The following is a 144179-nucleotide window of genomic DNA, read 5'->3' on the forward strand; positions in this document are numbered from 1 at the left end:
ACTTATTTTTAAGGGGGGAAGGGACTTATTTTAGGGCATGCATTCAAAAACCTGATGGGGCTTATTATCAGGGGATGTCTTATTTTCAGGGAAACAGGGCATTATTTTAAGTCACACAGAATTTGCAGCGAACATAAAAACAAACAAAAAGAACCAATTTTAAAATCAAAACCATTTCAAATTAATCTGGCTGAAAGAAGATTTGACTACTATTGTCCAAAGAGGAAGCCAACAGCAAAATTATCTTCTTTATTGTTTATCGTTTGAAAAAGTAACCTACAGTCAGATTAGCGTCAGGCAACCAGACTCTCTTAATGTATTTTTCTTTAGGATATATGAATTTCTGAAATCTTTCTATCTTTCTAAAAGGAATACCTCTGCCGTTACAATCCATCTCACATCAATCTTTTAGGATCTATTTTCTCTAAATGGACTAAGGGCTTTAGCTGCTCAGCAAAACTCCTCATGTCATCGGAAACCATATCTTGTCCCGCTGGGGCCACGATGTTGAGCTCTACAAGGTAGGAAAGAGATAAAGGCTCGATGTTATCGGTGTTTCCTGGGAGAAGGATGCGGAAGATCTTGTAGACCACAATCTTCATAATGCCTTTGCGGAACACGTGCCCCTTGGCTACAAACTCATGGTCCATGCGGAAGCCCATTTCTACCAGGAAGTCTGTCAGGTTGTCTGAGGTGGCAATATCCACACAATTCCGTACCAAGGCATGGCGGTTTTTGTCTCCCATTTCCGGCTGTCCGAGATACCGCAAGTGCCAAGGAGCACCAGGTTTGTCCATGGAGCGTCGCGTGCGGAGGACAAATGGGCTGGCCTGTTGGCCTTTGAGAAGGAAGACCATCTCGTGATCTACAAAAGTCTCGGGCTCCATGTTGTCACAAAGGCCACGGAGTCGATGAAGAAGACTTTCCAGGCTTTGATCCAAAACGCTACCTGGAGAAAAGGCAACACTGAATTGCTAACTTGTCTTTACTGACACGAGCAAAGTTTCTTCTCGTCCACCAATCTGCCATCTTCTAAAAACTGTAAAGGTAAAGGTTCCCCTCACGCATATGTGCTAGTTGTTCCTGACTCTAGGGGGCAGTGCTCATCTCTGTTTGAGACTTCGGAGAGGGGCGGCATATAAATTGAATTAATTAAATTAAATTAAATTCTAAGATGAAGAGGTAGCATTGTCTGATGACAATTCCATGGTCATGTGGCCGGCATGACTAAAAGCCAAAGGCGCACAGAACGCTGTTACCTTCCCACCAAAGTGGTCCCTATTTTTCTACTTGCATTTTTACATGCTTTCGAACTGCTAGGAAAAGCTGAGACAAGTAATGGGAGCTCACCCCGTTACATGGCACTAGGGATTCGAACCACTGAACTGCCGACCTTTCTGATCGATAAGCTCAGCATCTTAGCCACTGAGCCACTGCATCCCCTCTAAAAACTATGTAGGACCACAAATAGTACCAGAGTCTCTCTAGAAACTGTACTGAGTAGAAAAAGGCACAATCCTTCACAAAAGATACAGCTATGATGATTCTTCTTAACAAAGGAGCCTAATCACAAATTATACTATGTACATACCAAACGTATGCGAATCTGAATGTAAAGTAGTTGTTGGGTGCCAAATTAAGTACAGGTAGTCCTTGACTTACGACCACAACTGAGCCCAGAATTTATGTTACTAAGTGAGAAATTTATTAAGTGAGTTTTGACCGATTTTACAATTTTTCATGCCACATTTGTTAAGTGAATCACTGCAGTTTTTAAATTAGTCACCCGGTTGTTAAGCGAATCTTGCTTCCCCATTGACTTTGCTTGTCAGAAGGTCGCAAAAGGTGATCACATGACCCCGGGATACTGCAACCGTCATAAATATGAACCATTTGTCAAGCATCCAAATGTAAATCACGTAACCGTGAGGATGCTGGAATGGTCACACATGTGAAAAATGGTCCTAAGTCACTTTTTTCAGTGCCATTGTAACTTTGAACAGTCACTAAATGAATTGTTGGAAGTCGACGACTATTTGTATTCAGATAGTCACAGATGGTTCACAGTAGAATATATACCAGTGATGGCTAACCTTTTTGCTGTCGCGTGCCAAAAGCGGGGGTTGCACGGGGGGGGGGTGTTGCATGTTTGCGTGCCCACACCCATAATTCAATGCGACACCCCCCCCACATGCGACCCCCTCACATGCGACCCCTGCTTTTGGCACATGATGGCACAGTGGGCCCGTTTCTCACCCTTCCCAGGCTCCAGAGTCTTTCTAGAAGCCTGGGGAGGGCAAAAACGGCCTTCCCCAACCTCCCAGAGGCCGGAAATGGCCTGTTTCCTGACTTCTAGTGGGCCCAGAAGGCCCGAAAACCAGCTGGCCAGCGCGTGCATGCACGCTGGAACTCAGCTAGGGCAATCCTCGCGTGCCCACTGATATGGCTCCGCGTGCCACAGGTTCGCCATCACAGGTATATACTGTAGAGCAACCTGTATTTTTAAATGTGCAATGTGTCCAACAGCCCCATGGGTTGCCAGCTCAAATCCTAGGTAATATTTCTTTCTATATTTTTAGTAATGCAGTTATAAAAGGAAGGTACTTGAATGATTAAACAACTTTGTACTCTTTTAAGGGACTGACATATACTGTAAAATTAATCAAGCAAATCCTTGCCTATAACTCACCTTGAAGCAAATGTTCCATCATGTTAATGGTACCGCCAGTAACTGGCATCATAGTAACAGGTGGGGCCTCCATTCTATAACAGCAAAGAACACAACATATACCAGAACATATATTTAAAAATCTAGTCCTGGCTCTCCTATGTGATACCTTTCTTTCCTCTTACAATTTTGACTCCCAAAATTTCCAAGCAATGTGGGATCTATAGTTCCAACACAGAGGGGAGAAAGATAACTTAGTCAACAAAATACAAAACTTCAATATTGTCTCTGCAAACAAAAAGGAAGGATTTATCCAAGGAAAAGATAGCTGATATGCCTTTCTCCTTTTATGACTTTTGCCCGTACATCTCCTACTGTCTAATAGTCAATTAGGAATCCAAAGTCAATTAGAAGTTGAATGAACATTTGGTTGTGGTGGTGGTGGTGTTTTTTTAAATGATGTATAGAATCACAGATTTAATAACATTGCTGTGGTGTCATACAATCTGAAGGCAAATGATGACACTCAGATCATTTTCTTGTAAAGAAAAGAGGCAACCCTTGTAAATAACCCCTTGAAAATGACTAGCTTAGCCTTCAGATGAGAAACAAGAGCCTGTCGCAGACTAAAAGGTGATTCAGAAATGTGGCTAGGTTAATATGTCATGCATGCTAAGCCAATATATTTTGGCTTTTTTGGGTGGTGTGAAGTCAGACAGCATTATTATTATTAAACTAGATTTTAATCACACAACACACAAAAATATATAAGAAAAAAACTCAAGGAGGCAAATGTACCTATTTTTCCCATTATTTTGTGAAGTGGGTTGGGCATGTTTTACAAAGTGTAGTCTACTGCTTAGACCAGGGGTCTCCAACACTGGCAACTTTAAGCCTGGCAGATTTCTGGCTGGGGAATTCTGGGAGTTGAAGTCCGCCAGGCTTAAAGTTTGCCAATGTTGGAGACCCCTGGCTTAGATCACCTATATGAATCCTGACCATAGAATGTATTCAGTCAATCTTGGCTACTACCCAAGATGCATGGTGTGCTCCGTCCCGATGCAAGTTTAAATCCCATCTGCCTAAGACTCCACCCACCACGAAGTAAAACTCCACCAGGCCCTTGCTCCACAACACACCACTTCATCAAAACTTCTATCAAAGTCTTCCTGCATTTGCTGTAGCGCCCAGTTTTTCTAGAGGAGGAGAATAAGCACGATTTGAAACAACGTCTGAACCAGGGCAACTGTTTCCCCCTGAACTGTTTTGCTAGTTTTTTATTTTTTAATTCCTTCCACTTTCGTGACTCCGGACGTTTCATAAATCAAAACAGCAAAAAAAAGAAAGAAAGAAAGAAAGCAAAAAAGCAAGACAGAAAGACAGACAGAAAGAAAGACAGACAGAAAGAAAGAAAAAAGAAAGAACACAGAAAGACAGAAAGAAAGAAAGACAAACACAGAAAGAAAACAGAAAGAAAGAAACAAAATAAGAAAGAAAAAAGAAAGAAAGACGGAAAGAAAGAAAAAAGAAAGACAGAGAGACAGACAGAAAGACAGAAGAAAGAAAACAGAAAGAAAGAAAGAAAGGCAGAAAGAAAACAGAAAGAAAGAAAGAAAACAGAAAGACAGAAAGACAGACAGAAAGAAAGAAAACAAAGAAGGAAAGAAAGACAGAAAGAAAGAAAAAACAGAAAGAAAGAAAAAGACAGAAAGAAAACAAAGAAGGAAAGAAAAAGAAAGAAAGAAAGAAAGAAAGAAAGAAAGAAAGAAAGAAAGAAAGAAAGAAAGAAAGAAAGAAAGAAAGAAATTCGGCTCAATAACATTAAAACAAGGAAGCAAGGCGTCATTATCCTGCGACAAGTATCCTGGGGCAGATGCAAACGTTTTGCCTTGCTTCTTCTTTGGGGAAACTTGCATGCAGCTACAACTGGGTCCCAGACCCCCCCCCCCCGCCAGGTCCCCAGACCCCAAGTCTCCGCTTAAAGGGTAAAGCTCCCAGGTCAGCCAACACGCACCTGTCCGCCCGGTGGAGCAACCCTCTGTCGATGCACGTGTGAATCCCACAGTCAAAGATTCTCCGATAAAGCGGGAGAGTCTCTCCGCCTGGACCCCAGCAAAGCAATCCACGCTCACGCCTGCGTATTCCTCTCTGCCTGGTCTGGGCGGCGCCATCTTACTTATTACGTCATTGTACGGAAAGCTGCAGCCCGTGCCCGGCCTGGTTGAAAGGGAGAAAAGAAAATGGTGCTTTACAGTAACGGAGTTCCCCTGGGGAAGCCTGGCTTGGCTCTGTGTGACGTTTAATATTTGCGCCGCTCAGAAGACATGGGTGTAGAAAAGAGGCTGGATTCTGCGCTTTCGTTGACGTGCTTTACTTCAGATCAAGCAGTGGTGAAATTCACATTTTTTAACTACCAGTTCTGTGGGCGTGGCTTGGTGGGCGTGGTGTGCTTGGTGGGCGTGGCAGGGGAAGGATATTGCAAAATCCCCATTCCCATCCCACTCCAAGGGAAGGATACTACAAAATCTCCATTTCCACCCCACACCAGGGGAAGGATACTGCAAAATCCCCGTTCCCACCCCACTCTGGGACCAGCCAGAGGTAGTATTTGCTGGTTCTCTGAACTACTCAAAATTTCCGGTACCGGTTCGTCAGAACCTGCTGGATTTCACCCCTGAGATCAAGGCATGCTGGTGTAGGATATCAAATGCTCCAGATTTTGAATTGAGGCCATTTCAAATCATAAAGTTAGAATAAACTTTATTGTCACTTTGAATGTACACTAATTGTCATGCATTAAAATGAAATTTCGTTGCATACAGCTCTCAAAGGGTCACCACCTCCAATACACACTACATAAACATGACAAAATAAATACAAAATTATGCATATGCCCACATATATGACACAAAGAAACAACACAGTCTAGTTTGGATGTATACATGTATATGGCGAGAAAAACGAATCTTGCAACTTTACTAGACGGATTGGCATAGGGAACAAAGCTGTTACAGAATCTGGTAGTCCTAAAGTACTTTGAAACCTCCTCTCAGAGGGGAGCAACAGAAACACCATACATTATGCTTAGGAGGAAGACTAGGGAAAGTAACTACCGGTCAAGATAAAAAAATGTGGGTTTTCTCTTGCTTTTCACTTGTTCATGAAACGAGATATTCAGGGATTTGGCATACAATTGAGGTTGGGCTCTTTACTGCTCAATATTTTTATTAATGATTTGGATGAAGGTGTAGAGGAAATTAGATAACATACAATTGCATGGTGCTAATACATTAAAAGACAAGCATACTTCAAATTAAATTTGATATGTTAAGAGCAGTGTTTCCCAACATCAGCAACTTTAAGAGTTGTGGACTTCAATTCCCAGAAATCCGCAGTGGAGTTCTGGGAATTGAAGTCCACGAGTCTTAAAGTTACCAAGGTTAAAAAAGCAAGTTTAACTTGATATTTCAGAGACAAATGCAAAGTTTTTCATTTTGAAAACAAATCAAACCCCAGATAACAGGGTGAGGAATACCTAACTTGCTGATAGCACTTGAGAAAATAAAAATACTGGAACCTGTCTTTAACTTTTCACTGCACCTCACAACAGGCACCCACAACTAAAATAAGAGCTATGATTTGTTGAAACTTCCATCAAGTGCAACTACAGAAACTTTATGCACGCACGCATACACATACATGCATGCACACACACAGACAGACAGATGGAGGGAGTTGAGTGGTCCCCAAGATAATTTTTACTGTACAGTCAGTCTACATTATTTATAGACCTTTTCCAGGGTATTCAGAAGTTGTCCTCTTCCACATTTAATTGCCAAATTTTCTTCTCCCCAGCCCCCATCCTGCTCTCATTAAGAGAGGAAGAAAATAATAGCTTTATATGATGTCTTAATGTACACCCACTTTGGTGGTGAAGGTGCTGGACTAGAAACCAGGAGACTGTGAGTTCTAGTTTCACCTTAGGCATGAAAGCTAGCTGGGTGACTGGGCCAGTCCATCTCTCTCTCAGCACAACTACCTCACATGGTGTTATGGGGAAAATATCTGTTGGATTGTATGTCATTTCTCTGTTTTCAGGCAGTCCCTGGCCCCATTTACTGACTGCCTCATTTAGTGACCATTTGAAGTTACAATAGTGTAAAAAAAAAGCTTTGTGACCAATCCTTGAATTTACAACTGTCACCGCATCCTGTGGTCTCATGATTCCCAATCAGCACTTGGCCAGTGGAATTAATGTAGAACATGGCAATAAAATTGCAAGTTGCAATCACATGATGTTTCACTTAATGACTGAATAGGAAGTAATATAAGTCACAGTCTTCTGGTTTTCCATTAGCGTCTGTAGTGTTTAGTGTGGGAGTTACTGGTCAAAATTGTAGTCACTAATCGAGGTCTACCTGTATTAATGTTATTTGTAGTCTGCAGTATATATACTTAATCTTGAGACACTACTGTATTCACGCACACTTTTAATATTTGCACAATAACCTTTAACCTGGTTTCTGATTAACTAATTTCTGGCTTTACAAATTACTCTGGATTATAAACTAAGCCAATAACCCGGATTCACACAATCTACTTATCTGAAAAAGAATGAACCAAGATAACAACTAAGCAAGTTTATCCCTTGGTAAACATACTGCTGCTAAATCTTTCCTTAACTTGGTGTGTTGTATAAATCCAGACCTTCAGTATCAGGAATCGGCAGCATTGGGAAAAACCCAAATTCTACAGAAGTCCAAAAATATCCTTAGGAGGGAAAAACCCAACCCACCTCCTCCTGAGTCAGGAATTCCTCACACTGCCCCAAACCTTGGTGGGCACCGGATGCTGACTAAGAATTAGAGGAGAGAAAACAAGAAAATATTATACAGTCTTGTCCTGAGGGCAGGACGAGAAATAAGGAGTGGAAAATCATTAAAAAGGGACCCAACCTAGAACTAAGGAGAAATGTCCTGACAGCGAGAACAATTAATCAGCGGAACTGCTTGCCTCCAGAAATTGTGAATGCTCCAACACTGGAGGCTTTAAAGAAGAAATTGGACATCCATTTGTCCGAAATGGTATAGAATAGCACAACAAGAACACTTGGACTTATATACCACTCTATAGCCCTCTCTAAGTGGTTTACAGAGTCAGCATATTGCCCCCAACAATCTGGGTCCTCATTTTATCGACCTCAGAAGGATGGAAGGCTGAGTCAACCTTGAGCCAGTGAGAATCAAACTCCTGGCAGTGAGCTGAATTAGCCTGCATTACTGCATTCTTACCACTGTGCCACCACAGCTCAGGATCTCCTGCAATGGGCAGAAAGTTGGACTAAAAGACCTCCAAAGTCTCTCCCAGCCCTATTATTCTATGCTCCAGGATTAAGGGAAATGACATTGGCACCAGAACAAAATTTTCTGAGTGGGGAGCTGGCTGACGAGAGTGCTAAGTTGTGCTGCAGTTCTCTCTTTATTATTCTAACAAGCTATCAGATACCCTGATTTATATATTCCTGTTTTCAATTTTTAAAGTGACTCTTGGTCTTTGCCCCAGTAAACTGCTTCTAGGTTTTGTTCATAGTCCATCTGTCTCAGACATCGCTTCATCATATGGATGGCAAGATAGAAAGTTGTTATATTGCTTTACAGCTAGCAATCTTTGACCATCTCAAAAGCAATTACCCTGTATTAACATTTACAGTCAATGCATGGCTAGACTTGGAACAGGTTGCTCATATGATAGCATGAACCTGATATTCACGATTAGAATGACTTTATAATTATAGAAATAGCTTGAAATTATATTATTTTTGTAATCTACTGCACCAAAGGAAGTTGGAAATCATTACTTCTTTCATTTGTCTTTGCCCTTTTCTCTTTCCTTTTTTTTTCTTTTTCTGACTTTCGTTTCCTGTATATTTTTATTTTATAATGAAACTTAATTTTAAAAAATTCTACAAAAGAAAAATATGAACCTGGAAAGTTTTGTTTAATAGATGTGCTAGTTCAAACTCAGTTCCCAATGATAACACATATCTATCAAATAGCTAAAAAGATTGTCCTGAAATACGCAAAAGAATATTTTCTATTAGCGCAAAATCTGTCTATAAAGAAATAGACAAATCTTTGAGTCACACAGAATACTTTATCTCCGATAGAGATAAAAATTTACATACCCAGTGTTGTATCATCTTCCTTATCTCAGCTTTACTAATCCAAAGCCTTGAGAAGCTTATAGCTGGCAATTAAACAAATAGCTGAAACAATTTAGTTGTTTCCTTTCTCCATAAAGATACACTATTTTCAAGAAGATTTGGCATCAGAGCATCTTCCTAGGCCAGGGAGATAAGTTGTATCTTTTTGTTTTGGATTTCATGTGAGTTTTAATAAGGAGATCATGTTTTAAAAAACAACTTTAGTTTTATTAACTGTTGTCATTAACACAGAGATTTATGTACCTGAGAGCTACTAGGTTAGAATGCAGGTATAAACTGGCATAGCCAGCCTCTAAACATCAGACTGGCAGATGGGGAAATGAAAGCAATCCAGCTGAATCTATGTTTTTCAACCTTGGGAAGTCTGCTGGTTGGGGAATTCTGGGAGTTGAAATCCAGGCATCTTAAAAGTTGCCAAGGTTGAGAAACACGGAGCTAAATCAGAGGTGGTATTTAGCAGGTTCTGACCAGTTCTAGAAAACCGGTAGCAGAAATTTTGAGTAGTTCAGAGAACCGGTAGTAAAAATTCTGACAGGCCCCGCCCCCATCTATTCTCTGCCTCCCGAGTCCCAGCTGATTGGGAAGAAATGAGGATTTTGCAGTAACCTTCCCTTGCCACGCCCACCAGGCCACGTTAATGTGAAAGTTGCAGGATCAGCTATATGAACACTGAAGGGCCCTCCTTATTCACATTATTGTAACAAAGAAATGTGCTGATTTGGAAGAACAATACTTGTTTGGAAGATTACACTAAATCAGCTAAATTACATCCTGGGTAATAAATATATATACCTTCTGAAGAACCTAGTTGTCAAGAATGTAAGGACATCCATATGGAACAAGAAGTTACTTTTTATCAAAGGAAGCCATAAATCTACGCATCAGCGGATACAGAACTAAGGAGGATGTTTAGCTAAAAATTATCTCATGTACTATAAATTAGGGCAGGAATTTAGTAATTAGAAAATGTCAATTATCATGTAATGGATGTATGTTAACCATATATGGAAAACTGCTGTGCTAGCAAAATCCTTTGTCTTGGAAAAGTATAAAACAGGGGTATTAGATCTCTTTCCTTGGTTCAGAGCTGCAGGTACAAATCTGGCTCTCAACCTTGCGCAATAAAAACTGTCTCTGGCTGACCCAGGAATGTTGTTTGGTCTCTTCATTCTACAACAACGTCACACCCATCAAGCCACGCGCACAGAACCGGTAGTAACAAATTTTGAATCCCACCACTGAGCTAAATGCAACAGGTTTGGGTAGGTGGGGAAGACAGTTCCTTTGATAGAACTGCTGGAGAGCCATTTTGATGTCACGGTTAAGGTGCTGGCCTAGAAACCAGGAGAGTGTGAATTCTAGTCCCCTTAAGGACAAAAGCCATCTCGGTGACCCTGGGCCAGTCACTCTCTCTCAACGCAACCCATCTCAGAAGGTAGTTGTTGTGGGAAAAGAGGAGGAGAAAGGCGTATTAGATAAGTCTCCTGCAGGAGTGAAATCCAGCAGGTTCTGACAGGTTCTGGAGAACCGGTAGTGGAAATTTTGAGTAGTTCGGAGAACCGGTAAATACCACCTCTGACTGGCCCCGCCCTCATCTATTCTCTGCCTCCGGAGTCCCAGCTGATCGGGAGGAAATGGGAATTTTGCAGTAACCTTCCCCTGGAGTGGAGTGGGAATGGAGATTTTGCAGTATCCTTCTCCTGCCACGCCCATCAAGCCATGCCCATCAAGCCACACCCACAGAACCGGTAGTAAAAAAATTTGGATTTCACCACTGGTCTGCTGCCTTGAGTAATAAAGTAAAGTAATAAAGGTGGGATAAAAATTAATAAATACATCTCTTGTAGGTGAGGAGACAGGTCAGCTGACTAAGGCAGTATTTCTCAGCCTCAAAAATTTTTAAGTTGTATGGACTTCAGTTCCCAGAATTCCCTAGCCAGCACTGGGTTAAAGGACAGCAACCACCACTGTATCTTAGAGCAGCACAATACCTATGCTGTAATGCAGTTGCGTGTATGACAAATACACAGTACAGTGCTCCCTATGCTTTTCTTATGGCGTATTCACCAATGGCAAACAATTGCTGTAATGAAGGTTTGGTTTTGTTCCTCCATTGAATGTGCTCTTTCAAACCCAACCAAACCAGGTGCTGGCTTGGATGTGTAATAAATACTCAAGCCTCACCTACCAGCATGTGTTATTTTAGTCCATGCTCTGCAGCAGGGTGTGATCCAAATTTAACCCGAGCAATAAAATGAAAGGAGCAAAAAGTACATTCGGGTGTTTATCTGACATGTCAAGCTGTTATCCTTGCATATTCCCTCCCTTTCTGTTTTGGAAAGTTAGTGTCCAAATTCACTTTCGTTATGCATGATTTCAGATCTTCCAAAATTAGAAAGCACAAACAGCCGTTTCGCAGCAATTATATTCTCTTGGCTTCCAACGGCACTTTGCAAACAGGCCTTGGGGGTGGAGAATGGGTGATTAACCTATTGATTCAGAAGAGCGCACGTCTTTGGCACCCAGGAAAGCGTATGCAGCAGACTAATGGGAGAGCTACATGCTGATCAGAGTGATCATGTGGTCAGTGGGATCAGATCTGAGACTTCCATCACGTACTGGCTCGGTCAGCAACTCGCCCTTCTAATATGTGTAAACAGTAGTTGTCAACAGGAGACAAGAGCCGCTCTAGTTGAAAGTAATCCTTGAAGAAGGGGAGGTTTGCTACTCTTATCTCTTGTATTTGCAACACAAGAGAAGCAATGATTTGTCAAGGGCCATCCAAATAAGCGTATCAAATTGCTCCAGGTTTCTGACCTATTATCAAATGCAACCTAATATAGCCATAATAGAATTAGAAGGTCCAATGATTAAACTTTAGCTGCTAGAATCTATTTTGAGGTGTAGAGGTGGGGATGATGATCGACTATTATTTGCTTGCCTGTTAGATGCAGAAGGAACAAGGACAAGTTAACACTCCTTGTGTCCTTAACATAGTAAATACAGATTGTTCCAGGACTGAATCTCAGGCTATATCCTTGGATAAATGCAACTTAAATCTCAAACACATTTTATTTCCCTGCTTCTTTTTTATATCTCCAGATATTTAGCTAACTTATCCCATGAGTTCTTGAAAAGTTAGATGTGTAAACTTAAATTTATGCTGTGCTGTTATTTGTTATTTATTTGTCAAACATGTACAAGATAACAGGTATACTGTAAGTATAAACATGGACATGAACATAGGAAATGAAAACAAATAAATGGGGACAGTAGGATAGGGATGGTAGGCACGTTGGTGCACTTAAGCACGCCCCCTTTACGGACCTCTTAGGAATGGGATGAGGTCCACGGTAGACAGTTTAAGGTTGAAGCTGTGGGGGTTTGAGGATGTAACAACGGAGTCAGGTAGAGCATTCCAGGCATTGACCACTCTGTTGCTGAAGTCGTATTTTCTGCAATTGAGTTTGGAGCGGTTTACCTTGAGTTTGTATTTATTGTTTGCCCAAGTATTATTGAGGTTGAAGTAGTCGTTGATAGGTAGGACATTGTAGCAGACAATTTTGTGTACTATGCTTAGGTCAGACCGTAGGCGGCGTAGTTCCAGGGCCAAAATTTTGAGTCTGATGGCATAAGGGATTCTATTGTGAGCAGAGGAGTGGAGTACTCTTCTTGTGAAATACCTCTGAACCCGCTTAATTGTATTAATGTCCGATATACAGTGTGGATTCCAGGCAGACAAACTGTATTCGAGAATTGGTCTGGCAAAGGTTTTGTATGCCTTAATTAGCATTACAATGTTACCAGAGTAGAAGCTTCACAAAATTAGGTTAACAACTTTTAACGCCTTTTTGGCAATGCTGTTACAGTGAGTTTTGGGGCTTAGATCAGCTTTGGGGCTGTAAATATATTGTCTTTGGATTTTTTGTGTGTGATGGTCAATGTAAAGTCATTTGATTTATTGTGAATCCATCAATTCATAGCGAGCCCCAAAAGTTGGCAAAGACAAGCGAGTGCAATACTGCAGTTGCATGTCATAAAGATTCCTACTGCCAAAAAGCAGTTCTACATATTTACTTTTGCTTGGCTATAACTCCCAAGCGGATAAAATGGAGCTGATATCCACCCTTGGTCTTAATAAAGTAATAAAGTTTCAGAGGCTGACAAGGCAGGACATGTGCCATGACTTCAAGATTAGCAGAAGGCCTCAAGATGATAAAACAACTTTACTACACTATTTATACTTTCCGCATAACATCCTAGAGATGTTTGGCCACAGGGCCAGAGAATTTTCAGTCTGCATGTCTACTTGTTTTAGGGGAGAAGCATCTCCAAATCCTGGGGTCAGCACTGGATGTTCTTACGAAGGAACATCAAGCTTAGCTTTATTTACATACCCCAAAGACTTTCTTCTGTACTTCTGTTTCCTAGCTTGAAGTTGTTCTGAGAAAAGTTCCGATGCTTCCTTGACCAAGACTGCTAAAGGCTTAAGAGTTGGCCTTACACTGACCTTACATCTGTGTCACAAAGACCTGATGTAAGATCATCCATCACCTGCAGCAGAAAATTTCAACTGGAATATAAACGACCAAATTTCGAGGATTATTCCTGATTCATGCAAAAGTTCTTTGCTAGGCAGTAACATTCCTCAAAATCACAATGGAATCCATTCTTGGACATTATTAAAATACCCCTTGCCTTTTTTTTTCTGGGTTGTTCTAACTTTTTTCCATGGTTGACTCCATACATGAATCTCTTGGTCATATCCAGGGTGAAATGCTCCCAGTTCGGACCGGATCACCCGATCCGGGAGCGATGGCAGCGGGTGTTTCGGAGAACCGGTAGCAAAAATCCCTGCCCCCCCCATGCCCAGCTGAGCCGCACGATCATCAGAGGCTTTTTTTTTTATTTTTAAAAGCATTTTTTTCTACAACCTCTTCGGCTGAAAAAATGCTTTTAAAAGTAAAAAATAAAGCCTCTGATAATCGCGCAGCTCAGCTGGGATCGTCAGAGGCTTTTAAAAGCATTTTTTTCTACCTCGGCCGAAGAGGTTGTAGAAAAAAATGCTTTTAAAAGAAAAAAAAAAGTTGCCCACACCCACTCAGTCACATTACCCCCCTACCAAGCCACACCCACAGAACCGGTAGTAACAAATTTTACATTTCACCACTGGTCATATCCATTACATTCCCAACATGTCTTAGCAAACTGCACACAACCCTCAAGAACAGGATTGCCCATACAGATATCAGAGTTTCTGATAGGGTCCCATACTGGTAATTTAAGCTGCCAGAGATAGAAGACGACATATCACTTCCACTCCACATCCAGCATCATGGAGTACAAATTAAATATCCTTTAAGCAATACATTCCCTCAAACTTATATGTAGTAGCAGACCACTACTGGTGTCGGTGAAGAACAGACTTTGTGGCATATATAGTGTTATCCATTAACACCAAACTAATGACATCTCTCATCTTCCTCCATAGGGCTGACCCTATGCAGAGAATCAATATTTCTTAGATTTTTATCCAGACGTGAAATCCAGCCGGTTCGGGCAAACTGGTAGCAGCAGCTGCAGGAGGCTGCCCACCCGCGAGGACATCATGTTGCTTTTTTATGACATTTTAAGCCTCTGCACATGCGTAGAAGGCTTTGAGCATGCGCGGATGATGGTATGCACACATTGGCGAACCAGTAGGGAAAGTAAGTGAATTTCACCCCTATTTTTATCCCACCTTTATTACTTGCCCGTACAGGTATAATATTTTCTGATAGGGTCAGGGATGAAATCCAGCAGGTTCTGACAGGTTCTGGAGAATCGGTAGTGGAAATTTTGAGTAGTTCAAAGAACTGGCAAATACCACCCCTGAGTGGGGTGGGAATGGGGATTTTCCTTCCCCTGCCATGCCCATCAAGCCATGCCCACCAAGCCACACCATGCCACGACCACAGAACCTGCAGTAAAAAAATTTGGATTTCACCACTGGATAGGGTCCTTAAGTAACTCCTTAAGTAACTCAAGGTGGCAAACATTCCTAGTATTCCTTCTTCCTGTTTTCCTCACAACAACCACCCTATGAGGCGAGCTGGGCTGAGAGAGAGAGAGAGTGGCCCAGAGTCACCCATCTGACTTTAATGCCTACGGTGGGACTAGAACTCACAATCTCCTAGTTTCTAGACCGCTGCCGTAACCACTACCACCAAACTGGCCTACACCAGGGATTTATTTTAGGTGATCTTAAGGCCAATCGGCAATCTCTTTTGGGCTGGGCTAGGCAGCTCAATGCCACAAACAACCGTTTCTGAGAAACGTTCACATGTGAGCCCATAAGCTATCTAGGCCACGCCTTTTAGCACTTTATCTTCTCAAAAGTTTGCTTTTGAGTACTGGTGGATTTTAACTAAAAGAGCTGAAATGTTTGTTCAGGGAATTTCAGAAGGTTAAAAGATAAGCTTGGCAAAGATTTTGTTTTCAAGAGCCTTTGCAAGACTTCCAGCAATAGTTTGTTGAGATAAATTATCCAGTCAGTTGCAAGATACGCTGATTGGCAAACATAAGAAGCTGCTTTAGGGGAAGCATAGCTGCAGCTAACTTTATATTATCAACAGCAGAGTTTCTCCACCATAGCACTTTCAGATGTATGGACTCTGACTCCCAGAATTCCCCAGCCCAGAAGAAGTCCGGGAATGAATCTGGAGCTTCTCCACATGCATTTTGTTCAAGCACCGAGTTACACCGGTTTCTCAAATACAACCAGGAATGTGTTGAAATTATACTCACGTTGTCTTAGCAAAATGGATCACCAAGCTGACATGGAGATTTGCATTACCAAATTATATAGGAATGCAACCTACTTCATGGATCCCAAAGACTAAGGGAGATCTTCTACTCTTCTGCACATAACCGATAAGATCCCTTTTGCTGATCTGAAAAAGCTATACCTCTGTTTTTCACCAATTCCAGACAAAGCACATTACTAAAAGCTCAAACAATTTCATTGTGGGCCGCATAATGGCCAGCTCAACGTCACTCGTGTCGGGGGCACCTGTGGTGGCCAAGGCAGGACTTCCCTCAGACCCTCCTTCACTCTCATTATATCCTTCTTTCTTTCTTTCTCTTTCTTTCTTTCTTTCTTTCTTTTCTTTCTTTTTTTCTTTCTTTTCTTTTTCTTTTCTTTTCCTTTCTTCCTTCCTTTCCTTCCTTCCTTCTTTTTCCTTCCCTCTTCATTCTCTCTTCTTCCTTCCACTCTTATTTTTTCCTGCCTTGCTCTCTTCCCATCTTTCCTTCTTTTTCTTTGCCTTTCCTCTTTCCCTTTCTCCTTTCCTGTCCCTTCTTGCATGCTCAAATGCAAAAGGGAAAACATTTCTCCTTTTGTTTTGTTTTTAGTTTGTTTTGATAGCCCTCTGCATGCGCCCCCCCACCCAAGTTCTTCTGGCAGATGCACCGCAAGCTGCTCCTTTGCGGTTTCCAGGGTGGTCCCGCAGGCCAGATCTAAGCACCCCGCGGGCCGGATCCGACCCACAGGCCTTGGGTTTGACACCCTTGCCCTATACCATCCTAGTGAAATGGTTGTCCAGTCTATTTTTGTCCAGTGATGGAGCAGCCACAGCTTTTGGCAACACAGAGCTTTCCTAGAAAGAGGCGTAGATTGAGAAACTGCAGAGTCCCAAACTGGAAGGGATAGGAGGGGGAAGAGGTTCAGGGTAGCCATACCCTAGAATCCCTCAAGATATATCTAGTAGGTTAGCATATTGCAGCTTTAGTTTGGCAAGACAGCCGTAGCATAGCATAGCATAGCATAGCATAGCATAGCATAGCATAGCATAGCATAGCATAGCATAGCATAGCATAGAATTCTTTATTGGCTAAGTGTGATTGGACAAACAAGGAATTTGTCTTGGTGCATACGCTCTCCGTGTACATAAAAGAAAAGATATGTTCGTCAAGAATCATAAGGTACAACACTTAATGATAGTCATAGGGAAACAGTCAATATAAATCTTAAGGATACCAGCAACATTAGAATAGAATAGAATAGAATAGAATAGAATAGAATAGAATAGAATAGAATAGAATAGAATAGAATAGAATAGAATAGAATAGAATAGAGTAGAATACTTTATTGGCCAAGTGTGATTGGACACACAAAGAATTTGTCTTAGTGCATACGCTCTCCGTGTACATAAAAGAAAAGATATGTTCGTCAAGAATCATAAGGTACAACACTTAATGATAGTAATAGGGAAACAGTCAATATAAATCTTAAGGATACCAGCAACATTAGAATAGAATAGAATAGAATAGAATAGAATAGAATAGAATAGAATAGAATAGAATAGAATACTTTATTGGCCAAGTGTGATTGGACACACAAAGAATTTGTCTTAGTGCATACGCTCTCAGTGTACATAAAAGAAATCTGGTATCTGGTAAACAAAAAGGCAACTTTATTTTTTTCCAAAAACAAACACTTTGAATCAAGAGTCACAGCGCCGATAAAGAAAATACATTAAAAAAAAACATAACTTAATGCGGAGCAAAAGATTGAATTCAGGAGATTTGAGGGCTGCCCGATCTATAGATTACTGGGTGATAAGTAGGGGAGGAAGAAGAGGGCACCATCTGGGAGGAGGCCTGGAGGAAAAGAGGCTACCAGATGGCGAGGTGTCCGTCAGGGATCATTTCACTGAAGCCGGCACCAACGTGAAATGTATCGGCACACTCAGGCGAATGCTCCAGACATTATGTTCTCGCTGCCTCACGCACACAGAATTGTTCCATTTTAAGGCAAACGTCCCTCAGGAAGAGGCAAAAGAAAGTTATCAGTTGGATGCTCAGGGTTACAGGCCTTTCATTAAGTCTGAAGTGACAAGATAAAAGCCTTAAGAACCTGCAAAAATTGTGATTTTTTTTTTCACAGACTGCAAGATATTTTTAAAGTTTTGCTCTGCAGCTCAAGGCAGGTAACAACCATTAAATGCGCAGGTATCCAAATAAAACTGAAGTAAAATCAATCAAACAATATAATAACTCCCCACCCCCACCCCAAGCACTTTTGTTTCAGTCTAAGAAGTTTCAACTAGTTGGAAATACTCCGACCATCTTCTCAAGTCAGAGAAGGTCTGTCAGAAAATTTGCATATTTTAGACCATGGTGCTTGTGAGTTTTCAAGAAAATATACTAAGTCAGGGCTTGGCAACTTTAAGACTTGGAGTTCAACTCCCAGAATTTCCCAGCCAGCCATACTGGCTAAGGAATCCTGGGAGTTAAGATCTACAGATCTTAAAGTTGCCACAGTTGGACACCCCTGAAGTAAATCCATTATTGACCCTAACAGGAATTCCTGAAAGGAAACCTGCGATATGTATCCCACATTTATTTATTTACTTATTTGCATTTATTATTATTTTTACAAATAACGTCAGGCGGCGAACATATCCAACACATATCCAAAGGAGTCTTCCTCCTCCTTTCTCCCCCCCCCCACAACAACCACCCTGTGAGGTGAGTTGGGCCAAGACCAAGTGAGTGGCCCCAAAGTCATCCAGCTGGCTTTCATAGCTAAGGTGGGACCAGAACTCATAGTCTTATGCTTTATAGCCTGGTCCTTCAACCACTAAATCAAATTGGCTCTCAAAATGTCTGAAAAATCTTGTTGGGTGGCATCTGATTATCCTGTTTTATAAGCTGGGTTCCACAAATGAATCCTGGGTTTCTTTTCTTTGGCTTAAAACAAAAGAGCCTTGGTAGCACAGTGGATTAATGCACTGTTATTAAGACCAGCTGCCTGCAATTACTGCAAGTTCAAATCCCACCAGGCTCAAGGTTGACTCAGCCTTCCATCCTTTCAAAGGTAGGTGAAATGAGGACCCAGATTGTGGGGGCAATAAGCTGACTTTGTATAAATATACAAAAGGATGAAGGCTGTTGCTTAACGCATTGTAAGCCCACCCTGAGTCTCCGGAGAAGGGCGGCATATAAATAAAAAATAAAAAATAAAATGCCTTAAAACATGTTCTGGATTTCCTTAACTTCAGGGATAACTGTTCTTGGCACTGAGAGTAACAACAAGCATAAATCATCCCATTTGGACTTCTCTCATGAACTTATGTCTACTGTAGGAATCTGGCCAATGGACAAAATAATGCAGGTTTTGTCTTTAAGCCAAACTCTGCATCAGGGAGGTACCACACAAAGTTGTGTTGGCTGCTAAATTCACCTCCCTCTCCAACTGTACAGTCTAGTTGGGGCAACCTTTGACTAGGCCTGCAATAGTTAAATTTAGCTCTTGTAACCCGAGTTGTTTGCTCCAAACTGAATCTTATGTATATTTCAGAAATGCCTAGAAAGCTTCACATTTTCCTGGGAACCCAACTTCATAACAGTTGCTATTTGAAGCTGGTTATTGCTGGGCTGTAAATTACCAAGGGGGAAAGGAGGCGGTAGACTGTTGCTTGTTTTGCATTGTACGACCTGAGGGCTTAGTACCAGTCTAAAAATTCAGATTTGAATCCCAAGATTTCAGAAAGAAAGGAACTGGGAACAAGGGGTGAGGAACTTGTGGTTCTCTAGATGTTGACGTATGGTTTCTATAATCTCCGGCTTTTAGGCCACAAGGGCTAAAGTGGATGGGTTTTAGCAACCCATAATACCTAAAGAAGTTTCGATCTTCTATAATAAGCATGCAGAGACAGCAAAAAGCCAGAGCTGAAATTTTCCAGGATTTAGAAGACTCACATGGGACCAAACTGAAATGTAATCCTGAGGGTGAAAAATGAAAAAGGGAGCCAAGGGCCAGAATCTAACTGACATGTAGTTTTCTAGCTGCTGGACTCCAACTCCTACCAGCTCCTGACCTCAATGGGTCCATGGGAGTTGGGATAAAAATATTTTAAACCCTCCCATTCCTAGGTACTAACATTTGAAATGATGGACGTTTAATTCCTTCTCAGAGTAGGAAGAGCGAGTAATAGCAGGAAGGAGAAATTGCTTGACAGAAGTAACAAGCTCAATCATCTTTTCGTTCTGCCTAATGAGCAACTTTTGTTTTTTTAGGGAGACTGCTAGCTTTGACAACGAAATGAGTTAAAAAAAACACGAACCTTCTGTAAATATTGCTTGAAGCAGTAGTAGAGAGGGAACAGCAGGGAACAAAAAGACCCATAGTTCAAATCCTCCCCATCCTACTCTCTAGTTGCCAATAACCTGATGATAATTAGAGCATGAAGTTTAGAAGATCCGTTTGACCGTAACAGAAACCCCTGTATCATCAATACTAGTCATGATCTGCTGTACTACGGTTCGGGGATCATAATTTTGCAACTGAGCATTCCAACAAAGGTCTTGTTACACACACACACATACACACTCACACACACGGCGAGCGCTTCAAGAAGCAGTGGAATCCAATCAATCAGATGTAGGGACCTGGCAGCTCAGCGGAGACTTCACATGATCAGGTTAACCAGCACAAAGCTATGTTCTGTGAACACTAAGAGAGTTGATGCAAGGTCAGTCTGCCATTTGGCTGACAAAACAGACAAAGGTTAAGGCCGTGTTTCTCAACCTTAGCAAATGTTTAAGACCTGTAGACTTCAATTCCCAGAATTCCAGAATCAGCATCTTAAAAGTTGCCAAGGTTGAGAAACAAACAGTCTTAGTGCTTCATTTCTTCCCTCACTCTTCCAAACAGGGCAGGATAAGGGATGCAGACAAATAAAGCTCACTCTTATTTGGATTGGGGCAGTACTGAACCTTTAGGGAGGTCACCGCCAGCAAATATCAGTGGTAGTTAGGGAGAAAACAAATTTGGCCACTCCCCATCTGGCCATGTCCTCAGTCATCACATACTGCTACCTCAAGGGGATGAGTCAGTCGCTCAAGGCAGTGGTAACTCAGGCTGGCTTCTAAGAACAAGGTCTAAAATTCTCTGCAAATAAAATTCTAGCCTAGCACAAGGGAGAAGCTAAGCCAAGCTTCTTTCTGTTCTGACCTAGGCTTCCTGAGTCAGTAAAACACATGAATAGTCCCAAAAACCTGTTTTATTTTAACAGCTGTGAATTCTGTTCATTCACAGGTTGAGTCCCAAATAGTTGTAAAGAGTCCTTCGGGATAAGGCTGATAATCACCCACCTTTATCTCCCTTGACACGCTGCCGAAGACTTAATTGGCAAAGCCACACGGAGTCCAGAATCAAACAGAGCTTCAGACCTTAAACTGCACAGAATTAAGAATGTTGCTTCCTGCGAAGGCCCACATGCCTTTGCTCCTCTTTTAAGTCTTAAGGGATGGGCCAAACATCTCCAAGTCCTACTCCCGAGTTGTCCCTTTTGTTTTAGCTGTTCTTGTCTTCTGGCAGCTCTGCACATGCGCACACTGGGAACAGGCTCCCCCTGTTCCTCTGCCTCGCTGAGGTCTGACTATGGAGGCTCTGGAGGTAGCATGTACCTCCCAGATGGCCCTTTCTCTGCCTCCGACGCAGAGCCCTTGTCCGAGCTTTCCCCAGACTCCAGGACTGGCCCATGTTCCTCCCCAGCCTCCTCACTGTCCGACTCTGCTGCCAGCGCTGCAGCTGCTGGCGGACCACAACACTTTCATGCTAAATTATTTTATTACAGAGGGTACTTTTTTAAAAAAAATGATAAGAAAGAAGTTTAAACTGCAGTTCTGGAGCCTATAATCTGAAATGATTCAGGCTAACTCTTAAATCTAGAGTCTCACTTCATTGCATGGAATAGATCAGGTGAAGATCCCAAAGGTGCTTTTCAAAAGGCAAACGGACTTTGGTTTTTTTCCCTTGAATTTGAATTTCAAGGGATAAAAAACAAAAACAAAGTCCAGTTGCCTTTTGAAAAGCACCTTTAGGACAACCATGAGCTGGATGATTGAGAATCTCCACAGACGTTCAACAATCTCTCTCTTCCAGCCCCCAGATTTCTAAGTCGTCTGGACTATGTTTATGACCGTTTCATCAAAAAGGAGATGGGCTTGACAGATGGAGAGAGACGACAACTCCAGTTTCTACAGCCATCACTATAAGCTTTCCGAATAGCAAGGAGCAGACTGTAAAGAAGATAAGAGTTTCACAATGTCCAAAGCTCAAAGCCTTGAGCAAGAGGAGATAATGGGACCTAATAGCCAAACAACACAGCTTTGCATCAGGAAAAAAAAAATCTTCTTAGAAAAGGACCAGGAAAAAAAAAAAGAGGACAGAAGCAAATGTTCTGGGGGATTGGGAAGAGAGTTTTGTGAACTTGAAGCTACCTTTTTAATCTGAGAAATCAATCACATGTTAAGATAAGTCTTATTTCTGTCTTGTTTTGGAGTGGGAACAACAGGAGGAGAGAATATTCCAGCCAACTAATAACAAATCCACATTCTTTTTCTAATTTGACCTCGTCTGCAAGCCACCACCCACTCTGCAGCCGAGAGATTTCCACATTCGCAAGAAGAACATCTGAAACACAAAGATCTTGGGATCTGAAGCTTAGGAAAAAAAATAAAAAAAGAAATGTAGTGTGTAATCACCAGTTACGCCAGTGGCCAGCTTGTTATAAATTCAGCACGTACATTGTCATCATCACATACACACTCAGGGCATATCACTGCTCCCTAGTCTTAAGAGAGCTTCAGGGGTTACCCGCTTGAAATGTTCAAAGTTCTACATTCAGTGTTCTGTAGCAAGTTGAGACCAAAGAGAAAGAGTAAAGCCGTATCCATGGCAGAGGGGATCTCTTTGGTGGTCTTTGCTTCAGCTGGTTCAGGACCATCTTCATTGCAAAAAAAGAAGAGAAGAAGATGAAGATGTAGACAGGGCAGAGGGTATTCATTGCACAATTCATTAAAATGCTGCCGTCTCCAACTTTGGTGCACACCAAGGTAGTCATCAAGAGACATCAGCATGGGAGGCAAGACCTGCTCGAATTTTTGAACAGGAGCTGGCCACCTCAGCATCGAACTCCAAAACCTTGGGCCTCCATTGGCAAAACCAATGGATGGCTCCCCAGGTAATGATGATGAAACAGGTCGGTTTCCTTCACACATCAAGGGAACAGTTCATGTTGAAACCACCTCTGCCTCACAGTGTCGCTTTTTGGCAGAGTGACTGAAAAGTCCATCCCCATACAAAACGCTTCCAAAAATAGCCACAGGTAGAAGGTGAGGTAACTCGATTTTTTTTTTTTCACCAGACATTCCAGAAACAGGTCTTTGGAAGAAAGCTCCCTTGCCCAGGAGCAAGGCTGCCTCGCCCATAAAGTCCGGTCAGGTCATGTAACGGGTGATGGCACGCAGAGCGTACAGTAGGGCTGCCTGCATGCGGGCCTCCAAAAGCAGCAGGTTGACGTGCACCTAAAAGACAAGAATTGATTGTTTTGATTGTTTGATAATATTGATTGTTTCCTAGTTTGATTCGATTGCTTATTTGTATCCTATGACTATCATTATGTGTTGTACCTTATGACGAATGTATCTTGTCCTTTTATGTACACTGAGAGCCTATGCACCAAAGACAAATTCCTTCTGTGTCCAATCACACTTCAATTCAATTCCATTCCATTCCATTCCATTCCATCCCATCCCATCCCATGAAGAGGCCTGATAGAAAGTGATGTGAGACTTGCAACAAGCAGAGCAGGGGTGGGTTCTAAATTTTTTTACTACCGGTTCTGTGGGCGTGACTTATTTTGTGGGCGTGGCTTGATGGTCATGTGACAATTATTTAGGATTTAGCAGAGGTACTGGTCTACCAGGCTTTTAACTGCTTGCAGAGCTGTACTGGTCTTCCCATTTATTTTTTTCAGGCACTGGTCTACCCATTTGTTTTTGCAGGCACTGATCTACTCATGTATTTTTGCAGGCACTGGTCTACTAATTTGTTTTCTTTTAACACTGATCAACTGTAGGGCGGCCCTTTGAAGCCCTGCGGCAAGAGTTTAAACAGTTTTTTTTCCCTCTAGCCATCAGCTGGGACTCAGGAGGCAGCAATAGATTGGGGGTGGGGCCAAATAAAAGATAAGAATAACGCAGGGGGTGGGGGGTGGGCAGGGGGCCCCAGAACCGGTTCAGTGACGTCATTTCGTCACCGCTACCGGCTCGGGAGAACCGGGTCGAACCGGGAGGAACCCACCACTGAAGCAGAGAGGCCTGGCACCAAAACCTGACACCCCAGAAAACTATTTAGATCTCAAAATAATAGGCACGAGCAACCAGAACCACTCCATGAACGGGCCTAAATAGATACTTTATTGTTGATCACCTATATTACAGGAAACTTGCCAGACTGTCTGGGAAATGGCAGATATAGACTTAAAGGTTTGCCCTCCAATGTTTCCCCCCACCCACCCCCGAACCGACCCCAAGCTGGAATGTCTCTTTACTCCCACTAGAGGTAACCCCCTCTCCTTCAGCCAGTGAATCTACCACACAAAGGGATCCACTACCAGCTTTTATATATCAAAAATATCCACTACCACTTCTTTACTTAGTATGTCCCTTGTTTGGTTCTTGTTTTCCTTCCTTTTCAGGATTATAGCTGAGTATTGTGCAGCTCCATTTCCAACTCTCAAATATCCCTAAGGCAAAAATTTGGCAGTTGAGGATTTGCACCCTTAACACCTGGGAGGAACTCAAAAGATCATACTGGATTAGGTTGGTGATGCAACTTAATGGGTGGGGGTGCAGATGCTTATTTTCGTGGGTTTGCAGGTGAAATTTAAAGACTCTGTTTTTGTTTTTCTGCTGCTTTATGTGTACGTTAGGTTTATGCTTCGGTTGTTATGTGCTTCCTGTCCCAAAAGAGCTGAAAATCATGAAAGCAGAAAACCGGGCCCTTCTGAGCAATTGGGATCTTTTGCCCACATCCCAGAATATTGTTGTGGTTAATTAGGAAGAAGGTAATTAATATAAACACACCAGTGGTGGGATTCAAAATTATTTACTACTGGTTCTGTGGGCGCAGCTTGGTGGGCGTGGTGTGGCTTGGTGGGCGTGGCAGGGGAAGGATACTGTAAAATCTCCATTCCCACCCCACTCCCGGGGAAGGTTATTGCAAAATCCCCTTTCCTCCCAATCAGCTGGGACTCGGGAGGCAGAGAATAGATGAGGGCGGAGCCAGTCAGAGGTGGTATTTACCGGTTCTCCAAACTACTCAAAATTTCCGCTACCGGTTTTCCAGAACTGGTCAGAACCTGCTGAATACCACCTCTGAAACACACCCCTCCTGATACAATTTTCCTTCCTCTCTTCTTTCCTTTCTCCAAAACAAGGCCTGTTCTGTGTCTCCTTTGCTCTCCATAAATCAGAACTCTTGGCAAGAGTCAATATGATATCATTAATGTAGGAATGTTCTTAATATAGCTATAAAGAAATGGTGTCATGCTAACACAACAAATAGACGCCAAAGGGAACAAAGTCCCCAGCTTACCTCAAAAGTTCACTAGGTGATAATTGGCCAGTTCCTATTTCATAGTGAACAGTTTCCTACATTGGCTAAACCACAGTTTGATTGTTGAATCCACCGTGAGTGGCAGTCATAGAACGTACAATGTTTTTCAAACTTGCCAACTTTAAGATGTGTGGACTCAACTCCTAGAATTCCCCAGCCAGCCATGAAGTCCACACATCTTAAAGTTGCCAGGTTTGAAACAGATTGTGCTAAACCAGGGGTCTGCAACCTTAACACTCAAAGAGCCATTTGGACCCGTTTCCCACAGAAAAGAAAACACCGGGAGCCACAAAACCCTTCCAGTGCCTGACTATTTCTTGAGCGGCCACAAAACTAGCATATGTAGTTGAATTAAATGTCCTGTTTTCTTCTAAAACTTTTCTTTTCTTGGATTTATCCATGGTTGGCCTACTGGGGGTTTAAAAGCTCAATAAATCACGTGCTGATTGAATAACAGGGAGCTGCAGCAGAGGGGTGAAAGAGCCACATGCGGCTCCAGAGCCGCAGGTTGCCGATCCCTGTGTTAAACCATGAATTGGGATCTATATTGTGCAGTGCCTGAGTTAATCTACAGGTGAAGCCAAAATCAAAGGAAACATATTCTCACTAAATGTAACATGCAACCCCAATGTTGGTCAATCAGCGATTCAAGTAGGGAAGCCAAACAACCCATCACCCAGTAGAACTCGCTTTACCTTTTCCGAATGTTTGAAATGTCTCCAGAAATGAGTGTACATTCTTTTAGTGGTTTTTTCCGGGTAGCAGGCCACAGTTTTAATGTAGATTTTCAGGCTACGTTCCAAAAGTTGGTTCACTTCCCTGTAATCATAGTCATCATACCTACAAGAGACCACATATGGGGTTTACAATATATCAGCCAGCACAGATGATCAACTTTCCAACACCCCAAATACTTTTTTTTAGATATGATGGGTTATAATGGCAAAACAATTATATCATTGGCCAAGATACATGGGAAAATCCAGCTTGTTGCCTTCAGGTTAGGGAAGGCTGGGTGGACATCAGAATCCTAAATCAGCAATCAGGGATCATTTAATGTCCTCATTCAGAATTTTAGCCAAACAACCTGGCGGAGAATGGCTTGGAGATCTGGAATCTTTCGGTCTGCAAACATCACCCAACCCCTCAAAAATCCAATCAACTCTTTTGATGTATGAGCTGTGATGGGGCAGTGGTTAGAATGCAGTATTGCAGGCTAATTCTGCCGACTGCCAGCAGTTTGATTCTCACTGGCTCAAGGTTGACTCAGCCTTCCATCCTTTTTGGGTCGGTAAAATGAGGACCCAGATTGTTGGGGGCAATACGCTGACTCTGTAAGCCGCTTACAGGGGGCTGCAAAGCACTGTGAAGGGGTATATAAGTCTAAGTGCTGTTGCTATTGCTATAACAATATCAAGAGCTACGGCGGCAGGTTAGAATGCAGCATTGTAGGCTAACTCTGCCCATTGCCAGGAGTTCAATCCTGACCGGCTCGAAGTTGACTCAGCCTTCCATCCTTCCAAGGTGGGTAAAATGAGGACTCAGATTGTTTTGGGGTAAGATACTGACTCTGTAAACCGCTTAGAGAGGGCTGTAAAGCACTACAAAGCAGAATATAAGACTGCTATTGCTATTTAGTGACCCTTCAAAATTATAATGGCATTGAAAAAAAGAGACTTATGACCGGTTGTCGCATTTATGAACGTTATAGCATCCCCACGGTCACATGATCAAAATTTGGACATGTCTTCATGATGGTTGCAAGATCCACATATGACCACTATATGTGACCTTCCCAGCCAGCTTCTGACAAGCAAAGTCAATGAGAGAAGCTGGATTTGTTTAATGACCTCACGATCCACTTAACAACTGCAGTGATTCATTTAACAATCACGGCATAAAAAAAAAAGTTGTAAAATTGGGCACAACTCATTTTTTTTCAGTGCTGTTGTAACTTTAAATGGTCACTAAATGAACTGTTGTACGTCCAGGACTACCTGTACTGTCTTCCTTGGAAATGGTCAACTGAAAGCAGGCCATGAATACAAAGTCAAATCTAAACCAGTAATAATACCACTTTTTAAATTATATTTACACCTCCATTTTTCTCTCTGCCATCTTATTTATCTTCTTGCCCAGGAAGCATGGAAAAATTGCTGCTAGAGGATTTCTGAAAGTAATCCAGGGATCTAGTTCAACAGCCCTAGAGCTGAGGTCTTGCCAAGATTTTTTTTTTTAATTTTACAGTGCCAGAACTTGAACTGGGAACTTCTCCATGCAAAGCAGCTGGTCAGGAGAATTTGCATGGAGAAGTTGTCTCCAATTTAATCCCAGCAAGCCAACATTTGCATCATCCCTCTTTCTTTCTTTCTTTCCTTTCTTTCTTTGTTTTTTGTTTGGTATTATTGGGGAAGGGTTTGGTAGTTAATAGTGGCATGTGTGGGATTTTTTTAAATTGAAAAAGAAAAACTAGATATCTAAGGAACTATATAACCTGTAGTGCAAAGATATCAATGAAATGGCTGAGATTGATTGTTTGGTCCGTGGGGCTTCCTAGAGAAACAGACTCATAAAAAACTAGCAAAGGTTTGATTTCAGAAGGAAATCATGGCTCACAAATCAGCGGTTCATTATTGCATTTTGGTGGGCTGGTCTTGAAAGCCTTCTGAAACAACTTTTTTAAAAATGGAGAAGGAGACTGTGTGAAATCCATGAACGATCCAGTCCTTGCTGTAAAGGTTTCCTCAGTTTACACACAGGCAAGAAGAAAACAAGTTCTCCCTCATGCTTTGAGCATGCGTTACTTCCTATTTCTTGTAAATTAGATGATTCACGTCCTTTAGTCACACCAATGATTGCCATCCCTGCATAGCCATCCATCCTAAAGTCACCTGGCCAAACCACATACAACTGTTTTACCTCAGGCAATTCGTTTGACGGGACAAGGATGCTCAGTCACTTGTTCACCTGCAATGCCAGGTCGTGTGTTCTGAATTATACACTGAATTTTGGATTCACAGCCTCCATCTTTCTCTGGTGCACTCGGCTTGCTCAGTTATTCCCTGTTTAGAAGCAAACCTTCTCCTGCTTTGTACATGCTGGCAAACAATAGCTCAGCCAGGATGGCTGAACCAGCATGATTAAAAACCAGAAAGTAACTAGCTATACAGATCAGGGGGAGAAGAAGTGCTCCATGGCAAGGGCCCAGCTATCTGCGAGACCGCCTGCTGCTACCAACGACCTCCCATCGACCCGTGCGCTCCCACAGAGAGGGCCTCCTCAGGGTGCCATCAGCCAAACAATGTAGGCTGGTGGCCCCCAGGGGGAGGGTCTTCTCTGTGGGGGCTCCCACCCTCTGGAATCAGTTGCCCCCGGAGATAAGGAGAATCCATGACCTCAATGCCTTCCGTCGTTCCCTGAAAACCCATCTTTTCCAGCAAGCCGGGTTGGCTTAAGAAGAAATTTTTAAATTCTTTTAATTAGTTTATGATTTTTTTTTTAACTTTCGGGCCAAAATTTATATATATTTTTAAATGTTTTAATATTTGTATTCTATGTGTTTTATCTTGGCTGTACACCGCCCTGAGTCCTCAGGGAGAAGGGCGGTATATAAATTGGAAATTAAATTAAATTAAATTAAAATTAAGAGAAGGGAAGGGAAGCAGTACAGTAGGCCCAAACTCCTATTGCTGGTTAGCATGGCTTGCCACAATAGGCAAAACAGCTTCATTAGATCATTCTTGATGTACAACAGTTTGTTTAGTGACCATTCGAAGTTACAACAGCACTGAAAGAAGTGACTTATGAGCACTTTTCACACTTACAATCGTTGCAGCATCCCCATGGTCATGTGATCAAAATTCAGACGCTTAGCAAGTGACTCATATTTATGACAACTGCAGTGTCCCGGATCACTTCTGGCAAACATATCAGTGGGGAAGCCAAATTCACTTAACAACCTAACTTGACAACTGCAGCGATTCACTTAACAATTGTGGCAAAATAGGTTGTAAAAGGAGGCAAGACGCGCTTAACAAATGTCTCGCTTAGCGACACAAATTTTTGGGCTCGGTTGTGGTTGTAAGTTTAGAGATACCTGTAGCTGGGCGGTTTTCTTCTTTCCAATGATTAATCAGCCAGTTAGGGAAAAAAAGGATGCACGTTGGTAATTGGTCCATGCCAAAAGCAAGGCAGAAGGAAAAATCTGGATACCGTTTACCCAAATCTGGCAAGTGTGAAGAAAAAGAATTGCAGGGGGGGGTGTGGAAAAAGAGGATGCTGAAGCAACCTACCGAATGCCAAAGACACAGTGGACGTAATTCCAGATAGCCCTTCGGAGCATGGATGTGTCCACCCCACTGTGCATAGCTATGGTGTTATAAGTCAGATTGTACACTACTTGGAATTTCTCATCCAACAGTTGTCCCACATCAGGATACAGCCGGTTGATAAGCGAGTAACCATGATCTTCCCACGTATAGTCCTGCAGAAGGTGAAATACAGGTTGGATCTACAGTCTGCGCTAAACTAGGGTTAGCTAAGGTGACATCTCCTTCAAGCCAATGCCATCCAGGAAGTCACTACAGCTGACTTCATATCGAAAGCTAAACCATAAATCAGTGCACAAAATTATCATGATGAGCTATTTATAACCTGGCTCACATCTAGTATTAAAATATGAACCGTAATTCATACAGCCAAAGGGTGAATTTACAGAACATATTAATTAAGCCAAACCAAACAATTCACCTTTTGATTAGCGTGTGCTGTGGGATTTTTGACATTCGGTTGGGGATGGGGATTAAGCATATATCCAAAGCATGACTCACGGTACCTGGGCTCGGAAAGTGGGAGGTGTCTGCTCTCCTCTCCTGGTGAAATCCTTGTAGCCAAACTCTGGATCCTCCACAAAGCACAGGACGTTGGGGGGCAGGGAGTGTTCAGCAATGTCTGCTGGAGATAGGAACCAAAGCAAACACACGTAAACCAGAATGTGATGCCATCAATAGCACTTAGCACTAGCAATACCATTTAAGGTTTATATACCACTTCATAGTACTTTACAGCCCTCTCTAAGCGGTTTAGCAGGGGTCTCCAACCCCCAGGCCATGGACCGACACTGATCTGTGGCATGCCAGAAACCGGGCCACGCAAACAAGCAAAGCCCCAGCCACGGGATGCAGGCAATACAAAAGACCACGCCCCCTCTGGTCCGTGGAAAAACCTCTTTCCATGGAACCGGTCCCTGGTTGGGGGGATGCTAGTTTACAGAGTCAGCATATTGCCTCCCAACAATCTGGGTCCTCATTTTACCGACCTTGGAAGGATGGAAGGCTGAGTCAACCTTGAGCCGGTGAGGATCGAACTGCTGGCAGTCGGCATAATTAGTCTGCAATATTGCATTCTAACCACTGCGCTATCACGGCCCCATACATCAAAAGGTTTGGTTGGATTTTTGAGGGGTTGGATGAAGCTTGCAGACCGAAAGATTCCAGGTCTCCAAGCCATTCTCCACCAGGTTGTCTGAATGGGTGGAAGCCTCGCCTCCCTTCAGATGTGGCCCTGCCTCACCTGAGGGAGTCACAAGTAGGCTCTCTCTTTTTTCCATCTCAAAGCGGGTCTCCATCTCTTCCTGGGTGACACTTTCTTCCTCCAGCTGGCATTCCTGCAGCAGTTTCATCCTCTCCATCAGCATTTCCACATCCTCCATAGCATCGTTGCTCTGAGAAAAAGTGAGAACAGGGAAGATCATTTCAGGGCAACAATCCACCAGCCTTACTTCACAATTCTGCGGCAGTGTTGCATTACTATGCTTTGCCTTTACTATCTGTTGAACTCTTCTACCTCTGGTGAAACCCTGGTGGGGACAACTAGCCGGGAACCAAGCAAACTCTAGTAAGAGCACACCTGGAATACTGCAACCAATGTTGGTCACCATGCTACAAAAAAGATGGTGAGACCTTGGAAAAAGTTCAGAGAAGAGCAACTAAGATGATTAGTTAATGGAGACTAAAACATAGGACGAATGGCTGCAGGATTTGAGTCTGGCTAGTCTAAGGGAAAGAAGAATTAGGGCGACATGATAGCAGTATTCCAGCATTTGAGGGGCTACCACAAAGAAGAGGGGATCGAATTATTCTGCAAAGCACCAGAGGGCAGGACAAGAAACAGTGGTTAGTAACTAATCAAAGAAAGAAAGAAGCAACCTGGAATTAAGGAGAAACTTCCTAACAGTGAGGACAATTAACCAGTGGAATAGCTTAGCTTCAGAAAACCTTGGGTGCTCCATCACTGGAGGTTTTTAAGAAGAGACGAGACAATCATTTATCTGAAATAGTATAGGTTCTCTTGCTTGAGTAGGGGGCTGGACTAGAAGACCTCCAAGGTCCCTTCCAGTTCTATTCTATTCTAAAAAACTGGTCCCAACAATCTACCTTCTTGCGTGCTTTGCAAGAAGGTACCCATCTTCTCTAAACCTGATGACATGGTTTTTGGACCTCCCCCTGAAAAACCACAGGAAAAACCACCAGGAAATTCTTGCAAGTTTGCCCAACACCCTAAGCAAAGACCAGCCAGAATTTTTAAGAGTTCCCCTTCTCTCTAACCGCCAGGCAATAGTAAACAACTGAGTTTCCGTTGACTGCTTAATCTTGGCTTTGCTAATATTAAAAGAGTCCCTTCACTGCAACTCAGCAAGTGGGGTTTACATGCTGGGCTAAGCCTTCATTTGCTGGATTCTGTGTGAGTTTTGTGAATTTGAATTCTCTTCAGTAGAACTGAAGAAGCTTCTTGGATGGGAAGCGAAACGTCTTCAAGGAAAAACCAGAAAGTCCAGTTGCCTCTTGAAAAAGCACCTTTGGGATTCCCAGGCAAAGGCAGTGTGACTGCCTACCTCATAAGATGTTGTGGCCCCTGTGCCAGGGGTGAAATCTACTTACTTTCCTTATTGGTTCGGAAGCGCATGCACCGTGCAACATCATGTTTGTGCGCACACCTGCGCATGCGCAAAACCGTCTGTGCATGTGCAGAAGGTAAAAAAAATTACTTCCTGGTAAAAACCAGGAAGTAATGACACCCAGGTGGCGATCGCTACTGGATCACTGAACCACAGGGAAAAATCGCTACCGGATTGGGCAATCCGGTCTGATCCGGGAGCATTTTACCCTTGCCCTGTGCCTACCAGAGTCCACCCACTTTGGGGCCAGTTTTTCTCCAACTTTAAGAGCTCCCTGAATGCATTTTTTTTTTTTAAAAAAATGAGGATCCATCTCCCCATAATGGGCTTACACTGGAACTGTTTGTCCCATCTTCCGAGTTGGGGCTACTGTCGCAGCTGCGTGGCGAAGGTGGCCGGAAGATATGCCCAGCTTCCTGGTCAAGTTCCAGATTGATGCCGCAGCCGAACACGAAGGAAGCCAACGAGTGGTAGTGTGTCAGCAGGACCAAGGCCTGGATGAGCTCGGCTAGAGACCAACTGTTTTCCCCAGTTTTTAGCAGGGCCTGGAAGAAACAAATCCAAAAAATCTCTCAGCTCTCTACCTCAAGTCAATCTACTCTCCAAAGCACCTGAAGGCAGGACAGGAAGCAATGGATGGAAACTAACCAAGGGAAGAAGCAACCTAGAACTAAGGAGAGATTTCCTGACAGTTACCGTGTTTCCCCGAAAATAAGACCCTGTCTTATATTTTTTTGAACCCCAAAATGCTTGGCCTTATTTTTGGGGAGGTCTTACTATTTTGGGGTGCGTGGAGCAAGACGGGGCTCCTCTTGCCGTCCTACCTGATTTCCAGCTCTCTCTCCCTAACCCTAACCAGAGGAAATGGTGGGTACCGGCTACACATGTGTTTAAATATTTTTAGGGTGGGCTTATTTTCAGGGAAGGGCTTATTATCAGGGAAAACACAGAAGAACAATTAATCAGTGGAACGACTTGCCTCCAGAAGTCGTGGATGCTCCAATACTGGAAGTTTTTAAGAAGAGATTGGATAACCATTTGTCTGAAATGGTATAGGGTTTCCTGCCTGAGCAGGGGGTTGGACTAGAAGACCTCCAAGGTCCCTTCCAACTCTGTTATTCTGTATTTTAGGGATAAGACAATAGCTTTCCTGTAAAGCAGGAGTGTCCAACCTTGGCAACTTTAAGGCTTGTGGACTTCAACTCCCAGAATTACCCAGTCTACCCTAAATCATTATTTGTCTCATTAGGGAAGATACAAAGCCATCTACAAAAGTGTAATGGACCAAGGAAATTCCCCAAAGGAATTCACTTCAACCAGAATCTAAGGCTTGAGATGTCTCCTTCCTTGTGCAACGCTATAAATTAGTTTATTTGGTTTTGTCTCAGTGTTGTCACATGAACCCAGGCATTATGGACTGTAAATCATAGTTTATGGCTTAGTGTGGAAAGAACCAAGCTGCTGTGCTTGCCGGACAAACTGGTTTTACAGAAAAATGATAGGAAAATGAAATGTTTGCCTTCTTTCGACTGCAGGAAACCAAAATAGCTCCAAGATGCTTTGATCCAACTCACTTTCCACCAAGTTCGGCACTCACCTCAATGTGTTCCTTGGTGATCAGCCAAGGCCGGTGAGCTAGGATCTTGTTGATTTCATTCAGGTTCCTGAGTTTCTGCGGGGCATACTGCAAACCTCGCAGCCAGGCTGGGTCCCCTCCTACCTGGAGAAACTCTCCCATGTGGAAGCCAACCAGGTAGGAACAGTGATGCCTGGCAGCTGCCTGAAATAGAAGGAAAATATTGTAAAGGAACTCTCAGGGGCAACCTGCGAGGACCTAATGCAGAGGTGCAAAATATCCCCAAGTATCAGGACAAGCATGGAATCAGAGGCTGGTAGAGGCCCTGTTACTTTGCACATTCCCATGTGGGCAAGATGTAATTTCCAGAAGAAGGGAAAGATGTCTAGGAATCAACTTTATACCAAGACTGACTTTGATCCATCCAGCATGGTGCTACCGTATCTACAACAGCAGGGAATCAAAATGAGGGTCTATTATTTTATTTTTTTTAGTTCTATTTGTAATTTTAGTCCTAGCAGTGTTTCTTCACCTTGGCAACTTGGATGGGTAGAGTTCAGTTCCCAGAATTCCCCATCCAGCATGGCACTCATTGTAGCAAACGGACAAGAGCAGACAGAGCTGGGTAGGCTGAGTTAAGTGAGTCATCAGTCTAGAACGGGAGTGTCAAACTCAAGGCCCCTGGCCCAGGTCCGGCTCACGGGATGCTTAGATCTGGCCTGTGGGGCCACCATGGAAACAGTGAAGGACTGGTCCACGGTGGCTCTGCCAGTGAAAAAGGGCTCCCAATTTCCGTTTTCGGCTGGGACGGCCTCCTGCAACCCGCTGCCAGCGAAAACGGAGCTTGGGAGGCGGCCCTGGCAGAGGGTTGCAGGAGGCTGTCCCAGCCGAAAACGGAGCTCAGGAGCCCATTTTCTCTGGCAGAGCACTCGGACCACCACAGGCACCCCTGACACAAGTGACGTCAAGCTGGTCATGCCCATCCTGGCCACACCCCCTCCCCCCCAGAGGTCAAACACAACCGTGATGCGCCCGCAATGAAATTTGACACCCCTGGTCTAGAATCATTATGTTGCCACAAATGATCTATGTTCAACCCCTTCTAAATTCCATTGACCCTTATCTGGCGCCAAGTTAGCACTGAACCTTAGTTCAGTTGAACTTAGTTGAACCTAGATCTCTAGGCTTGAGCAATCATTGCAACTTAAAGTATGGTCCTGATTCTTCACACCTGATATTCATGGGGTAAAAGGTGGTGTGGACAGCAAGTTCTATTGACGTTGACAATAACCACCCAGTAAAGGAGGGTTGGGTTGAGAATATCACTTGCCCAGTTTCCCATGGAGCTGCATGTCCCTGCCTGCTGGGGCTTTGAATCTAGGTCCCTGCGGTGCTCCCCCACTCACCATGATTGCGATGTAGTGGCGCTTGTGATACGGCAGTGGCCCATCCATCCTCAACAAGAGGTACTGAGTCTTCCAGAAGCTTGTCAGGTACTCTGGATGTAGTCCCATCACCATGGTAATGTTATCCACTCTGCCCGTTGAAACAAAGGCTTCTATGAAGAGCCGTCGCTGGGCGCTCTCCACTCCTTCTTGTAGGATCTACAGTACAGAGAATGGGCAAGTTTGTAAAAAAAAAAAAGGCCCTGCAAGGTAGAACACCATCATATTCTCTATTGCTGGAGGAGCAGGAGAGGAAAATAGTTGGCTTGTCCAAAGATCCCTTGGGATAAATTTTACAAGCTCAAATGGTGGAAAGGCAGAAAACAGTGAGGTTTGGTGTAGCCATTAAGGTACTAATTGTACAAACCGGGAGACTGTGAGTTCTAGTCCTGCCTTAGGTACAAAGCTAGCTGGGCAACCGTGGGCCAGCCTCACACACTCGTCCCTTCTGAAATCTTGTCAAGAAAACAAGATTTCTTGTCAAGTTTTTCCCCTCATCGTGTCAAGTTTTTTCCCGCAGGCCATCACTCTGCTAAACAACTAATTCTCACAACACTGTCAAACTATTTACTAATACTGTATTACTTACTATTCAATTCAAATCTTTATTATCAGCGCACAACATATGTACAATGAACATATTCAATTTGGGGTGAATGCAAGGCAGAGCAGGCTTCAGGGATTTCTCTCGGATCGTTTGCCATTTGCCTTATTCCTAATTAATCTAACAGTAGCAACCAAAGTGAAGTTGCAGAAATAAAACATTAGCGGAAGAGGGTGGGGTGGAGAGAAAAAACAGGAGAAGAAGGTTTTTATTCGGAAAGATCTGCAAACTGAAGTTGATTTATCTGCAGCCCTAGCTTTCCATAGCCTATCGGCTATTTACCAAAATCGGGATGCTACTAGTCAACAGTTCTAAGATTAGCCCGACTCTGAAATTGTTCTTCCTGTTTTGAAAAACAAGATATGCTCTCTATCCAATCCGTTTCATGCATGAATGCCCAGTCAATAATAGCTGCCCAGAGCCCCTCCAAAGTCATGACTAAGAAGCTGTCGTTGTTTATTGTAAAAGAAAAAGTTATTAAATATCCTGGGAGTAATTGTATGAAATGATGATTGGAACGTGGGTGTAATTAATTTAAAATTAAATCCACCTGTTTGGAGCACTCCCCACCGGACACGATTTGCCACTGCTGTTCTAAAAGAAGGGATGGGCAGAATTCAAGACCATCCTCCTTGCTTATTTTTTGAAACTCCAATATCCAGATGCTGAAGCCCCGTGCAAAAGACACAGACTCAACATGCGGAAACCCAGGAATGTCTTTTTAAGTGTCAAGGTTGGTTGGTGCAGAAAGACAATGTTTAAAGACTAATTCTGGCCATGCCCCCCCCCCACCTCACACTCTAAACTTAATTTCAAGAGAAGTTACTTCGCTGCTGCCACGAAAAATCATATGGACATCAGAAATGCTTGCTGATCTTATGCCAGCTGCCTAGAAATCAGACAGGAGGTCAACTGTTGGCCTGCCCCCCTTGGCCGAGCGTCATTTAAAACAACGTATAAAGACAGGGAGAGAACCAAAAAGAGAGCTCCAGTTTGGTTTAGTGGTAAAGGCTAGAAACCAGGAGAACTGTGAGTTCTAGTCCCACCTTAGGAATGACGCCAGCTAGGGTGACTTTGGGCCAATCACCAGGAGACTGAGAGTTCTAGTCCCACCTTAGGCATGACACCAACTAGGGTACTTTGGGCCAATCACCAGGAGACCGTGAGTTCTAGTCCCACTTTAGGCATGAAAGTCAGCTGGGTGATTTTGAGGCTGTCCCTCTCAACAGGGTTGTTATGGTTATGTTATGGGGAAAACTGGAGGAAGAAGGAATATTTAGCTATGGTCACTAATTTGAGTTATTTATCAAAAATAATAATAATAAAGGACAGCTTGAAAAAAAAAACTAATTAAAAGAAAAAGTTAGCCGTTTCCCCCTTTACAACACAGATGCTTAGCCTTCTTCTGTATGCTCAGTCCCAGTCTGCAAAATAAAACTGGGGGAAAGGATAGGGGTGTCCCAAACCCCAGCGGATTACAGCAAATTTCTCAAAAACAAAAAAAAACCCAAACTCTCTGCAACAAGCATTGCCAAGAAGCTGTCCAGGAACACACAAGGATCCCCTTTCCAGCCGAGAGCCACAAATTCAGCAGGAAAGGGGGCAGAGGCCCTGGCCCTGCACCAGCAGGGAGGGAGAGGGCCAGCTCTCCCAGAGAGCTGGCAGAGGGGAAAACCCTATTCCACTGGATGAGAAAGTCCTTTGAGTTGGAAAGGGAAGGAGCCGTGGCATCCAGCAAATGGGGAGAGGAGCAGGATAGCTAGCCAGCCAGCCAGCAAGCAAGCCAGGAGGAAAGGCAATCATGGCTGGCTTTCTGATAAGTTGTTTGTGCACACAGGGAGGGAAGGTCATTTGATAAATACAGAGATGACGACACCCTCGGGGCAATGCTATCACCTCTCTCTCATCACACGAGCCAAAAAAATAACGAGGAAGCCAAGGTCTTAGCTGCTGCAATAAGTAAACACCACGTCTATCCTATGTTGCGAGATGCCCGGCTTACTGGCGAATTAACACCTCCCAACGGTGCCCAGCCCGCCGCTTTCTTGCAACACTGGCATGGGTTCACAGAAGGAAGGGAAACAAAGCAAACCACTGCCTTGGCTATTCACCCTCCCTTTCCAAAGGGAGCTTCTGTTTGCTGGCCTGCACTCAAGGACTTTGGAAGAGGGGCACTCCCCAAAGGACTTTGGTGATGGAGTGCAAACACATTTGCAGGGAAACTGGTAAAAGGTCAAAGTAAAGGTTCCCCTCGCACATATGTGCTAGTCGTTCCTGACTCTAGGGGGTGGTGCTCATCTCTGTTTCAAAGCCAAAGAGCCAGCGCTGTCTGAAGACGTCTCCGTGGTCATGTGGCTGGCATGACTAAATGCCAAAGGCGCACGGAACGCTGTTACCTTCCCACCAAAGGTGGTCCCTATTTTTCTACTTGCATTTTTTACATGCTTTCAAACTGCTAGGTTGGCAGAAGCTGGGACAAGTAACAGGAGCTCAACCCCGTTACGCAGCACTAGGGATTTGAACTGCTGAACTGCCGACCTTTCGATCGACAAGCTCAGCGTCTTAGCCACTGAGCCACCGTGTCCCTGGGAACTGGACAGAACAGTGAATTCTAAATGCCCAACACCCTAGTTGAGTTTACCCAACACTTGGTTAACCAACACTCCCTCAGAAGAAACACGGAATCCGCTCCTCACCCATTACCCTCCTTCCCACCACTTTCCAATTTAAATCCTACATTGATTTAACCACTATCTGCTTTTGATCAAACAAGCGGCAGTTCAAGAACGCAGATGCCTTTGAATAAACCTGACAGTCAGAAAAGGTGCTACCATACTCCTTCTGATGTTGGTTAACCCAGTCTAGGACGGATCTCCTCCTTCACGGTCAATAAGCCATGACTAAAGTAATCATGGATTGATTATTTATTTATTTATTTAATTAATTTTTATGCCGCCCTTCTTTCAAAGGACTCAGGGCAGTGAACAGCCAGGGTTAAAATACATACAATAGGAAAATTAAAATAATTTAAAAATAATTAAATCCAATTTGGCTTCCCAATTTTAAAACCCCTTACCCATAAAATTAATCAATTAAAATCTTAAACCAGGATTAGGGTATTATGTGAATCTAGACCAGAGATCTTCAAACTTGGCAGCTTAAAGACTTGTGGACTTCAACTCCCAGCTATGCTGGCTGGAGAATTCTGGGAGTTGAAGTCCACAAGTCTTAAAGCTGCCAAGTTTGGGGACCCCTGATCTAGATGCTCTCTTTGTATCGTGCCGTAAACTGGAATTTATTCTGCAAACTACGGTTACACAAGCTGTGCTTTAGTTATGGTGCACAAGTGAGACCACAGAACAAAAAGAATGTTTTTTCTCCAAGTGGTTTGTAGCCTCCAGGAGAAGGACATGGCTGGACTTTAAGCGGCCAGGAAAAACCCTTAATTGAATGATGAGCTCTTTTTCTGCAAAGCCATCCCTGCCCACTCCTTCCCAGCAATGGAGAATCCCCCTTTCTCACCAATTGCACCCCACACACACACACCCAACCTCTGCCTGGTCAAGCAAAGTTAACATGTCAAAGGTGTGCCTTAGAAGAGATGACCCTGGCATTCAGGCTGGGGAGAAGAGGAGAGGGGAAAGGAAGGAGAGAGGGAGAGGGAGAGGGAAAAGAAGATGAAGGGGAGAGGAGAGGAAGGAGAGGGACAAGAGAGGAGGGAGGGGAGAGGGCAGGAGAGTGAGGGAGGGGAGAGGGAGGGAGGGAGGGGAGAAGAGGAGTAAGGGGAGAAGAGAAGAAGGGAGAGGGACAAGAGAGGAGAGAGAAGACGAGGAGGAGAGGGCAGGAGAGAGGGGAGAGGGAAGGGGAGAGGGGAGGAGAGAGGGAAGAGGGAAGGGGAGAATGGAGAGGAGAGGGGAGAGGGAGGGGGAGAGGAGAAGGGGAGGGATAAGAGAGGGGATAGGAGAGGGAGGGGAGAGGGAGGGAGGGGAGAAGAGGGTGAAGGGGAGAAGAGAAGAAGGGAGAGGGACAAGAGAGGAGAGAGAAGAAGAGGAGAGGGCAGGAGAGAGGGGAGAGAGAAGGGGAGACAGGAGGAGAGAGGGAGGAGAGAGGGAGGGAGGGGAGAGGGAGAAGAGAGGGAAGGAGAAGAGGATGAAGGGGAGAGAAGAAGGAGTGGGACAAGAGAGGAGAGAGGGCATGAGAGGGAGGCAGGGGAGAGGGAGAAGAGGAGAGGGAGGGGAGAAGAGGATGAAGGGGAGAAGAAGAGAAGGAGAGGCATAAGAGAGGAGAGAGGGAGAGGAGAAACTGTGCTTTATCCCCTTACCTCTTCCACTGGGATGAAAGAACTGGGGCCTCTTCCCAGCTGCTGGGGGATTTTTATCCCTCTATCCTGGGAATAAAAGAAAGGATGTTACAAGACACTCCCATCCTGAACACACCCCTGTTGTCCTCAAGGCTTCAAAGGGGAAGCTCCCCACCCTGCTCTCTTGAGCCAGGATCAAACGGCGGGATCCGATGGGGGCGGGGGGGAGGGAGGGGGAGAGGAGGAAGCCAAAGCCACAAGGCCAAAAGAGCAAAGGTGGGGGGCAGAGAGGCACACACCTAGCCCAGCACAAGCCTTATACCGATTTCTCAGGAAAAAAAAAAACGCTTGTTGATAAATTGTTCCCTGTCCTCCTCTCCTCCCCTGCAGGAACTGCATCAGAGGCACCTGCCCAAACCTAGTTAACCCAGCAGAAAGACCCACTTTTAAGACGGCAGCCAGGTGCACGGCAGGGAGGCTGAGGACCAAACCCCCAAATAACAAGCTCCAATATTACCTCTGCTGCCCCAATCTCCACCACCACCACCACCACCAAGGACCAGGTTTCCTTGCTATGGGGTAAAACATCCGTGCTGTGCAATGGAGCTCAGGCTTACATCAGCCGGAGATGCTGATCATTTCACTTCACTTCCCCCTCCACCCGCTCTGGAGAAGCTGGAGATCTTTAACCCAGTTTCCTTTTCTTCTTTCACACAGCTGACGGTGCCAAATGAAAAGAAGAAGAAGGAAAAAAAAAAAAAAGACCTCCAGGCTATTAGACTATCAAGACAGCTGATCCTACCCACTGCTGGGTGAATTCCATGACTAAGTAAACAGCAAGCAGATGTTTCTTTCTTTGAAACGCCTTTCTTCCGCCAACTCAAGGTGGCACCAATTCTACCTTAGGCTATACAGGCTAGCAGCTCCAGGATATTGTAGGCACAAAGTTTATTTATTTGTATCCCACCATTATTATTTTTTACAAATAAGGCAGCAAACATATCCAACACACCTTTCCCCCCCCCAGGGATGAAATCCAGCAGGTTCTGACGAACCGGTAGCAGAGGTGGGTTTCAGCAGGTTCTGGAGAACTGGTAGCAGAAATTTTGAGTAGTTTGGAGAACCGGTAGTAAAAATTATGACTGGCCCCGCCCACATCTATTCTCTGCCTCCCAAGTCCCAGCTGATTGGGAGGAAATGGGGATTTTGCAGTAACCTTCCCCTGGAGTGGGGAGGGAATGGAGATTTTACAGTATCCTTCCCCTGCCATGCCCACCAAGCCACGCCCACCAAGCCATGCTACGTCCACCAAGCCACGCCCACAGAACTGGTAGTAAAAAACTTTGAAACCCACCACTGACCGGTAGCGGAAATTTTGAGTAGTTCGGTGAACCGGCAAAAAGCACCTCTGGCTGGCCCGAGAGTGGGGTAGGAATGGAGATTTTGCAATATCCTTCCCCCTGGAGTGGGGTGGGAATGGAGATTTTGCAATATCCTTCCCCCTGGAGTGGGGTGGGAATGGAGATTTTTCAGTATCGTTCCCCTGGAGTGGGGTAGGAATGGAGATTTTGCAATATCCTTTCCCCAGGAGTGGGGAGGGAATGGGGATTTTGCAGTATCCTTCCCCTGCCACGCCCACCAAGCTACATCCACCAAGCCACACCACACCTACCAAGCCAGGCCCACAGAACCAGTAGTAAAAAATATTTGGATTTCACCATTACTTCCCCCCCCCTCCTATTTTCCCCACAACAACAGCCCTGTGAGGTGGATCGGGCAGAGAGAGAGAGGGAGAGGAAGGGACTGGCCCAGCTGGTTTTCATGGCTAAGGCAGGACTTGAACTCACCATCTCCCGTTTTCTAACCTGGTTGCCTTAATCACCAAGACTAAACTGGCTCATCTCTGCCAAAATTCTTCTCTGCATAAGTGGGTTTATATGGTACCCCAAAACAGAAGGCGGGAGCTACTTAAAACCAGAGTTAGCCCATAGGTATGGTTCAGCGCAGTGTGTAACAAGAGGGCTCTGACGGTGTAAGCCACTTCTCTGGAATTTTTATTTTTTGTCCTATGGAAAAATACAGACGGAAACACTTCTGTGCTTTCAAATGCTTTCTATTTGCCGGTGAAAATTTACACTAGAACAATCACCTGCCTGGGTTAGGAATGGCTCATTTTTCTGTTTCAGACATTTTTTTAAAAAAGAAAATCTTCATTAAAATTTCACAGCAACCAAATGTGACAGGTCATGAAGCAATTGCCATGATAAGAGTCAGCCGAATGTCCCAAAGGGGCTTCTTCCAAGAGCCAACCTGCGTTTTTCTTGGGGTTTTTTTTTTTTCTTTGAAAATGTTTTGTTTCTCATCCAAGAAGTTTCTTCAGTTCGCTTCTTGGACGAGAAGCGAAATGTTTTCAAAGGAAAAAAACCAAGGAAGTCCAGTTGCCTTTTGGAAAAGCACCTTTGGGACAAGAGCCAGCGCTATCCGAAGACGTCTCCGTGGTCATGTGGCCAGCATGACTCAACGCCAAAGGCGCACGGAAACGCTGTTCCCTTCCCACCAAAGGTGGTCCCTATTTTTCTACTTGCATTTTCTACGTGCTTTTGAACTGCTAGGTTGGCAGAAGCTGGGACAAGGAACTGGAGCTCATCCCATTACGCGGCGCTAGGGATTCGAACCGCTGTATTGCCGACCTTTCGATCGACAAGCTCAGGATCTTAGCCACTGAGCCACCGTGTCCCTTGCCCTGATACTTGGGCATATTTTGCAGCTCTGCATTAGATCCTCGCAGGTTGCCCTTGGGAGTTCCTTTACAATATTTTCCTTTTATTTTCAGGCAGCTGCCAGGCATCACTGTTCCTATTGAACGGTGGAGAGTTTTTCCAGGTAGGAGGAGCAGAGGGTTGCAGGAGGCCGTCGCAGCCAAAAACGGAGCTCGGGAGCCCGTTTTCGCTGGCAAAGGCATTGCTGGCCAGTCCTTCACTGTTTCCAGGCTGGCCCCACGGGCCAGATCTAAGCCCCCCGTGGGCCAGATCTGGCCTGCGGGCCTTGAGTTTGACACCCCTGTTCTAAGCAAACTTGAACTGGCTGACATCTTCTTAACCACACCCTAGAACTGCCCTTTCTTACAGATCTGTTTCCCTTAAGCATGTCTCTTCAAGAATGAAGGTTTTTATGCGCTCAATAACCGCAGCTTCCAATCTCTTACCACAGAGAAACTTTCACAAAGAAAATTATCCTCAGCCATGAGATGTAAAGCCGATCAGCTCGAGGGCTTGTTAAAGGCTCTTTTGATGTGGCTCCGTAGCAAACACACTCCTTGCCACGAAATCAAGGGATACAATCAGCAAACTTCATCCTTTGTTTGTTTTTTCCTCTTGTAGTTGTTTTTAAAATCTTACAGCACTATAAAGAGGTGAACAGTCCCAGCAGTTTTTACAGCATGTGAGGTACTGGCTTTAGTGCATTGTGTACAATGAGGCAACCGAGTTTGGTAATTTATGGGGTTATCGCTTACTATACTGTTTCTTAATGCATGGTCCTAGGAGCTCTGGGAATCCCCCAAAACCCTCTCGGGGATCCTTGAAATCCAGCCCTTGTTGGAAAATAATATATTATTAAAATTTCAGTATTTGAGGGGCTGCCACAAAGAAAAGGGGAGGTCGAATTATTCTCCAAAGCATCCGAGGGCAGGACAAGAAATAATGGTTGGAAACTGATCAAAGAGAGAAGCAACCTGGAATTAAGGAGAAACTTCTAAGTGAGGACAATTAACCAGCGGAACAGCTTGCCTCCAGAAATCATGGGTGCTCCACAGTGATGAAATCCAATATTTTTTACTACAGGTTCTGTGGGCATGGCTTGGTGGGCGTGACAGGGGAAGGATATTGCAAAATCTCCATTCCCAATCCACTCTGGGGCCAGCCAGAGGTGGTATTTCCCAGTTCTCCAAACTACTCCAAATTTCCACTACCGGTTCTCCAAACTGCTCAAAATTTCCGCTACTGGTTCTACAGAACCTGTCAGAACCTGCTGGATTTCACCCCTGGTGCTCCACCACTGCAGGTTTTTAAAAAGAGATTTGACAGTCACTTGTCTGAGATTGTATAGGTTCTCTTATTTGAGCAGGGGGCTGGACTAGAAGACCTCCAAGGTCCCTTCTATTCTATTCTATTCTATTCTATTCTATTCTATTCTATTCTATTCTATTCTATTCTATTCTATTCTATTCCCCCATCTTATAATTCTGAGAAGAGGTAACAGTAAATACATCAATTTCAATGTTTAATATAGTAAATATTGATAAATATAACTCACACTGTTACAAACAAAAGATTTTTGGAGTGCTCTGTAATTTTTAAAAGTGGGAAGGGGTCTTGAGAGAGAGAGAGAGAAAGAAAAAATAAGAAACGCTGACTTAGATTATTGGGCAGGTAGGTCCCTGCTCCTGATTTAGTCAATTAGAATCATTAACAAATAGAATCATGTTTAAGAAGAACTATACTTTGCATGAATCCAACCTGCAAGATGTTTAAAATAGTTACACACTTTTGGAAACTGGCACTCAAAAGACACAAACTAAAATGCCGTAGAGATACATTTGTTCGGGCAGAATCCGTGTCAGCTACGTAATGTGTGAAACTGTTCTCCTCTTAGAGATGTTACATTACAACATAAGTAATGCTGAAAGCGTAAGAAAAGCTGTCTTGGATACTGAGGGATGGAACAGGACTCATTTTTTCCCCTCCCCTTCTCACGAAGCAAAGATCTCCACATTTTACCCACTCATGGTTCACTAGGAAGATAAAAGCAATCTGAGTCAACAGTTCATAGAAATGCTGACTCCTGAATCTGAAAGGAAAAAAAAAAAATGGAGAGAAGCCAGCAACCCACAGCTGGAAGCCCAAGCAAGGTTTTCTGGAAGACCAGCTTTTTACCACTCTTCTCCCCCCATCACCACCAGCCCTCCTCTCCCCCAGCCCCACTCCGCCCCCCTGCAACACACATATCTGAAGTGAGCAAGTGCCACTCTGATGGAAAATAAAGCCTGCAGAACTGCTGACTCTGCAGGCGTCTTTTCCAGCCAGCCAGCCAGCCAGCGAGAGCAAGCGCACACGTGATCCATCAAAGGAAAACAGCAGGGCAACAGCCAAGCAGCTGGCACAGGTTGCCAAATTGCTAGTTCAGGACTATTCCTCTGTCACCAGGTGCTTTGGCAAAGGGTAACTATATTTCAAAACAAGTACAGGTAGTCCTCGGCTTACATCAGATCATTTAGTGACGGTTCAAAGCAAAGGTGGGTTTCAGCAGGTTCTGACCAGTTCTGGAGAACCGATAGCGGAAATTTTGAGTAGTTCGGCGAACCGGTAAATACCACCTCTGACTGGCCCCGCCCCCATCTATTCTCTGCCTCCCGAGTCCCAGCTGATCGGGAGGAAGGGGGATTTTGCAGTAACTTTCCCCTGGAGAGGAGTGGGGTGGGAATGGAGATTTTATAGTATCCTTCCCCTGCCATGCAGTACCTTCTCTGTGGGCACATGAGTCGTCGCCCGCTTAGCTCCGTCGTGCATGCGTCTGCGCCTCCCGCCAGCTAGCTGGTCTTTGGGTCTATGCCGCATATATGTTCTGCCCAAGCTACGGACCCCAAAGAAAGCAGCACACATAAAGTCTATACAAAGCTTATTTTACTCAAATAACTCAGTCTTTTGCAAATGCAGGCTGTTAATAAACTTTCTTAACAGCCTGCAAGAATCCTAAGATAAGGTAATCACAGTCTTACTAGGGTTGGCAGAAAGCCCAGAAGCAATGTTGCAGAGAATCCAGACGCGGAGGAGATTGAACTAAAGTTGTTCCCTACAGCTTGCTGCAATCAGGGTTCCTCCTTAAATAGGCTAAGGGAGTGGCCAATTAGCCCCAAGGCTTACTCTCAAGGAGACCTCCTCCTGAGGAATCACTCCTGTCTTTTGGCAGCTCTGCGTGCCCATGCATTGAGAAGAAGCTCCTCCTCTTCATCCTCTTCACTTAAAGGAGCTTCTGGAGGTTCTGAAGGCCCTGGCTGAATCCCTGCCTCTGGCATCACAACTTCTCCAGCCTCTTCACTGTCCAACTTGAGCGCCAGCTGCTCAGGCTGTTGGCGCAGCACCACACCAGCCTCCTCGTTGTCGGAATCAGCTACAATCTGCGCAGGCCACTGGCAGGCCACAACACATATGTTAGGGGGGTGCATGGGGGGGTAAGCACACATGCAGGGGGCGGGGGGGTCATGCATCCATGCACGGGGGGCAGGGGGCATGCGGGGGGCATGCGCATGCACAGGGGGCAGGAGATGCACACATTGTACTTTGGGGGTTTGGGGGCAGGAGCACACATTTGCATGCTTTGGGCACTCGGTCTGGAAAACGTTAGCCATCACTGCCCTATACCATTTCAGACAAACAGTTGTTCAATCTCCTGCAGTGATGGAGCATCCACAATATTGCATTGTGACTGCATATTATTATATGAATGTAATACAGGTAGTCCTCGACTTACAACTGCCTTGCTTGGCAACAGAAATTCTAGTCCCAATTTACGACTGTGTAAGTCAAGGACTACCTATACAGCACTAAGATGTATTTTAGCCAAGAGCACCAAATATTCAAATCCTGAATACTTAAATCGACATTATTTTAATATTTGGCAAGCGGCTTCTTTCTCCAGCTAGATTTAGATGCAACGACACCGCACCTTAATTTCAATTTGGCAGCAGACTGCCTTCCCTGCTCCTTTACGTTTTAAATTTTGATTAATTCACACCACAAAGATGTTGTTTTATGCTTGATGTTTTACTGCCAGTTAACAGTTGATTTCACACAAGTCACTCGAGGCTAAAATCTGCCTGCACGGCTTGGATTTGCTAAAACAAGATTTGCAGTACCTAAGGCAAAAAAAATCAAAGGCCAAACCCACCCACCCCCCAGTCCAACCCCCATATTCCAAATTTCTGATCCCCTATTAATACACTAGCTTCATGAGAATGGTTTCACCAAATAGGCAGTTTTAAACGTATTTCAACCGCAACCAATAATAATTATTTCACGAATGAAGGCAAATATACATGTCCCGGGATAATGTTGCAGGATCCAATCTGGGTCAGTCACCAAGAACCAGAAATTTAATCTTCTGATGAGCTTTCAGACTCATGTTGAAACCAAGTGGTGGGTTTCAATTTTTTTTACTACCGGTTCTGTGGGCGTGGCTTGGTGGGCGTGGCAGGGAAAGGATACTGTAAAAACTCCATTCCCACCCCACTCCAGGGGGAGAGCACTGCAAAATCCCCATTTCCTCTCGATCAGCTGGGACTTGGAAGGCAGAGAATAGATGGGGGCGGGGCCAGTCAGAATTTTTACTACCGGTTCTCCGAACTCAAAATTTCCGCTACCGTTTCTCCAGAACTGGTCAGAACCTGCTGAAACCCACCTCTGGTTGGAACCCACCCTGAGGGAACTTCTCTCTCACAAGGAAGAGAGACAGAAGTTGATGAGAGAGAAGCTCCCTGAGGATGGGCTCCAGCACAAGTCCGGAAGCTCAGAAGACCAAACTTCTGAGAGACGTTTCCTGAGGATGAGCTTCAGCACGAGACTGAAAGCTTGGAAGATTGAAATCTCTGGTCCTGGTTATGGCCCAGATTGGATCCTGCAAGAATTACTTCTTCTCTCCCAATCCACAAAAGGTGTGATGATATATGATTTGTGTCCCTCATAGTTTCAGTTCTCAACCAACCACTTGGCTATCAAGTTATCACTCATGGAGCCAAATCACTCTCCATATTGAGCTAGATGTCAATCTTGGGATACTAGTTGCTAACCTCTTATATTGTGCTTGATCTCACTGGATTGGGACAGGGAGACACTGGCATCCTGCATTACAATCACAAGTCCTTCCATTCAACCCTTTTCTTCAAGGATGGACAAGATCTAAAGATATTAGATACTATCACATACCAGTACATAATAGTAACTTGAGAAGTCAAGACAGTCTTCCTCAGTTTGGCGTACTGGCCCGCAACCCCATCATCCTCATCCTAGCATATAGGTCAATTTTCTAGAGGACATTAGATTGGAGAACATAGATATATGCAGAATTGGTTGACTAACTCCCAATTACTGATATTCAAGTCTGCAAGCCAGTTCAAGATAAACAGGTAGAGGCAGCTTCTCACGACTTTGGAAAAACAATTGCTTCTAATTTGATCTCTTCCCATCTTCATTGCTTTTCAGATTCTTCCTCTAGTCTTTAAAAGTCCTGTGTCTGCCTATGGTTGCTTCTCATCCTTATGATGCAACTTCTTTCTATCAAGAGCTAAAAAAAAAAGTTGAAATGCATCCAGACTAACTCCAGAATAATTCCACTTCCCACCAGATGATTCTCCTGACAGAAGACAATCCCTTAGTTGGTAGAAATACTGAAACAAAAGAAAAACCTCCACTGATAACTCTACTTGAAGATCCAACATCCCTCAACTTCCCTGAGCTAAAGACTCATAAGCATTTCTCAAAGTGCCATAAAATCAGGGATCTCTGGTTTAATATCTCCCAAACAACTGAGATTTAATTTGGGTTACACGGAAAGAGAGAAGGCTCAAAAAAACCCCTTAGATAACCATGAGTAAGAGGCTCCCATGATTCGCTTCATCACTCCTTCTCACAAATATCAGTCAACACAAAACATGCATTAACAGGCTAACCCTGAATTCTTGGGAAAGGATAATGTCCTCCCCATAATTACCACAGGCTAGTACTACCACGAATTACAGATGCTCAGGGACAGAGGGGTAGTATCGAGTTGTTCCACAGAATTCCCCTGTTTTAGTGTTGGAGGGCAGTTATAAATGTTACACAGCCTGCCCTGGTTTGCCTCTATTGGAGATGTATTCCGCCATTATGGCTGGAATAAGATTCTACCCTCAGCCCAGCTGGAATGTTTTCATTCAACAGGGAAGAAATGTCATGCTATTCTTCAATATAGAACAAAATATCTGAGAGATCTCTTCTGTTTTTTGTATCCAGCTGAAGATGAGTGCAAACTTTTTTAAAAAAAGTTTTTAATTTTTTTTTTACAAACATAATGTGTGAATAATGTGGGTGTCATACATTCTAATACAAATAGAACTAATAGTATTAGTCATAGTTATTACTTTCAATCCAATTTATATATTTCTAATAGTGATACGTATTTATATAAAGTTGCAATCTTTCATTATTCAATTATTCCATGTTTTCTCTTATTACTACTCTTATTTTGTTATATAAAGCTGTATACACTAATATTCCCATTTTCTTATTTCTATCTCTTATTCTAACTTTTAATCATATCATCCTTTGTTAAAAAAAAACATTTTCTTTCTATCCTACCTAACTTCTAATCCTGTCACCTACCTACAAAAAAAAAGAAAAGAAAGAAAAGAGAGAGGAAAAGGAAGGCAAATCAAAACAACACAAAAAACGAAAAATCATCTATCCGTCATATCTTGCCTGCTTCAATACTTTAATTGCTATGCTTTTTTTCGTTTTGAAGCAGATGTAGAACAAGATAAAGATCTTAGAAAGGAATATGGAATACAAGTCAAGATGAGTGCAAACTTGTGTTCAAGTAGTCCTTGCCTTATGACCCATCATTTAGTGGCTGCTTGAGGTTATGACGAATCTCCCCGGGAAAACTTATGACTTGGTTCTGAAGTTCCACTGGCCCCCTCCCCCAGTGACCATATTTTGGGCACTTGGCAACCAGCCTACATTTATAGCTGTTTGCAGCAGCCTGCAGCCACATGACCATGTTTTACGACGTTTTTGCCAAAAAGCCGCGTTTATTTCCAGTTTTCACCAAAACTGGCCCCTAACCAACAATTGTTCCACTTCACAATCATGGTGGCCACTTAATGGCCACCACAAAATAGGTCATACAATCAGGTTGGTCTGTTGAGTTGAGTAACCTACTGTATGACCTCATGACTTATGACCCTTAAACAGTAGGCTCCCTTACGGTCGTAAGTCAAAGACTACCTATTATTCATCAGAGTTGATCATCATTCAGCTTGCTCTGAACTCTTAATGATTTCAGCACCCTTGATAACAGAGTTCAAAATCTTCCCAAGTCTCAGTACTTGTATTTTTAGCAGTTTGGTGGTAACACTAAAACCTAAAACTTCAATTTATCAGGTCAGGTTCAAAGAACTGGCAAACCAGCTATTGTTTATTCCATCCCTCCCCTCTTTAAGAAACAAAGAGGTTGATCTAGACCAGGGGTGTCAAACTCAAGGCCGGGGGCTGGATCTGGCCTGTGGGGTACTTAGATCAGGCCCACAAAAACAGCCTGGAAACAGCTATGGACCAGCCCTCAATACTTCTGCCAGCGAAAATGGGCTCTGTAGATCCGTTTTCGGCTGCCGGAGCTCCGTTTCGCTGGCAGAGGGTTGCAGGAGGCTGTGGCAGCCAAAAACGGAGCTCCGGAGCCTGTTTTCGCTTGCAGAATGCTTGAGCCATCACAGGCGCCCCCAACACAAGTGATGTCGAGCTGGCCACACACACACACCCCTGAGGCCAAACACAACCCTAATGCAGCCCTCAATGAAATTGAGTTTGACACCCCCGATCTAGACACTTTTGACAGGAGAAAAATGACATAAACATGGTCTTCTAAATTTAAATATTTAAATTTCTGGCTTACCTCTGGAACTTGTGGGTGTTCCATCACTGGAGGTTTTCAAGAAGAGACTGGACTTCTATTTGTCCAGAATGGTATTAAGAGTCTCCTGCTCAAGCAGGGGGCTGGACTGGAAGACCTCCAAGGTCCCTTCCAACCAGTGGTGGGATTCAAGTAATTTAACAACCGGTTTTCTGCCCTAATGATTTCTTCCAACAACCAGTTTGCCAAACTGCTCAGAAAGTTAACAACCGGTTCTCCCGAAGTGGTGCGAACCGGCTGAATCCCACCATTGCTTCCAACCATATTATTCCACGTTCTAAATATTATTTCTGCCTTAATTTATACAAAGGCTGGGTTCACAGGTTATGTTACGTAATAAGTAAACCACCCCACTGAGATGGACACCAAAGTTTATGGCTTAGCAATGGAAGTTTAATTAGCAAACCATAGTTAAACAAATGACGATTTACTGCAATGAATTATGACTGTAATTTTGTTGCTTGTATCCTTACGATTTATATTGATATTGTTTCCTGATTGCTTATTTGTACCCTATGACTATCATTAAGTGTTGTACCTTATGATTCTTGATGAGCATATCTTCTCTTTTATGTACACTGACAGCATATGCACCAAAGTCAAATTCCTTGTGTGTCCAATCACACTTGGCCAATAAAGAATTCTATTCTATTCTATTCTATTCTATTCTATTCTATTCTATTCTATTCTATTCTATTCTATTCTATTCTATTCTATTCTATTCTATTCTATTCCATTCCATTCCATTCCATTCCATTCCATTCCATTCCCTATTCTATTCTATTCTATTCTATTCTATTCTATTCTATTCTATTCCATTCCATTCCATTCCATTCCATTCCATTCCATTATATGAATGCATTGAGATCCACCCACGGCCTAATTGAACTAAGCCCCTTCATTGTAGAAATTGTCTGGCAAGGGGCCCGAGGTTTATGAAAATACACTTAGAGAATAATTAAGGCTTAATAAAACTAATCTACCATCACAATCACTTCCTCCAGCAGTAATATCTATCCAATAATAAACAAGTATTATTTCAGAGAGCGCTAATCTGCCATCAGGCAATCTCCCATCTCAGACTGCAAAATTAATTCTCCCTCCCGCCCCTCCCCCCCTCCTAGAGCTGATATCAGGTAACCAAATAACCAGGCAAGTACCAAGATGCTGACTAAGTGAGGTGATGATGCCACTTGTACTTAGTCAGGACTTGGCACCCACATTCCTGATAAGCAAGTCAGGAAAGGTTAAGCAAATTACAAGCCAGGCTTCAAAACAAGGTTATTATATCGTCACCAACTCTGAAGGCCGAAGTTTACCCAACCTATTGGAGACAATGCAAGCAAACCAAATATTGATGAATCAGCTGTTTAGATCTATATTTTCATTACTGAAACTTGAAAGACAGAAAGAAAGAAAGAAAGAAAGAAAGAAAGAAAGAAAGAAAGAAAGAAAGAAAGAAAGAAAGATCCTAGAAAATGACTAATGCTAAAGGCAGATATGAAATCTCTCACCATGTAAACATACTGCTCATCAAAATGACACAGAGCCATCACATCTGTTCTATTTGTTTCAAAACTAGAGCCATCAATTCTGGACTGTAGTAATCTGGATCACCATTAGATGTCAACAAAAGGATACAGAGAAAAAGCTACTATTTAATATCTGCCCGGATATATAATATCCTAGATATCTAATACTATCTAATAACTGCCTGGATTTCTGCAGTTCACATTAGATATCTGTAATCAGGGACAAAATCAACCCCATAGCTAGGTTGAACATACTTGATCGGGGCTCTGGTTTACTATATTTATTATTTTAACTATTAAGTTACGCAGCCTGAACATTTGAAAATCTCTGGTTTAGGAATTCACAGTTGCTATTATTAACAAGTTTACTCAGTGTTGGAAATAAATAAATTGGGGTCAAATATCTCTCTAAACCAGTGCTTCTCAACCTTGACAACTTTAAGAAGTGTTGGCTTTACACTTGGCCAATAAGGATTCGATTTGATTTGATTCAATTCGACTCAACTCGACTCTACTCTACTCTCAGAATTCTGGCTGGGGAATTCTGGAAGTTGAAGTCCACAGATTCTAAAGTTGCCAAGGTTGAGAAACACTGGAGCAGAAGAAGATTTATGTTTTGTTTTTATGCTTTCTATTTTTCGGTTTCTGATGTGTTTTGAGCTTTCCCTACTTGACTCAAGTCTGATTATTTAACATCCTCATATGACTTCTGGTATTTTAATTGCATTTATTTTGTAAGAGATATCGAGGCATGCTAACAGTGTGTCTGAAACACTGAATCCCTAATTCTACATTGAAGAATCTTCTAAGAAATCCAGTTTGTGTTGTTTTGGAAGAATAGATCCAGTTGCATGCAAGCTAACAAAGCCCCTTTATATTATCAGCTTGAAGACAAACTGTTTTGAGAGCCTTCTTCTCATTTGAGTTGACCTTGCCATCTCTTTGAAACTATCTTCTTTGTTTTACTGTCATGTGATTATATTTTTGTACTGGATATGTTTTATATGGTATTTCTTTTTCTGTTTAAGCCATCAAGAGTTGTTTTGATTGCAGTGGCACAGAAATCTGTTTCATAAAAGACGTACAGTACTGTAGAGCCAGTTTGGTGAAGTGGTTAAGGCATCAGGCTAGTAACTGGGAGACGGTGAGTTCTAGCCCCACCTTAGGCATGAAGCCAACTGGTTGACCTTGGGCCGGTCACTCTTTCTTAGCCCTAGGAAGGAGACAATGACAAATGACTTGTGAAATCTTGCAGGAACTAGTCTAGGCAGTTTCCAGGAGTGAAGATTGACTCAAAAGCACCTTTTCCCCAAAATACATACACAGTAAATATGTTTGGAGATCATAATGGATAAAGGCAACTACAATAATCTTCTAAGACAGACATTGCTACAATCTCTCCCTCCTCCCCTCTCCCAGAGCCAAACACTGCCAAAAATTTCTTCTTTATTCTGCCTTCTGAAATTGCACATCTTTGGGTGTGCAATATATAATAATGTCACAGAATTTCTTCCTTTCTTTAATTAATTCCGCATTTGTCCTACTTTCCAGGCCAACATCAGGAGGAGACCAGAGGTGGTATTCAGGCCAGTTCGTACCGGTTCGGGCGAATTGGTAGCAGAGATCGCGGGTGGACCCGTCCATCCGCCCTGGCTCTATGACGTCCTATATTTAGGCACATTTTTGAGGCCGGGCGCATGCATGGAAGGCACACGAGCGAGCAAAGTGCGTGCACGGAAGGCTGGGTGCATGTGCAGAAGCGAGCGGGAGCGCACGGGGCGAACCAGTCGTAAGAATATCGGAAACCCACTGCTGGAGGAGAAGTCTCGTGGCACTTTTTCAGACTAGCAAATTTTATTAAAAGGCATACATTTTTGTGAGCTGCACCTTATATAACTTTAATCTGTTAGTGCTACAAGACGGCTTCTGATCTTTGACTCACATAGCAACTAACATGGCTCTCCTCCTGCAATGTTTCCAGACAAGGCTCCATCAATTCCACTGCTGATTTAACAATCAAGGTTTGAAAGTCACTCTAATGATGCAGAAGGGACCGCTGCACGAACGTTCAAGTTGGATACACATTTTAAAGAAAAGGATAATAGGGGGAAAAGATAGAAAGACCAGAAAGTAAAGAAAGAAAGCAAATTCTTCGTTGTGCTCTTTTGTTGATGTTTCTGATGTTAGCTGTCCATGATAGAGTTTGCAATATGGTAGAACCTAGAAATGTGAAGATCTCTACTGTTGACACTGTGTAGTATTGTCTAGTAGTGTAAGAATTTATTAAAGGATAAAAACTAGAAAATTGGCATGAATGATGAGAAATATATTGTAATTAAGAATGAATGGGACAAGCAGTTAACGGAATAAATGTGAAGAGAAATTAAGGGGAAATGTGAATAACAAAAGAAGGCCATCACGAAATAGCTGTGAAGAAAGTTTATGTACATATGTTGTACGTTTTGTATTGTCATATTATGTTATAATAATAAAAATTTGATTTAAAAAAAAAGGATAATCTCTCCTTCAATGGAAAGACATCTAAAAAAAAACCTGGCAAAGCCAGTGCAAACTGAATAATGTTATTTATTCATCCTCCCCTAGGTAGATGTTTGATTATGATTGAACAATAAACTGCTGGGTTTGTAACACAAGATAAGCCATAAACCACAGTGGTCGATCTCAAACAACATGCTGATCCAAAATACAAGCAAATCATGTGATGACTTAATGTATTTGTGAAACTAGCTTCTAAGCGACACTCCAACAAATAGCTCCAAATTACTTGAAACTGGTGCATCTTCCTCAATGTCACAATGTCAGTCTACCGTATTCCAAACTCTGGTACATTCACATGACAGTGTATCCACCAATTACCCAAAGTATACGTGCAAACCCAGCTTCTGTAATAAATGTACAATTTACAATAGTCCCTGGCTTTCCAAAAAGTAGTCCTTGACTCCTGACCACAATTGAGCCCAAAATTTATGTTGCTAAATTTGTTAAGCGAGTTTTGTCCCATTTTACGACTTTTTGTTAAGTGAATCACTGCACTTCTTAAATTAATAACACAGTTGTTAAAGTGAATCTGGCTTGCCTTTGCTTGTCAGAAGGTCGCAAAAGCGGATCACATGACTCCGGGACACTGCCACCGTCATAACTGTGAGTCAGGTGCCAAGCATCCGGAATTTTAATCACGTGACCCTGGGGATGCTGCAACTGTCATAAGTGTGAAAAACGGTCATACACAAGTCACTTTCTTCAGTGTCATTGTAACTTCGAACGGTCACTAAATGAACTTTTGTAAGGTCGAGGACTACCTGTATTGATCTCCATCGAAACTAGCTAGTGAGATTAATAGTCAAGGATGCTAGAGATACAAGTAATTCTAGTACCCATTGCAACAGAGATGTGGGCAATTCTCAACGTACAATTATTTGTTTACTGACCAAAGTTACAATGGGGACCTTGAAAAAAGTGACGTATGACCGCTGCACCCTCCCCATAGTCATGTGATCAAAATTCGGGCACTATGTATTTACAATGGTTGCAGCATCCCAGAGTCATTTGTGACCTTCCCAGACAGCTCCAGACAAGTGAAGTCAATGGCAGAAGCCAATCAGTCTCTCAAGGGACGGGAGGCGTCTTCCTATCTTCTGAAGACTCTTCCCTTTTCATCCACAAGTCTGGCATTTTGTCATTCTATTTCCTTCAATTCCTCTTCAAAAATCTTGGTGGTTTTTTCCTTTTGTGTGTGCAAAGCCTTAATTCCGAAATGCCTTGCTGTGATCTGGTGCATGCACACGCTAATACATGTCTTACTCAAGCAAACAAGCACAGGCAAGTTTCCCTGTTTACTCTTACCCACACTTCCTTCCCTTTCTTCTGTTATTTCCTTAGGTTGCATTTTATCTCCTCAGGGCGAGCAATCTGTTCCTGTGTGTGCGCGTGCGTGCATGCACGCATGAGCTTTGCGTTGCTCCTGCGTGCATGTATTTGCACAAGCCAAAAAGCACATCACACATACAAAAAACTGCAGATTCAGTGGCTGTCTTTGAATAACACACAAAAGTCATGATTTTGGTAGACTCGGTCACAGTTGCCTAGATTCTCCTAAAAATTAAGCCTTACACCAGGGGTGTCAAAGTCGGTTTCATCAGGGCTGTGTTTACCTGGGGGGGAGGGGGCGTGGCCAGTATGACATCACTCATGTCGGGGGGGCATGTGTGGTGTAACACATGCTCTGCCAGTGAAGACGGGCTCCCGAGCTCTGTTTTCGGCTAGGACAGCCTCCTGCAACCCTCTGCCAGTAAAAATGGAGCTCAGGAGGGCCGTGTGCGGGCTGGTCCTTTGCTGTTTCCAGGGTGGCCCTACAGGCCAGATCTAAGCCCCCCGTGGGCCGGATCTGGCTCCCGGGCCTTGAGTTTGATACCCCTGTCCTAAACTATGATTTGCAAATCATGACTGCTTGGTTCATAGAAGAGTCCATATCCAACCCCAAACAAGCATTTGGCAGTTGGGTGACTCACAGCTACAAAGGGTTTTTTTCTTTTTCTTTTTAAACTCCGTCTCCAGATTATGCAGGATCATAATTTCCAGCTTTCCTGTTCTTCACAAGTGTCTGTTTTGGTAAGTGACTTTACAGGCATTTACTGGCACTTAATTTGCATCCTATATCGTTAGACATGACATCATGACATGGTGGCTCAGTTGGCTAAGACACTGAGCTTGTCGATCAAAAAGATCGGCAGTTCGGTGGTTCGAATCCCGAGTACAGGTCTCCTGTACAGGTGTGCAGGGGGTTGGACTAGATGACCCCCAAGGTCCCTTCCAACTCTGTTACTGCTCTAAAATCCACATGATACCAATCCCATCATTTACTTAGCTTTTGCAAGGTCGCCAGTTTCAAAATCATGACTCCGAGCAGCGAACAATATTCAAAGAAAATATAAAAACGTTAAAAAAAACACCACACTGAGAAAAACAGAAAAACAACACAGATAGAAATAGCAGTCGGGATAAAAACACCCATCTATCGCAAGTCAACATAACCACACCTCCTGATCTCCAGGCCTGGTAACACAACTGCTTCGGTCCTGACGCAACTGCTGAAAAAAACAACATTATGTGTACTGTGTGATTTTAACCCTTGTTACCGGTATTTGTTGGCTAGGTTCACACAGCACATACTTACTTACTTACTTACTTACTTACTTACTTATTTATTTATTGGTTCGATTTATATGCTGCCCTTCTCCGGAGACTCAGGGCAGTTTACAATGCGTTAAGCAATAGCCTTCATACTTTTGTATATACCTGCTTAGTAGGGCTTTCGCGCCCCCCCAAAGCGGTGTTCTTTTTTTATACAAACTCAGCTTATTGCCCCCACAATCCGGGTCCTCATTTTACCTACCTTGAAAGGATGGAAGGCTGAGTCAACCTTGAGCCTGGTGAGATCTGAACTTGCAGTAATTGCAGGCAGTGGTGCTATTTAACAGCACTTTAGTCTGCTGCACCACCAAGGCACTTAGCCAAACCATCCATCAATTCAGCAACTGAGTGCACAAATGTAAAGCTTCACAAATGTAAAGCTCTTTTAGCGATAAACTCAGTTGATTGTATTATCTGAGATAGCCGTATTGTACAACACAGGATATCTAGTTGGTTTATGCTTCTATGCTCAGGAAGGCCAGAAAATGGCTTAATAAACCAGGCTAATTATTTTGTGTGAACCCATGACACTATCGAATCAGATAGAAAAAAGATAAGAGAGAAATGAAATTATTCAGCAAGAACAACCAAAAATTTGAGGCTTGGGGGAGGCCCAAGAGAGTTTAAGGCTATTTATATCATCTTCTTACCTTGGGATGCAAAGAGAAGCAACAAAAATAACTACCTATGCAATTCAACCAAGGGGAGTCAGTTTTGTGTGTTTGTTAAAAGTGCTGGACCAAAACTGTTAAGTTCCTGGATCTCAGGGAGTAAATTTGAGCCACTCACGTTTTCTTTAAACATCATCTCTCTCCTGACTGCTGCTGTTGTAAAAGAACAAGTCCATACTGTGCTGTCTGAAGCTACCAAAGGAAAAGCAAGCTGTCCATTTAATATATAAATACTGCATAATACAGGGACGCGGTGGCTCAGTGGCTAAGATGCTGAGCTTGTTGATCGAAAGGTTGGCAGTTCAGTGGTTCGAATCCCTAGTGCCGCGTAACGGAGTGAGCTCCCATGACTTGTCTCAGCTTCTGTCAACCTAGCAGTTCGAAAGCATGTAAAAAATGCAAGTAGAAAAATAGGGACCACCTTTGGTGGGAAGGGAACAGCGTTCTGTGCGCCTTTGGTGTAAAGTCATGCCGGCCACATGACCACGGAGACGTCTTTGGACAGCACTGGCTCTTTGGCTTTGAAACGGAGATGAGCACCGCCCCCTAGAGTCGGGAACAACTAGTACATATGTGCGAGGGGAAGAGAAGAAATTAAGAGCCCCCAGTCTGTGTCTACAGCGGTGTGATGATGGGGAGAGCTTCCCAGAAACTTCTCCATCCCTTTGGAGTCTGAAAAAGGGGCATGGAGAATGCCTAGGGCACCCTCCCTTGGGGCCTAACGGGCCAAGCCACAATCCAGAGTGGTGTGTCTCTCAGTTGCACAAATACCACAGAAAAGCCAAACACACTTCTCAGCTCTTACACAGGAGGGGACTGAAGCCAAGCCAAGGAGACCCTCTTGGCAATTGGTACAAAAAGTGCTGAATATTTCCTTCTTTACTATTACTATTGGCTCATAAGCCTACACTTCAATTGGGGAGACACCGGCCTGCTACTCTTTAATATCCTTTTTTTCAAGCTTGCTGAGAGAATAGCCACACTGCTATCTCTGGTTCTTGGGAGGGAGCAGGGGAGGTTACAAACATCCAAAGAGTAACAGATTATGGGCAAAACACAGGTTGTCCTCAATTTACGACCACGATGGAGCCCAACATTTCTGTTGTTAAGCGAGACATTCGTTAAGTGAGTCTTGCCCCCATTTTACGACTTTCTTGCCTCAGTTCTTAAGAAAAATCACTGCTGTTGATAAATTAGTCATCCGGTTGTTAAGCGAATCTGGCTTCCCCCTTGACTTTGCTTGTCAAAAGGTTGCAAAAGGGGATCATGTGACCCCGGGACATAGCAACGGTCATAAATATGAGTCAAGCATCTGAATATTGATCACGTGACCATCGGGATGCTGCAAAGGTCGTAATTGTGAAAAATGGTCATAAGTCACTTTTTTCAATGTCGTTGTAACTTTCGATGGTCACTAAATGAATTGTTGTAAGTCGAGGACTACCTGTATAAAGAAACCATGGGTCAAGCTTGCTTTCCTTATTTCCACCAAGGGCTGCTTGGATGTACAAGTTTACTATCACCGAGAGATGCTAGATATTTCATTAACATTTCTTCCTACTTCTACAATAAAATATAAAACGTTAAGGATAAACATGCTTTTTAAAAACTAACAGCAAGATAGCCAATGTCTTTACAAGTCGGTTGCATATTTCTTAATTGAATGGACATGTGGGGTTGACTTCCTTTAAAAGCACTAATTAAAAGGACCTCAATTAAGTGATCTGGTTGCATCATTGCTTGAAAAGCTTCCCTTTGAAATTGAGCTGACACAGCAGTTTCAATGGATTAACTCCTGCCTCAGGAGCAATGTTTTAAACACCTCCTTGACCTACTCACTGAATTTCACCCCTTATTTTATTTAATTTAGATGGCACCCTGTCTCACTAAAGAAGCGATTCTGGGCTGCTTACAAAAAGATGGGGGGGGGGGGGGATTGAAACAAAATCAACAAGGATTTTGAAATTTCAACAAATTTTGAACAAAGATTAAGAGTAAGGGGCGTGTGTAAGTACACCAACGTGCCTAACCGTCCCTGTCCTATTATCCCCATTTATTCATATCCTTATCAGTGGTGAAATCTAAATCTTTTTTTACTACCGGTTCTGTGGGTGTGGCTTGGTAGGTGTGGCAGGGGAAGGATACTCCAAAATCCCCTTCCCTCCCACTCCTGGGGAAAGGATACTGCAAATTCCCATTCCCACCCGACTCCAGGGGAAAGATACTGCAAAATCCCCATTCCCACCCTACTACTAGAGGAAGGATACTGCAAAATCCCACTTTCCACCCCACTCCAGGGGAAGGATACTGCAAAATCCCCATTCCCACCCTACTACTAGAGGAAGGATACTGCAAAATCCCACTTTCCACCCCACTCCAGGGGAAGGATACTGCAAAATCCCCATTCCCGCTCCACTCCTGGGGGAAGGATATTGCAAAATCTCCATTCCCACCCCACTCCTGGGGGAAGGATACTGCAAAATCCCCATTCCCTCTCCACTCCTGGGGAAAGGATATTGCAAAATCCCCCTTCCCACCCCACTCCAGGGGAAGGATACTGCAAAATCCCCATTCCCGCTCCACTCCTGGGGGAAGGATATTGCAAAATCTCCATTCCCACCCCACTCCTGGGGGAAGGATACTGCAAAATCCCCATTCCCTCTCCACTCCTGGGGAAAGGATATTGCAAAATCCCCCTTCCCACCCCACTCCAGGGGAAGGATATTGCAAAATCTCCATTCCCACCCTACTCTGAGGCCAGCCAGAGGTGGTATTTGCCAGTTCTCTGAACTGCTCAAAATTTTCGCTACTGGTTCTCCAGAACCTGCCTGAACCTGCAGGATTTCACCCCTGATCCTTATCCTGTATTCATAATCATGTTTGTACTTATATCTGTTATCTTATACATGTTTGACAAATAAAGAAGGAAGGAAGGGAAGGGAAGGGAAGGGGAAGGAAGGAAGGAAGGGAGGAAGGGAGGAAGGAAGGAAGGCAGGAAGGAAGGAGAGGAAAGAAAGAAAGGAAGGAAGGAAGGAAGGAAGGAAGGAAGGAAAGGAAAAGGAAGGAGGAGGGGAGGGGAGGGGAGGGAGGGAGGGAGGGAAGGAAGGAAGGCAGGCAGGAAGGAAGGCAGGAAGGAAGGAGAGGAAAGGAAGGAAGGAAGGAAGGAAGGGAAGGAAGAGAAGGAAGGAAGGAAGGAAGGAGGAGGGGAGGGGAGGGAAGGGAAGGGAGGGAGGGAGGGAGGGAAGAAAGAAAGAAAGAAAGAAAGAAAGAGAAAGAAAGAGAAAGAAAGAAAGAGAAAGAGAAAGAGAGAAAGAGAGAAAGAGAGAAAGATGGCAAGAGACAAAAAAAGAGAGATTAAATTAAAATCCATTACCTGGCTTTCCACCATCCTATCAAAACTATAAACTCATCGCACGGAGCCCGGGTTTTCGCACACCGCACATGATGCAACGACCAAGTAAGCAAAGTGGGGGAGAAAAAAAAAAAACTGAACTGCAACTCCAGCAGGGAGTTTTAAAAAGCAGGATTCGTGCGAAACGACAAAGCCCTTTCGGGGAGCGCGCGCCCTACACGAGCCAAGGAAATCGGTCGCCCAAAGGGGCAAAGCAGCGCAGCGCGACGACTGGGGAAAAAGCTCGCCGGGTTTGTAAACGCTAGATTTATCCAGCGCGCAAACACACACACACGGTCCGCGCGTGTCGGACATGCCCGTGCATGTAAAGGGACCCAGCGATCGCCCGCTGACCCCGATCTACCCAAAGAGGAACTGATCCTGAACTTCTCCCTGGCGTCTTCCAGCGACTACTAAAACGATTCGCTTTACAACGCTCGGTCGAGGTTTAGGATCGCATCCCCCACCCCCACCCCCACTCGACCGACCCAGATCCAGCTTCCCCGCCAGACACCAAGAGCAGATTTTGATTCGGGATAAGGGGTGGATGGGAGGGGGCGACTTTTGTGTGTGTGTGTGTGTGTCCCCATCTCGTGGGGAAGATGGATTAAAGGGACGCGCGGGTTTTACGGGGCAGAACTGGAGGAAGGAGGAGTCGAGGTCCCGAAAGAAAGTGGAATTTAAGGAGAGCCAATACTTGGTGGAGGGAAATAGGAGCGGGGTGCGGGGGTGTTTGGGGGGGGAGTGTTGGTCCTCATCCTTAGGAGATTCTTGTGGCTGACTCTAAACCAGGGGTCTCCCACCTGGGCAACTTTAAGCCTTGGAGGACTTCAACTCCCAGAATTCCCCAGCTAACTTTGCTTTGGTGGAGGGAAATAGGAGCGGGGTGTGGGGGTGTTTGGGGGTGGGGGAGTGTTGGTCCTCATCCTTAGGAGATTCTTGTGGCTGACTCTAAACCAGGGGTCTCCCACCTGGGCAACTTTAAGCCTTGGAGGACTTCAACTCCCAGAATTCCCCAGCCAGCAAAACTGGCTGGGGAATTCTGGGAGTTGAAGTCCTCCAAGGCTTAAAGTTGCCCAGGTGGGAGACCCCTGCTCTAAACCTTTGCAAAGTCAACCGCTGACAGTTGAATCCTTTGCCACCCTGAGCAATAGATCTCCACTCTCGCGCCTTGGGGGAATCCGCTGCTCCCACCGAGTTGCATCACACTGCAAGCGCCCGGCCTGCTTGCATTCCCAGCCTTACCCCCCCCCATCACCAACAAGCCCTCTTTACTCCATCTCCCCCCCTCCCCGCTTGTATTTCCCATTCCCCCATTCTCCGGCTGATGCAACTACGACATTCTGATGCATGTTTCTTCGACAAGGACAACCACCAAGCGCTACCACCACTAACCCTCCTTTTTTACGCAATTCTGCAGCGGGAGCAAGCAACAACTGGAGCGCCCGCCCTCCCTCGCCCCATTCCCCCGAAAATGGCAAAGAACGCGGCGGGACACACACACACAGGGAGAAAGGAGGGAGAGAGAGACCCGGATCGCAGCCGGAGACTTCAAAAAGCAAAAGGCAAAAATAAATAAATAAATAAATAAATAAATAAATAAATAAATAAATAAATAAATAAATAAATAAATAAATAAATAAATAAATAAATAAATAAATTTTTTAGATTAATTCCACTGGTAGCAAAAATACACTGAATTAAAATCAAATCCAAAAAGGAGAGAGAAAAATAAAGAGAAAAATGGGGGGAAAAAGAAGACCAAATAGCCAACTAAAGAGAAAAAAAAAAGAGAAAAAAAAATCAATAATAATAATAATAATAATAATAATAATAATAAAAGGCGAAACGTCCGAGATCGGGAGACCAGCAGCGCGCATCTTTTCTTCTCTTCCACTTTTTTTTTCTTTTTTCAAAAAATAATCTTTATTCAATTTTCAAACGTTAAAACACGCCGTACAAAAAAATAGAAAAGAAATATATATATATAAATATATATATTACCTTTTGACGCCTTAACGTTTCGCAGCCTTGGCAGGGCAAATAGCCTTCGACTCCGGCGGGGTCGCAACTCTCCGAATCGGCGACGATCATGGTGTCCCCGTTGTAACGCGATCAACGGGGAGCAAAGGCACCGGAGGAGAAAAAAGCAGCAGTCGGTCGGTCGCCTCCCGTCCCTTCTCTCTTCCACCCCCCCTAAAACTTGCTCCGGCGGTAAGGAGAGGAAGGTCCCTGGGAGGAGGAGGAGGAGGAGGGGGATGTCCAGCGTCGGCAGCCGAGAGACAGAACGTCCGAAAGAAGTTGCAACGTTCTAGAACGTCCAGTTGCATCTGGGGGGGACTCTAGAATCCTCGGGCGGCTGTTCGGCGGGCCGGAGTCAAACTACTGTAGTAGAAAGCGGCATCGGGTTGGGGTGATTTGAAGGGGGGAGACGAGAAGAGCCCAGCGCCCTGACGGGTCTCTCCGGCCGCTTCTTTCATACTGTCGAGAAGTGGCAGGGAGGCGCTGAGATCATTCCGAGGAAGCCTCGGCACCCGCCCTCCAGCCAATCGCGTCGGAGCAGGCGGAGTCCTTTCTCTAGTTAGGCGTCGCCCCTCCGACCTTCTCCACCAATGGGGGGAAAGGCAGCACGCTTGGGGGCCATGGGAAATGTAGTTCCCATCCTGATTGTTGATCTCTTTCAAGGGCTGTCTCTCGCTCTCTCTCTCGGGCGCGCATTCACACACATGTACCCTGAATGCTGGTGCGGAGGGAATATGTGTGTGTGTGTGTGGGAGCGGCGGGGGTGGGGAGTGCTGTTTGCTTCCTCAGGGGCAGGTCCGATGAAGGTTCGCAGGGAGAGAACTCTTCGCTTAACCTCCTTAGCCTTTGTTGAGTTATTCAACAAAGAAATGGGTCTTCCGTGTAATTTAAGAAAGAATAGAATAGAATAGAATAGAATAGAATAGAATAGAATAGAATAGAATAGAATAGAATAGAATAGAATAGAATAGAATAGAATTCTTTATTGGCCGACTGTGATTGGACACACAAGGAATTTGTCTTTGGTGCATAGGCTCTCAGTGTACATAAGGAGAATATAATACTTTTTTTTTTTAATTTATATGCCGCCCTTCTCCGGAGACTCAGGGCGGCTTACAGTGCGTTAAGCAATAGCCTTCATTCTTTTGTATATTTTATACAAAGTCAGCTTATTGCCCCCACAAACCGGGTCCTCATTTTACCCACCTTAGAAAGGATGGAAGGCTGAGTCAACTTTAACAACATTCATCAAGAATAAAAAGATACAATACTTAGTGATAGTCAAGGTTACTAAAGAGCTATCAAATCCTACAAGGAAACAAGTAAAAACAATATAATTGAAAGATACAAGCAATTATAGTAATAAGTGGGAAGAGATAAATACTAGTAAGGAAGAGGTGAATAATAGTAATACAGTCTTAGTAAATTATTTGACAGCGTTGCGGGAATTAGTTGTTAAGCAGAGTGATGGCATTCAGGGGAAAAAAACTGTGCTTGTAGTTTAGGCTTTGTTTTATGGTTTTTTAATCCTGAGAAAACCATAACGGGAGAGAAGGGGATTCATAGTCACAGAATGATATATTTAGAATGTACTAGGAATAGAATGTTGGGTAGGAATATTTTTTTAACCTGGAATTCAGTAGACGACTTTAGATCAGGGTCCTTGGTGCTCTCTTAAGGTTGGTTGTTTTCTTGCATGTTACCTAGTTTGGGTAATGAAACGCCTGCAAGAAAACAACCAAGCTCAGAGACCACCCAGGACCCCTCATTTCAACCCTGAGCTACAAATAGTCTCCTTTATTGGACTTTAGATCAATTACAGTTTCTCAGCCAACCCACCTCACCTGGTGGTTATGGAGATAAAAGTAATAGTCCTACTGATGCAGATTGCTTGGAGCTCTCCATCTCCAGAGAAGTGGTAGTGGTGGGGGAATAAATCCAATGAATCAATAAAATACAATCCAACTATTTCTATTCAAAGGATCTAACAATCTGGTTATGAATTCAGCACAAAATTTCTTATACCACCGAAATGTCTACATTAAATTTTTGGTACAGGAGTGAAATCTACATGGGTTCATTGTGTATTGAGCATACTGAATCTCACTCAGTATGGCAAAATGTACGTATCAAAAAGAGAAGATGCGGCATGATTAATTCTGCAAGCAGTCTTGCATACTTAAACCACCAGGGGGAAATGTGCTGGACAAAGTCATCCAAGATCAAGGAAAACAATTATGTGGAGCAAATCAAGCTGGTTCTCCACTAGATACCATAATCACTTTTTTTCAAATTTATATTTGCTGATAAAGAAATAAAGGGAGACTGGTATAGATCTATTTCAAGCTATTTAATTCTCATCAGCTAGCCAGACCCTTATTCGGATTTGAACTTAGGCTGCCAGCATATTAGGCAGTTGTATTAACCTCTGAGCCACAAGTTCTCCTCCCTTTATCAGCTTGAGCCAGGGGAGAGATTAAGTGTTTTTCTATGGAAGCACCTGGTCTACCCCAATATAGGAGGGAGCATACTGCTTCCCATGCACTGCTTGAGGGCTCCTGGATTGGAGCTCAAAGGCAAAAGGGAAGCAGTATGATCCCTCCCATATTGGGGTAGACCAGGTGCTTCGATAGAAAAACACTATAGAGAGAGTGGGGGGAAGAGGGAGGGAGGGAGAGAGAGGGTATCCTTAAAATCTTAATGGAAAATAATATGTGGAATTACTCAACATTGAGGTCCATTTAGCATAATGGACTTACACTTTAATAAGTGTATCTTTGATTGCAACTATAATTTGGGTTAATATTCCTAAGAGTGTCAGCTTTCAGGTTTGTAAATGAAACATAATTCAAAAGCAAGAGCGATTATATTCAATAAGACTTCCACTCTGCCTTTGGAGGGATACTGTAGTATGAAATCAAAATGTTTGCAAATGTATGCAGTATTAATAGAATAACAGAGAGCCAGCTTGGTTTAGTGGTTAAGGCCCCTGGCTAGAAATCAGGAGATGGTGAGTTCTAGTCCTGCCTAACCCATGAAAAAGAGTTGGGTAGATTTGAAACAGTTCCTCTGTCTCAGCCCAGTCTATCTCACAGCATTCTCGTTGTTGTGGGGAAAATAAGAGAGTTATGTATATTTGCTGCCTTGAGTTATTACTAAAATAATAAAATCAGGATTTTAAAAAATCAAACATGTCTAGGATTGTGCTATTACTCCAATAAACTAGAAGAGATAAGGCAACACTATCGTAAATACACAAGGAAGAATCTCACTGCACAATGTATTTGTTCTGGGGCAGGAAAACAAAAACAGAAATATTTCTTGCAGTGATCCAAGTTATTGACACATGCAAGAAGAATCTGGCATCTGTATGTCATTTGTGCCAAGTTTAAAATCTGGTCAACAGATATTAAAATGTCATTTGAAGCAAAAGGCTTTTAAAGAGAACAAAGCTTAAATGTGCCAGTGAGCTGCCATTAAGTTATTTTTTTTAAAAAATAAAATAACATTAGTTGCCTAATGAGTACAAACTTACCTGTGTTTAAAAGGCAAGCCTTGCTAACTTTGATAGAATTTATTTGTAATAAATGCATATTATTTAATTGCATGCTGGTCCAAGATTGTAATAAAGGTTATAGTATGGCAGTTAAATTTTTTAATATAGTAATCTTCAAGATTTGAGGGAGAAACATACACCTCCAAGGTATCTGCTATAAGATTCAAAATTTAAATGTAGAATATAAAAAATGTTTATTATGGTTATATTCAGATAACATGCCAACCCATGGCATAATCTAAACATAGTTTGCTCAATAATTTGTCTGGATTTGCACAATAGATTAATCACACAGACTGAGTCCTTGATAGGGTTGACAATCTGTTTGAAAATTTGTGGTTTGGGGCACTGTGTGAGCAGTCTTATTCTTAATATAGAATCAGCCTAAACCACAAAAATTACCATTATGGTAATCTCCAGAGAAGACCACACAAACCCATGAATCTGTCTTCACTTTTTGCTTTGATGACATTGATTCACAAATCAATTTAAGAATTGCAGGTAAGGTGGACTATTCTGTTCCTGCTGTGCATGCCTTGGTGACCTTCAGCTAGACTCCATCGTATAAATACCCTGGAAAAGGATAAGTGGACATTTCTGGCTTAATATCAAGGGCCAAGTTGGATTGGATGCTCACTTGGTCTACATTGGCTGCTGACTTGCTCTGAATTGAAAACGCTGCCCTATACTTTAAAACCTACGGAGTGTGGTATCATTGTGTTTGAAGATGTCTTCATCCTATAGGAAGCCTATGTCGTATACTGGATTTTTTCTCTGTGACATGCCACCCTTGAAAATATAGCTGGCAATGAAGAAACAGGGCCTTTTTAGTAATTGTCATTGTTCAGTGAGTTCATTCTCTATCCCTTTCTCTTTTAATGGAACGCCAGTATTCCTTCCTTCCTTCCTTCCTTCCTTCCTTCCTTCCTTCCTTCCTTCCTTCCTTTTTAATTGTCAGGGAGGGAGTTCACACTTCCCATTTTCTGCCTTTTAAAAATATTTTTTCTTTAATTTGCAGCAATTGGAGTGTACCTGCTTTTATTATGTAAACTGTTTTGAAAGACTCCAGCGGCAAACATTGTTTGACAGGTGAAATAAATAAAAATAAACCTAAATGTTCAAGCCTTAAATTGTACAACCTGATCTTAAGTGGAGGTATGCAAGACTGCATCCTGTGGAAATTCTGAGTGGTTTGAAATGCTCTATGGTCCAACATGTATCTACTCAGGTAAACCAAGTAGGATGGGCTAATTAATTACATATTAGAACAGCTGTTTTATTCAGCCGAGATACAATTCAGTAGACTCTTACTTAGCAATCAGCATTTCCTAAAGTAAGGTGCTTACTTCTGAGTAAGCATGCAGAGGAACTGAATTGAACTGAATTGTAACAGCCTGAACCACAACTCTCTGCTACCGCTATCACTCCACACATGGATTTAAGAATCTTCCCATATTGCTTTGCTATGACTCAGCTGGGGCTAGAGATGTTTTTGTGAGTGACAAACAACATAGGTGTCTCTTCTTCCGTTCTGTTTCTGAGATATGCTAAGGAAACAAACATAGACAGATCATATGTGTATATATATGTGTTGGGACAGTCTTGTCTGTGGAATGTGAAAAACAAGTGCAGCGAGGGATTAAAGGGATAAAGGATATGAAGAGAGAGGCCAAAGGTTCTTTTCCTCGAATAATATTTGTTCATGGGGAGTGCTAATTCTAACTCATAAATTTTGTCTTCAAGATAGGGAATGCTTAAAAACCCACATTTCTGCAATCCCAGGAAACAAGTAAATCACCTTATAAACAAGTTTTGTTCTTGACATCTATCATTGTTTATGGATCACAGTTTGGTTCTTTAAAAAGGTTCTTCCAGGAGAAGGACAAGTTTCATGGTCTTCAGTTCCAGTTCTTAGGAATAAATTGAGGATAAGAGATGACCAGCTTTAAAAACAAAGGGTGGAATGAATTCCTGTTCATATTATAATTGTTCTAAGGTCCTGTGGGAATAGACATGTTTTACACAGGCTGCCTGAAATGAAACTAAGATAAAAGTTGGGTTAATCTTTTTATGTAGGGAATACCACAGTGGTGCTGAATGCCATAGAAAAGGCCCAGGAGAATGGGACAATCCATTAAATGGTTTACAGGGGGGGGAAAAGGTCCAGTATTTATTTTATTTCTATCTGGCTTGAAAAATGTCTGGGTGAGTAATAAGATAAAGCAACACAGTACAAAAAGAAAAAAGAAAGAAAAATGTAAAAGATGTTAACAAGGCACCAATAACAACGAAGAGCCAAAAGCATCCTTAGTCAAGATGGTGTTAACCTTTTGGTGATATTGGGGCAGGATTGGGCCATCTGTATTTTCAGGGAGCATGTTTTACAGAGAAGGTGGCCTTAACAGGCTAGTTGTTGATCGATACTCTATGAACCTTACAAGGAGGAGACCAGTGGTGGGTTGCCCCCGGTTCGGACTGGTTCTATAGAACCGGTAGTAAAACCGGTGGGAGGCTCCGCCCACTGACCCTGACGTCATCAGAAGCGATCGCTTGCGCAGAAGTAAGGCGCGTATGCATGCATGCGATCCCGTTGTGAACCGATAGTAAAGGTAAGTAGAACCCACCCCTGGAGGAGACCTTTTACAAGTCTTTTGTAAATAAATGGCTGAGTCCTAGCAGTAAGTAGCATATCTTGGAGCTGTATTTTATTGATTTGGAAGTTTAGTGGAATTAGCAATTTAGCATCTCAAGAATTGGGATTATAGGCAGTGGTGGGTTTCTCCCGGTTCGCTCGAGCCGGTAGTGGTGACGATGTGACGTCACTGAACCAGTTCTCTTTGACTGGGAGCTGAGCCCTCCCACTCACCCCCACGTTATTCCTACCTTTATTTCTTGTTTTTTAGCCCAGCTGATGGGCGCGGCAGAGTGAATTGCTGTGCATCAGCTGGGCAGAAACCTAACGCGTTTGCACGGAGCGCAAGTTTGGTGTGCATGCGAGCCAAGCAAGCATGCGCATGGCAATCACGCGCAAAGCGTGTGCGAGAAGAGAACTGGTGGTAACACCTGTTGGAATCCACCACTGATTACAGGTAGTCCTTGACTTAAGACCTCAATTGAGCCCAACATTTCTGTTGCTAACTGAGACATTTGTTGAGTTAAGAACTTTTTGTATAATTTTTATCTTTTTATATTGAATAAAGTTTGTTTTTAAATCTAAAAAAAAAAAGAGAGAGACATTTGTTGAGTGAGTTTTGCCCCATTTTATGACCTTTTTTGGCCGCAGTTGTTAAGTGAATCACTACAGTTGTTAAGTTAGTAATATGTTTGTTAAGTGATTCTGGCTTCCCCATTGATTTTGCTTGTCAGAAAATCACAAAAAGTGATCACATGACCTTGGGACACTGCAACCGTCATAAATATAAACCAGTTGCCAAGCATCTGAATTTTGATCACATGACTATGCTGCAATGGTTGTAAATGTGCAAAATAGTCATAAGTCACTTTTCTCAATGACATAACTTTGGTCACTAAATGAACTGTTGTAAGTCAAGAAAAGAGCCTTGGTGGCATAGCAGACTAAAGTGCTATTAAGTAGCATCAGCTGCGTGCAATTACTGCAAGTTCAAATCTCACCAGGCTGAAGGTTGACTCAGCCTTCCATCCTTTCGAGGTAGGTAAAATGAGGACCCAGTTTATGGGGGCAATAAGCTGACTTTGTATAAAAAAAGAACACGGCTTTGGGGGGGCCCCCAAAAGCCCTACTAAGCAGGTATATACAAAAGTATGAAGGCTATTGCTTAACGCATTGTAAGCTGCTCTGAGTCTCCGGAGAAGGGCGGCATATAAATCGAACCAATAAATAAATAAATAAATAAATCAACTACCTGTATGTTATGCTGGTGTGGTATTGAAGATTCATTCCTAATGTTTCGGACCTGAATTTCATTATGAGAGTGCCACATTTTGCACTACTATATCATGAAGCTAATCCATGAATTCTGGATTTAGCACTGGTTAAAAACCGTGTTTCACTGGTATAACATCACTTTAATATTTGCTGGGTTTCCTCTTCTACCTCCCCATTTTTTAACTTTTTAATCTCAGTCAGTTTAAATATATTGTTTATCAATGGCAACCTTGGATTAAGGTCCCCCCCCCCAAATATAACTGGATTGGCAACATTAAACAAAATGCAATCATCTGCTTTTATTAGCTCGTGACTCATCAGATTGAAACTCTCCTGAAGGTGGATATTTACAGATAGATTAAAAGGTAATTGTGAGCTGCTAAAACAAATTTAATTCCAAGAAAGTACAGTCAGATAAGTATAGTCGGGCATTTCTAACGAGATTAAGAAATCAATCATCATTTTTTTTAAAAAGGCACAAAGAAGCCATAAGTGAGAAGCTATGTTTAATTTTTTACCATCTGTACTCAAGGAGGATGTGTTTAAATGAAAAGAAGTGCAATGTGGATATTACCTAATTTAAGATTGATCTTCTCTCATCCCACCCTTTAGTAATTAATAGAAGATGCTGGTGCATTTGCGGTGGGGTACCCAGCGGAGGAGAATGGGGCGGGGCACCCAACCCCGCTGTTGGGATGGGATGGTCAACCTGATCTTGAATAAGAGGGGTTGATCCTACTTAATACTTGGAGGGGGGAGTTGGGGGTTATCCACAAAAACAGGGCTGTAAGTTAAGACTAGAAAGATGAGGATGCATTCTGAATTAGTGGCAAAATAAATTGGTATTGTAGGAAGTTAGCACCCACCCCTTTCCTAGAAGAATGAAATATTTTGGGAAATATTCAAAAGGCAGAATATTATGTTTCCCTGGATGAGAAATGGAGAAGCATGTTTTAAAGATAAAGCAGCTCCCACCTTCCTGCCCCCCACCCTTTGTTAATGGGCCAGAGGCAGAAACCCAATCCTTTGTCAAAGGACCATCATCTGCAACACAATAGAACCCATCTAGCAACAGAAACTCCCCACATGGCACCTGGGAAGATTACATCAGCCAGCAAGGCTAGCTAAGACCCCCCCATCCCCTGGGAGTCTGACAACCAATCAGGATACTCTTTCTGGGTCCCAGGAAGTTCAAAGCCAGAGAGGGCATAAAACCCGGGGACTCGCTGTATCTCGCCCCTTTTTCTGTTCAGGAACTCAAACCATGTGATCCTGTCCACCATTAAACCATCTTTCCAAGCAGTCTCCATGTTTCCAGTGTCTTTTTCCCCACTTGGAGCTGAACCCAGAAGGATATTTCTTCCTACAGTATCACTGTTAAGTGGCTGGCAGGAACACAAGAGCTGGGTTTCACCTGAAGGCACATTACACTCCTACACCAGATCTACTTTCAAACATGTCTTTTGTAGGAGCAAAGAATTTCGGTGAAATTCACAGAAGTGGAAAGCAATAGGCGTGCATTTCCCTAACAACAAGGTGGTCACGGCCTTTGTGTGTGTGTGTGTGTGTGTGTGTGTTAATGCCTTCTTCTTCATTAGACAATTCTCCACCCCTTGGATCCCAAGAAAAACATCAGGAGCAAAATCCTGGTTTGTGTGTTGAAATTGGAATGTGAAGGCAGGAAGAGGATTCTCAAGTGATGGGAAGAAATGTAACAGAAAACAAGAGCAACCATGGCCTTCTCCTTGCCCCCTCTCATCATTAAATTCCGTTCCAGAAACATTAAGGACAAATCTTCAAGCAGCTGAGGATGCTAGAAACACAGAAGCCTCGTCGAGGAATGGCCAAGTGTGTTTTCGTATGGCACTTTTGCAGTAGAAATATGTGAAAAGCCAGTAAAGGAGAGCGAGTAAGAAGGAGGATTGAAAGATTTGAGTATAGGCAGAGGAAAAGAAAGATAAAAGGGGGGACGGGACTAGAAACTGGCCTTTAAATAAATTCATGATGGGCTCAAAAAAAAAAATAAAAAATAAAAAATAAAAAATGAGAAAAGCAGTTCAGACAATGTTTGTGAAATAAAAAGTGAACATAGAGGATTGTAGTTCGCTGACAGCCTTGTTAGAATACTGCAAAGTCAGCTCCACATATTTCAGTGGGATAAAATTCCAGAATGTAGGGCTTTCACCTACAGGCTGCAAGGATCAAGATGGCATCAAATAAAATGAATTCTTTGGTAATATCTTGTGATCATTTGGAACTTGTGCCTATCGCTGTATCAGTGTACATTGGCCAGGCTGCTATTTCTTGAGAGTCCCAAGGAATTTCCTCAGAAGTGTAAGTTACACAAATCTCTGCAAGCAGTGCAAAACTATTTTGTCTCTTTCCAAAATAAGGGTGGGTGTAACTGTTCCATTTTGATTCCAGAAAATCATGGTTAGAAGCAACAGCAGCAATAATAAAATGCTACTACTTGGCTTTTGCCTTTCCCAGCTACTCTGACAGTGTTATGTCTGGGCTGCCAAATCCCAGATGACCACCAGATGGCCACCAAGAATGAAAATTTGCTCTTTCTCTTTGGCGCCACCTAATGGTTATGTGGATTGTTGCAGCTTTGACACCGTTCGCCCTATTTTAGCTTGCGCTTCATTTCAGCAGGAGAAAAGGATTTCTAATCAGGGCAAGGCCCCATAACAAGTTCTGCTTTGTGATTTTTAAGAGCTCTACGCAGCACAGTCCATAAAGCAGAAGCTGTAACTAGTATTTCAGTGCCTTTTTTGGGGGGGGGGCTTTGCCCAGCAACAGCCTTTCTCTATATATGAATCAAGCCAGTCTGCCAATTAGAGCAACATGCCTCTGTATCTTGCCTTCCTGCTTTGCAGCAGAGCCAATGAGTGAGCAGTTGGGAGCAGAGGAGGGGCAGAGGAAGACCCCAGCTCTATGGAGAAAGGTGGGCTTTTCCTCCAATCTGGGCAAATCTCACTGCAAAGGGATAGTGAGTGGTGTGTGCCTTTGGGTACAAAGAAAGGGGCAGGGGAACGGATTTGTGGTTTAGCTGAAGTTGGCTTGTCCCAATGCACCTTGAATTCTTACTGTAGCTGCAAGGACAGAAAAAAAGGCCCCCTCCTTCTCTCTCTCTCTCTCACACACACATCTACCTAAGAGCTATTTTTAACCACAGTTCACCATTACTCAACAGTGGCTCAATAAGGATTTACCAACATAGCTGGAAAAAGAACTTGTTGAACCAGTTGCTGTTGTTGTGAACTGTCTCAGGGAGATTGTCGTCGAGCAAGGTTGAATTGTTGGGGAGGGGGAGAAGGAGGAAATGAGGTCTTCTGGCACCAGATAAGATTGTGGACTAGGTATTTATCCTGACTGTGCTGTTTTAAGTGAGCCGTTCTGGTGGGACCTTTTGACTGGATGCAAACACATGGATGCATTGCATAGGAACACTCAGGGGGCAAGGGATAGCCAACACTTTGGCTGATCTTGAAAAAGTGAAGGAGGATTGGAGCCGATTTCAACTTGGATGGAAGTCAACAAAAAAATTCCAAGGCTAGAAATTAAAAAAATATGTCAAAAGGAACCATGGAAAATCACTTCCATATGATTGTTGAGGAAACTACAGGGATGTACCCAAAAAGTTATTAGGGGCCAAGTTCAGCTTGATAGGTTTCACCTGGAGTGGAGTGGAGTGGAGTGGAGTGGAGTGGAGTGGAGTGGAGTGGAGTGGAGTGGAGTAGAGTGGAGAGTGGAGTAGAGTAGAGTAGAGTAGAGTAGAGTAGAGTAGAGTAGAGTAGAGTAGAGTAGAGTAGAGTAGAGTAGAGTAGAGTAGAGTAGCTTTATTGGCCAAGTGTGATTGGACACACAAAGAATTTGTCTTTGGTGCATAAGCTCTCAGTGTCCATAAAAGATATAAGTGATGAATCACGATCATAGTCATCATCAATACATTCATCATGAAATGTAAGATACATCACTTAGTGAGTTATATGATACTAAATAAGAGATAGGTGTGTGCATATGTATACACACACATAAACATACAGATGTATACAGAATTGCAAACACTTTGAAAGAACCAAACAAGGGTTTACCAAGGAAATTATCAGAGACCGCTTGAGAGTGGAAACTCTTAACCACAAGCTCTCCAGAAGCTGAAGCGGATGCCAACGCAATGGCTTCTAATTAATGTGCATTACGCTTAGCCATAGTTTCTTTGGTTTTGACTCTGAGCAGTCTGTAAGCCCAGCTATTTCTCACACACCAGCTCTTTTATTTGGTAAACCATGGGTTATGGTTTAGCTTGATATAGGAATCCAGAAAGAGGAACGCTAACTTTATAAGGCAGCCTTTCTTGACCAGATGTGTGCCATATATGATGTTCAGCAGCTCCCATAATCTTCAGCCAGGCTGTTCCAAGTCACAACAGCTTCCTCTAGGTTAGTATCCTCCAGGGGGGCTCTTTGACAAGTCTCATCATGCAGTTAGTAATGCCCACTGATCGTGCTCACTAGAGATACTCCAATGTTCAAGACTCTACACTGGGGAAGTCTGTTTAGCACAGGGGTCTCCAACCTTGGCAACTTTAAGACTTGTGGACTTCAACTCCCAAAATTCCTTTGCTGGCTGAGGAATTCTGGGAGTTGAAGTCCACAAGTCTTAAAGTTGCCAAGGTTGGAGACTCCTGGTTTAGCAAACCATTTTCAGAAACCAATTCAAAATTAAACAGTTGATTATACATTGATGAGCACATCAATATGTTTGCACAGATTTATGTCGGTAGTACATTACCATACATATTCCTTTTAAAGGAAAGTGCAGTTTATTAAATTTCAGCTGCCCAGCTGCACAAAAGCTTACTGTTGTCACTTCACAGTTCCTCCACTACCTACCACACACTGCGTATGTGAATCAAGTTTAAAAAGAGACATCACCTCACAGAAGAACTGGCCCGTTATAAATATCAGCTTCCTAGAAGTTAAACGCCCCACATCTAAAATGGAAAGGAATGATCTGATTTCCACATCCATCCTGCTCATTCAAGTAAACAGGCATCTGATACAGGTCCTTCTATCTTGTCCTGGCCTCTGCTTCCAGGGTCAGCATGCTCTGTACAATGGATATACGGGCCTGCAGGAGACGGGTCCTTCCTAAGGATCCGGTATCTTCCCCCCCACCCCCGTCGATCAGAAAGGTCAGCGGTTCGAATCCCTAGTATAGGTCTCCTGTGTGAGCAGAGGGTTGGACTAGATGACCTCCAAAGGTCCCTTCCAACTGTTACTGTTACCTCTCTCTCTCTCTCTCTCACACACACACACACACACACATACACACAGAGAAAAACCCCAGCTAGCTTTTGGCTGGGAAGTTTGGGAGTTGAAGTCCATGTTCAGCACATTTTGCTTCTTCTGGAAATTCTGTGCAAGGAGCTAAATTTTGAAGAATGGAAGTTCCTTTTACTACACTCTCTTGCAATTGTTTTTTTTTTTAAATAACACAGCAACTTGGGTTGTTGAACCTTAAAGGGGGAGTATAAATAATGAACATAAAACGAACAAAATTAAAAAAAAATGTTAGAAGGGGAATATCCGAAGTGTTAAGTATCATTCTATCCCGAGTGCCAAATAAAGCTAGGTGAAATATGCATAATTGTCATACGGTGATACCATGTATTGGTGGTTCATACAGCTGCCTTACTTAGGAAAAAAACAGTGGCTGAATTCACAAAATGCTTTTGATCTGCTTACTCAAACTATTCGTGTTTTGTATTCACACCACTGTCCAGATAGACAGGGTTTGCACAACGCACTAAGCCACAAACAAATCTAACCAAGCTTAGCTTCTGCAAAACAGCTGCTAGATCTATAACTCAGCTTTAAGTAGCTGAACATATTGCATGGACTCAGCCATGGAATAGTTGCTATTTTCTGCTCTACACGGAAACACTGCAGGAAAAGTTTCCAGGCCTTGCTCTGGAGAGGCTCATCTACAATAAATGAAGGGGGGGGGGATAAACTTTTATTTCTTTTTGTGATTGTCTTCTTCAATTTCCTTATCAATTCATTATGTTCTGCACTGTGAATTCTTGGCTCAATCATGCAAACAGAGAAACTGGAACAGACCATTTAGTATCTTAAAAATATACGAGCTTTCCTTTGAAAAAAAATACTTCTACGACAAGTGCTGGCAATGAATACATGTGGCATATGTGCAATGCCTAATAAAGTGTGTACCTATAGACTTTATTCTATATAATCTTGCTGTGAATGGTCCAAGAACATCTGTTTTTTATCGTTTCAGTTCCGAGCTCTAGGTTGTGACTCACTTGAAGCAAGAACCAGGGAGTGGCCATTGGCTAAGCACCTCTTGGCCTTGAGAAATCTCTCAAGAGGGCAGCAAAGAAAAAAGAAAGCGTAACTTCTAGATCGGGGGTGTCAAACTTGATTTCATTGAGGGCCGCATCAGGGTTGTGTTTGACCTCGGGGGGGGGGGTCAGAGTGGGCGTGGCCAGCTCGACGTCACTCGTGTCAGAGGCGCCTGTTTGTGGTCCGAGCGCTCTGCCAGCGAAAACGGGCTCCCGAGCTCCGTTTTCACTGGCAGAAGCACCGCAGGCCAATGCTTCACTATTTCCAGGGTGGCCCCCGCGGGCCAGATCTAAGCCCCTCGCAGGCTGGAGCCGTCCCCCAGGGCCTTGAGTGTGACACCCCCGTTCTAGATAGTTTGCTACTTTGGAACTGTTTTTTGCATTCAAGCTATAATACAAGATTAACATCAATTAGGGGTCTGCAAATGAAAACTCCAGGGTGGTGTTTTAGGATTTAATACATTTTGTTATTTCTGTTCTGTATGCCCAGTTTGCTTATTGCAATCTTACCCATAAGCAACACACCCATCTCTTTGAAAGGACAATGTTTGGACTCATCAGTGGGACCAGCATTCTGCTACTGGAATTGTGTTATGCAGTTCCAATGTGAAAGCTTCTGAAGAACGTCTATTTTCCAGACCATTTTAAGAAAGACCCGAGAGATGGGGAATAGAAATCAGTACCCTGGCGTCCTTTGCTTTTTCTTGGATCTTTCCTTCAATTTCAGAGGATGACCTGCTTCAGAGCTTGAAAAGCCCAGTTAAGACCTCAGAATTGGGCAGAATGGTCACACTCTAGAATTTTTTCTCTTTTAATGACCCTATAATCCCTTGCATTGGGGTGGAGTTGAGGCCATTGAATGGAGCTGAGAGTTTCCTGGCTGGACACTCTTCCTGATGCCTAGGCAGAGTTCACAGCAGATATTTTCTCTTTGCACACAAGAGAAGTATCTGCTGCTGCCCAAGGACCGAACTCACAGCCTCCCGATTGTGAGGTGAGAGGTCCACTTCTAAGCCACCATGCGGCTTGGTCACACTCTAGAATTAAGGGGCACTATATTCCTTTAATGATTACCCCCCTATATTTTTTAATCTGCTGGATGACTCTCACACTTACCATTTCTTTGTAACAGGACAAGTCAGCTACTAGATAGTACAGTTGGAAGCGTATCCAGCAGACAGCTATTAACATGCATGCCATCCTTTCCCAATGAGCTCACCGCCCTAATCCTGCTATAGCAAGGGACAGACTGCAAAGCTAAGCAATAACAAAAACCCAGCTCTTGCTGGCTAATGCAACCCATCCTGTCACTGGAGGAGAGAGCCAGGGAGCTGCCAGCTGTGTGACAGGTGAAGAGGAGTATACCTTAGGTCAGGCATGATGGGAAACTGTAGCTTTATTGGCTCAGAACTTACAGAGATGAAGGAAGTTAATCAGGAATAGATTCCCCTCCCTACTAAATTAGTAGTTCTTTGATCTAATTCCTAGGTTCTGAAGATGTTAAGTAGAGTAGCAATTACCATCAATTGATTACTGTGTTTCCCTGAAAATATGACATGTCCTGAAAATAGGGCCAAGCCTGATTTTTGGGGTGGGCGCAAATTTCCCCCCTCCTCAAAAAATAAGCCCTAGTGAAGGGTTGGGCATGGGCAGCACAGAAGGCAGCCCTTCCCTTCCCCGGTCAGCTAATGGCAGCTGGGCTCCTTAATGGCAACCCGCAGATAAGCTGAGCTGATTGGGAGCTGCCTCTCGTTCTCTCTCTCCCCAGCATTCTTGGCGCTCGCCTGCCTCCCATCCATCCATTCATTCCCCTCGCCTGAAAACTCACACCCCATTAGCAAGAGAGCAGCTGCCCAGCACCTCTTGCCACTTGGTGCCCACCCAGCGGACACCTCCCCCCCCTCTGGCCAGGCAGAGCGCCATTCATTGACTGAGCAGTGTCCCAGGATCACGATGTGGCCGAAGCCAGTGAACACCAGGTCCTTGAGTCCACGTCAGCACCATCCCAGCACTGAGGATGGCTTCGTCTGCGGCTTCCAAACCCTGGCTGGAAGCAGAGAAGAGGCCGGTCGGGCCAGCTACCTGCTGCCAAGTCTTCCAGGAGCCAGGGCAACCGCATGGACCTGGAACCATAGAACGGACGGTGTCCATTGGGTAGGCACCAAGTGGCAAGAGATGCCGGACTGCTGCTCTCTTGCGAGCAGGCTCCTGAAGAGCTGGGCACAGGGACGTGAGGACACAGGCACAGCCTCAGGCAAAAAGCAGCCACCATGAGCACCCCCAAAATAATAAAGACTCCCCAATAATAAGGCCAAGCCCTTATTTCAGGGTTCAAAAGAAAATATGACCCTGTCTTATTTTCAGGAAAACATGGTATATACCGGGTTTTTTTGTAAATAAATAAAAGTTCCAAATAAATTTGGTTGAACCTGACTACTTCGTTGAATATTACTATAAAATGATTAGCACAGGGTAGCAGAATAAACAAACAATTCCATTCAATTAACATTAAGCAAGCATAAAATGGGCTTTAAAAAGTTACTGGATTTTATGTTAATTCATGTGAATTTAAATAGGCATAATTTTTCAAACAATTGGCACCAGCTAAAGAAGCTTTAATGATTAATGATTCTCTTCTGCACAAGATTAAAAGAGGATTTAAGTCAGGGCAATATTTTCCGCTCTCATTATTTGGTAAAATAGCTTAAAATGTCTTTTCGTCTAAAATTCTATGTTATTCCAAGCATCCCAATTTATTACCTACTTGATTTCGTATTTGGCAAGTTTCCTTCAATTATATACAGTGATAAACAGATTAGGTTGACCACAGAATATTAATAAAAACATGAGCGCGGCTTAGACGTACCCAATTTGGAATATTATTTTGTTGCTATGGAGTTAAAATGAAAAATGGTTACATATTAAAATAATAAAGGATAAATGCATTCCTCCCTCTGGATTTGATTAAAGTGATACTGTTTCACCTGAATACAAAGACATTAATTATCTACTATCTCAAAATCCTCAAATATTATTTAAGAAGTCTGGAAAGGTAGAATCTATTAATAGTGCCTGATATTTTCTTATTCTCCAATTATTCTCTTCTCAACTATGAGGATAAATTTACTCAGCACAAGGAATGGGAATTTCATAGAGCTGAAGATTATGCTGTTACTTTGAATATACTTTGCGAAAGGATTGGTCACAAGTTTTAAATTGGCTACGGATAATCCAAGTTCAGTCATTCTTATACAAGCTCTCTAAATCTCATCAATTAAGACCATTAATATTTGAACAATGATGTACATCAACTTCATTTAATGCCAACTTTATCAGTGATAAATAAGTTAAAAATGATAAATCCTCTTGAAAGTCTTTAAAAAAAAACTCTGAGACACTGATCTCAAGTCCAATGAGGCTTGCTCAAACTCTTTGCAATATAGAATTCCTTTTAAATCTATTTCAGTACATCATCAAAAAGTGAGGAAATAATCCATTAATGGCATAATGCTCCATTTAAGTGTATTTATTTTTTGGACTGTGTTAGTGATAGTAAAAACAAAATGGAAACAGCCTGAAGCAACCGTGAAAACAAGCAAGCATCCAACATTTCATTACGAATTCTGATTTTGGTTTTTTATCCACATTTCCTTAAGCATATAAATATAAGAAATGGTTGAACTTTTTTTGTCTTCACAAAATACTGGAAAGCTAAACTACATTTTTCAGAGGTATTTAAACATCATAAATTGTTCTTGCTAAAAAAGTAACCAAGCCACAAGTTTAGAAAACCTTACAATGAAGGATACGTTATATTCAAAGGTTGTCCTTTGTTAGCTATATTAACCATTGCCATCATCTGTAAAATATTTTGAACAGAACTGCTGGAAATAATTAAAGTGTTGGCATTTCTCCTTAAAATTGTGCTTTAAAATCCTGTTTGTCTATTTCATTCTATTTCTACATTTTTTATCTTCGTTCGTGAGAATAAAGCTCCTTAATTCTAAGGCATCAACCATTTGCACTAACTTCCCACAGAAAGATTTCGGGGGTCTTTTTTTTTTTTAAAGAAACAAAAAGCAAAAGCAAACAAAACAACCAAACCCAAAACAAATCTCATAAACCTTACCTGCCCTTTCCTGCAGTTAGGATGCACCATTGCACTTAATATGGCCAGGAACAGGTATAAACAGGTAAGAATGTCCCTAAGTTGAGACACCTCTTAATTACCTGAGTGTGACAATGTAGCTTTCTTGGCAACAATACAGAAGTGAGCTCCTGCTTTAGGGATGTATTTTAACTTCCCAGTCTAGTCTGCACACACCTGGGATTTTGTGATGGTCTGCCATCAAACTCCCATCAAGCTACACCTCTGCCTAGGTCAGAGATCAGCAACCTGCGGCTCTGGAGCCACATGTGGCTCTTTCATCCCTCTGCTGCGGCTCCCTGTCGCTCAAAATGTGCGTTACAACCACCAATGTGTGACACTTGCCAACATGTGATTTATTGAGCTTTTCAACCCCCAGTAGGCCAACCATGGATAAATCCAAGAAAAGAAAAGTTTCAGACGAAAACAGAACATTTAATTCAACTACATATGCTAGTTCTGTGGCCTCTCAGGAAATAGTCAGGCACAGGAAGGGTTTTGTGGCTCCTGGTGTTTTGTTTTCTGTGGGAAATGGGTCCAAATGAGTGGACCCATTAAAACCTTGAGTGTTTTACTGGTCTAGGTTTTCCGGCCTCAACCATAGTAGCCTCTATGAATCACCCGCTATGACTATGGACAAAGAACTGTTACTGCTAACCTATAATCACTCTAGGAATATGTAATTTCCTTTTGATGGCCCCCACAATCTACCATATCACACATTTTTCTTCATTTGGCTGGCAAAGGTGGGGAGAGCTACTCGTCTGTTGTGGACGTCCTGAAAGAGTAAGGCAATGAGGGTATGGATTTCCCTAAGGAGCTGTCATTTATGCCCTTCTATCATATATGTGTGTGGCTATCTGCTTAATTCATGAAACATCACTCTGGGCCTGGGGGTGTGGTGGGAAGATCTGGGCCAATCAGGAAATGTCACTGTCAGCTGTGGAAGCTTCATAAGCCAAACGGAGAGACTTTTCAACGGTAGGGCAGGTAGGTAGGAAACAATTCAGTCTATTAAAATCCCAAGCAGCTTTGGCCATTTTAAAGCAATAACAACAGTTACAGAGATAGGCAAAGAGGATTTAAGAGGACACGACAAACAATAAATCCTAATTATATAAAAAAAAAGTCTTTAATTTGCTACAGACAGTGAATTCCACCCTAGCACCAAAAGCTCTTTGTATTTTGTGAGGGTAGCAATGCCTAAAGGCCCCAGTTCAGAGAGAAAGAAAATAAAGCTTATTTTGTCTGGACCAATCCAGAAAGCCATACACAAAATATCCAAAGAAAAAGCTGCTGTAAGATTTCCCCCTTCCCCCAGATGCATATTTTAGCCTGTCTTTTGTACAAATCAACTTAATACATTCCAGAAAGAACAGCATCACGGTAAAGCACCCACTTTAATGCATGATTGAACTGTCACAACGAAGGAGGGGAAAAAACACACACCTAAATTGTTCCAGAAATATCATTCTCCTCTTAATTGGTTGGGGTGGGGGAAAAGATTGCTAAAAAAACAACCCTACTTAAATCTCTATGAATGAATTCTTCCTAAAAATATATATATATGTATATATATTAGGTATAAAAATTAGGTTCTATTTAGTATGCTCTTTCTTAGGCAATGGGTTCTTACCAAAAAGAGCAAAGAAGATTAAAAAATAAATAACCTGAAGTACAGCGTCAATTTCTGCACATGCTTCCCAGTTCAAAGTTGTCTTCCTTTTTTTTAAGAGACAGGCATCAGAAAATCAACAGCAGCACAGGTTTTGGCCTCTGATTTATATATAAAAAGGTAATTAATTCATCTCAAATTGCTGTGGGAGGCATTTCTTTGCAATGATTTTCTTCACACACACACACACACACAAATTCAATCAGCCTGGAGCAAACTGAAAACAAACTAGCAGCTTCTCATTGCTTTTGAACACTTACCATTTCCCAGAAAATTCAGCAAGGGACCAGAGCCGAAGAACTCATTGAATTCTTTTCATCTCTACCTTTACAGGCATTAAGAGTTCTCTCTCAGCACTTAAAGCCGTCTCATTTTCTTGCCAGCCCCGTAAACCTGACTTGAGGGTGCTGCCAAGGAAGTCAACATGATTGTTTTGTTTTTCTTCAGAAAAACTGCATAGATGTACACTTGTTACTAATTCACCCCATGTACCTGAAAAGTAATTTTAGACTACTTCTGATTCCTGATATCACTCCAAATGGACGGAGCTGTTGAACCAGCCTAAAAAAGCTGTGCTATCTAAAGAAGCATAAAAAACGTGAGCAAAACACTAATTCATAACCGCTGGCCTCCATATGAGTATATTCAATTATTCTGCCAAGAAACTCTTGAATTTTTAGAAGCTGGAGAGAGAATTGTTGATTGAAACTCGGTTCTCAATTTACAAACCTGTGAGAAAAAGTCTCAAGCTGTCCTTAAGAATTGAGGGGTGGAACACATCCCCAAATAGACAGAATTTTCATTTTAAAAAGGCTTTAAAAATTGTTTTAAAACTGGCTCTGGCCACTTTAGGTCTCTTGTGTAGTACAAAAGCAGAATCCTGTAAAGGATCCAATCAGCAAGGAGGCCCTCTTGTTTCATCAATCCCAAGGCAGTGATGGTAAAAATAGTTGGAGAGAAATATCTGAGCTAAAAAGGGCTTGTTCTTGAGCTTGGAGGACAGGAGGACCAAACCTCCCAATCGTTCTCATCACTGTACTCTATGTCAGGAGGAAGAGATTTTATAAACCAGCACTGGGGCACTCTATTGAATAGCCAATCTCAAAGGATTCTGTCATGCGCACGAGAGTAGCAATCCATGTGTGGTTCTGGAACCGTGGGGTTTTAAACCTCAGACGTCTTAGGGTAAGAGATCTGACGAATTTAAGGGGAAGTTATTGCTCCCGATTTCTCTGATTTTTTGCCCTTGGATAAAGCTGCAGCCTGCTTCAGGAGCTCTCGGTTCTTGGCCTGCAGGGAGAAAGGAAGAGAGGTGTGAATAAAATGTGCATTTCAGTGTGCTAAACCATGATTAACTACCCTGGAGTAAGCCAAAATGGCTGGATTTGCATACTGCTATGGTCTCTTGAATCAAACCTGATTTCGGGTGAATGAAGGCAAATATAGATATCCTAAGACTGTGATGGCAAACCTATGGCACACGAGCCATCGCTCCCGTTCAACTTTGCTGCACATATGCGCACTCCTGCCAGCCAGCTGGTCTTTGAGTCTCTGCCATGTATGCGTGGGGGGCGGAGTGTGTGTGGGGGAAGCACAAGCATGCAGGGGGGCACATGCGCATGTGTGGGGTGCGTGCCCAGGGCCACACGCAAATGCATATGGCGCATGTAGGGGGCTGCGCACGCATTGCATTTTGGGGGTTCGGGCGCCCTTTTTGGGCACTCAGTCCAGAAAAGGCTAGCTATCCCTGTCCTAGGATAATGTTGCAGGATCCAACCTGGATCAGTCACCAGGACCAGAGGTTTAATCTTCTGAATTTTTGGACTCCTACTGCAGCCCATCCTCAGGGAACTTCTCATTCTGGTGAGAGAGAAGTTCTCTGAGGATGGGCTCCAGCACGAGTCCAAAAGAGTGGAAGATTAAACCTCTGGTCCTGATGACTGACCCAAATTGGATCCCGATTCCTAGCGACCGCAGGAACAAGTCCATGCTGGCTGGGGAATTCTGGGAGTTGAAGTCCACACACCTGAGTTGCTAAGACTGGAAACACTTTCATAACACGGGACATTATAAACTGCAATGGCTGAGTTCATGCAATGCATTGAATGTCAAGCCAAAACTGAGGAAAAAAACCAACACATTTTGGCCCAACATGGTGTAGCAATCAAGTCTGCTGAACTGTGTGAATACTCGTAAAAAGTCCCTTAATGAAATCAAGGTTACCTGCAAATGTTCTGTAACTTCTTTGTGAGTTTTTTCCATCTGGTTCATTTTCACCCTCATTTGGGATTCCTGGTATTGCAGGTCCGCCTTCAGTTCTGTTATCTGCAAGCCAAAACAAAGCAAATAGGGCTGCTGAGATGCATTTGCACTGAAGTGATCTAATATAACGCCATCCCTCCCCAGGGGAACCGAGTACGTCAGTTCCAGGCTGAAGAATAACAGGTGGTGTTTTATTAACCTCTTAATGTTTTTTTTCTGGAAAAATGAAACAGGTAGCCTAGGTAAAGGTAAAAGTTCCCCTTGCACATATGTGCTAGTCGTGCCCGACTCTAGGTGGGCGGTGCTCATTTCTGTTTCAAAGCCGAAGAGCCAGCGCTGTCCAAAGACGTCTCCGTGGTCATGTGGCCGGCATGACTAAACGCCAAAGGCGCATGGAACGCTGTTACCTTCCCACCAAAGATGGTCCCTATTTTTCTACTTGCCTTTTTTACGTGCTTTCAAACTGCTAGGTTGGCAGAAGCTGGGACAAGTAACGGGAGCTCACCCCGTTATGCGGCACTAGGGATTTGAACCGCTGAACTGCCGACCTTTCGATCGACAAGCTCAGCGTCTCAGCCACTGAGCCACCGCATCCCTTTTATCCAGGCTAGCTGGGGCCAATTTCCTTCTGGTATCTTTCAGACGGGCAGAACACGAGCCATTTCCTTGTCTCTTTTAATACTACCATCCTGTTGAGAACGATGGACTTAAAATTTTAAACACCAGAAATAATTATGAACATAATATGTGATGGCAGAAAAGTAAAAAAAAAAAAAAAAAAAGGTGGAGTTTGGATTGCTTTGCCTCTCCAACGTACCTTAGTTCCATTTCTCTAATCTGTATTTTGGAGCGATAGTGAAAAAATAATCCATTTTGTTATCACTTTCCGGGAGCTGAATATTGCCTCTGTCCTTGGGCAGTGCATCATGAAATACGTGCACCCACACAAAAAGTTAAGAAGTAACAAGAGATAAAGAAATGGCTACATTGGTGATGCATGTGTATTTTGTTACAGTAAATAATTTTTGAAACACGTGAAATATACTAACACTGGAGCCTCATCCTACTAAATGTCCAGTGAAATAATGACACTATATATTTAAAAAAAAAAGAAGAAGAGGAAGAGGGAGAAAAGAACCTCAGATGAATGATGTTGTCTTCTACTGGATATTGATGACTATCAGCACTATTTGCTATTTTGGGTTGCTGTCCAAAGGAAGGACATGTTTATCTACCATGCAGATAAATATTTCAGCCAGAATATGTATCATTTCTGAGTGCTGCATCTCCCATGACTCTATTGAATCAATTAGTGCTGATTTCAATCCATAAACCCCTTTATGGATGGCTGCCTGGTTACCTGCAGGACCACACAATCCTAATTCAAGTCAACTTCAATCATGCTGGGACAAGTAGCCAGCTGTCCCTATTTTTGCAAAGCCCAGAAGTGTTATTTCATGATGGGGCAGGACCTCTGAAATCATCTCTCACTGGAGATTCATCTATCTCCAAAATTGTCTTCCAGAAAAAGCTGAAGATACAACTTTTCTGAGGAGCTTTTAAGGCCTAATGCCATGTATTGTGCTTAGGGTTTATTCTTAGTCCTGTGATTGCAGTGCGAGATAGATACCAAGATACCTGGACGGATGGCTGGATGGACGGACGGATAGATAGATAGATATGGATAAAATCAGCATTTTTGGGTGTATTATATGTCCTAAATAGAGTGGTGCGATGGCCTAGAGGTGGAGCTCTCACCTCACAATCAGGAGACTGTGAGTTCAATCCTAGGTAGAGGCAGATATTTCTCTCTCTGGGCACACTGAGAATGTATCTGCTGAACAAAGCTCCGCATTGGCGACAGGAAAGGCATCCGGCCATTAAACGCTCTGCTAGCTCCATTCAGTTGCCCAGACTCCACTCCGCAAGGGATTATGGGGTCTTTAAATGATGATGATGATTATATGTCCTAAATATGTCCCAAGAGCCTCGGTGGTGCAGCGGACTAAAGTGCTGTTAAGTGCTAGCACTTAACTGTCAGCTGCCTGCAATTAGTGCAAGTTCGAATCTCACCAGACTCAAGGTTGACTCAGCCTTCCATCCTTCCGAGGTAGGTAAATTGAGGACCCGGATCGTGGGGGCAATAAGTCAACTTTGTATAGAACAACACCGCTTGGGGGGGCCAAAAGCCCTAATAAGCAGGTATATACAAAAAAGTATGCAGGCTACTGCTATACTGAGTCTACAGAGAAGGGCGGCATATAAATTGGACTAATAAATAATAATAAATTAATTAATAAAATATTCCTATTTCTTTTTCGGATATTATTTACAACTTCTCCATCTTTCCCATACTATGGAGGACTATCACATTTTGTTCACGTTCAAAATGAGATAGTTTTGGTCATCTTTTGTAACGCAACATTTCAAAGCTTCTATTTTCCTGACTGTCATTTTGGTCCCTGTTCATATTTCTACCCCACAGAACAAAACACAAAACACAACCCAGTGTTTTATTTGTCTACCAATAATTTCCAGCTTTAAACATCAAAGTTTACTTGTTTTCTGGACAATTATCTTGCCTGTTCAATCCTATTCTTTTTTTTTTTCCATGTCGTGATTTCATCAGTCATATCAATCATCTCATTCATGATTTAAGAGGAAACAGGGAAAAGATAAAAACCAACTTCAAATGAAGCTAGACTCCTGGTAAATTCATGGACAAGCCCCACATTGTTTTCTTGGGAACAATATAGAAGAACAGTTTAAAAGATAAAATAGTAATAAAAATGATAGAGAGAAGAAAGGAAACAAAGACATCAAAGGAAGATTCTCCTCCCTGAAACGTGCCCTCCTGGGTTTCGACTGTGGCACCAACCATGACTCTAGGACAGGGACAAGGGTGTGACTGTGGTCATTTGTGAGTCACTGGTGGCCACTAGGCACAAGAGATTGCTGGATGTGAGACCTTCTTTGTGAGTTTGGGCCAAAGGGATCCGTGGGGATTGCTGCTCACTTACCTTCCCTCTCTGCACTGTAGCAGCATCTTTACTGGTGCTCCTAGACCAGTGATTCTCAACCTTCCTTATGCCGCAACCCTTTAATACAGTTCCTCATGTTGTGGTGACCCCCAACCATAAAATTATTCCTAAAACCATTGAAAATATGTGTTTTCCGATGGTCTTAGTCGACTCTTGTGAAAGGGGTCACGACCCACAGGTTGAGAACCACTGTCCTAGACTTTGACTGGGCTTATCAGTGGAGTTCCCCAGGCTTATGGTTCTGGGGGCTTAAATCTGCCTTCTCTGGGCCAGGGATCTAAAGTGGTGCAGAAATCCATGGCCACTGTGCACCTCCAACACCTCTGTTACGCAAGCTGCACTGGTTCCAAATTTTATTCTGGGTGGAATTCAAGGTGTTGGCTATTATTTTTAAGCCCTACATGACACAGAGCCAGGTGCTGCAGAACTGCCTCTTCCTAAGGATATTCATCAGTCCTATCAGGTCAAATAGGATGGGCATGTTAGCCTATTCCATTCCCTTAAATGTTCCTATCTTATGGGGTTTAGGAAGTGTGATTTTTCTGTGACAGCCTCTACCTATGGAACACCTTTCCTCTGAATTTCGGCAGTCCCCCACTCTCCTAGCCTTCCCAAATGCGGAATAGGGTGAGATTGATGAGAGGACGTAGTGATGGACTGCATGTGAAAGTTTAACTTTGGTGCTGGATTTTTAATGTTTATGGTTTTAATATTAGATAGATAGATAGATAGATAGATAGATAGATAGATAGATAGATAGATAGATAGAGATAGATAGATAGATAGATAGATAGATAGATAGATAGATAGATAGATAGATAGGATGGAGAGAGAGAGAGGGGGGGGGAGATGGGTGGATGGATGGATGGATAAGTTGATGTTGTTTTAACTGCTGGTTGGGAAGGCGGCTGTATGTATTAATAAGCAGAAAAAGAAATGATGATTTTTCTTTGCTTTTGTCAGATAAGTGAGTATGAAGTTATACTCAACCGAGACATTACTTCATAGATCACTTTCAAATGAAAAGACTGCATGGGTTCACCCTCATAGCATTTCCAGGCTTAGAGCAGTGTTTCTCAACCTTTGCAACTTTTAAAGATTTCTGGACTTCAGCTCCCAGAATTCCCCAGTCAGCAGCATAGCTGGGTTATAATTGCTAAAGTTGAGAAACACTGGCTTAGAGTCTCATTAAGATGCTAGAAGATCCTGACCCCTCCTCTTCCAAGTAACACTGGGCGAGCAGGACAGTGAGCAATACAGGAGAGTCTGCTGTAATGCAAAGCATCCCAGCGGGGGAGCTTCAAGGGGTTACCTTCTTTTCTTTCTCCAGGATCATCTGATCCTTCTGGTGCAGCATTTTCTTCAAAGTAGCGACCTCTTCCTTCAGTTGGGCTATGATGACAAAATGATCGGTGCCAGGGGAATCCAAGGCGAGGTCTGGAGAAAAACTGAAGGAGACCATTGGAGTGACTTCACTGTGCTCATTTACTATAACCCAATATCCATCGCAATGGATCCATGAAGAAGAGAGGGTTGGACCCATAAAGCTAGAAGTTGGGAAAGTAACCCTTGAACACTGGGCCCTGTCTAACAAAATGAAATTCAATGTAGAGAAAAGTAAAGTCTTACACTTAGGCAAGAAAAACCAAAAGTACACATATAGACTGGGTGAAACCAGGCTTAGTAATAGTTGAGGGGTGGCACGGAGAGGAAGGGGGTCAAGTTATTTTCCAAAGCACCCGAAGGCCAGACAAGGAATAATGGATGGAAACTGAACAAGAAGAGATTCAACCTGGAAATGAGGAGAAATTTTCTGACAGTAAGAACAATCAACCCATGGAAGTTGTGGGAGCTTTATGGAGGCTTTCAAGAAGAGATTGGACTGCCATTTGTCAGAAAAGGTGTAGGGCCGTGATGACGAACCTATGGCATGTGTGCCACAGCTGGCACGCGGGGCCCTCTCTGCTGGCATGCGCGCCATTGCCCAGATCATGTCCACTGCGCATGCACATGTGTGCCTCCCACTGGCCAGCTGTTTTTCAGGATGTGCAGGGGGCAGGGGCATGTGGGAGATGTGCGTGCATGCGTGGGGGGAGTGGCACATATGTTCCGGAAGTGCAGAAACGGGCCCATGCGGGGGGGTGGGGTGTGTGTGTGCGCGCATGTGCGGGGGCGTGCGCATTGCATTATGGGTGCCGGCACGCGCTATGGCACATGCACACGCTTTTAGCACCCAAAAGCCATCACTGGTGTAGGGTCTCCTGCTTTGGGGGGGGGCAGGTTGGACTAGATGACCTACAAGGTGCCTTCCAACTCTGTTAATCTGAAATCTGAAACCCTGGTTGCCATCCGTCACTGAGTTTTAACACATTTAGGGCATAATTTCCATACCTCTTATTCAATTGCTTCAGGGAGCCTCATTAAAAAAAAGTAATAACAACAACATAAATGAGTTGTGCTGTTCATGCCCATGTATGGTATCTGGTACAATCTTTTATTTCAACATCTGCTCTAAATAGAGACTTCTACTCTCTTCTAAACCATTTGCTTCTGCAAAGCAAAACTGTGTTTTGCATTTCTGTAACATGAGGTTACATTTCAGTAATGCACAGCAACTCTAACAGTCTAATAACATAATCCTGAAACTTGATGATCTTCACAAGACTTCATAAACAGGCATACTGAGTTATAGGCATCTAAAAGATGCAGGAAGGTTTCTGGTGTGGATTAAGAGTGGTTTCATCATCTTCAGGGAGCGGAGACAGTATTTCAGCAGAGATCAGCACCCGGAGGCATCGAATTCTCTCCAGGCAAAGAAAGGAACACGGAATAACCCATTTGACTCCGGACAGATGCTCCTATAAGTCAGCATATTTTTCAGAGTATAAGACTCTCTGGAGTATAAGACGCACATTCGTTTTTTGGGAGGAAAACAAGAAAAAAAAATCTGCCTCTTCCTACCAGCATTCATCGGTATTCATCTAGCTAGTGTCCTTGCAGCAAAGAGCAAACAGCCTAGTCAGCTTCAGCACCTTATCGCAGCCTGATTTAGCACGAACAGCTGATTGGTTGGATCGGCCTCCAAGAATACCGCCAGTCAGCTGTTCCGGGCTGCAGGGATTGCCGCCACGCATCACGTTTTTGGCCGAAAACGTGACGCGTGGAGGCCGAAAATGGCCGAAGACTGGGGGCCAGCGGGTGGGTAGGGTTTCGGCAACATTTGGTATATAAGACGCACCACAATTTTTACCCACTTTTAGGGTGGTGAAAGTGCATTTTATAGTCTGAAAAGTACGGTAACTGCAAAACTGAAAGCTTTTGCAATCTGGTCGTGAGTTGAGTGGTTGGGAGGCATGGGATTCCATCTAAGTTCACAGGTGTGGAACATTCAAAAATGAACAAAACAATCAGCCAATCTGCATTTCTTAATCACATTTTGCTATAATTACTGTACAGTCTGAGAGAGATTCCCTTTCACAACAGATAAGGACTTACCTTGGTGATTTTTGGCAGAAAGCTTAACAAGGGATGATATAAGGAACTTTAAACTGGATGAAGGGGAAAGTTATCTGGAAAAGATTAATTTTTCTACGACACTGCATTGCCAAAATTCTACCTGACTCAGACTTTCTGTGGGAATGCTGCTTGCTTTGCACTAAAAGACTCCCAATAATTGGTTGAATTTACAAAACAAATTTATGAAGATAACTTGGGTAGACTGAGTACTTGATGGTAACTATAGAGATCCAAATATGACGTGTGTTTGCAATTACAGCTTTAAAAGACATAAAAGTGAGTGAAGTTTGTTTATCTTCTTCAGCATTTTCATTTTTAAATAAGGGTGTAGGAAAAGAGCAGGCAGAGCTGGGGGTGGAATTAAACAAGTCATTAGCCTAGAATCATTACCTTCCCACAAATAGTCTAAGTCCAACTTCTCTAGAATTCTGTTGATCCTTATCTGGCACCCAATTTAGTACTAAACTTTAGTTGACTAGATTCTTATGTATAGGATTGAGCAATAAATCTTCTGAACTGCAATTTAACCTATGGTCCTGATTCTTTGTGCTTAACAGGTGGGCTACAAGATTAGAATAGAAGAGTTTCCTTGGAACAGCTGGTCAAGAAAGATGATAAAACAATTTGAGTTTACTTCAGACAATGTTTGATTAATTAGGAACTAAATTGGCCCAATCACTTGAATTCAAATGTACAGCGCTTGGAAAAAAAGATGGATGAAAGGCTTGATAAAATGGAAAATTCTACAAAACAAATGTCTGAAGATATAAATCAAGTTAATTTGGCTATGGTTTCAAACGCTGAGATGTTATCAAAGATACTTAGAAAACCAATGTTTAACAAGGCTTACAAAGAAGCAAAAACAAGTTATGAATGAACCTATAAAAATAAGGGAAGTTTCTGAAGTCATAAAAAAGATTAATCCAGGAAAAGTACTAGGACCAGATGGATTATTGGATTCCTATTGCAAATCCTTTGAGGATTAACCTTTAAAACCCCTCCAAAAATGATGAATTCAGATGCCAGAAAAGAGGCTAATGTAGCATTAATCCCTAAAGAGGGGCAAGATCTAACTCTAATAAGAAATTATAGACCAATGCCATTACTGAATAAAGATTATAAATGGTTGACAATGATTTTAGCAGATCGATTTAAAATAATTTCTTACCTATTTTTTTGTCACTTTTTTTTTCCTGCACTTTTCACTTTTTTAAACTTAAATATTATTTTCTGATAGTTTTTATGTTTGTTGTTTAAAATTCTAATAAAAAATAAACAATGCAATGAGATTATCTGGAAAATAGTGAAACTCGTTTTTTTTTCTTTCCTAAGAACAAATGCGGTATTTCTCAGAGTATAAGACACTCTGGTGTATAAAATGCACCTTAGTTTTTGGGGAGGAAAATAGGGGGAAAAAAAATCTGCCTACCAGGTATTCATCTGGCTAGTGTCCTTAGCCTGGTCAGCTTCAGCACATTAGTTTGCTGGTTGTGAGTGCGCACCTCGTTGGGGCTGATAAGCAGCTTCAAAAGCACAGCTGATCGTCAGAGGGAGCTCCAGTGAGTCAAGCAGGTAAAGCGCGGAAGCGGTAAGACAAGGCAGCAGCTGTTCTGGGTTGCCATTTTGGGCTGCGCGCCTCACGTTTTCAGCCTCCAAATGCTCTGTTTGAGAGCCTGTTCTAGACTGTGGGGATCGCCAAAACACATCGCTGCCCGAAAACGTGACACACAAGAGGCAAAAAATGGGTTGTGCGGAGGCCAAAAACGCGATGCGCGGAGGCGGCGATTGGCGGGGATGTTCTTTGGCAATCCCTGCAGCCTTGAACGGCTCTCAAACTGAGCGTTTGGAGGTTAGAAACGCGAGGCACGCGTGTGCACACTGGTTTTTGGCACCGCCACACACGCGGACAGCTGATCGTTGCATGCACATGCACGCCAGGAATCCAGAAAATAAACAGGCAATGCCGTGCGTGCCAGGCAACATGGCTTCGCGTGCCACTCTGGCCACATGTGCCATAGGTTGCCATCATGGCCTTATTGTCTAGAGATATCAGAGAAGTACATGTAGTCCTCAATTTACATTCATTTAGTGATTGTTTTCCTGGCAAATAGATGGGGAATAAATGGAGGTAGTGACAGATTTTATTTTCCTGGACTCCAAGATCACCGCAGATGGGAACTGCAGCCAAGAAATTAAAAGACGCTTGCTCCTGGGGAGGAAAGCTATGGCAAATCTAGACAGCATACTAAAAAGCAGAGACATCACCCTGCCAACAAAAGTGCAAAAATTGTGGTCACTAAAGGAGGACTAGCTGAGTTGCTATAAATGAAATAATTTGAGTATCTGAACTACAATATACAGAGTAAAATGAATGTTATATAATATGCACATTAAGAAAACTAAGATCATGGCATCCAGCCCTCTCAATTCCTGGCAAATAGATGGGGAAGAAATGGATTTTATTTTCCTGGGCCCCAAGATCACTGCACATGGGGACTGCAACCAAGCAATTAAAAGACACTTGCTCCTGGGGAGGAAAACTATGGCAAATCTAGACAGCATACTAAAAAGCAGAGACATCACCCTGCCAACAAAAGTGCATATAGTCAAGGCTATGGTTTTCCTAGTTGCAATGTATGGCTGTGAAAGTTGGACCATAGGAAAGGCTGACTGCCAAAGAATTGAGGCCTTTGAACTATGATGCTGGAGAAGACTCCTGGGAGTCACTTGGACTGCAAGGCGATCAAACCAGTCAGTCCTAGAGGAGATCAACCCTGACTGCTCTTTAGAAAGCCAGATCCTGAAGATGAAACTCAAATACTTTGGTCACCTAATGAGAAGGAAGGACTCACTGGAGAAGAGCCTAATGCTGGGAACGATTGAGGGCAAAAGAAGAAGGGGACGGCAGAGAATGAGGTGGCTGGATGGAATCACTGAAGCAGTAGGTGTGAGCTTAAATGGACTCCAGAGGATGGTAGAGGACAGGAAGGCCTGGAGGAACGTGATCCGTGGGGTCGCGATGGGTCGGACACAACTTCACAACTAACAACAACAAAAGTGAATGTTCAATGTTACAATGGCACTGAAAAAAAAAAACGACTGGATGGTCCTCGCACTTATGACAACTGCAGCATCCCCCCAGTCACATGATCAACATTCAGGCACTAAGCAACTGGCATGTATTTTCGAAGGTTGCAGCTTCCTGGGGTCCTATGAGGGTCACCAGCCGGCTTCCAACAAGCAAAGTCAAAAGGGGATGTAGGATTCACTTAACAAGCGCTTGATTCATGTAACTGCAATGATTTGCTTAAAAACTGTGGCAAAAAACAAAAGGGTTGTAAAATCGGGCACGACTCACTTAACAACCACCTTGCTTAGCAACAGAAATTCTGGTCCCAATTGTAGTGTAAGTTGAGGACTACCTGTACTTAAATACAAGGCTGGGCTGTTCTGCTTAAATGAAGGCCTGGTCACTTTCCAAGTTTGCCGATCTGATGCAAACCTGATGCAATTTCCTGCTGTATTAACCTCCATATCACAGACAGATCTGGGGCAGAAATCTTGCACACCTGAGTGCAAGAATAGTTGCAGTCAGATTTCTGCTGACTCATCTTCGCTTGACTGCAAGCCAGTACAGGCAGTCCTCGATTTACAGCAGTTCGTTTAGTGACCATTCAAAGTTACGACGGCACTGGAAAAAGCGATTTAGGACTGTTTTTCAGAGTTATGACCTTTGCAGCAGCCCCACGATCATGTGATCAAAATTCAGATGCTTGGCCACCGATTCACATTTATGACCATCGTTGGGTCCCAAGGTCATGGGAACTTCTGACGAGCAAAGTCAGTAGGGAAGCCAGATTTCACGTAATGACCGGATTACTAACTGCAGTGGTTCGCTTAACAACTGAGGCAAGAAAGGTTGTAAAATGGGATAAAACTTACTTAACAAATGTCTCACTTAACAAGAAAAAAAATTGGGCTCAATTGTGGTCGTAAGTCGAGGATCACTTGTAATTTTTTTTCTCACAGTTTATGTCTGCCCTCCAGTGGCTACATATGAACACTGCAAGGACTTCCAATCAAATTTATTTGTGTATATATATTAGATTATCTTGCCTTTATTATTTTATAAGTAAGTCAAGTCAGTGAACTTACATAATATTCCTCCTTCCTCTTTTTTTCCCCATAACAACAACCCTGTGAGGTGAGTGACTGGCCAAAAGTTACCCAGCCTGCTTTCCTGCTTAGAACTAGAACTCACAGTCTCCTGGTTTCTAACCTGATGCCTTAACCACTAGGCTAAACTGGTTCTCATTTCAAAATCTCCCCCAAAAGTACTCTAGAATGTATACGGATATTAATAAGGTTGAACATTTCAGATGCTGCAAAACATTAAGAGGTACCTCTATAATTTAATAGAGGTTTGAAATACTTTGGTTTTAGATAATTTAGCTTATGAGTTGGTACCCAGAAACTATGTTTGCTTAAATAAACTGAAGAATATTTCTTGGGTCCCAAAGGTGCTTTTTTTCTAAGAGGCAACTGTACTTTCTTGAAAAAGCACCTTTGGGATAAGCATGACCTGGATGACTGAGAATCTCCATAAATATTTCTTGGGGTTAGTTGCAATCTGATTATGCCGTCCAGTAGTTTCTGACTCCTGGTAATCACATAGATTTTCTCCAAGATGATCTATCCCTAATCTGTTTTTTATGTCCCCCAAACAGTCCACTCATTCTCTCTGTAACTGACTCCATCCACCTCGCTCTTCTTCTCTTTCCTTCCATTTTTCCTAATGTTACAGCCTTCTCCAGAGAGTCAGGCCTTCATATATGCAATTGGTCCGAAGTAGAATGATTTGAGACTGATCATTTGTGCCTAAATGCAAACCTGCAAACTTGCAATGGAATATGGTACAGCATTAGGCCAGAGAGTGTCCTGGGAAGCCCTTCATTCAATTCTTGCATCCTGAATGTCCACTCTTGGTGGCCACAGGCCAAGTTTCCCCAATCGGGTATTTGTCAGATATGTTGTGACTACAACACCAAGGGCTCTCCAGGCAGACTGGAGGTCATGATAAAGAAGGATTCCATAGAGCAGCTTTGCTTCCTCAGCCTTCATCCTTGCCCTGCAATTTGTGGATAACAATACTAGACTGCTTGGCAAGTTTTAATTTAACAATTACAGACAGTCCTTTCTTAATGCCTGCTTCGCTGAATGACTGAAGTTATGATGGTGTTAAAAAAATAGCTTTGTGGATAATCTTTGCATTTACAATCACTGCAGCAGCCTCCTGTTGAATGATCATCATTTATGTGCTCTGCAACCAGCTTGCAACAAGTGGAGTTTATAGAGAAGGGGAAAATAAATTGTAAGTTGTGATCATGTGATGTTTCCCTTAACCCAAGGGGAAGTGAGTTTGTAAGTCTTTCATGGCCGTATGATGTTTTGCTTAGCAAGCATAAAGTTTAGCAATGGAATAACTGCTCCCAATTGTGGTCACTAAAGGAGGACTAGCTGTGCTGAGTTGCTATAAATGAAATAATTTGAGTATCTGAACTACAATATACAGAGTAAAATGAACGTTATATAATATGCACATTAAGAAAACTAAGATCATAGCATCCAGCCCTCTCAATTCCCGGCAAATAGATGGGGAAGAAATGGATTTTATTTTCCTGGGCTCCAAGATCACTGCACATGGGGACTGCAGCCAAGAAATTAAAAGACGCTTGCAATGTATGGCTGTGAAAGTTGGACCATAAGGAAGGCTGACTGTCAAAGAATTGAGGCCTTTGAACTATGGTGCTGGAGAAGACTCCTGTGAGTCCCTTGGACTGCAAGGCAATCAAACTGGTCAGTCCTAGAGGAGATCAACCCTGACTGCTCTTTAGAAAGCCAGATCCTGAAGATGAAACTCAAATACTTTGGCCACCTAATGAGAAGGAAGGACTCACTGGAGAAGACCCTAATGCTGGGAACGATTGAGGGCAAAAGAAAAAGGGAACGACAGAGAACGAGGTGGCTGGATGGAGTCACTGAAGCAGTCGGCATGAGCTTAAATGGACTCCAGAGTATAACAGAGGACAGGAAGGCCTGGAGGAACATTGTCCATAGGTCGCGATGGGTCGGACATGACTTCGCAACTAACAACAACAATACACACAGTTCTGTTACATAAATAGGAGAGCACATTGCATTAATTTTTTCTGTATCACAGGCCTATTGAAAACCCTATCTTTAAATTGTCTGCAAGCCAATGAGAGCCCCCCTAGGTAGAGGCAACAAGTAGCTCTGCAGGAGACATATGAGTGAAATTGTGGCATGAAGGGGGTGGATGGGGGAAGGTGAAACAGAGAGATGTCATCTTCCTTTTCAGAATGTCTGATGACTAGTTTTGAGGGCATTTTGAGGAACTTCTACTTTTCATCTTTAAACACCAGAATGTGTACCAAATGTTTTCTTTCCTTTCTTTTTTTAAGCAAAGACAAATCCAATTAGCCCTTTAAGTAGCTTACCTGTCCCCATTGGCTAATATGGCATCAAACTTGGATTTTTTCTTTGGGAGTTCATTCTGAATAGAAGATGTAGATAAGGTTTTCTGGCTGCAAAAAAGAGCACAGAGGAGAAATTAACCACAGCCTGGAAAACTGGCCAATTCGAAATCCACCATTTTAAAATTTTCAACCATTACCAATAAAGGAGGAGGTTTGAAGCTCAGGGTTGAAATGAGGGGTCCGTGCAGGTGTTTCATTACCCAAACTAGGTAACATCCATCACTGCTAGGTGGAAGCTGGCAGGAGTTCACGAATGGCGATTGTACAATGTTGTGCCTAACTACCCCACAGCAGTGGTGGAATTTAAATTTTTTTTACTACTGGTTCTGTGGGTGTGGCATGGCAGGGGAAGGATACTGCAAAAATCCCCATTCCCACCCCACTCTGGGGCCAGCCAGAGGTGGTATTTGCCAGTTCTCCGAACTACTGAAAATTTCCGCTACTGGTTCTCCAGAACCTGTCAGAACCTGCTGAATAGCACCCCTGCCCCACAGGATTTGCTTAACAATGGTTAAGTGGAACTGTGCAGTGGTGAAATGTAAAATTTGTTACTACAGGTTCTGTGGGTTGGCTTGATGGGAGGGGGGTAATGTGACTGAGTGGGCGTGGCCAACTTTTTTTAAAAAAAAACTTTTTAAACCATTTTTTCTACAACCTCTTCAGCCGAGGTTTTAAAAGCCTCTGGTGATCCCAGCTGACCCGCGCGATCATCAGAGCCTTTTTTTTTTTTACTTTTAAAAGCATTTTTTCAGCCAAAGAGGTTGTAGAAAAAATGCTTTTAAAAATAAATTTAAAATGATTGCACAGCTCAGCTGGGCATGGGGGGGGGGCAGGGTTTTTTTGCTACCGGTACTCCGAACCACCAGCCGCCATTGCTACCAGATCAAGTGATCCAGTCCAAACTGGGAGCATTTCACCTCCGGAAGTGTCACAAATTGTTGTAAGTTGACACGGTCACATTATGTTGTATTTTACAAGCACATCATTTAGCAATGGAGTTTGCAGTACCAATTACCATTATTAAATGAAGACTAGCTATACTTAAGCAAAACTTGGCTTAGCACACGGGTGTCAAACTTGATCATGTCACATGACGTATCATGACATTTTTTGCCTTTGCGGAGCCAGGGTGGGCATGGCCTGTGCATGATGCATCCGGCCCGCGGGCCGCCAGCTTGACATCCGTGGTTTAGCGTAAGTCAGCAAGATCATTGGATTAAAAAAAGAATGAGCAGCTAGAAAACAGCGTGCAAAGCAAAGATACCTGCTGTAGTGGCTGCCACAGTTAAGTCGGCCATATTGCTCTTTTTCCGGCAAGCTTGTCCGAGAGGAAGTGTTTAAATGTTTACGCTGTTCTTTGGTTTTCTGTAGCACTCGCTTATAGGAGAGTGTGCAAAGCCAGCAGAGTAACTTCCCATCTACCTGAAATCAAGGAAAACAACAGAGAAATGGGGTTTTGTTAATAGATTTGGTCATCAGATTCATGTGGAGAGAGGAAACCAAGCTGCATATCATAGTATTGTGTTGTATAAAATATTTTTCGGAGTATAAGACGCACCATTTCACCCCCTAAAAGAGGGTGAAAATGTTGATGCATCTTATACACTGAAAACAGCCATTTTTGGCTTCCCGAAGCCTCGCCCAGCTTGTTCCATTTTTGCGAAAAACAAGCAAAAACGCCCCCGTTTTTGCGAAAATCAGGGCACGCAGAGATTTTGGGAGGCCTGCAGAGTGCTCCTGAGGACCAGGGAGGCCGGTCCTTACATACCTCTTCGAAATCTTGGTGTATCTTAATAGTCTAAAAAATACGGTACTTTTTTCAGTGCCGCTGTAATTTTGAACGATCATTAACTGAACTGTTGTAAGTCGAGGACTACCTAAACTGGACATACATAGATACTCACTTTTTTCCTATCATCCTTCCTGTCGAAGGCACACTGTTGCTTACACTGTTCGCATGAATGGGGTGGCCCATATTTCTTCTCCGAGTTCGTACACCGTTGGCACTTGTTGCCAATAAATGCTGCGATTATGTTACAGTACTGGCATGGCTTTGGCTTAAATAATAAAGAAGATGAAACAACAAAGGGATTAGCACCACTTTGGAATATATTCCCATCTGCTCAAATGCTCCTAACAATGCATTCCAAGCTCTTTTCCAATGAAATAATTGAGTAAAGAGGGGGGGGGAGAACTGATAATGACACCAAGTATTTAACTTCTCTATAGTTGTTACTTTTCTTTGATCAACCATGGGAAATAATCCTCTTACATACTGAAACAGTATTATATCCCTCACACAGCTTAATTTTTTTAAAAAAGTCTTTATTTTAAAGTGTTTTAAACTTACAAAGCAAGAACGCACATTTTAAGATCTTTAGGCACTTGAAATGTAACAAATGTACTTAAGAATATAACCTCAATTAACGCTCAAATGCCTTAGCTGGCTTACATGAAGACATTCTTTGTTGACAACCTCATTTTTTAATCAGGCACTAGGCCAGTGATGGAAAACGTATTATCAGCAGTCAGTAATTCTGAGCAACTCTCACTACAAGCTACTTGAGCTATAGTGGTTTACCAGAAATCACTAAGTGTTCTACTATCTACTATCATCGTATTTTACAGCTTCAGCAACTTTGAAATATGTGACTTCAACTCCCAGGATTCCCCAGTCAGCATTCCGCCTAGGGCAGGGGTGTCAAACTCAAGGCCTGGGGCCAGATCCGGCCCGTGTGGTGCTTAGATCTGGCCCATGGGGCCGCCCTGGAAATAGTAAAGGACGGGCCTGCGGTGCCTCTGCCAGCGAAAACGGAGGTTGTGAGGGCTGCCTGCAGCCCTCACAAGCTCCGTTTTCGCTGGCAGAGGGTTTGCAGGAGGCTGTCCCAGCCGAAAACAGAGCTCAGGAGTCTGTTTTCTCTGGAACAGCACTCGGGCCGCCACAGGCGCCCATCCGACACAAGTGACATCATGCTGGCCATGCCCCCTGGCCACGCCCCCCCCGCCCCCAGATCAAACACAACCCTGATGCAGCCCTCATTGAAATCGAGTTTAACACCCCTGGCCTAGGGGAATCCTGAGGTTGAAATCCATGTATCTTAAAGTATTTTTCGGAGTATAAGACGCACCTTTTTCCCCCCAAAAAGAGGGTGAAAATCTGGATGCGTCTTATACTCCGAAGGTAGCCCCGCCCAGCTTCTCAAATGGAGGTTTCAGAGGCTGAAAAAAGCATCAGAAACAAAGCTTCAGAAAAGAAGCCCCCAAACAGACCTTCAGAGGCTTTTTTTCTGAAGCTCTGTTTCGGAGGCTTTCAGAGGCAGGAAAAAAAGTTTTTTCTGAAAAGGAGTTTCAAAAGTTTCAGAGGCAGAAAAAAAAGCAAGGCACGGAGCTCACAACCAAGGAACCTATTGCTAAAATTCACCTCTGGGAACAGCTGATTGGGGGTATTCTGGGAGGTCGATCCACCTGCCAATCAGCTTTTTTCTTATCTTCCTCCCCAAAAACTAAGGTGCGTCTTATACTCCGAAAAATACAGTAGGTTGAGGTTGAGAAGCATTGCACTACCAGACTATCAACCCATTTCAGATAATCCTTAATGTGTTGGGAGTTGGGCAGCATACGAATTTAATAGCAATTTATAATAATAATAATAATACACATTTCCATAAATGACTTTTTCTCTGCTACTGCTTTATTGCTACTTCTATTAGTGATGATTTTATATTATCGGTAACCATTCCAAATTGCTGAAGGAAAAAAAAAAAGAGTTTTGATACATACCGTCCCATAAAGTTTCACATTCTGAGCACACTTCTTGCATATTGTATTGGTTTTACTAGCAAAAGAAAAAACCGAGTATTAAAAATAAAATAAAACCGGACAATGTGGCTTAGGGCCATGCAGCTATTCAGATTCCATCTCCAAAGGATGGTTTAAGACAGGGGTGTCAAACTTGCATCGTCACAGCGTCATCACGTGACGTATTGTGACTTCCCTCCCTTTGCTAAAGCAGGTGTGGGCATGTGACGCATCAGGACCAGGGGCCACGAGTTTGATAGCCCTGTTTTAAGCCACACAGGAGTGCAAATTTAGCATCTGTTTGCAATCCCTTAAAGCTGCTGCATTATTCTCTTGGGATTCAGTAGCAACTGCAGAAAAAGGTGAAGCTGCTTTAAGGGGTGCAAATGGGGTGAGCTATGTGAATGTTTGAGATGAGTTACAAGTAGCAGCATTTTGGCACCTAATGGGCTCTGGGCTGCACTGGTTTTGCTCCTGCTCTCCAGGCTCTCCATTCTGCAGAAACAGCTACACTCTGCGAAGAGGGAGACCACGAAGTGTGTATTATCATTCCTGGGAATGCAATATTGTGCTCCACCAGAGAAGGAGGTTGAGTTCATACCAAAGAGAACTGGGGGGAAAAAAAACCTTTTGAAATTCTGCAAAAAGGCAAAAGGTACCCATTTCTGTCATTATACTAGACTAGAGCAACCAGGTATGCAGCCTCTCAGATTAATGAGGTATTAAAACTTTTAAGGCATCGTGTCCCTGCTGAGAAGCTCAAAAAGGAAGTTAAACAGATCTGCAAACTGAATTGTGATAAAAGAGACTGACCTGCTTGCTACAGAGCCAAAGAATCAAAGATTTGGAAGAGGTGTTACTTCTAGCTGTGACTATGCATAAAAATCAGACTATGTTCATAAAATCAATGAGCTGATTCATAAATATGCACCGAAAGCAGCCGGTTTGCAGGCAGGGCTTTGTTCACCATAACGATCTCTAGCAAATGAGCACATTATTTTGCACACAGATTATTTTTATTTTTTTCCTCTTTTCTTTCTTGGAAAGCTATTTCTTGTAACTTATATAACTGGGTTTCAAATGTCAAATGGGGGAATTCTTGAATGTGTGTTCAAATGTTTGGAATATTTCAAATGTTTATTTCTGTTGTCTCTTATTTGAAGACATGGACTGATGTACAGGTTTTAAATTAAAAGTTATGACCTCTAATGTCAGTTGATTTAAAAGAATTTTGATTTAAACAAAGGTAATTTTAAAAAATAGATGCTAAGCACTGTAGGAAGTTAGCACCCACCCCTTTCCTAGAAGAATGAAATATTTTGGGAAATATATTAAAAAGGCATAATATTATGTTTCCCTGGATGAGAAATGGAGAAGCATGTTTTAAAGACAAAGCAGCTCCCACCTTCCTGCCCCCACCCTTTTGTTAATGGGCCAGAGGCAGAAACTCAATCTTTGTCAATGGACCTCATCTGCAAGACAATGGGACCCATCTAGGACAGAAACTCACCACATAGCACCTGGGAAGATTACATCAGCCAGCAGGGCTAGCTAAGACCCCCACCCCCTGGAAGTCTGATAACCAATCAGGATACTCTTTTGGGAGCCCAGGAAGTTCAAAGCCAGAGAAAGCATAAAACCCAGGGACTGGGTTGTATCTGCCCTTTTTCTGTTCAGGAACTCAAGCCATGTGATCCTGTCTACCATTAAACCATCTTTCCAAGCAGTCTCCATGTTTCCAGTGTCTTTTTCCCCACTTGGAGCTGAATCCAGAAGGATATTTCTTCCAACAGCACCTTTTGGAGTGTATAGCTGAACAGCTGCACAGCCCCAATGTCTACTGATCAAATATAGAAGGCAGAATTTTAAACACATTTGTGGCTTCCACATTATGTTTTATCTTATATCAGGGGTTTCCGGTTGGTTAGACTTCATTTTTCATTATCCCTTAATGAAAACAAACTAATGTGCTGAAGCTGACCAGACTAAGGATACTAGCCAGATGAATACCTGGTAGGCAGATCCCCCCCCCCCTATTTTCCTCCCCAAAAACTAAGCTGCATCTTATATTCCGGTGTATCTTATTCTCTGAAAAATATGGTAACTGGAGTAACAATCCATAATCCCTCTCCCAAGAATTCCCACTGAATTCAGGAAAGCATTATTCTAAGCAATCTTAAACAACAGAGCTGAATTACTGCAAAATCTCCATGTTCAGGCAAGTCATAAAATCAAGTGTGACTTACTTAACAAACATCTTGCTTAGCAATGGAAATTCTGGTCCCAATTGTGGTTCAAGTCAAGGACTAACTATATTTACAAATTACTGTAATCTTGCTGTACTGCCATTGTTCGTATAGTTCAAGCATACAGATATGGTGGATTTTAATTCCCTTCTGGCCAAAATCTGGGTCCTAGTGACAATAGCAATTTGGCATATTGAATGTGCAGGGCTGCAAAAAAAAAAAAAATCCCCATCTGACTTCATTGCGGATGCAGCAGTATACATGGGAATCCCACTCCTGTAGTTACTGCCAATGTTAGTGGCACTTCCATAAAGTTGGAGCTGGCACTAACAGCATCCTAGGGAGCTACTAAAGGAAGTGATGAGTTGTTCTAGTGTTACCGCTGCAATGGAGAAGAAAATATTTTGATTTCATTTTTTCATAACAGCTACCACACATGGATAGAAGACAAGCGGCATTTTCCGTAATTCTTTTCTCTTGGAAGTGCTATCTCTTTCAACAGAATTTATTTCTAAACTGCTGCAAGCATAATTTAGAACACCAGTGTGAAGTGTCTGTTCTTCTGCCTGGCTGAACATTAACAAGTCATAAAGCATTTTGAACTATTTACTGGTATTCAAAACACATTGGAAATGAAAGAAGACAACACTGTAAAAAGTTTTCGTGTGGAAAACATCAGTCAGATACAGCTTTAAAAGTTGGAAGGGATCTTGTGGGTCATCTAATTCAATCCTCCCCCCATGTCATTTCATGCTGCTATTTCTTAATAATTTATCATATGCAATATTTACCTCTCCTGCTGGAATTCAGTTCTACAGTAGGTACATTTAACAATTGGGTGTGCAATTCGACATTCCTGAAGAAGAAAGGATGTGTTAAAAAGACTTGAAATGCATACAAACTCCCAGAGAAAAGCATCAGCAGGACCAAGGAAATTTTACTGTATATAGCATACATAATGTCCCATACATCTAAAACCAATGGATTGCTTGAATTCAGCCGTTATTAAGAGTAATAACAAGGGCTTTCTCTAGGAAGCGGTTATGATCACAGTGCTTTATAGCGAAATTTATGGTTCTTACACAGCTGCTTTTGATCACAATCAAAACCTTAGAAGAAACCGTTGACATTTAATATAAACTTCACTAGGTATCACATAGCATAGAAAGCTGCATCAAACTCTAAGCAAGAGTACAAAGAACAAGAAAATCACTGTAGCAACATAACATAATACTATCCAATGCAATTTAATGGTTCACTTAGAATCCTGCTTTGCCTACAAGGATTCTGAAATAGTAATCTTCCCTCTAATCAACATTATTTTTCCCCATCCTTAAATTGCCCTCCTGGAGCCTTTCTCCTCCAGTTTAATTTAATCCAGAACAACAGACATTATTGTCCTTCTTACTCTTATCTAACTGGTTTCAACCTCTGCAGGATACTTATCTACAGTATTAATTTTATTGTCTAGATTTTATGACTGTATAGACTTTATTGTACACCAGTTTCAAACAGGAACAATTTAGTACAAGGATGGTATACAAAAAGGTAATAACTTGCAATGACTATACCCCAAATCTAACTTAACAAGCATCATTCAGAATTTATTTTGCTAGATACACAACTTAATTAAATCAGTGGGCTAATGAACAATAAATGCATGGAGAAATAGCTAAAACTATTAAATGGTCATAGGGTTAAACCCACAAAGCATCTGTTTATTCAATTCCAAAGTATCTTTCCAAGGTACATTTCTCATCATCCATGGCCCAAAGAATCAATTTTACTTTAGAAATAAGTATTGTTAAAATCAGTGGAATTTATTCCCAAGTAAGTACACATATTTTTGAATTCTGAGGGCCATTTTCTCACTAGCAAGTTATATTACTATTTAACACCATTAAGGTGTTTTTTAAAAAAGATTCTATCTTTCTGATTATTATATTGGCACAATGATAGTTGGATGGCTCTAGAACAGGGGTGTCAAACTGGTGGCCCACAGGCTGGATGTGTCACGTGCAGGCCACGCCCACCCCAGCTCCGCGAAGGGAAAAAACATCACAATACGTCACATGACACTGCATGTTTGACACTTGGTGCTTTAGAAAAGGTTAGAAATCAGGATTGGGACACTGGCCTTAGTTTCATGACACACCTCTTCTCCTTTTCAATACATTTCCTCCTTAGAGATATGAAACCTGGAGAACCAGTGTAGCACAGCAGTCATATGAAGCTGATTTCACATATCATTAAATCATGCTTTCATTAACCAAGATTTGTTGAATCAACTATAATTAGCTAGGTGTGTACAGTACAAATCTACAAACCATTATGACTGGTTGACAAGAAAGGTTAAATTTAAGATAAGTCTCAGCCCAGTTCCATACAGCTTTCCTAAACCTGATGCCTCTAAATATGCTGGATTTCAGCTCTCCAAAATGTAGTTAGCACGTATAAGGGAAGGGCAGTAATGGAGAAGGCTGATGTGACCAGAGTCACATTATCCAACCGTAGAGGCTTAGACTACAGTCTCCACTCACTGGTGATGTTAACACAATACACTTAATCAGGTCACACTTAACCAGTTCAGATGGAGAGTTGTATTAGTCTATGTTGTCAAAGAAATCCTCCTGCGCATGTCCAAGATGGCCGCTCCCTGCTGAGCGGCGGTGATACCTGGGGGAGATTCCCCGGCTTTTGGGGGTTTTCGGGGGCCGGACCAGCTAATTTTGCCCCATGTCTGGCGAGGGGAGCTTCCCACCAATCGGATGCTGTCTTTTTGAGAGCTGGCAGCTTTCCAGAACGCGATGGTCGGGAGGAGACGGAGGCGGCTGCGCTGCAGTTTTACGAGCAGGGAGAGCGGCTTCGGCGTCTCCCCGCAGCTGCCGGACCAGTGGAGTGGGCGGTGGCGGCGTCGGCGATGCAGTTTCTCCCCGGAGCTCCGAGGGGACGGCAGGGGCTTCCCAGCGATGGATGGAGATTTTTTCGAGAGCTGGGATCGTCGGGCTGGCACTTGCTACAATACTGGGACGAGCGGCTGTGAGGGATGGCACCAGAGGGGGCGAAAAGGAGGAGGAACTTGCTCGGGAGCGCGAGGAGCCTCTGACCACAATATACTAGTAATGTCAGTTTCTTTGGAACTGCTATTACAACTTAGATGGGAGGCTTACTTGGAGGGAGCCTCTTCTTGGCTCTCCCAGAGGTTTTCCCCCCCCTCCCTTATGTGGATGGGGGCGAGCTAAAAACATTGCTGGTTCTGATGGTTGGAAAAGACCTGAGGCCAAGCTCTTATGCCCCACGTGGTTTGTTAGCCTCTGTGAGGCCACTTATTATCTGGAGGTTCCTCTGAACAATAGGATGATATTTGTCTCCCATGGACATCTACAGCCCCCTGATTTGCCTCCTGATTCGTGAGTGAGATATCTCAGATTTCAAGCCTTGTATGGAGCCGGACGATGACTGCGGTTTCTGGCCCTTCCCAGCTTTCGTGAGAGGGCAGCTGGTGTTAACATCTGGCCTCAAAGTGGCTTAAGACTCCATCCACTGCTGTGAGAGAGCAGTGGGATTTATTGACTTTATTGACTTGGAATTGACTGAATGTCCCTCCCCAGACCTTGGACTATCTGGATTACCCCCAGGCCGTGGACTTCCCCCAGCTTAATTAATTAACTGATTGATTAGATGTATTCACCAACAGAACTTCTTATTCTGCGAGACTCCCCCCTCTCGCAGGTGTGGCCCTCTACTTTATCAAGGGCCTACCTTTATGACGGGCTTTGGCACCCCGAGAGGTGGCATGCTGCAAAAAGGGGATTGAGGGGTTTTTTAGGGAAACTTTTTGATAGATTTTTAAGGGATTTTAAGGGGTGGGAGGGTTGTGTGGGTTTGGGGGTTAACCCACGGGGGGAGGGGTCCGGCCCAGCTGTTAGTGGGGCCACGGAGGGTGCAGATTCCGGGGGTAAGGGGGACATTAGAGTCCATTCTGTCGAGGGCTTTTCTATCAATGTGTTGAGTGGGAGGGGCAGATACGGCGGGAGCAGGGGGCCGCATCATGTGGTGGGGGCGCGCACTCGCTATCTTCGAGCGGTGGCGCGCCCCGGTCCCCATAGCCCTTCTCGTATCCCAGGCAGTTCAGACTCTCAGGGCCCGAGCCTTCGGCTGCTGTCGTGCAATGCCAGGTCCGTGGTAAATAAAGCCCCCCTCATTTGCGATCTTATTCAGGAGGGGGGAGCGGACCTGGCAGGTATTACGGAGACCTGGTTGGGCCATGAGGGGGGGGTTCCCCTCGTGGATATGTGCCCACCAGGTTTCCGAGCATTCCATCAGCCGAGAGCTCAGGGCAGGGGTGGGGGGGTGGGGTTATTATAAAGGAAAGTCTTGATCCGAGGGAGACCACTGTTCCACAGATAGCCGGATGTGAGTCCCTTTTTGTGAGATGGGGTCGTGGAGTACAGATGGGCTTGTTGATCACGTACCTGGCTCCCTGCCGCGTGGCAACGGCCCTGCTTGAGCTGCTCAACGTCATAGCTGAGGTGGCGGTTGGTACCCCCAGACTTCTAGTCATGGGGGATTTCAACCTGCCATCTGTCGGCGAAACGTCTGAGGTGGCTCGGGAGTTCATGGCTTCCATGACGGCCATGGACCTTACTCAGTTAATTCATGACCCCACTCACATGGGTGGACACACTCTGGACTTAGTTTTTGTCTCTGGTCAGTGGTCGAGTGGCCTTGATACAGGGGATATAGTCATCGAACCCTTGTCATGGTCTGACCACTCACTCCTTCGACTGGACTTTCTAACCGCTGCACCCCGCCGCAGGGAGGCGGGACCGACCAGGTGGTTCCGCCCCAGGCGCCTGATGGACCCTGATAGGTTCCAGATGGAGCTTGGGCAATTTCCTGAGACTATGACTCACGACTCGGCTGAGGACCTGGTGGCCGCCTGGGATAGTGCGGCTGCCGGGGCCTTGGACCGTGTCGTGCCTTTGCGGCCTCTGACCCGGCACCGAACTCACCTAGCTCCTTGGTTCTCCGAGGAGCTTAGGGAGATGAAGCGCCGGAAAAGACGCCTGGAGAGTAGTTGGAGGACCAGCCGCTCCGAATCCGACCGAACACTGGTGAGGTCTCATATTAAGACCTACCTAGTGGCGATAAAAGCGGCAAAATCTAGCTATTTTGCCGCTCTTATCGCGTCATCAGATAATCGCCCGGCCGCCCTGTTTAGGGTGACCCGCTCCCTCCTCCATCTGGAAGCGCGGGATGACCCCTTGCAGGGCCGAGCTGAGGACTTTGTGCAGTATCTGTATGACAAAATCGCTCAGATTCGGGAAGGGCTGGCCTCTGACTGGGTATGTCCGGATGGGATGACTGAGGCAGGTCTTGAGAGTGTTATCTGGGGGGAGTTCGATCCTGTGGCTCCCGAGGACATGGACAGGGTCCTGGGACGGCTGAATGCGACCACATGTTTATTGGACCCGTGTCCCTCCTGGTTGGTACTGGCTTCCCGGGAGGTGACACGAGGCTGGCTCCAGAAGATTGTTAACGCTTCTTTGAGTGAGGGGGTCCTGCCGGCCGCTTTGAAAGAAGCGGTTGTGAGGCCCCTCCTCAAGAAGCCCTCTCTGGATCCGGCTGTTTTGGCTAACTATCGTCCAGTCTCCAACCTTCGCTTTGTTGCGAAGGTTGTTGAGAGTGTGGTAGCACAACAGCTTCCCCGGTACCTGGATGAAACTATCTATCTAGACCCGCTCCAGTCCGGCTTCCAACCTGGGCACAGCACGGAAGCGGCATTGGTCGCGTTGGTGGATGATCTCTGGAGGGCTCGGGATAGGGGTTGCTCCTCTATCCTGGTCCTGTTAGACCTCTCAGCGGCTTTTGATACCATCGACCATGGTATCATGTTGCACCGGTTGGCGGGGTTGGGGGTGGGGGGCACCGTTCTGCGGTGGTTCTCCTCCTACCTCTCTGACCGGTCGCAATCTGTGTTGACGGGGGGGCAGCGGTCGACCCCGAGGCACCTTGCTTGTGGGGTGCCACAAGGGTCGGTCCTCTCGCCCCTTCTGTTCAACATTTATGTAAAGCCACTGGGTGAGATCATCCGTGGCTTCGGGGTGGAGTTCCATCAGTACGCTGATGACACCCAGCTGTACATCTCCACCCCAGGCCACCCCAACGATGCCCTTGAAGTGATGTCCCAGTGCCTGGAGGCCGTGCGGGCCTGGATGGGGAGAAACAGGCTCCGACTCAACCCCTCCAAGACCGAGTGGCTGTGGCTTCCAGCGTCCCGATATAGCCAGCTGACGCCATCGCTGGCTATTGGGGGCGAATCACTCGCCCCCACGGAGAGGGCTCGCAACTTGGGCGTCCTCCTGGACGCACGGCTGTCTTTAGAAGACCATTTGACGGCCGTGGCCAGGGGGGCTTTTTATCAGGTTCGCCTGATACGCCAGTTGCGCCCCTTTCTAGATCGGGACTCTCTACGCACAGTCACTCAGGCACTAGTCACTTCCCGCCTGGACTACTGCAACGCTCTCTACATGGGGCTCCCCCTGGGGTGCACCCGGAGGCTCCAGCTGGTCCAGAATGCAGCCGCGCGGGGGATTATGGGGGCGACGAGGCGCTCCCATGTGACACCTCTCCTGCGCGAGCTGCACTGGCTCCCGGTAGTCTTCCGGGTGCGCTTCAAGGTGTTGGTGACCACCTTTAAAGCGCTCCATGGCTTAGGGCCGGGGTACTTACGAGACCGCCTACTGCCACCAATAGCCTCCCACCGGCCAGTACGCTCGCACAGAGTGGGCCTCCTCAGGGTGCCGTCCGCCAGACAATGTCGGCTGGCGACCCCCAGGGGGAGAGCCTTCTCTGTGACGGCGCCCACCCTCTGGAATAACCTTCCCCCGGAGTTACGTATAATAACAGACCTCCGGATTTTTCGTCGGGCCCTGAAAACTTATTTATTTCAACTAGCTGGGCTGGCTTGAGCTAAATTTTAAATTGGTTTTAAATTGGGTTGTTTTAATTTACGGCCAGAATATCTAATTATTTTAATACTGTTTTTTAAATTTTGTATGTTTTGTTTTTACTTAGGCTGTGCACCGCCCTGAGTCCTATTTGGAGAAGGGCGGTATAGAAATTTAAACAAACAAACAAACAAATAAATAAATAAAAAATTAGAAGGAATCAATAGCACCTTTTCTGATTTACATATTTTGTGTTGGGAGGAAAATCCCTCTGGTTCAGTTCCAAGCTGGGAGACACTGGAAACATGGAGGCTGATTGGAAAGATGGTTTACTGATGAAGCAAAACCACATGTGATTCTGGGCAGCTGACATAATGGAGTTGAGAGTGGGTGGGTTTTTATACCTTCTTTGGGCTTTGTATTTGAGCTTCCTGTGCAAGATCATATCCTTTAATATTCTATTGGCTGTTGTCAGATTCCTATGGGGGTCGTGTAGGGGTCATGACTGTCTCTATAGGCAAAAGGGGACATGCAAATCCTAAGTATTTGTCTGAGCTAATTTTGTCAATCTTTTGTTTGTTGCTTATCTGAGTTTCTGTCTTGACCCAGTCTTTCTGAATTGATTACCACATCTGCATTTCTAAAAGCTGGCCTCATCAGTTTCTGCTGGAAACTGGGGCTGAAAGTTTCCCAAACTTTCTTAACTGGCAAAAAATATCTGCTGGGGGCTGTTAAGAAATACCGAGTCTGCTTTCTGTCTTTAAGCGCATGTTTTCTCCATTTCTCTTTTAGGAAAATATAATATTCTGCCTTTTTAATATTTCCCAAAATATTTCAATCTTCTGGGAGGGCAAGTGCTGACTTGTTACATATGTAAAGGCAAAAGCTTTCAAGAATCACAGTTTTCTTCATCAAATGCAGCTCCCAAAAGCTTCTGCCTTTTAATAAAATCTGTTACTGTATCAGAAAAGATGTTACCAAACTCCTGATTTTCAGGTCAGATACAATACACTGATACAACGTACTAAACTTGATCAGTGTTATTGATTTTTCAGCATTTAGTGTCCTGTACAAACAAAACAGGATTAAATCAACAACCAGGTTAAATGCATTGCCATAAACAACACTACTCAGAAGTTTGGTGCTGGAACTGAAATTAAATCAGATGACATTTACTAAATTTTAAAATTTTACTAAGTTACATTAAGTAAACGTTAACTTTCTCCTACAAAAGGGCCATTGTGTGAATGAGATGGGGACAAACCTCATTTATACTCCCTCTCCTGATTGATTTTATTATATTTTAATGCAATTGACTGAAGGCGAATCAAAATTTGATTTCTTGAACAGGCAAGATACAGGTGCAATAAACAAACATATACACACACCCTTACAGAACTATTTCATCCTTCCTTCAGCCATCCCAATTATTATAATTAGCTTTTTATATATAAATAACTGAGTGTACTACCTATTGTTAGATTTTTTTTAATCCAGTCTTTTTATTTATATAAATAAAGGCTGGATTAAAAAAATAACAAAAGTAGTACACTCAAAAAGTGCTCCTGTTTTACCCAGAACAACAACCCTGTGAGGTGGGCTGGATTGAGAGAGAGGGGGGAGGAGACTGGCCCCAAGTCACCTTCTTCGCATAGCCATTTTTGCCTAAGTACCGCAACAACAACCTTGCGAAGGAGGCCACAGCGCTGTTTTGTTTCAAAATTGAAGGCGGTAACGGGCAGCGCAACCCCAAGAGCCCCGGAGGCGGTAAGGTAACAGTAACAGAGTTGGAAGGGACCTTTGGAGGTCATCTAGTCCAACCCCCTGCTCACGCAGGAGACCTATACTAGGGATTCGAACCGCCGACCTTTCTGATCGACAAGCTCAGGGTCTTAGCCACTGAGCCACCTAGTCAGGCTAAGGATGGATTCGGGGGCGGGGTGGGAATCGAACCTATATTCAGATTCATAGCTTCTGCTTACAAACCCGACGCAGCTTCCCCTCCGTCCCCCTCCCCCCCACCCTCCCCGGCTCACTCTTCGGCTTCCCCGACCCCACACCCGGCCCTGACCTTACAGAGCTGCTGCCCCTGGCTGAGCGCCTCGAAGGAGAACCGCTGGTGGCACTTGGTACAAGCGTAAAGCGCCGCCATGTCCGCCGCCTTCCCCGACAGGAGTAAGCCTTCACCCAATCCGACGTGGTGCCCTTTCCCTCCTCTCTACGTCATTGGCTAACGTCGACGCCGTTCAGCCGTTGTGAGGCGGGCGCTTTGGCCTTATCTTGAGGCTCATTGAGTCTCTCCGGACGTCACTCAGGAGCGGGAGGCGGGGAGGCGGGGTCTTGGTTGTTTGGGGAAGCGGCGAAGGGGAAAAACAAGAGATGCGCTCTGACGTCACGGGAGGGCGCCATCCTGGGGGGAGGGGGAGGGGAGGGGGCTGGAGATAAGACGTCAGGTGACCCGTGTTCAGGTATCTTTTACCATAGAGAACAGGGAAGAAATGAGGCTAGAGTGCCTCACAGTCCGGTTTTAACGGATTAACAGAGTTGGAAGGGATCTTGTAGGTCATCTAGTCCAACCCCCCCGCCCAAGCAGGAGACCTTACACCGGTTCGAAGCGAGATGCCGGAGAATAACGGAGGAATTTCTGCCTCGAAAGGAACAAAATCTTGTGTTGCGTCGAAAGAGGCAACGCGGACCGAGCCGTATCCACGCTTCTGCTGGGCTGTCAGCCGAATACGAACAGTTATCTCTCGGGGGGGGGGAGAGGGGGACACATCATGTCTTGGCTAGCAGACGGACGTGTCTTTTTACTGACCCTAAATCTCATCTCGGACTGGCCAGAATGAGGACACTGTTCGGCGGCAACAGCAGCGTCACCTTTCTCCCCTGCCTTGTTCTTGCTCCTTCCGTGTTTAAGGGCGTGCAGAAAGCGAGCCTTAGAATCACAGTCGTGGAAGGGGCCTTAGAGATCCTCTAGTCCACCCCACGCCCTACGTGAACATATTACTTAATATATCCCTTGAACATAGTCACTGTTTATTGCAAAACATAAATTCAAGCATCAATTCCAGATCTTAAGGTCAAATCTTACATTATGAGCTACATATTTCTTAAGAAAAAGACAAAAGCCATATAATTCAAGTTTTTTTTTAATTGATTTGCTTCAGATATTACACTACTATTTGTTTAGCCATGGTTCATAAATCTGCCATAATTGGCTAATTTTGCAATGTGTCAAATCCTCATAAGGCATAGTTTACAAACCGCAATGGCAAGGCTAACACAACATCAGTAACATACGACTTGCATAGGACCTTCTGCTTGTTTTCATTAAAATGCAAAGGTACTAAGAAAAATAAAGCTGCTTCATTCGAATTGATGGAGAATCATTAGCTGTTTGTGTAGTCACCACCTTACCAATCTTATTCAGGGATCATTATCCGTGCAAATAACTCAATTCCATCTACCCACATTTGTTTGCTACATGAAGTTCTCGGAAGTGGATTTTATGATGATTTAAAATGTTTTCCCTTCCCTTTTCTGTCCCAGTAGTCTGAATGGTTGTGATCTTACACAAGTGTGTGAATGGCTGAATTACCCACTATACAGTGGTCTCACTGATTCAAAAAGCTAGGGAGGGATGGTAGGTTAGGTTAAGATAAGTGCATACAGACACATGTTCAAACTTCAGGTTCCACCTTACAATGCAATAGCATTTTGCAGCATGAATGGCGACTCAGCTGAATGATCTGTAAAATGAGGACCTTTTGCTATGGAATTTTCTAATGAAATACAACCAGATATCTTTTGCTGAACATGAGAGCCATTGTTGTTAAGCCAGGATTGGATAGGTGGCACTAGAAGCCACCCCACAGTTGTTTTCCTTCGTGGACATGAGGATGTAGCCATCATTACCCCAATATGTAGACCAAGAGTTCTTAATGAGCCAGTAGGGTTCCCCCTGGAGGTCTCCGTAACCCACAGCTAGGACAGCATGATCTAACTCCATGGTTCTATTTCCTAGAAGAATAAGTGTAATAATTAACATCATAACAAAATGAAATTCAACAGTGAAAAAAGTAAGGTTCTACATTTAGGCAAGAAAAACAAAATGCACAGGTACCGTATATGTGGTACCTTGCTCAATAGTAGTAACTGTGAGAGGGATCTTGGAATCCTAGTGGACAACCATTTAGATTGAGCCAGCAGTGTGCAGCAGCTGCCAAAAAAGCCAACCCAGTTCTGGGTTGCATAAAATCAAGATCACGTGAAGTAATGGCAGCACAGTTGGACAGTGAGCAGGTTGGGGAGGTACATGGGCCAGTCCTGGAGACTGGGGAAGGCTTGGACGAGGGCTCTGCATCAGAGGCAGAGAGGGCGCCAGGACCATCTGGGAGTTATGTGCTGCCTCCGGAGCCTCCATAATTGGACATCAGTGAGGCAGAGAAACAGGGGGAGCCTGTTCTCAGTACGCACATGTGCAGAGCTACCAGAGGGCAAGAACAGTTAAAACAAAAGGGATGACTCAGGAGTAGGGCTTGGAGATGATTGGCCCCTCCCATAATGCATAAAGGAGGAGCAAAGGCATTTGAGCCTTTGTAGGAAGTAACGTTCGTTCTGGTTGGTTCAAATTCTGAAGCTCCGTTTTGACTCTGTGCTCCGTGTGGCTTTGCAAAGCTAATTAAGTCTTTGGCAGAGTGTCAAGGGAGATAAAGGTGGATGCTTATCAGCCTGATCCCGAAAGACTGTGGCAGACTTCTTTCGGAATCTATACCAACTCTTTGTGACTCATTACGGGCTGGGAATGAACAATAATTCACAGCCATAGAAATAAAAAGAGGGTTTTGGGGACTAATTGTATGCTTTTTACTGTCTCAGGAAGCCTAGGTCAGAACAACCACGAACCAAGAAGTGAAAGAAAACTCACCACAGTTAGGCTCATAATAGATGCCATTGGAGTAGAAGGCAAAGGACTTGTGGGAGGCATCGATGTTCACTGCGATGGGGCCATGCTTGTACAGAGCAGCTTTAAGCTCAGTGATGTTTTGGGAGGTAATAGCTATGAAGCCGGTGATGGGTGCCATCAGCTCCGATTGATTGTAGTGGCAGTAGCCATTCTGTGGGGGCAGAAGAGACAAGGTAGCCCCGTTCACTTCACAGAAGTTACATTAATTTCGGCCACTAATGTGCAGCTTGGTTATCAACCTAGGGAGCTACCAGATCAGATCATTTATCCATCTAGCTCAGGGCTCCCCAAACTCTTCAGTTCATTGACTCCTTCATGAAGTTTCAGATTGTTCACTAACTCCCAAACACTTAATAGTATGAAAATCACTTGATAAACACTATTTTATTACTACTATAAATAACATCAATGACATCAACCCTTTTGTTCTGCCCCAGCTCAGATAATAATAACAGTAACAGAGTTGGAAGGTACCCTAAAGGTCTTCTAATCCAACCCCCTGCTACTTATCGGTGAGGAAAAACATGCACTTGGAGTACACAAATGTCACAATCCATCCTTGATTTTGGACCGCACTTTGTGCAGTAATTGAACTTGGTGCCCTTGAACAAAGTTGGGTGTTTTGTGCAAAATTAAGAAAAGAGATGATTTGGCAGGAGGGGGCTAGAATCCACATCTTAAGAATCATGGGTGTTTTTTTGTATTTAGAGAAGGAAGCTCTTATGAATATAAAATTGTGCTTGGAAAGCAGAGCAATCTAAATCAATCTAGGTCTGGCACGAGATTCATAACTGCATTTATTGGGCATATTTTGGACCATTTGTTCTGCTTTTTCCAATGCAGGAAAAAGGATAACAAAATACAGATACTCCTCGACTTGCAACCATTCCTTTAGTGACCATTCGAAGTTACAACCGCACTGAAAAAAGTGACTTATAATTGATTTTCACACTTATGACCGTTGCAGCCTTCCCATGGTCACATGATCAAAATTTGTGCGCTTGGCAACTGGCATGAACTCATGACAGTTGCACTGTCCCGGGATCATGTGATCAACATTTGTAACCTTACCAACTGGCTTCTGACACACAAAGTCAAGAGGGGAGGCCAGATTCACTTAATAACTGCATGATTCACTTAACAACTGCAGAAATTTGCTTACAATCCCAGGATAAAGAAGACCAGTAGAAACATCTCACCTGAGGGATACGGGAGGAATATCTGCAAAACTACCCTAGATTTACCTGACCAATGTATGGCCCGTAGGCCTCAGCGGTGGCAATCCCTCCGTGCTTCATAATCCATTCAAATGCCTGTGGTTCCTGGCCCCCGTCACAAGCACGGTTTCCAAAACCCCAGGAACAGTCAATCAAAATTTGCTGAGATAGTGGGGTAAGCACTCCTGTCTGCATCGAAAGAACAAAAGAGAACTTCTCTCTGGTTAGAAACCAACTACAGGTAGTCTTCAACTTACAACAGTTCATTTAGTGACCGTTCAAAGCTGCAATGGCATTGAAAAAAGTGATTTATGACCGTTTTTCACACTTATGACCTTTGCAGCATCCCCATGGTCACATCCAGGAGTGGAATTCAGCCGGTTAGGACCGGTTCGGGAAAACCGGATGCTGGTTTTACATCTGATTCACTGTCAACAATCCATCTGCCATTGGGGGTCTCACCTTGAGAAAGAGGGCTCCTTCCAGAGCTCCTGTTGTGGCAAAACTCCAGCAGGATCCACACACTGCCTGGTCTTTAACGGGTGTCACGGCCCCTTTATTGAGAAGGAAAGGGAAGGATTGTCAAAATAACAAATAAGGAAACACCAGCATTCCAAGTAATGCAGCACGCAAAAGGCATTAGATTAAAGGAAAATTCTCTGGGCTGAAATTTAAACCAAAGTGTGGATTTTAATGGGCTGAAACCCAAAAGGAGGACTTAGACGGAACCATTGTGGTCTGTAAGGTAAAGGCTCCCCTCACACATATGCACTAGTCGTTCCTGACTCTAGGGGGCGGTGCTCATCTCCATTTCAAAGCCGAAGAGCCAGCGCTGTCCGAAGACATCTCTGTGTTCATGTGGCCGGCATGACTAAATGCCAAAGGCGCACGGAACGCTGTTACCTTCCCACCAAAGGTGGTCCCTATTTTTCTACTTGCATTTTTTACGTGCTTTCGAATTGCTAGGTTGGCAGAAGCTGGGTCAAGGAACGGGAGCTCATCCGTTACGCAGCACTAGGGATTCGAACCGCTGAACTGCCGACCTTTCGATCGACAAGCTCAGCGTCTTAGCCACTGAGCCACCACGTCCATTCATTGTGGTCTGTGGAGGATCCAAATTCTATTCCTCGGATAGAAACAGGACTTTAGTTTCAGAGGGGGAAATCTGATGTCACAAATCCTCTTTTGTCCCAGCCTGCAGTTTCTTGTTTAACATTTTTGACTGAGTTATAAAATGAAACAAGATACCAAATAGGAAAGTAAATAGGAAAATGTTGGGGAGGAAGAGGGGGAAGAGAAGTGAGGGAGGGTAAGAAAAAAAGAAAAAGAAACATCAACGCCCCCAAAGAAGCCCCCCAAAGCCAGAAAGCGCAGTTGCTTTGTTAGTTGTTGCTGTGTGGAGCGTGAGCTGAGCAAAAGACACTTAGACATCACAATTACCGTAAAGCCTCCAGTCTAAACTCTCCGGCAAGGTGAGACCACTGTAGCTGTCAGTTGGGAACTCCCACCCTTTCCTGGGTCCCTCAGTCTGTAGCCTCCCCCTCATCACAGCCATCTCTTCCGGTGTGCGATCTGCCAAGTGGTTTACTGCCAGTTTGAAGGAGAGGTTGGCTCGGTTCTTGGAATGGATGTACCTGGAAGAACATGGAGAAAGAGTAGATGATGCATTCTCACTTGAAGAAGAAAGAAACTGGACCGTTGTCTGGACTGGACCTATTTAACCTCACTAGTGTTCTTTTTTCTGCCAAAAACCTGCATAAGCTATTTAATTGCGGTTATATAGTAATGTAGGTAATGCGAGTCCAGCTGGATGATCACTGAAGGGCCCTCTTTATTCTGTATTGTAAGAAAGGAAATGTGCTTGTTTAAGAAAAGCCAATTATCCAGTTGAGACAGTACAAAGGCAGAACAAAGTTCCTTTGAAGTAGAAACATTCAGAAGAGGGGCCCCTCAGTTGTCAGAGATAGAGACGTTTGGTGATATACAGTTTGAAGGTTAAAAGAATCAAGGATGACCACATGAAATATCAACAAAAGATAATTTGAATCTATGCTTCGGTGATTTACAAGAAGAATTATGACTGTTTGGCAAAGATAATGTAAAACTTAGTAATTAGGAAATGTCAATTAAATATAACAAATGTATATGACCACATAAACTGCTGTGTTCGCAGAATCCTTTGTCTTAGAAGGGTATAAAACCATTGTAACTAATTTCTGTCTTTGTTCAAAGCTTCATGTACAAACTTTGAACCTATTGTGCAATATACTGTCTCTGACTAACCTAAGAAAGTTGTGCTGGTCTAATTAATCCACAACAATAGGGTTGTGAACAGATAGGCATGTGTGGTTGGTTCTCCTGTTTTATTCTGATGAAGATAAAACCGAAGCGAAACTAGCTTGTATAGCTGGCATAATATGCATTTACTCTGCCCTACGCATGGAATTTTGCAGAGATTGCTTTCCGCGGTTGACTTCCAGACTTTCTTTTAATATGTTTTAAGGAGAAACTCTTGCATTTCATTGAATTGATCCTGGGAGATGTTCCACTGGAAATATCCATTCTCACTCTAAGTAAAAGACAGAAGCATTAAATTGGCACGAGTGAATAGAATAGTAACTACATATTTAAAGGTGAATTAACTGCTGGAATCCAAGAGCCAAATGCCAGAGGTTGCGTTCCATCAATCCTATTTGCCACATAAAGGAGCTGGCATGCTACGTTTCTTTTTCCTGCATAAGACGAAGAAATATAAGAGAGTGGGCGGCCATATCAGTCTTCTAAATAAATAAATCGACTGGGTTCATCCTTCACAGTTAACTGTATTGTGGTTTGTTTATTTGGGGCTTAGCGTGTAATTACTTAACATGTTATTTACTTGACATGTAATTGTTGAATAAGCCACAGAAAAGTCCTCAAACTATCAAGTTTGGATCTTGACCAATACGAGGTCGATCCATCCTCTTTTATTGTAGAATCTGCTTGGTGAGCAAGTAGCAGAATCTGGAAAATTGTAGAATTCTGGCTAATTAAGTTTTCCTGATCTACATCTGAGCTCCGGTGGCTCAGTGGTTAGACTGCAGTACTGCAGGCTAATTCTGCTGACTGCTGGCTGCCTGCAATTTGGCAGTTCGAATCTCACCAGGCTCAAGGTTGACTCAGCTTTCCATCCTTCCGAGGTCAGTAAAATGAGGACCCAGATTGTTGGGGGCAATAGGCTGACTCTGTAAAACCACTCGGAGAGAGCTGTAAAAGCACTGTGAAGCGGTATATAAGTCTAGGTGCTATTGCTATTTCTATCTCTGCTGGTTCCTTTACCTCATATTGTGGATGAAGTTATGTCGCCTGTGCTCTATCTCTTTTTTGTTCTTGTAGGTCTTTCGGAATTTTTTCTTGTAGTGATGAAACAGATGTTCATGGTGTTGTCTGACTTCTCCAGTTCTCCCTACGAATTCCTGCATTGGGTTGGCCAAGATCCTGTGTTCTGGTCCTATTCTTGGCCAGTGTGCACACTTGATGCCTATGAGGAGGAAATCAGAAAATCAACCAAGTGAAAACATGTCTTCTGGAGTTCTCTGTTGCCTGCTATGTGCCCTGTCGAGAAGACCGATATTAACAACAGGTTGTTTCAAGCACCTTGTAGAATCTTGTAATTTCATTTTGACATCACCATAGTCTGGTCATTGAGAAGGTGGTGGGAAGGCCTGGAACATGAATCACAAGCCTTTGGGAAAGACTTCAAAATCTTCTGGTTTGGAGGCCAATTTAAGAGGTCAAACTGGAAGGCCATTTATGATGTGGGTTCAGCCTAATTTGCTTTTCGTGTGACAAACCTAACACTGTCAGGCCTGGAAGCCATCTTTTTCGTTGGATCTTCAGGCCTGCCACATTTACTACTGTGGGAAACTGGGAGGGGGGATTTTATGGAACCAGGGTCATATATATAGTCAAAATAACATTCCTTTCTCAGAAAGTCAAGGACATCTTGCCCTCCACCTGGAGGGGTGTGACTGGGAGGCATCTCCAGTTGGGACGGTGCTTTGATTGGACCTTGTGATGGACATGTGGGTGTTGGGCAGGGGCTTGAACTTTCCTTTTGGTGGGGAAAACCTGGAAACTTTCAGATTCGGGTTTTCCCAGATATGCCAATATGACATCTCTAATAAAATGGAACTTTGAGGAAACTCAAGCCTCGGATTTTTCTTTTGTTGGGGGTGTTAACTTGGAACGCTGACAAACACATTGTTTCTTTCCCAGGTTGAGTGGTTTTCAAATGTGAAGCTGTCAACTCCTGGAATTCTGAGCAATGGCCAGAGTTGCTCACACTGACTAGGAAATTCTGAGGGTAAAACATCTAGAGAACCTTAGCTTGGGGAAGACCGACTTCACCCCTGCACAACCTACACATTTCTAAGCGAAGGATTTATGAAGATGCCCAGGGCTCTCTTCTCCATCTGATACTGAAGTTTTGGCCTTTGAGAAAAGAAGAGCATTGTCTTCACTGATACATCTACAAGTGTTTTAATTAACAGGGTGCTATAAGGAGGGTGGAATATTTTTCCCGGTTACACATTTTAAATTCCTGTAATATTTTTAGTTGTTTAATAAATGTAATAAAATACAGACTGATTTGGGTTAAAGGGAGATGGTTTAAAAAAAAATATCTAAAAGATAGCAAGTAACACTTCTTTGCATAAGATATTATTACAACTACACAGTGGTGGGATTCAGCCGGTTCGGGCGAACCCATTGTTAAATTGTTGACTGGCCCTACCCCTTCCTGCCCCTCCCCTTCCAGGAGTCCCCCCGTGCCCCGTTTTGACTCCCAGGTAAGTGCAGGGAAACCTACTAGGCCCAAAACAGGGCATGAGGGGGTGAGGCGCCCCCCCCATGGCTTGTTTTTGCTCCCAGGAGGCTGCAGGGAGGCCTACTAGGCCCAAAATGGGGCGAGGGGGGCGCCCCCCTTCGTGGCCCGTTTTTGCTCCCAGGGAGGTGCAGAAGACCGAGTGCTGCCTGTCACACCCCCTGGCCACACCCACCATGGCCACGCCAATGCAGCCGGTCATTAGGGCAGAGAACGGGTTGTTAAATTATTTGAATCCCACCACCGCAACTACAATATCGGTCCCTTACAAGTAGACTCCACTAGTTTATCCTAATTTGGTGCTTCCCAGATGTTTGGGGTTTCAGCTTCTAGAGTTCCCATTCACCTGGAGACAGTAGGATCAGGGAAATGGATAGACTGGAGGAAGTTGACCGATGCAATGGATCAGGAAGAGGTGTCCAGATATTGACAATATTCCAGAAAATGTTTTCGTCCATACTTACCAGGAGGGAGATCGAAGATGCTGGGTGAGAAACTGTGAGAGTAGCTGGTATAATCTATTTCATACTTGTCATAGTGGGAACCCAGGAGAGTGTTGAAGCCTTTCATTTCATAATGGACTGGCAAAGGCCCACGGGAACCATCTGTCACCCACAACTTGTAGGTGTTCTTCTTCTTACCCCAATAGGAGACACTCTCCAAGACTGTGCAATACTGTCCATTGTAATGCTCATGCTGTACAGGCTAATGGGTAAGAAAGCAGAATAGAGGGAAGGTTTGCCAGTACATTAATGGAAGGGTCAGTTAAAAAATATTATACGTTTCAGCACAAGTATTTAATCTCTACACAATATGTGTGGCTTTGTGTTGTGGCCTGCCAGCGGCCAGCGGAGCTGATAGCAAATTCGGACAGTGGGAAGGTTGGGGAGGAACATGGGCCAGTCCTGGAGTCTGGGGAAGGCTCTGATGAAGGCTCTGCGTCGGAGGCAGAGATGGGGCCAGGGCCCTCTGATAGGTGTCAGCTGCCTTCGGAATCAGACATCAATAGGGCAGAAGAACAGCTGGAGCCTGTTCCCAGTGTGCGCATGCACAGAGTTGCCAGACGAAGGGAACAGCTAAGGAACAAGGGTCGACTCAGGAGTAAAGCCACAGGTGGATGGTGAATGGCCCCTCCCATAGGGAATAAAAAGGAGTGAAAGGGGAGGGGAGTTTGCAGGAGACAATTAGTTCGCTTAATTGGTTTGTGACTCTCCGAGATTCCTTGCCAAGTTTTGAAGATATCGGCCTGGCAGCTCTCCAAGCCAGATAAGGTCTGTGACTGTAAATTCACCCTTGAAAGACTTTGCTGAATGTGAATGGGAGAAATTCACAGTAACTTAATAAAAAGGGATTTTTGTCGGGAAAAGGAGTCTGCTTCGTGGTTTGGGAACGCCAGGTCAGAACATTTTGTACAGCAAAATTTTTCAGTGCAACTATGGATAACTATACATAATTACGTGGACTTCAATCTGGCATACTCCAAAATCAGCAGGTATAAGCAATGCCGCCTTAATTCATGATTTAAAAAAAAAAATCTTTTTAAGAAGTTGCCCCCAATTACCCCATACCCCACCCCAGCCAGGCTTATTAGAAATGTCATGATAGGAGACACATTCACTCGTCTCTCCCATTTGGGGGAGCGGCTCATTTTCAATTTCACTGTTTTCACAGTTCATTGACAAGGTGGGGTGGGGGGCAACCTGTGCAGATGGACACTGAGCTGGTGGGGCATAAAAGCAAATGAAGAGGTCTAGCCATGATTTCTGGTGCATGCCTTAATTATAGTTAACATAATTCAGGTTTGATGGGATACATGAAGAATGCAGAGAGATGAGAAGATGGCCAAACCCCCCTCCCCCCCTCACCTGGAAGTCTATTAAGTTAGGAAACACGCTTTGAGGTGTAATGGGATCCTCAGAGGTTCCATTGATCTGAAAACATTCCTTAATATTGACCTCTGTTTCAGTGGTTTCTGGGGTTATCTTGAAGCTGACTCCAAAAGGTTTCATATAGCCTAACTGGTAAGTGATAACTTGGCCTGGAAAAAAGGGAAAAAGCAGAATTAGACCAAATATTTGATTGCCTCTGACAGTATAAGATAAAGGTAAAGGTTCCCCTCACAGATATGTGCTAGTCATTCCTGACTCTAGGGGGCGGTGCTCATCTCCATTTCAAAGCTGAAGAGCCAGTACTGTCCAAAGACGTCTCCGTGGTCATGTGGCCGGCATGACTTAATGCCAAAGGCGCACGGAACGCTGTTCCCTTCCCACCAAAGATGGTCCCTATTTTTCTACTTGCATTTTTTACGTGCTTTCAAACTGCTAAGTTGGCAGAAGCTGGGACAAGTAACGGGAGCTCACCACGTTACATGGTACTAGGGATTCGAACAGTTGAACTGCTGACCTTTCAATCGACTAGCCTCTGAGCCACCGCGTCCCTTTCTGACAGTATAGCCCTTTCTTATTTCATTAGGATAATTGTTGCTGGCTCTGATGCCCTCAAGGTATGCTGGGACCACAACTCCCAACATTTCCAGAAGACTCTTGGCTGTCACAGTGCATTAGTGTAGGCAGTGCATTCAAATGATCTCTATAAGACAATGCATGTGGCGTGCATGTGAACAGAACAGATGGGAAGGAAAAATAGGTCAGTGGCCGAGTACATACTTGGGAGAAAGACCCAGGGCCAGAGCCTTACACCACAGAATTCCTGTACAAATTTAAAAAGTAATGGGGTATGTATCTCTAACTACCTTCTTTCCTTGGAGATAAGATGGAATATAAAATAAAAGTAATGATGATGATGATGATGGGAGAAACCTTTATCTGAAAGGTGCTGCAGAAAGCAAAGCAGATAATATGAGTCTTTATCAGCCCTCCTCAACTTAGTACAGTTCTGAAATTGTGCAATTGAAACTCGACACATCTGGGCAGTCCAAGATACAGAAATGACAAAATAACAGAGTGGGGAGGGACCTTTGAGGTTTTTTAATCCAACCCCCTAATCAAGCAGGAGACCCTATACTAGTCTGAGCAAATGGCTGTCCAATCCCTTCTTAAAAATCTCCAGTGATGTAGCACCCACAACTTCTGGAGGTAAGACGTTCCATTGATAAATTTCACTGTCCTTAGTTCTAAGTTGGACCTCTCTTTAATGATCTTCCACCCGTTACTTCTGGTCCTGCCCTCAGCTGCTTTGGAGAATAGGCTAACCTCTTCTTCTCTTGACAGCCCCTCAAATATTGGAAGACTGTTATCACGTCATCCCAACCCTTCTCTCTGTTAGACTAGACATATCTAGTGCCTGCAAGAAATGCAGTCTGTATGTTTGGGCATGCAGTCTTACTTTTTATCAATTCTTCCTCCCTGAAGGGCTATCTACATTCATGGTGAAAATGCCATAAAGCTTTTCACTGGGTGATCCCACCACCACGGTATCAAACATGGATTACCGTCATAATACTGAATCCGACTTTTCCTTCCAGTCTTGTTTAATATAAAAAGTTTTTTATTTTTATTTTTCATCAACATACTTAAATGTACAGTCTTTTGTCCATCATTAATCATTATTCACTCATCTTATTCTTTAACTTCCATTTGCTAATTAGTTGTTCGGATCTGCTCTTTTACCATCTCCTTCCTTTGTTTTAATACAACCTTTCCTTTTTCTTCTTCTTCCTTTCTCTTCTCTCTCCTCTTCTATCTCTTTCCTCATTCTTCCTCTCCTTCCCTTTTCTATTTCTCTCCTCTTTCCCCTCCCCTCTATTCTTCACCCCTTTCTTCCCCTCTCTCCTACTCTTCTTTTCTCCTCCTTTCTCCGTCTCCTTTTCCCATTCTTTTTTTCTTCTCTTTTCACCTCCCAACTCCCCACCTTCCCTCTCTCTCCTCCTCTCCCCTTTTCTACTCCCTTGTTTCCTTTTTCAATTCAATCTGAGATGGTATTTGAGTAGCCCCGATTTCTATTCACATACATCTTCATTTCAAATTTCTTTTTTACGTTTATTTTTACATATCTAGTGCCTGCAAGAAATGCAGTCTGTATGTTTGGGCATGCAGTCTTACTTTTTATCAATTCTTCCTCCCTGAAGGGCTACCTACATTCATGGTGAAAATGCCATAAAGCTTTTCACTGGGTGATCCCACCACCATGGTATCAAACATGGATTACCATCATAATACTGAATCCGACTTTTCCCTCCAGTCTTGTTGAACCAGGCTTCAAACGGCTCTTCTATTTCAGCATAAGGCAGTTTAAGTATCCCTGAGAAAAAAGAGGCAAAATCAAAAAACAAGCAACAACAGAAAATATTGACTGAGATCCCTTTTATTCTGAACAGTTCCACCACTAGATCTTTGCAGACCACTTCTTTGTAAATTGTGTAATGGTCTCACATTACCTGTAACATGATAGACATCCCCTAACATGGGAAGCATCTGCAACTGTTTGGGTAGCTGTGCACCGCTCACCACTGAAATGCAAAAACCAAGAGGATAGATTGATATAATAATATAGAAAATAGAATAACAGAGTTGGAAGGGATCTTGGAGGTCTTCTAGTCCAACCCCCTGCCCAGGCAGGAAACCCTACACCTCTTCAGGCAAATGGTTATCCAACATCTTCTTAAAAATTTCCAGTGTTGGAGCATTCACAACTTCTGCAGGCAAGTTGTTCCACTGATTAATTGTTCTGTCAGGAAATTTCTCCTTGGTTCTAAGTTGCTTCTCTCCTTGATTAGTTCCCATCCATTCCTTCTTGTCCTGTTTTCAGGGTGCTTTGGAGAATAGCTTGACTCCCTCTTTGTGGCAGCCCCTGAGATACTGGAATACTGCTATCATGTCACCCCTAGTCCTTCTTTTTATTAAACTAGACATACCAGTTCCTGTAACTGTTCTTCATATATTTTAGCTTCCAGTCCCTTAAACATCTTTGTTGCTCTTCTCTGCATTCTTTCTAGAGTCTCAGCATCTTTTTTACATTGTGGCGATGTATTATAATATAATATAATATAATATAATATAATATAATATAATATAATATAATATAATATAATATAATATAATATAATATAATATAATATAATATAATATAATATAATATAATATAATATAATATAATATAATATAATCTCACCTGTCAACGATAGTGAAAAATGGAAAATCAATAAAGGGTGTTTAAAGTTTCACAAGCTGTCAAAATGGACTGGGATCCACAAAATCTGAAGTGGCCATCAATATATTACTTTTTGTTTGTTGATGATTGATTTAAGAAAATTAAGAGAACTACAGTACCTCCCTGGAAACTGTAAGATCACATAATAATATCCTGTGATGTTTTCTTTAACACTATAAAACAACTTCTGCCTATCACCTATCCTAGGTCATTGGGAAGAATTCGATAGGTGGATAAAAATGCCATATCCAGTTTAAACATCTGGCTGACTGTATGACCCAGCATAATAATAAGCAGTTAAGATTAACTTACCAAGGAAATAGGTTGCCCATGTTAGCAAGATCAGCTTTTCCATTCTTCTCCCAGGTCAGGCTCTCTACTACTCAGAGGCACGGAAAGTAAGTGTCTTATAAAGTCAGCAATGCTCAGCTAACCAATGGATAAACCTGGACCTCCCAAATGGGTGGGATTAGAAATGCAATGGATTGCAAGAATTGGATGGAACAGTCTCTGATCTGATTCGCTATATGCTGGATGGCAAGAAAATATCCAATAATATGCTAAGATAGTTGAGTGTGAATTTATTCTTGGAAATCAGTATTGGGAAAATGAGCTGAGTAGGCAACTCTGAAGTCTGCAACATGTCCATCAATTGCAAAAAAGCTGGAATTATTATTCCCAAACTGTTTCTATTCTGGTTATTCTGCCAGCAAACATCCATCCATCCATCCATCCATCTATCCATCCAACTTTTTACCACTCTTCAGACAATAAAGTATTCATAGAGGATCTTACAATATAGCCAATGTAACCCTTTTCTCTCCGAGTACCATGCCATGACATAAAAAATGGCAGAAATAAACAGGTTCAGCATAATTCTCATAAACCTGTCTCACTTGGCTTTTTGGATAGGAAGGAAGGAAGGAAGAAAGGAAGGAAGGAAGGAGGGACTGTAAAGAAAGAAGCAGCCTTTACTATCATTTTATTTCCAAAACTATCTCTGGACATTCTTAGAAACTAAGCTATATAAATAAAATTAGTCTTAGAAAATAAGCAGTGGATGGCTGTGGTATTATATTTGGAAATGTGCCCGTCTACCCTCCTCTTACCTCACCTATCAAAGGCAAGCTGGGGTATCACAGAGAACTGTGCTAAAGCAAGGAAGAAACATCTCTGAATTTAGAGTTGGAGAGTTGGAATGTGATATTGTGGTTTGAACCTCCTCTTGAATTCCGATAGAATCATTCAGAAGATGGATGAAAATGGTCTTCAGCCAGCTGCACAAGGCCAAGTCTTCAATTCTTGCTAGCTTTCAGCGCTGTTTTTCTGCATTGAAAGGTCACAGATAAAGTTGTATTCTTCCAACTGGATCATCTGCCTTGGTTGGCAGCAATGCAAGAAAAATAAAATGTTTAAGATTTGGGCCAATGTTATCTTCTCTCATTTCTCTTCCTCCTGCAAATCTAGCTGGTTTCTATCCCAAGGTTGGATCCAATCTGCACTTATGTCAATATGTTCTTTTGGAAGTCAAAACATATCTAGCGATGCCGCCAGCTCTTTCAGACAGATTCTGTATGAACTTGGTAATAAAAATTCTGTCCTGGCTTCCATTTGGCCCATGTTACTTAAAGTTGTTTTATGAGAGAAGTTAGTTTGTAAAGGAGAAATACCCTAAGAAAGCACAAGTATCAAATTATAATAGCACTTAATTCTATGGACTTCGAACATATGAAAACTAAATACGCGAATCTAAATCAACCGTTAAAAAATAATGGCAGACTTGGGAATTAAAATATTGTCTGAAAAGAAATTATTGACCAATCGGTCATAAAATAATTATTTTAGTCTTCATTTATAAATATATAAAATTCTTTTATTTATAAATCTCACCCCACTGGGATTGGCCCGGAGCACTCTGCTCCTGCCCTCCCCACGTGGTCTTAGTTTTTAATTTTTGGTTTGTAATTTATTTAGGTATTTTATATATATATATATATATATATGTAGGTCTTTGGTTATTCGGGTTTTCTCCCGCGTAAAATTGGAGGTTTCTTGGCAACGTTTCGACGAAGTCTCATTCGTCATCTTCAGACTGGTGTTCTCGGCTTCGTGCTTCTAGGAGCAATGTATGCCACCCACTTACCTTATAGTAAGATGGGTGGCTAATAAATTTAATAAATAAATATATGATAATAGAAAAGCCTGATCCCTGTCTACTCAAAAATAAGCCCAGGTAAATTTAAAACAGTTTCTTTCCAAATTGTTTTCCTTAAATAATAATTTTATGAAAAGTTTCATTACAACGGTAAAATGCAAACTAAAAAGAAAAGGAAGAATGCCCAAGAAAGCGAAAGAAAAAATAAAATAAAAATAAAATAAAATCCTAAGAAAGAAACTTTTCATCCTCATTACGACAAGCCTAAATAATTTCATAAACTGTTCACCTTCTCTTAATTAACAGATATAAAACTCTTCATCCCATAACTTGGGAGCCTTGGTAGTACAGGGGTTTAAGGCACCCTGTTATTAAGCTTATTAAGACCAGCTGCCTGCAATTACTGCAGGGTTCGAATCTCGCCAAGGCTCAAGGTTGACTCAGCCTTCCATCCTTTCTAAGGTAGGTGAAATGAGGACCCAGTTTGTGGGGGCAATAAGCTGACTTTGTATAAATATACAAAAGGATGAAGGCTATTGCTGAGCACATTGTAAGCCGCCCTGAGTCTTCGGAGAAGGGCAGCATATAAATCAAATTTAAAAAAAAAACAAAAAAAAAACTTCATCTCTTAATTATAGGCAAATCCAATAAATAAAATCTTTGGGACAGATTTCCTTCCAAATTTGTTCAGCAAATCCCATATTTAGGAAGGCCGTGATCTAGCTTCAAGTATCACATTAAGATGTAAGGGACGCGGTGGCTCAGTAGCTAAGACACTGAGCTTGTCGATCGAAAGGTCGGCAGTTCAGCGGTTTGAATCCCTAGCACCGTGTAACAGAATGGGCTCCCGTTCCTTGTCCCAGCTTCTGCCAACCTAGCAGTTTGAAAGCACATAAAAAATGCAAGTAGAAAAATAGGGACCACCTTGGGTGGGAAGGTAACAGGGGATGCTACAATGGATATACTTAAGTGCAAGGACCAGTTGTAAATCACTTTTTTCAGTGCTCTTGTCATTTTCAATGGTCACTAAATGAATGGTTGCAAATCGAGGATTACCTATATTTATCAATATTTCTTAAGCTGCATCCAAGCATTCTCATCAGTTTGAACCCATCATGTCATAAATGTTGAAAAGTTATCTATGTTATTTTAAAAATAGCCTTCCCAGTTTTGTACCTTCCAGATATGTGGGGACTCACAGTGTTTATAATTTCTGGCAGTAGGGATTCTGGAAATTGTGGGCCAGTTCATCTGAAAGATACCAGATTGGGACAGATTATTTGAAAGGTATATGGCTATCCTTGCTTTATACAATCAGCAGATTTACCTGGTCAAAGCTTTGTGAAATATCTATTTTTAGACTATGCATGAACATGACAGCCAGTTTAATGTAGTAGTGAAGGCACCAGGCTAGAAACTGGGAGACAGTGAGTTCTAGTCCCAATTTAGAAACAAATCCAGCTGGGTACCATTAGACCAATCACTTTCTCTCAGTCCTAGTGTTGGAAGAAATGTCCATCTGGGTTCATTGAAGTTCCAAGTGGGGAGAAAGATACCGGAAACATGAAAAGATGGTTTAATGGTGGACAGGACCACATGTTTTGAGGTCCTGGGCAAAAAGGCACATGGGTGAGAAAGAGAGAGATAGAGATTTATACCCTCTGTTGGGCTTTGAATTTGAGCTTGTATTCTGATTGGTTGTCAGACTCCCATGGGGCCATGCAGGGATAACTTTGTAGGCTGTCTTTTGAGTCCCAGGCTTGGTTGAGCCTTGCTGGGTGATGCAATCTCCCCAGGTGCCATGTGGTGAGTTCTGTTACTAGATGGGTAGAGGGCTAATCCTATCTTTGTTGGATCTTGGGTGAGGGCATTTGCTTATGAATAGACCTAGCTATCTCTTTATCTCTTAAGTACTGACATCTACTGTGGGCTATTGAGGAAGGTGGGGGCTATTAAGAGTGCTTCCTGCCTAAAAAACATGTTTCTCCATTTCTCATTCAGGGAAATATAATATTCTGCCTTTTTAATATTATCTAGAATATTTCATTCTTCTAGGACAGCGGTCTGCAACCTTAAACACCCAAAGAGCCATTTGGACCCGTTTCCCACAGAAAAGAAAACACCGGGAGCCACAAAACCCTTCCCATGCCTGACTATTTTTTCAGCAGCCACAAAACTAGCATATGTAGTTGAATAAAATGTTCTGTTTTCTTCTGAAACTTTTCTTTTCTTGGATTTATCCATGATTGGCCTACCGGGGGTTGAAAAGCTCAATAAATCGTGTGCTGATTGAATAACAGGGAGTTGCAGCAGAGGGGTGAAAGAGCCACATGCGGCTCCAGAGCCGCAGGTTGCCGATCCCTGTTCTAGGAGAAGGATGGATGCTAACTTCCTACACTAGGAAAAACCACTTTTAAAAAACCGGCCAAGAAAATTGTAGGGACTTGTCCAGGTAGTCACCAAGAGTAAAAAAAACAAAAAACACAGACCCAAAGAGACCTAAAATAAAGAAAGAACACAAATGTGTCTGATGTGAATTAGGTAGTGAGCAACATCGATGCAACTGTAATTCTAAGGACGTCTTTGGCCTTAATGTTCTTTTGGCAATGTGCTTTTCGTGAGGGATTCCCAGACAGCTTCTGGAAAGGGTACATTTTCCAGCAATTTTTGAGAAACATTTAGCCCAGGACATGAGCTAAATGAAACGCAGCAAGGGCACCAGTACCATCGCCCCCCCTTCCCCCTGAAAAGTAGAGAGCATGCTGTTAAAAGAATCCATGAATTGCAAGGTCAGATGCTGGAAGAAAGAGAAATTAGGCCAGAAGTGAAGTTACCGTCAGCCCAAACCAGGCTCAATTGTAACAGCAGCCTTATAGCCATAACATCCCCATTCCAGCATTTTTCTGTGGAACAACGGAACAGAATGAAGAGATAAAGGCAGACTGCAATCTCTACACAAGGTCAATAACTTCCAGTTTTTGCAGGCTTGCCAGAAAAATGCTTCCTCTTTCATAAAGAGCAATGCTTTCTGTGAATGCAGTAGGTTAATTGTTTTAATTTGAAAATGTGTTCTTTAGTGGATTAGCATCGCACTATTTTATCGTCCAATTCTAAAGAGAGAAAGGTGGTGGGTTTCAGCAGGTTCTGACCAGTTCTGGAGAACCGGTAGTGGAAATTCTGAGTATTTATTGTTATTATTATTTATTTATTAGTTTGATTTATATGCCGCCCTTCTCCGGAGACTCAGGGCGGCTTACAATACATTAAGAGTAGTTTGGAGAACCGGTAGTAACAATTATGACTGGCCCCACCCGTATCTATTCTCTGCCTCTCAAGTCCCAGCTGATCAGGAGGAAATCACCTGAGGGCAGGACAAGAAGCAATGGGTGGAAACTAATCAAGGAGAGAAGCAACTTAGAACTAAGGAGAAATTTCCTGACAGTGAGAACAATTAATCAGCGGAACAATTTGCCTCCAGAGGTTGTGAATGCTCCAACACTGGAAGTTTTTAAGAAGATGTTGGATAACCCTTTGTCTGAAGTGATGTAGGGTTTCCTGCCTAAGCAGGGGGTTGGACTAGAAGACCTCCAAGGTCCCTTCCAACTCTGTTATTCTATTCTATATTATTTCTCATTTCATATTTCCATTATGAAATAACCATGATTCTGCGAGATGGTTCATGTCCAAACAGAACTGTAGGATGACTGCATTCATTCATTCAGCTTGTTTCAATAATGGTTTAATGAATGAGCCATAATTTATTCCTGTTGGATCAGCCACAAGAGTTGAGTTCACCAATCAAAGTGTTCCATAAGCAACCGTTTACCAGCCCCAGTGGCTGGATTTTATGCTAACCATAAGCTAACCACGCAGGCTAGGCACAAGGCTGAAATGGACTCTGCAGATTGATGGCTCAGCGTGTTGTGCAAACAGTTATTTTTTGCAAATTAGTATATTTCAGCGTGTTCTTGTCAACTGACCTGAGAGTTCTGCTGAAGGGCAGTATGTAGGAACAAACATTTCCAAGTAAAAGAAGTCCTTGTGCAACATTCTGGATCTTCGTTCAAAACTTTATCAGTTCCAAAAAAAGGAAAAGAAAAAAAACTCCAACACAGCAAGAAATAGATTTTGACCCTGAATTAGCCTGAGTAATCTTTCATTGGTTCCAATAGGAGATATATAACTTCCTTTCATCCTCTATTTTAAAATGTCTATAAATTACTAAGTTTAATAAGTCTAGTAAGTCTATCAGCAAATTCTGATAGCAACGAAATCTGATAGATAGATAGATAGATAGATAGACAGACAGACAGACAGACAGACAGACAGACAGACATGGATGGATGGATGGATGAATGGAAAGATGAGATAGATAGATAGATAGATAGATAGATAGATAGATAGATAGATGATGGATGGACGGATAGATAGATAGATACAGAGGTAGGTAGGTAGGTAGGTAGGTAGGTAGGTAGATAGATAGATAGATAGATAGATAGATAGATAGATAGATAGACAGACAGATAGATAGATGATGGATGGATAGATAGATAGATACAGTAGGTAGGAAGGGAGATAGGTAGGTAGGTAGGTAGGTAGGTAGGTAGGTAGGTAGGTAGGTAGATAGATAGATAGATAGATAGATAGATAGATAGATAGATAGATAATGGATAGATAGATAGATAGATAGATAGATAGATGGATGGATGGATGGATGGATGGATGATAGATGGATGGATGGATGGATGGATAGATAGATAATTAGAATCTCATTCAATAAATAGAAACTAATCAAGGAGAGAAGCAACTTAGAACTAAGGAGTAATTTCCTGACAGTTAGAACACTTAAGCAGTGGAACAACTTGCCCCCAGAAATTGTAGATGCTCCAACACTGGAAGTTTTTAAGAAAAGGTTGGATAACCATTTGTCTGAAATGGTATAGAGTTTCCTGCCTGAGCAGGGGATTGGACTTGAAGACCTCCAAGGTCCCTTCCAACTATTCTATTCTATTCTATTCTATTCTATTCTATTCTATTCTATTCTATTCTATTCTATTCTATTCTATTCTATTCTATTCTATTCTATTCTATTCTATTCTCGCCCTGCTTCTATCATCTATACCTTGATTTATGATTAGTCACTTAGGTCTGCTTCTATCTATATAGGAAGTCCTCGACTTATGACTGGTCACTTGGTTACGACAAACCTACTGGGGTGGGTGGGAGCTACTTACATCCTGGATTTGACGCTCCAATGGTTAGCCACACTCAGAGTCCCATGACCACACTTCATGTGCTTAGCAATCCGGCTGCACCGATGGCTGTTTGCAGCGTTCCTCTAATCACATAACATGTTTTGCCAAAACATGGCATTTATTTCCGGTTTTGGGCAAAAGCAGTCCATAGTGGGGATCACTTAATGACTGTGGCATTCACTTAATCACCGTGTTTGCTTGACGACTGCTGTAGTGGTGGGTTGCCCCCGGTTTGCACCGGTTCTATAGAACCGGTAGTATAACCTGCGGGAGGCTCCGCCCACCGACCCCAACGTCATCAATGCGTATGTGCAGAAGAGTGCGCGCGCGTGAGAGAGAGAGAGAAGCGAGCCTGCGTGCGTGGCCCCGCTGCGAAACGGTAGTAAAGGTAAGTAGAACACACCCCTGGACTGCTGCAAACAAAGATAATAAAATACATCTATTATATGTGGTCACAGAATTGTAAAATAACAATGTCTACAGCATATAAGGATAATTTGTATAACATGTTTTACAGGTTGCACCTACCCCCGACAAGGATAGCCAGAATGTTCAAGAATAAATCGGAGAAATGTTGGAAGTGTGTCATCAGACTCCAGGATCATATTACCATATGTGGTGGACATGTGTAGAAGCTAAAAGATATTGGACTAAGATACACACGTGGTTGGAAAAAATGACAAAGAAACATATTGACTTTAAACCAGAGATATTTTTATTGGGGATTTTACCAGAAACATATAACAGAGAATTGCAATATTTAATTGTGAATGTTTTAACAGCGACTAGAGTCGTATTTGCTAAAAATTGGAAAGGAAAGAAGTTACCTACTGACGATGAGATTATTAAGAAAATTATGGAATGTGCTGAAATGAGTAAATTGACATTTAAAATTAGAGAACAGGAAGATAAACAATATTATTTGATATGGGATTTGTTTAATCAATGGATAGATAATAAATCATGGAACTGAAGTATGAAATATGGGGTTGATGTAAAGAAAAAATATCTGATGTTTTTTTTTCTATAAAAGATATAAGTTTCCGTTATAAATTAGTATTTTAGAAATGGATTTATGCACAAGAGAATATGAACCGTTCGATATACTGTCTGTAATTGTTTGGAATGATGATGGTTTTTTGTTGATGATGATTTTGTTTTTGTTTTAAAAAAATTGTTTGGAATGATGATGGTTTTGTTTTTGTTTTAAAATTAAAAAAAAATTCAAATAAAATAAAATAAAATAAAATAAAATACATCTATTATGACTTAGGACCACAATGGGCAGGCTCTATTACAGTCGTAACTCAAGGACTACCTGTTTAACATTTCTTTCCCCAACATTCTTGTCTTCTAAAACTTGAAATCCCAGATTTCCCCACAATAGCATTGGGAGGGCAACCAGATCGGGCAGCACATACTTCGGTCTCTTCTGTCCCTCAAAACAGCTTTGGAGTTCTTAAAGAAGAAGACAGAGACGACTTAAGCACATTGGCTTTTGTTGCATTGTGTCTCTTGAGTTTATTTTTAATCCGGCATCTGTGTGCTTGGGAAGTCATCTGCAACCGTTTATAAATACTCACTTCCCACATCTCACCCAGAATCTGTTGCGACGAATCTGATTCCCTAGGTAATGTGTTGAGATGCATCAATGTTCCATATGGCGATATCCCTGCCTTGAGATGATCTTCACGAATGGACCTATGGCTGTGAGCACCGATGCCTCCCCCAGATAATCTGTATTTTCTGCTTATGGCATCTATTATAATCCTGGAGGCACTGAGTCATCAGACTACCAAATGACAATTTATGTGACAATGAAAGACCTTTCTGCAAGCTTTCTGTTTCCCCCATTCCCCACCTCCGTCTTCTGTAGCATGGAAATATGGCCATAATTAGCAATAGCACATAGACGTATATACCACTCCATGGTGCTTTAACAGCATGGTTTGCCCCCAACAATCTGGGTCCTTATTTTACTGACCTCAGAAAGATGGAAGGCTGCGTCAACCTTGAGCCGGTCAGGATCGAACTCCAGGCTGTGGGCAGAGTTAGCCTGCAATACTGCGTTCTAACCATTTTAACCGCCGTGCCACCACGGCTCTGTGATATATGTTTCCCCCAAATATTTTCAATTTGTGTCCCACAAATGACTGTCTGACAGAATTGCAATGATTAAAAGACAGTCCCCAAAACTTCTAGAAATTTCAGACAAGCTTTAAATTCAAGCAAAACAAGGCTAATCTTTTTTTTTTTTTTAATCATAGGTGGAAGTCCAGATTCCTTGAGAATTGAGAAGGAGAGTTAAAATAGCAAGCAGAACCTGCATTTTGGCAAGACTCCCCCCCAAAAAATCACCACCTTAGAAAACATACTTCCTAGCTAGATTTATTCTAAGTCGGGGGTCCCCAAACTTGGCAGCGTTAAGACTTGTGGACTTCAACTCCCAGAATTCTCCAGCCAGCTTTGGGGATCCCTGTTCTAAGTGAATTGTGGTGCCAGCAATCACCTCCATTTGGAGAATAGCAAAGCAAGGGCATCATAAGCCCTACCCCCGTTTACTAAAAAGAAAAACCTCTTATGTCAACAATTTTCTGGAGTCAACTGAAGCTTTACGAAGTCTAGCGGGGCTCAATGACCCAGTAGCTGCACTTCTACTTGATGGAATATTGCCTGTTCCTTAAAAAGATTTAGGGCGCTTAAGAAGCCTCAAACATCATGGCTGAAGTACTGTGAAGTTTCTATAGTCTACAAAAAAGAGTAAGACTGCGTTCTCAGGCTGAGAAAAGGCTTTTTGTTGTTAGTTGCGAAGTCGTGTCCGACCCATCGCAACCCCATGGACAACGTTCCTCCAGGCCTTCCTGTCCTCTACCATACTCTGGAGTCCATTTAAACTCACGTCGACTGCTTCAGTGACTCCATCCAGCCACCTCGTTCTCTGCCGTCCCCTTCTTCTTTTGCCCTCCATCTTTCTCAGCATTAGGCTCTTCTCCAGGGAGTCCTTCCTTCTCATTAGGTGGCCAAAGTATTTGAGTTTCATCTTCAGGATCTGGTCTTCTAAAGAGCAGTCATGGTTGATCTCCTCTAGGACTGACCGGTTTGATCGCCTTGCAATCCAAGGGACTCGCAGGAGTCTTCTCCAGATATGCAGATACCACCTTAATGGCGGAAAGTGAAGAGGAACTAAAGAGCCTCTTAATGCGGGTGAAGAAGGAGAGTGCAAAAGTTGGCTTAAAACTCAACATTAAGAAAACTAAGGTATCTGGCCCTCTCAATTCCTGGCAAATAGATGGGGAAGAAATGGAGGTAGTGACAAATTTTATGTTCCTGGGCTCCAAGATCATCACAGATGGGGACTGCAGCCATGAAATTAAAAGACGCTTGCTCCTGGGGAGGAAAGCTATGGCAAATCTAGACAGCATATAAAAAAGCAGAAACATCACCCTGCCAACAAAAGTGCATCTAGTCAAGGCTATGGTTTTCCCAGTTGCAATGTATGGCTGTGAAAGTTGGACCATAAGGAAGGCTGAGCGCCAAAGAATGTGTTAAGGACCAAGTTATTGTCTCCACACCACGAAAGCAACTGGCTCACTTCATCTCGATAGGCAGACTCATCCCACTCCCCCAGATGAGTCCCACCACTGTTCTTTCATCATAAAATTTAATAATAGTATTACTGGCGTGAGTGGGAATGCAACCATGCATGTAAAGAGTATAGAGTAAGGGACTCAACATGCAACCCTATGGTGTACCAGTGTTAAGAATAAGGGCTGAAGAGATAGGATTACCTAATCTGACCCTCTGAGAGCGGCCAGGCAGGAAATCCACAATCCAAAGGCAGATTGAATAAGAAAGGCCAAGATCCACAAATTTAGACCTTAGTCTATGTGGAATTATTGTGTTAAAATAAACACAACCCTTTTAACCCTAAACCAGCATAACGTGCAATCCCAGTCACCAGGATTTGATTGGTTTTAGCTTAATCATTCTAGGTGGTAATGATGCTTTTTTGGTGTAATGTGAGCCCAGCTGTAGGCAGTATATAATACGTTGTGTGAACATAACCATAAACGTAATTTGAATTGATAGTAGCATGTGTATAATAACTAAATAATGCTTTAACACAGTAGTTACTACAAGTTGTATCTACAGCATACCATGCCCCATTTCAGTTTAGCAGGCAGCCAGTAATTATTTTAGATCACTCAGGTCTAGTCCCAGTTCACACAATCCGTCAGCATCTTGTGCTTGTTAAACCAAGATCATCTTTGCCCACTGAGAAGTTTTCCTACCTTATTTTTCTCCTTAAGCACTGTATATTTCCATTTTCTTCACATTTCAAAGACTGTGCCATTTTTTTTCTCACATAAAGATTTGTTCCTGCCAAAGTCATTCATTAGGATACCCTTAACATTCAGCACCCCTCCAACAACTTATAATTCCCAGGCTTGGGATGGGGAAAAGAAGCCATGATCGCCATGACTGATTTAAAATTAAAAGAGTGAAATGGAAAAAAAAAACTATTTAGCATAAAACTTTTAATTTCCTTCAGGTTTTCTACTTCGGAAATAGTCCATAGCTCTTTTTAGTCAAATCTACATCACCTGGTTCTGCTTTTTTGGCAGCAATTTCATTTTGCAAAAAGAAGAATTCAATACAGCTGTAAGGCGTTTTAATTCCTTGCTGAGCTGCAATGGGGTTTTGCCACAGCTTGGCCACGAGGTGGCGACAGCAGACCATTCGCCTCTCTCGAAACAAATCTTGCCATCCACCCCATCATCCACCGTAGACAGGAAAAAACAGACAAACTGCGTCTATAGATTGCAGTCCAGTTAAACGCTTGCATGTTCTTCTCGTTGGCAGTTCCCATCACAAACATGTCTTTCATTTCAATGAATAGCAGCCTATTTGATGTTCTTAATAGAAAAAATTTAAAATGCTGTGCTGGTTTGTGTGGCTTGGTTTATGTACTGGGTGTGAATTAAGGTGGTGTTGTTAGTTGTGAAGTCGTGTCCGACCCATCGCAACCCCATGGACAATGTTCCTCCAGGCCTTCCTGTCCTCTACCATCCTCTGGAGTCCATTTAAGCTCACGCCAACTGCTTCAGTGACTCCATCCAGCCACCTCGTTTTCTATCGTCCCGTTCTTCTTTTGCCCTCAGTCTTTCCCAGCATTAGGCTCTTCTCCAGTGAGTCTTTCCTTCTCATTAAATGGCCAAAGCATTTGAGTTTCCTCTTCAGGATCTGGCCTTCTAAAGAGCAGTCAGGGTTGATCTCCTCTAGGACTGACTAATTTGATCGCCTTGCAGTCCAAGGGACTCGCAGGAGTCTTCTCCAGCAACAGAGTTCAAAGGCCTCCATTCTTTGGTGCTCAGCCTTCCTTATTTTCCAACTTTCACAGCCAGACATTGCAACTGGGAAAACCATAGCCTTGATTATACACACTTTTGTTGGCAGGATTAAGGTATCAGCTGAAAATAGATAGCTGCTAATCAAGAATTGTGCTCCTGATATTGGAACAAACTTAGCTACATTCTTATATCAACCAAGGAGAAATTTTGTAGGATGACCAATGCTGGCAATTATCCCATTCTAGGATAAGGCAATAAACAGAGCAGAAAAGTAGGGTATCTCATCCAACCTTTGTACTATTAATAGCAGCTAGTGTGAACTGAAAGCAGCCGGTGAGGAAATATCATTACCACCTAATGTTTACATATTGCTTGGCCGTGAAAGGCAGAGCTGCAGAGATTGGCAAAAACATTGGACTCAATAGATCTCACTGCTAAGAAGAAGAAGAAAAAAAAATGTATACATCTCAATTATGTTTACAGTTTTGGTTTTGCCCAAAGTTGCTCTCTGGCCTTTTGGGTTTCCCACTTTCTTCATCTTTCCACGGTATCATTTGCACAAAGATATGAGCCTTGGTGGCGCAGCAGACTAAAAGCACTGTTAAGTAACACCAGCTGCCTGCAATTACTGCAAGTTCAATTCTCACCAGGCTCAAGGTTGACTCAGCCTTCCATCCTTTCGAGGTAGGTAAAATGAGGACCCGGATTGTGGGGGCAATAAGCTGACTTTGTATATATAAAAAAAGAACATCGCTTGGGGGAGGGGTGAAAGCCCCACTAAGCAGGTATACACAAAAGTATGAAGGCTATTGCTTAACACATTATAAGCTGCTCTGAGTCTCCGGAGAAGGGCGGCATATAAATCGAACAAATAAATAAATAAATAAATAAATCATGGACTTAGACTTATATACCGCTTCATAGTGCTTTACAGCTCTCTCTAAGTGATTTTTCAGAGTCAGCCTATTGTCCCCCAACAATCTGGGTCCTCATTTTACCCACCTCGGAAGGATGGAAGGCTGAGTCTACTCTGAGCCTGGTGAGATTCGAACTGCCAAATTGCAGGCAGCCGGCAGTCAGCCTGCAGTGCTGCACTCTAACCACTGCGCCACCGCGGCTCATTGTTGGTCCTTTTGGTTGGAAATGATGAAGTACAGTTGAGTAAGCAAGTTAAGAATGATGGGAGCCGCCATGCAATATCTGGAGGCTGGGGAAGAACCTCTTTCAGCGGTGAGACCGATTTGTTCGGGAGGAAATCAAGTGTTCAGTCCTCCCACAAATGAAGGTGATTATAGACTGAAGCTCCACTATCTTCTCCATCAACCCCAAAAACGAATCAAGGACTTGTTTTGTGGGAAGGAAGCACCACGCTTTGCATTTTGTGGGAAAACTTCCTTCTTCCTAACAGTGATTTACTGATCCACTGATACCTTTTCCTCCTGGCAAAGGTGACTCAAATGGGCAGCAATTCAACTTTGGGACGCACACACACAAAAGAAGGAACTACAATCTTGCAACTCTGTCTATGGAGATTCTCAGTCATCCAGGCCATGGTTGCCCCAACGGTGCTTTTTCCAAGTGGCAACTAGGCTTTCTAGTTTTTTTCCTTGAAGATGTTTTGCTTCTCATCCAAGAAGATTGAAATTGAAGAAGCTTCTTGGATCAGTAGTGAAATGTCTTCAAGGAAAAACAAGAAAGTCCAGTTGACTTTGGAAAAAACGCCTTTGGAACAACTTTGCAGTTGGACTTTTCTGAACCTTCCTTCCTTCCTTCCTTCCTTCCTTCCTTCTTTCCTTCCTTCCTTCCTTCCTTCCTTCCTTCTTTCCTTCCTTCCTTCCTTCCTTCCTTCCTTCCTTCCTTCCTTCCTTCCTTCCTTCCAACATATTCCCCTTCCTTCCTTCCAACATATTCCTTCCTTCCTTCCTTCCTTCCTTCCTTCCTTCCTTCCTTCCTTCCTTCCTTCCTTCCATGGCACATACTGCTCAATTCCCGAGTGGCTTCCCAGATGATACATAAGTAAGTCAGAAATAATTAAAAAGGTTTTTTTTTAAAAAAAAGAGGATCAAATTCCAAATCTCAACTTCCTAACCACTGACATACCAAGAAAAGAGCAAAAAAATCACCTATGGCAGGATGGGGTTTGCTATACCACCAACTCCCAAAGATTTTGATGGCTTTCCTGAACACCTACACAGATGATGTTGACCCTAGATGCAGTGGTATGTTGAAAGGAGAAGGGCAGGTGAAGAGAGAACCTAGCTTTGTGGTCTTTAAGGATGGCCATCTCTCACGGATGGAACTCCAAACTTCTCTGAAAGTTCTCATTGTCACCTACAGCAGGTGCCTCCAACCTTGGCAACTTTAAGACTTGTGGACTTCAACTCCCAGAGAGTTGAAGAAGTCCACAAGTCTTAAAGTTGCCAAGGTTGGAGATATCTGATCTAGAGTGTGTAGGAACAAAAACGTCTTCCTTATTGTCAGAAAGTGCAATTTTGGTTTTCCACCCCAAGGGCCACCCTCTCGGTGGCAAGCCAGATCCTTCAATTAAGGTAGCAGAATTGGGATCTGGGTTGGGTTCTAGGGCAAAACCTTAATTAGATTTCAGTTAACAATTGCATGGTAATGACAGCTGAATTAATAAAACAGTTAATGTGATCGCTCCCTATGCCATGTAATAATCTCTGCCACATTAAAAAAAAATTGGCCGTATTAAAATTATGATTAAAAAGCTGTTTCTGGAAAGGTTGTCGGAGACACACCCAAGGATGGCAGGAGGACATTTTGCAGCTGATTCCCAGAACTGAAGTTTCTGTTTGTCAGGACTGGGAACATGAAACACGCTGAGCATAAAAGTGCAGTCACCACCCACACGACTGTTTTCCAGGGCTTTATAAAATCTTCTGGGGCTTCAAATCCAGCTTCCCTTGAAGAGGCAGAAGAAAGAGGCAATTCTTGCATGCAAACGAGGTCGTTTTTTATTATTCCTCAAAGTGCAGGGCCTTAAACGGTCCAGATCAGTGATACTGAACCTTCTGTGACATCTATATTAAAGGTGATATGCTGTAACATTTTGGATGACATGCTAATGAAATGCTACCAGTTCGGACAGCTCTGGCCGAACTGATAGCGGCGGCGGTGGGTGGTTTGGAGAAACGGTAGCAGTGGCAGCGCGAGGCTCCGCCTACCTGCCCAGATGTTGGTTAAAACCAGGAAGTAACCTGTTTTTTACCCTCTGTGCATGCGCAAAAGGCTTTGCACATGCGCAGAGGGTCCAAAATTGTGTGTGACGCACACAGAGCATGCACTTCCAAACCGGTAGGGAACATAAGTAGATTTCACCCCTGCCCTGACAACAACTATTCTCCAATGTTCGCCCTGTTCTTGTGTGATTTTCAGGGGCTGTGGAGACC

At 43.2% G+C, this 144179-nt stretch overlaps 4 protein-coding genes across 8 annotated transcripts; all 4 read right to left on the minus strand.

Moving 5' to 3' along the window:
• Positions 1-234: 234 nt before the first annotated feature.
• On the minus strand, positions 235-4960 carry MED18 (mediator complex subunit 18). The gene is made up of 3 exons (XM_034413613.3): positions 4683-4960; positions 2690-2763; positions 235-949 (listed from the first exon to the last, which is right to left on the minus strand). Exons 2-3 carry the CDS (start codon positions 2760-2762, stop codon positions 396-398), a joined length of 627 nt encoding a protein of 208 aa, XP_034269504.1. The 5' UTR covers position 2763; positions 4683-4960; the 3' UTR covers positions 235-395.
• Positions 4961-17322: 12362 nt separating this feature from the next.
• Positions 17323-64263, minus strand: SESN2 (sestrin 2). Of its 3 annotated transcripts, none has more exons than XM_034413610.3 (10): positions 63750-64263; positions 40243-40308; positions 35279-35476; positions 33894-34076; positions 32629-32841; positions 30913-31063; positions 30176-30294; positions 29634-29824; positions 26037-26181; positions 17323-23246 (listed from the first exon to the last, which is right to left on the minus strand). In XM_034413610.3, exons 1-10 carry the CDS (start codon positions 63837-63839, stop codon positions 23160-23162), a joined length of 1443 nt encoding a protein of 480 aa, XP_034269501.1. In that variant the 5' UTR covers positions 63840-64263; the 3' UTR covers positions 17323-23159. The 3 variants fall into 3 exon arrangements, with proteins under 3 accessions (XP_034269501.1, XP_034269502.1, XP_034269503.1); XM_034413611.3 differs by having other exon boundaries at positions 30176-30291; positions 63750-64231; XM_034413612.3 differs by lacking the exon at positions 40243-40308 and having other exon boundaries at positions 63750-64241.
• Positions 64264-81108: 16845 nt separating this feature from the next.
• FAM76A (family with sequence similarity 76 member A) lies at positions 81109-114005 on the minus strand. The gene is made up of 9 exons (XM_034413609.3): positions 113864-114005; positions 105631-105695; positions 102576-102630; positions 100700-100852; positions 100060-100217; positions 98757-98843; positions 90035-90170; positions 85643-85744; positions 81109-84709 (listed from the first exon to the last, which is right to left on the minus strand). The coding sequence occupies exons 1-9, from the start codon at positions 113942-113944 to the stop codon at positions 84623-84625; spliced, it is 924 nt and encodes a 307-aa protein (XP_034269500.1). The 5' UTR covers positions 113945-114005; the 3' UTR covers positions 81109-84622.
• A 918-nt stretch (positions 114006-114923) lies between these two features.
• Positions 114924-129210, minus strand: LOC117663505 (digestive cysteine proteinase 2-like). Of its 3 annotated transcripts, none has more exons than XM_087876883.1 (12): positions 129118-129210; positions 128321-128538; positions 127236-127307; positions 127007-127099; positions 124705-124877; positions 123304-123544; positions 121294-121495; positions 119416-119609; positions 118438-118529; positions 118003-118164; positions 116720-116909; positions 114924-115812 (listed from the first exon to the last, which is right to left on the minus strand). In XM_087876883.1, the coding sequence occupies exons 2-12, from the start codon at positions 128361-128363 to the stop codon at positions 115625-115627; spliced, it is 1650 nt and encodes a 549-aa protein (XP_087733009.1). In that variant the 5' UTR covers positions 128364-128538; positions 129118-129210; the 3' UTR covers positions 114924-115624. The 3 variants fall into 3 exon arrangements, with proteins under 3 accessions (XP_087733009.1, XP_087733010.1, XP_034269637.1); XM_087876884.1 differs by having other exon boundaries at positions 128321-128387; positions 129123-129183; XM_034413746.2 differs by having other exon boundaries at positions 128321-128454; positions 129123-129141.
• Positions 129211-144179: the final 14969 nt, after the last annotated feature.

Source organism: Pantherophis guttatus, chromosome 10, assembly GCF_059756535.1.
Source record: "Pantherophis guttatus breed Tessera chromosome 10, ASM5975653v1, whole genome shotgun sequence".
NCBI classification, from domain to species: domain Eukaryota; kingdom Metazoa; phylum Chordata; class Lepidosauria; order Squamata; family Colubridae; genus Pantherophis; species Pantherophis guttatus.

What these genes read in the sequence shown, in the direction of transcription:
- MED18 (XM_034413613.3), bottom strand. Translation starts at nt 2,762, where the DNA reads ATGGAGGCCCCACCTGTTACTATGATGCCAGTTACTGGCGGTACCATT. An exon ending in GATGGAACATTTGCTTCAAG is followed by an intron (nt 950 to 2,689) that starts GTGAGTTATAGG and finishes CCTTTTCTCCAG; the next exon opens with GTAGCGTTTTGGATCAAAGC.
- SESN2 (XM_034413610.3), bottom strand. Translation starts at nt 63,839, where the DNA reads ATGATCGTCGCCGATTCGGAGAGTTGCGACCCCGCCGGAGTCGAAGGC. An exon ending in TCACCAAGGAACACATTGAG is followed by an intron (nt 32,842 to 33,893) that starts GTGAGTGCCGAA and finishes TGTTTCTTCCAG; the next exon opens with GCCCTGCTAAAAACTGGGGA. An exon ending in CTCCCACTTTCCGAGCCCAG is followed by an intron (nt 29,825 to 30,175) that starts GTACCGTGAGTC and finishes CACCTTCTGCAG; the next exon opens with GACTATACGTGGGAAGATCA.
- FAM76A (XM_034413609.3), bottom strand. Translation starts at nt 113,944, where the DNA reads ATGGCGGCGCTTTACGCTTGTACCAAGTGCCACCAGCGGTTCTCCTTC. An exon ending in TGTGGCAGCCACTACAGCAG is followed by an intron (nt 98,844 to 100,059) that starts GTATCTTTGCTT and finishes TCTTTTTTGCAG; the next exon opens with CCAGAAAACCTTATCTACAT. An exon ending in ATATTAGCCAATGGGGACAG is followed by an intron (nt 90,171 to 98,756) that starts GTAAGCTACTTA and finishes GGTCTCCTTCAG; the next exon opens with TTTTTCTCCAGACCTCGCCT.
- LOC117663505 (XM_087876883.1), bottom strand. Translation starts at nt 128,363, where the DNA reads ATGGAAAAGCTGATCTTGCTAACATGGGCAACCTATTTCCTTG. An exon ending in ATGGGCAACCTATTTCCTTG is followed by an intron (nt 127,308 to 128,320) that starts GTAAGTTAATCT and finishes TTTGCATTTCAG; the next exon opens with TGGTGAGCGGTGCACAGCTA. An exon ending in ACGGGCCATACATTGGTCAG is followed by an intron (nt 116,910 to 118,002) that starts GTAAATCTAGGG and finishes CTGCCCCCACAG; the next exon opens with AATGGCTACTGCCACTACAA.